Source organism: Dromiciops gliroides, chromosome 2 (genome assembly GCF_019393635.1).
Source record: "Dromiciops gliroides isolate mDroGli1 chromosome 2, mDroGli1.pri, whole genome shotgun sequence".
Lineage (NCBI taxonomy): Eukaryota > Metazoa > Chordata > Mammalia > Microbiotheria > Microbiotheriidae > Dromiciops > Dromiciops gliroides.
Genome location: NC_057862.1, coordinates 347,924,523 through 348,068,701, shown reverse-complemented (window position 1 = coordinate 348,068,701; position 144,179 = coordinate 347,924,523). Strand labels below are relative to the sequence as shown.

The 144,179-nt window shown below is 36.9% G+C and overlaps 1 protein-coding gene across 5 annotated transcripts; it reads right to left on the bottom strand.

Annotated features, from left to right (window-relative positions):
- Positions 1 to 34,830: 34,830 nt before the first annotated feature.
- CPEB4 (cytoplasmic polyadenylation element binding protein 4) lies at positions 34,831 to 135,636 on the bottom strand. Of its 5 annotated transcripts, none has more exons than XM_043989899.1 (12): positions 135,518 to 135,636; positions 117,490 to 117,708; positions 115,131 to 117,414; positions 92,062 to 92,143; positions 67,887 to 67,937; positions 53,073 to 53,096; positions 50,292 to 50,465; positions 45,813 to 45,902; positions 44,883 to 45,001; positions 42,169 to 42,283; positions 41,311 to 41,492; positions 34,831 to 39,270 (listed from the first exon to the last, which is right to left on the bottom strand). In XM_043989899.1, exons 3-12 carry the CDS (start codon positions 116,259 to 116,261, stop codon positions 39,043 to 39,045), a joined length of 2,196 nt encoding a protein of 731 aa, XP_043845834.1. In that variant the 5' UTR covers positions 116,262 to 117,414; positions 117,490 to 117,708; positions 135,518 to 135,636; the 3' UTR covers positions 34,831 to 39,042. The 5 variants fall into 5 exon arrangements, with proteins under 5 accessions (XP_043845834.1, XP_043845832.1, XP_043845835.1 ...); XM_043989897.1 differs by having other exon boundaries at positions 115,131 to 117,359; XM_043989900.1 differs by lacking the exon at positions 53,073 to 53,096 and having other exon boundaries at positions 115,131 to 117,708.
- Between the last annotated feature and the right edge of the window lie 8,543 nt (positions 135,637 to 144,179).

Below are 144,179 nucleotides of genomic sequence, written 5' to 3'. Positions count from 1 at the left end.
CCAGGGTCACACAGCTAGCATCTGAGGTCACATTTGAACTCAAGTCTTCCTGACTCCAGGCCTGGAGCTCTATCCACTATACCACCTACTGCCACTATATTACTATAGTAATGGAAATAAGGCATCGAATGATGGAAGAACTCATTATTTTTATTTTTTTTTAGTGAGGCAATTGGGGTTAAGTGACTTGCCCAGGGTCACACAGCTAGTAAGTATGTGTTAAGTGTCTGAGGTCAGATTTGAACTCAGGTACTCCTGACTCCAGGGCTGGTGCTCTATCCACTGTGCCACCTAGCTGCCCCTATTATTATTTTTTTGCAGGGCTCGTTGCCCAGGGTCACACAGCTAGCAAGTATCAAGTGTCTGAAACCGGATTTGAACTCAGGTCCTCCTGAATCCAGGGCCAGTGCTTTATCCACTACACCATCTAGCTGTTCCAGAACTCATTAATTTTAAAGAGAAATCTTGGTATTAGAAAACAGATGGTGAAGTACATTCTCTTCCTCTTGGTAGAGAGGTAAGGGACTATAGAAGTAGTGTTACATGCACTATCAGATAGTCATTTTTGTTAGATGCTTAGTTATTTTTCTGTATTACAATGAATAGTTTAATATAGTAGGAGAGGAAGAGGGTATATATAGAAATCTATTGTGAAAAGAAAAAAGTATCAATACAACTAACAAAATTTAAAAGAATTTAGCAGCAAGAATTTCAGCAGGGATAAATGGTTTCAGCAGCTACGTGCAGAGTTAAAGTCTTTCATTATTTCCACAAATTCTCTGATAACTATGAAGTCAAATTTGCTTGCATGTATTGATTGGGCTCTCTAGATCACTGTTTTAGATCACCCATTCTTTGTGCCTAGATTTACCAGATCCCTGGTTTCAGTTCTGGTTCTGTTACTGTCTCTTCTAAGCTGCTTGTTATTCTTTACCTGCTGCTCTTTGTGGTCCTTCACATGGCAGTCATATTGTACACTTCTCTTTTTCCACTTCATTTTCCCTTTAAATCCTACTTAAGATTTCAAGACTCCATGAAAATAACTATTTTTGCCAGAATTTGTTAGATATGCTGCATCCCTGGCAAGAACCAATCATTTCTATATTTTAAGCCAAAGTCTGGACATCCAAATCCCATTTTCAGATACAACCTTCTTAAACTAACTATTTTTTTCAATCAATCAACAAGCATTTATCAAGTATCTTCTATGTGCTAGGTATCACGTGATAGGGATGATAGTCTCTGCTCTCTCTCACAACCAAAATAAAACAAAGGATATATGAATACGAGATAATTATGGCACTAGAGGCTGGGCGGGGGGGATCAAGAAAGGCTTCAGGTAGAGAGTGACGTTGAGATGAGCTTTGAAAGAAAGATCCTAAGAGTCAGAGGGATGGGGGGAGTGTATTCCAATAGTGGGGGACAGGCTGTGCAAGAGCAAGAAGAGGGGGGCAGCTAGGTGGCGCAGTGGATAGAGCACCAGCCCTGGAGTCAGGATTACCTGAGTTCAAATCTGGCCTCAGACACTTAACACTTACTAGCTGTATGACCCTGGGCAAGTCACTTAACCCCAATTGCCTCACTAAAAAAAGAAAAAAAGAAAAAAAAAGCAAAAAGAGGGAAAATAGAGTGTCATTTATCAGGGAACAGCAAGTAAGTGAATTTGGCTGTACTACAGAGTGCATGAAGGCAAGTAATTAATGAAGTTGTCTGGGACCAGGTTGTACAAGTCTTTAAGAACAAAACAAAGGAGTTCCTATTTGATCCTAAAGGCAATAGAGTTTACTAAGAAAGGGAGTGGCATGGTCATACCTGTGTTTTAGGAAAATCACCTTGGTAATTGTAGAGAAGATAGACTAGATAGGAGAGAACCTCAAGGAAGGGAGACAAATTCGGAGGCTATTACAAAAATGCAGGAGACAAGTAAAGAGGACTGGAGCTAGGGTGTCACCTATAATATGAGTAGAAAGAATGAGGCAAACGTATGTTGTGATGTCGTGAGGTAGAAATGACCAGCTTTTCAAACTGATTGGACATATGGGATGAGAAAATATAAGTTCAGGATAACAGCAAGGTTACCAACCTGAGTGACTGGAAGCATGGTGAACCTCTCAAGAAAAATAGGGAAGTTTGGTAAAGGATGTATTTTAGAGAAAAAAATAGTGAGTTCTGTTTTGGACATGATGAGTTTGAAATGGCTGTGGATCTCCAGTCTGAAATATCCAACAGGCACGTGGTAGTATAAGACTGATCACAAGAGAGACCAGGGCTGGATAAATAAATCTGGGTGTTATTCACATGAAGATGTTAATTAAACCCACAGAATGAAATGAGGTCACCAAATTAAAAAGTACAGACAGAAGAGAACTCAGGAAAATTGGCAGCAGTGATAAAAACATCATCTGTGTCCTTAAGTTATTTATTTTCTTGCCTAAAGTTTCATCATCCCTAGTAATGTTATGTAAGTTGTCCCTGGCAGAATTTTTCACCCTTACGTGAATCTTCAAATGCACTGTATGCATGTGGCCATCATCAGATTTGACAGATCTTAGGAGGCTCTCTGTCATCTCCTCCACCAGATGCCCTGGAAAGACAGCAGTCTTTTTAATGTCAGATCAATAAGAAGCCACCTTGGTAGCACTCAGCATGGAGTCATCAAGCACCTCTTTTCATCTCTTCTACTGCTGACCCTTCCTGGATGAGCTCTGCTTAGTATAAGCTGCTGATCCAGATTTTAATTTCTTAAAACACAGAAGTCTACTTGCTTCTTCCTCAAAGGGTATAGGTCTTCTCTCTATGTGAAAAGCATCCCACCTCAGTTTCCAGTGGTCCTTCCTTTACTTCTATGTTACATCTTTCTATCCTTCAAACTACTGATGCAGGAACAATTAATACTACAGTGAATTATGTACACATCTTCCCCTCTAATAGACTGTAAGCTCTCTGGGAAGAGGGTGTCTGCTATTTGATCTTTGCATCCCAATCTTAGCCTAGTCCAGGCCCTTACTAACCAGGATTCAATAAAATGTCGGTTTCATGGTATAGTTCTGATAACTTAGCAATATCAAACAGCCTTATTAATGCTTTCCTGCTGTCGACCACCAGATGGCAGTCAAACCTCTCACATAAATTGGTATGTTTAAAATTTGAAAGAAAAAAAATGCTATTGATAACAAAACGGTGCATATACTTCCTTAGGTTTGAAAGTTTGTCAAATAACTTGTTGACAGAAGCACAATATGAGGCAACCAAATAGCAAAAAGTAGCTCAGTATAAAAGAAAAAGAACAAAAAAGAAAGAAAAAAGAAAAAAAGAAAGAGAAAATGAATACCCATTCTGGTATCAGGAGACTTGGTTTGATATCCCAAAGCTCTGAGATTAGATATTTGTGATCTCAAGATACTCACTTCCCCTCTCTGGGCCTATATTTCTTCTCCTGTAAAAATGAGGAGAGATAATCTCTAAAAGCCCTTTCATCTCTAATTATTCATGGGTCACTGAGCTCTAAAATAATTTAGAGAAGTTGCTACATAGTATGAGGAGAAATACAGGCAATATATGGGTATTCTGTAACCTACAATATTCAAATGAATTATAAATCATGGGAGATGCCACTGCAGGCTGCAAAGGGGAGCTTCTTTTTTTTTTTTCTGAACCCCTACAGCTGCAAGGAATGATAAGGCAAAAACTTAAGGCTGAATATTTCTGGTCATGAATTCCATTTGGCACCCAGCAGGCAGTGTGGAACATATGGCCCCCTGAATATGTATATATGGATGGCAGTCATAAAAGGCAGTCCAAACCCTTGCTACCGTAAGCATCTGTGCTCCTAATGCTGTTCTTTCACCCTCCACTGGTTCCATCACCCACCTTCTTTGCCATTGGCTCATCTCCTTCTGCCCACTTAACTACTGCCCATGTTATTTGTAAGGTTGGGAAAATGAAACTGATCTCAGTGAGGAACTAGTAAATTTCTGGCTCCTGTGGCACAAATGCTTGAAAGGAGCTGACCCAGCCCCAAGTTCCATTTTTTGTACTGCTTCCATGAGAAAGAGGAAATGGCAACTTCCTTCATAAGGGTAGCCAGAGTACTGCCAAGTGAAACTACTCATTACTACCCAGAATCCTCATATTTCAGGGTGTAATGTAGTGGAAACACCCTGGAACTGGGAACCAGGAATCTGGATTATAGTAGCTACTCAGTCATTGATTGACCTTCTGACCTTGAGCACATCACTTAAGTTTTCTGGGCTTCAGTTTCCCCAATCTATAAAATGAGGGGGTTGGACCAGATGATCTCATCTGTCTCTTACAGTTCTAAATATAGTGTCCTATGATCTCTAAGTTTCCTTCAGGATCCATATCCTAAATTTTAAATTCAGTTGACTCATGAAAAATGTGGAAGCTGGGCTGAGTTCCAGAGTCCCTTCTGATTCTAATGGTCTGTGACTCTACTTCTCATTTACCTCCTTCTGTAAGGTGGTAGAAAACCTGGATTGACAGTTCTCTGTGACCACTTCCCTTCTCCCTACTCCCCCACCCCCATATCTATTTTTGACCTTGATCCTCTGAGTTTTTGTCTATGTCATCACTCCAAGCCTCTTCTTAACCTTTCTTCATCGAAGTAATATTTTATCAGAATAAAAGCCTCGTTCAATGAGCCTAAGTATCATTTATTACTTGTTCATCCAGGATCTCCTGCCATTTCAAATTAAAAGGGAATTCAAACTGAAAGACTTCAAATGAAGACGAGGGATCCTGCCCATCACCCTATCCCGTCTCACTGATTGCCTTCTCTAGCCACTTTCCATTGGAATGTACGATATCAATACAGAATTAGAAATTCTAAAGAATTAGAAATGACTGAATTTTCACATGCCCTGGTTGTGTACTGTTTGTGATCATACAAGTTACTTCTAAAGAAACAGTAAAGGGGTATTATAGGAAAGACCACATGTTAAACTACATAGGAGGTTGGGCTCAATATCAGTAAAGTCTGAGTTCAAATCCTGACTCTAACACATATTAGCCATGTGATTTTCTGCATGTCTTTTAAGCTCTTGGTGACCCCAGGCAGTTCCTTAGAACTTATTACATTACATTTATTCCTTAAAACTATTACATTACAAAACAGTTGCCAGTCTGTAATTTAAATTACAGAACAGTTGCCAGTCTGCACTAGAAGAAAGAGTTCATCAAGTTTCATCAATGAAATCACAGGTCCTGATCCCTTCTTCCCTTCAAATAACGTATTGAATTATGGGTTTTGTTCATTTCCAATGTGGTGACACAGACTCACCTCTAGTCTTTATTGGAGCTATACCTTGCACAACTGCTATCTTTGATTATAGATGTTCCAAGTCTCTATCAAAATGAGGCAGCCTGGAGTCAGGAAGGCCTGAGTTCAAATCCAGTCTACTAGATGTTTAACCCTGGGCAATCACTTAACCTCTGTTTGCCTCAGTTTCCTCAACTGTAAAATGGGGATGATAGTAGCACCTACCTCCCAAAGTTGTTGTGAGGATCAAATGAAATAATATAATTAAAGGCCCCAGAACATAGGTTGTATATAAATGCTAGCTATTATTAACAAATCTTCGATTTATCTCTCCTTTCTTACAGAGAGACAGAACAAATTATTTGTGTTCCTAAAATAGACTCCAAGAGCAGGAGATCTGAGCCCTTCAATCCCACCGGACCTATCCTGCTTCCTTAGCTACTGAAGCCACATCCACCTTTGTTCCTCCTCCTCCTCCTCCTGCCCACATCTTTCTCCTGGGAACTAAAAATGAATTATTAACTTCTTGCTTGGACAGGACACAGAGTGGAGGATTTATAACTGGAAAAAGATCACAGAGCTCTTCTAAGGAAATCCCCTGATTTCTCAGATGGATACCCTGCACATAGCTTGGCCCTTCTATCCCCCTTCCACTAAGTTTGATCATTGAAATATGGTGCCAAGGTTGTGTAACTTGTGTTAGTCATCGCGATCTTTGGACATTCCAACATTCACATTTCACACACAAAAGTCTGCAAGTGGCTGGGCCTAAGAACCTGACACAGCCCATTTTGGGGCTGCACCCGTATAAGGCAGGGCATTTTTTTAGTAGAAACTTTTGAGAGAGCATGTAGGTCTCGGCAAGAGCCATTGTAATTGAGGTAATGCTTGTGTGAGTTGCCCTCCTTCCCCCTCGGCCTTCTGATAGTTGGTAGCGCTCCAGTGTCTTTTTCTCAGTCCTCATCCTTTTTAATCTCTCTGAAGCATTTGACACTGCTGTTGATTAGGGACTGTCTCTTCCTGCATATGCTCCCCTCTCTAGGTTTTTATCACATTGCTTTCTTCTGGCTCTTCTTCCTTTCTGGTTATTTCTTGTCCTATACTCATCATCTATGCCCTAACCCCAGACCATGGATGTACGCCCCAGCTCTGTCCTGGGCTCTCCCATTCCCCCTTTGTACTGTCTTTCTCCTGGTGATCTTTTCAGCTCCATAGATTCAATTATGATTTCTATTCAGAGGATTCCCTTATCTCTATATGCAGACCTACTCTACTGATCATTGGTTCCACATCACCAACGCCCTACTGAATATTTATCACTGAATATATCCCATGTGTCTCAAACTTAACATATTCAAAATACACTTAACTATCATTGAATCATGGATTTAAAGCTAGAAGGGACCTTAAAAGTAAAAGCCAAATGCCTTATTTTGCAAATGAGGAAACTAAAAGCCAGAGAAGTGAAAAACACATTAACCCACCTGCCCAAGCCAGTAGTAAGTGGTAGAACTGGGATTTGAACTCAAGTCCTTTGACTCAAAAAATCAATTTGATTCCCATACACACATACACTGACACATATACTGTTTTGTGCTGCATTTCTTTTCCCACAAAGATATCCACCTTCCTAACTTCCCTATTTCTTCTGAAAGCACTTTCATTCTTTGAATCATCCAATTTCATAATCTGGAACTCATCCTTGATTCTTCCCTCTCCTTCATTACTTTCTACAATTAAATGGCAAGTCTTATCAATTCTATCTTCACATCATGTCTCATATCTGTCCCTTTCTCTGTACTCACAATTCTATCCCTCTAGTTCAGGTCAGCATGGTATCTCTTGCCTGGATTATTAGAATACCCTTTTAATTTGTCTCCCAATCTCTTGTCTCCCTCCTTTACAATTTGTTCTCTATACCGCTGCCTGTGCAAAACATCTAGCAATGCCTTATTGCTTCTAGGTTAAAATATAAACTCCTTTTTTGGCATTTAAGATCCTCTCGTGTTTATACATTCCCTAAATATTTTGAACCATTTCTTTGCCCAAAGTAATCATTGCAAATGTGCTGTAGCAAACTTGTACCCACCATGCATCTCTCCACTGTCTTTTGTGCTAACTATGCCTTCAAGTCTTCAGAGATTGTGTTTTCAGATTCATAAACAGGTAGCATTACCAGGAAAACATGTATGTTTAAGTGTGGGTTTTTAAGATGGTACAAAGTATTTCATAGCTTTCCAGATGTGGTCAAACCTATTCTCTTCATATTCAGTCCTGGGCCCAAATTATTATATTTAGTTCCCACCCCAGATATATGTATTAATGTACTAACTCAGTAGACTTGCCATGAAACTACATATGATCTTCTGAACAATGGACATTTTTTTCATCCATTTAGTTTTTTCTGCATGAATTGTTAGGCAAGTCTATTTTGAACAAACCTATCATATGTGGAGGCCCTGTTTTATTCTAGAAATTAATGTAGTGGACCCAATACTATCCACAAATCAGAGCACCTATATGGAATTACTCTTCCATTTGTACTTCACACAAGAATGAATGCTCATGAAAGTGACAACAAATCTCTTCCCAATTTATGCTTCAGTTGCCATTAGTAATCAGAGATATGTTGAACAGAGTTGTTAATGTGATTGCTTTATATCAAGGAATCCTGTATGATCTTAGCAGAAACATAAGAGGCTCCTGCTGAAGCAAAGCCTTTAAAGCTGGGTTTTGCTCTATTGATTTCAAAAAATCATTTGACTCAATAAACACAGCAGGATCGTGTATTTACTGCATCTTTCGGTCTTTATAGTGTGGCTGTAAAAATGTGTTTTAATGTAGAAAATCATTTGCAAAAATCTGTCTAATCCTTTCTCATATTTGATGAAGTATACCTTTAATATATATGTAGATCATTCTCATAAAATTATATATAATCTGTCCATATATGTACATTACATGATACATATCATTATGCACATATGTAAATGATATGACATCTATTTGATAATATAATTACATAATGTAATGTATAATAGATTACATATATATACACAGATATACATATGTGACCAAAATGCCTACCCTTTTCATACATATACATATATGTGTGTATATGTATGTGTGTATATACATATATACACATACACACATAGATTGATAGTGTTAAGGGCTAATATTCTAGCTAGTCTGTCTAAAATATCTAATGAGTGGTCGCCAATAAATTATAAGCTTTAGCAAGAGTTGGGCTTTTAAGCATTTATTAAGGAGAATAAGAATTTGGTAGAGAGAGAAAGGCCTAGATTCATCTATCTATTAAAGGGAGAGCGCATTTCTAGCTCTGCTCTCTGCCAGAGTCCACACGAAAGAGCGAGAGTCAGAGCGCCAGGCTCCCCCTTCTTCCTCCCACAAGCAAATGTCACTTCCTGATGCCAAAGAGAAGACTCATGGTCTGGCCCTCAGAGACCTTCATCTCATGGCAGAGCTTTTCTACAGTAAGTCTCCAGCAGGTGGCGTCATTCCAATCATTACAATAGATTGACAGATAGATAGATAGATAGATAGATAGATAGATAGATAGATAGATAGATAGATAGAAAGATAGATGGGCATTAGGTATTTTTTCCCCATTATTTGGGGATAATAATATCTGTGATTTCTCCTGGGGGAAATATCTACCCTGAAACATTTTATAAAATAATTTCTCAGTATTTTCAAGATCGTCACCTCTAGAATTAACGTCCTTGGTTTTGTAACTGGTTTTATCTTCCTGTTCTTCCTGACTTCATCATCTTAAGTGTTATTTCTACTTCCTCATGTAGCACATCGGAGCGTGAGGTATTAGTGTCCAAATGTGATGTTTCCATTATAATTGATGGTGAAAATAGATCATTATAGAAATGTTGACAAATTTGTCCCATTTTCTGTCTATTTGCTGTCCTTCTGCCAATTCCATCTTGAATGCTCTTGGGATGTTGCCACTTAACTGGGTCTTATGCCAAGCTTTCTGTCAACTCGCATTTGCTTCTACTACTTTTTGTTCTAAGAGAGTATATGTGGCTAAAAGAGTCATAATCTTCCACTAAAGACAGAATGATGTAGTAAATTAGGAGCCACCCTCAGAGTCAAGATGACGTGAGTTCAAGTCCTGCCTCTGACACACGTTGGCCTTGTGACCCCAAGCAAGGAACTTCTCTCAGTGCACCCAAGCAATTCTCTAAGACTAAGATATTTTCTGGACTCTTTTTCATCCTTGTTGAAGGGGCTACTTTTCATTGATTAAGTTTTTTTTGCCCTTTTTCCCATTAAACATTTTTTGGATATTGTTGAGGTGAAGCCGTATCCAGATCCTTTTTCTCATCTGCATTCTATCTTCTAATTCGATGTTAATTTTGGTTGTTACTCTAACGAGTTGATGCTCTGATTTCAGAAACTACTCATTCTGACATGACTTCCATGTCAATAACTATCATTTCTTGGGTATCAACATTTAATTAATCTTGGAAGTTTTTGTGATGTTATCTGGAATTCTACTGCTATTCTCCTTGTGGCATGTGGGTAACCCTGACATGAACAATACCTCTACTCTAAGCTAGCACGGCTTTGAGTGCACAGCTTTGAGAGCAAGGTCAATGATGGACTACATACCTGCTATCCAAAGAGAGCCCAGCTATGCTTGGATAGGTTCATAAGTTGTTGTTTGACTAAAACAACTCTCTAATATGATACATTAAATAAGAGAGGAGTTTCAGTTTACAACAATGAAGGTACTACCCCATCAATGAAATTATTGAAGGACTTCAATATATATTCATAGTATCTAGAATCTTTTTAATCTTTTCTGAAAGCAGGGATTCATAATATATAAATATGAGGTTTCTAAATAGTCTGCATTCCTTGGGCCTCTTGTTTCTTTCTCCTTCTTCTTCTTCTTCTTTTTTTTTTTTTTTTGGTGAGGCAATTGGGATTGAGTGACTTGCCCAGGATCACATAGCTAGTAAGTGTCAAGTGTCTGAGGCCAGATTTAAACTCAGGTTCTCCTGAAACCATGGCCAATGCTCTATCCACTGCACCACCGAGCTATCTCATTTTTAAAGAGGGAGGCTAGACTCAATGGCTTCTTTTTTTTGCGGGGCAATGGGTGTTGAGTGACTTGCCCAGGGTCATACAGCTAGTAAGTGTCAAGTGTCTGAGGTAAGATTTGAACTCAGGTCTTCCTGAATCCAGGGCTGGTGCTTTATCCACTGCACCACCTAGCTGCCCCTTGGACCTCTTGTTTCTTAATATGCTTTTCACTCCTGTGCCCACTTTTGCATTGAATTCACAAAATATATATTGACTTGGTTTAAAGGATCTTATTAAGTTCTTTAGAGGATTTCTCTATTTAATTCTATACAACAGATGTTGCTGCAGACGCTACAATTATCTTTATGATCATCTTTTTGGATGTGTTTATCGTAAGTACTGAAAGTCAAGATGATCAAATGTCCCATGAAATTATGTTTCTTGGTGCCTTTGGACACAATACTTTTTTATGTGAGTTTTCCTTCCATTTGGCTTCAACTTTCTTTTCTTTTCCAGTTCAATTTATCAGGAGAAAAATCAATTTTGATGCCATTCACTTCTTCTAGTAGTGGGCCTATTGAACAAAGATTTCATATTTAGTGTAGTGAGAGTTAATTTATTGCTTATTGGTAGTCTATACCTTAGCCTCCTCTCTCCCAGTTCCAACACTTTTCCACTGTGGAAACATAAAGGGCCTCACATGACAAAGGGCTATTTATTAATTTCCTTTGTTTACTAGGTTGTCATTGCCAAATAATTATCTAATTACCTAAGGCTGACCAACTCATGATAGTCCTTCTCCATTCTTACCTAGATTGGTTTCCAGACAGCAGACTCAATGCATCATCAGAACCCCCTTGATACCTTTTAAACATGTGTTCCAATGGTATGATCTTCAAAGCTCTAGGATTACTTCTGTGCCATAAAGATGCTTTGAAGTAGAACTTTCTGGATTTTCTCTTTGTAAAGTCAAATACAAAGCACTTGGCAAAGTCAGTTTTATTGCAAGCTGAAAGTCGATCAGGAATCCCATTTTATGGGATACTTAGTCATCTCTGCTTTCAGGACTCATGATGAGCAAAAGTAAAGTAAGTGCAGCTTATGTTCAATTACTATAACCATCTGAAATTACTTCCAGTTTACCCTGTATATATCTTGTATGTATGTAGTGATTTGCATATTGTCTCTGCGGTAAAATAATGGAATTTGGCAGACTGATTGGAAAAGGCTACACCTGGCCTGTCCCAAGTGACATATGCTGCTGATGTCAGCAGGAGAAACCACTCTTTGATCGAGTTTGAAGGACCTCCCATTTTGGGGGGAGGGAGAGTAAATACTCGCTGAGGGGAGCTCAGTCTCTTTTTCAGAGCAGAGGAGAGAAAGTTTCTTTCCTGCTGACATCAGTAGCCCATTCCAATCAGTCTGCCAAATTCCATTATTTTGCCACATCTCACTCATTAAACTGAATTCCTTTTGCCCTTCTTTGTAACCTCAGGGCTAAGCACAATTCCTGTCACATAGAAAGCACTTAACAAATGTTTGTTGTTATTGTTGATTTTGTGTTATTATAAAGAAAAAAGTAACACATCAAAGTACTTATGTCCAATAAGATCAGGAAAATCAATGTGAATGGAAGTACTCCCTCTGTGACATCTAGCCTACTGTGGAAGAGCAAGCAGTCTATTGGAGTAGTCACTGGTTTAGCATAGAGACCTAATTTAGAGACTGGGGCTCCTGTTACTATCCGCCCTGGGTATATAAATATAAGCTACTGCTCTTATTATAATCATTGTGGTCACTATCATCCTGATGTATATCTGTTTGTTTAAAGGTTAAGAGTATAGGCCACAGGCCCTCCTCCCTGTGCATTTCACAGAAGATGGAACATATTTATCAGGAAGAAAGGATTTTTTTTTAAATGGTAGAAAGGAAAGAAGGTTTCACTGCAGCATTGCAGTCAGCACTTAGAAGTGTGCTCTCTTCTCTGCGTGGCCATGGCAACAGTTGTAGGAGGTAGGAAGAAGAGGGGACTAATGGAATGGAAGTACACAAAACCAAGGATAGAATTGTGGAATCTGAGAGCTAGAAGGGCCTTAGGGATCATTGAGTCCAACCCCCTCCTTTGACAGATTAGTCAACTGAGACTCAGAGAGGGGAAGTAACTTTGACCAAGGGCAGGGGCTTAAGCCTGGGTCTCCTGACTCCTTATCCAATGCTCTTTTCAGTACATGTTCCATCTCCATAGAGGGTAGTTTGTCTAAATCAGGAATTTTTAAGCAGGGTTACCTGAACTTGTTGTTGGTTTTTTTTAATTGTTATAACTGTATTGCAATGTCATTGAATTCCTTTGTTGCTGTTGTTGTTCAGTCATTTCAGTTGTGTCTAACTTTTTGTGATCCCATTTGGAATTTTCTTGGCAAAGATACAAGAGGGGTTTGCCATTTCCTCCTCCAATTCATTTTCTTTCTTTTCTTTTCTTTTTTTTTTTTTTAGTGAGGCAATTGGGGTTAAGTGACTTGCCCAGGGTCACACAGCTAGTAAGTGTGTGTTAAGTGTCTGAGGCCGGATTTGAACTCAGGTACTCCTGACTCCAGGGCCGGTGCTTTATCCACTGCGCCACCTAGCTGCCCCGACCTCCAATTCATTTTCAAATGAGGAAACTGAGGTAAACAGGGTTAAGTGACTTTTCCAGGGTCACACAGCTACTAAGTGTCTGAAGTCAGATTTGAACTCACAAAGATGAGTCTTCTGATTCCAGGCCTGGCACTCTATCCACAATGCCACTGAGCTGCCTGATTGCCTTTTGTAGTCCCTGATATTTTGTGCATTTAAAAATTTATCCTGAGAAGGGGTCCCTCCGCTTCCCCAGACTCTCTATGACACAGAAAAGGTTCAGAACGCTATGCTTTAGGTGGAGAAATATAGAAAGTTCAGTTCTGGTATCTGGAGACTGCTTTTGACCTAGTTCCTTACACTTAGGAATTTTCTAGAGAGAAAGCCTTTAAAAAAAAAGTGTAAATCACAGGAATGAGAATCACACAGTATGAAAAGGTATGATCAGTGGCAATCTGTCCTAGCAGAGGTAATAGCCACATCAATGAGATCAAGGATCTATGAAGTTACCTAAATCCCGGCATTATAAATTGAGAGTTGGAAGGAACGTTAAAAGGGCAGCTAGGTGGGCAGCTAGGTGGCACAGTGGATAGAGCACCGGCCCTAGATTCAGAAAAACCTGAATTCAAATCTGTCCTCAGACATTTGACACTTACTAGCTGTATGACCCTGGGCAAATCACTTAACCCTCATTGCCCCCCCCCCAAATAAAACAAAAACAAACAAAAGGGCATCTGGTACAACCCCCTCATTTTATAGTTGAAAAAACTGTGGCCTACAGAAGTTGTTAGGTGGCTTACCCAAGCTCACACAGTAATGAGTCACAGAATCAGTATTGAAGCCAGGTCTTCTGACCTCAAATTCAGCCAGCTTTTCCACTGCCAGCTTGCCTCTATCCAACTGTTCAGTATTGTCTCTCTTTTCCAGATATCTCATCTTAGAAAGGCCTTTTATGAGATTCCTGGTATCCTTTGAGAAAAGCCTTTTTGAACACTGAAGTTAAGGTAGGGATCAGCTCTAAAAAGGTTCAGGGCCCAGGACAAAGCACACTAACATTTTTTATCGGATTGGAATCTGGTTAAAATGAACCTCAAGGGCAGTGTGGGAGGGAGGTGGGGATGGGGAAAGCAGGACTACACCAGTGCTGTGTTGCCTTAGTGATGGGTGACAAGAGGGGGAGAAAAGGGTTCTACATACTGACACTAATTGTATTTGCTAATTGTATTCTACTGTATGCTGAGGCCTCTTCTCCTACTTCCCCTTTGCTGCTCTGAATCACTGGCGACTCTGATTAGTTCTCATGAGGAATTAGGGGAGAGAGGCTCCAATTTGCCTCACCCTAGGGATAGATGACATTTGGATGGTTTAAGTGTGGCCTGGTAAGGGGATGGATTCAGATATTGCTCAGTGTACATTAACCTTACCATTTCTATGAATTGTTTTTAATATTGGAATTCTTTTACCTTTCTTTTAAGAAAAAAATAAAAGAAAAACAAGTGAAAATGCTGATGACTGTTCTGGGCTCCTGAATTAACTAATCTTACTCAAAACGCCATCTCTCTGAAAACCTACATTCAAACATTCATCCTTGCTATTTATCAGAGAACTGAGTTATTTCTGCCAGCCTATACAGAATAACATCTGTTCAAGAACAGCTGGTCAGGCTGCGGCAAAGATCTGAGCTGTTTGCCAAAGCTTATGATCCTCTAAGGCTCTAAAAACGGCATGACTGTAGCTTTTTTTAAATGTCAGAATCTAAACTCGAACTCGCATTAGGGATACAAATTTGCTCTAGAAATCTATTTTAATTCCTCAAACGTACTGTTCCAGTCTAGAAGCAAAATGTTCAAGTGCTGTTTTAGGCCTCACCCAGAAAAAAACAGCAGTAAATAAGAAACTCTTTTCTTCTTCCAGCTCAAAGGTCTATTTTGGCAGAGAGAAAACCCAAATTGCACAACATAACAAATAATGAGGACTTACAAGAGAGAAGGTGAAATCAAGCAGAGAGATCTATAGATTCAAAAGGTACTAGAGCCCTCAAATATCTTTCAATTACTGCTTTACAGAAATCATGCTCCTCTGTGAGGTTTTTCACAAGACCAGTATTTCCAAGGCTTTTTTATATGCATGAGAATCTCATCTCACAGGGGAAATAAGGGGTTTTTGCAGGACACGCATCACTGAAGTAACTTGGGCATATCAATGAAAGGTCCCTAGTCTACAAACAGCAGGGGTGAATAGCACATGGCAGTTCAAGGTACCATTTAGAGAAAAGAAATATAAGGTGAAAATCTTGAAGGAAGATTCATGAAATGTTAAAACAGGAAGGGGCCTGCTTTAACTAGAGGTCATCTAGTCCAACCCTGTCTTTTGACATATGAGGAAGATAGTCCATAGAAGAGTGTAATGGAATACATAACCTTCAGTTGCAGGACATGCGATGCAAGAAAGAAGCTTTTAAGAGAAGATACATCCCTACATACACACACACACACACACACACACACACACACACAAACACACACAAATCTGCAGCAAATGTCCTCACCTTTTTCTACCCTGATGGCTTCAAACAGAGAGGTAAGAAAAATTTCATTTGCCATTTCCTTCTCTATATTGGCAAGCTTTCTTCTATTTGTATTTTACTTTTTGGTCAGAACATGAAATTCATCAGTGTAAGATTCTCCCAATGTAGAAACTTCCTCCATCAATGTAAATTAGCAATTGGCTGCTGAGGGTCGCCTAGGACTCTTAGAGGTTAAGGGACTTTTCCACAATCAGGTCACACTGGTCAGAACTTTAATTCAGGTACTCCTGACTCTGAGGTTAGCCCTTTTTCCTAAAAATGGAATAGAAAGTTGCCTTTCTTGTGAAAGGGATAGTTTACCATATCATGGAAAATAGGAATTGGAATTATTCCTAAATCTCAACTAAATAAAGCCATGTGCCTGCCTGCCTGGCCACAGCCTTTATCCTGGATTTTGTTTTAGGGATGGAAGTAAGGCTATCTAAATTAAAATTGTATATTCATATGCATGTATATATGTGGAGATATATATATATATACATACATATATATGTATATGTGTGTGTGTGTAAAATAAGATACACCATTAAAAAAGTACTTTATATGTTAAAAACCCAATAATGCTAGCCAAATACTAGCCGAATGGTAACTCTAGATGGCAGAAGTAAATGACAGTACTTTGAAGGCAAGGGCTGTTTTTGTCTTTGTGTCCCTAGGGCCTAAGATAGTGCCTTATACATAGCAGGTGCCTAATAAATGTTTATTAGAGGAAAAAAGGAGAGACAGATCCACAGAGAGAAACAGAGAGGAGAGAAAGATGAAGAGAGTAAGTGAAAGAGTGTGTGTGTGTGTGTGTGTGAGAGAGAGAGAGAGAGAGAGAGAGAGAGAGAGAGAGAGAGAGAGAGAGAGAGAGAGAGAGAGAGATGGAAAGAGGAACAGGCAAGGGAAGGAAGAAAGCATTATTAAAGTTTCCACAAAGGAATAACTCCCCCCTTCTTTCTGCTCCCCTCCTTCCCTCCTTCCTTCTGAATCCACACCACTCTACCATAGGTAAAAGGGAAGCCACGCAAACAAAGGGCAAGAGAGAAAAGAAAAAATCATGATCATGATGATGAACATTTTAAAAACATAATAATAGTAGTTACCGTTTGTTTCTACTTGGCAGTGATTGATTTATGACAAAAACAACCCATACACTCCAGGCACTGGAGATGGGGGATGGTTTTTAAAAAGGTAGATGAACCGGGCACAGCTGGCTCAGCAAGCTCTGTCTCTAGTGGCTACTTTCAGCCTAGAAAACGCATTCGGGGCCAGGGCCACTGGACAGTCACTGTTCAAAAAGTAGTGCCTGGCGTTGGCTCTCTCTTTGGGGAAAACGGGGACTATCAGCGTGGAACACTTCATCTAAATGCCAGACTTTTTAAATGCTTTGGTTAATATAGATGAACTAGTTTTCTGGTTTTGTTTTTTAAATTCTTTGTTATGAGGCACAGTGGAGTAGAAGGAAGAGAATTAATTAGAAAATATAGATAATGTAAAAATAAATGATAGCAAAAAAATATTTTTTAGGGGAAAAAGGGGCAGCACTCCCTGGCTTCTCATAGGATTCCAGTTGGGGAAAGAACTTAGAGAGCATCTAAATCAGGGGTTCTTATCCTAGGGTCCACGAACTTTGCAAAATAAATTTTTATAACTATTTCAATATAATTGGTTTCCTTTGTAATCCTATACATTTTCTTTTTATGCATTTAAAAATATAATTCTGGGGGCAGCTGAGTGGCGCAGTGGATAAAGCACTGGCCCTGCATTCAGGAGGACCTGAGTTCAAATCTGACACTTACTAGCTGTGTGACCCTGGGCAAGTCACTTAACCCTCATTGCCCTGCAAAAAAATATGCATATTTTAATATATATTTTTATATATACACATATGTATATATACACATATATATGTATATATACACACATGTATATAATTTATATAAAATTCTGAGGAGTCTCTAGGGTTTCCTAGATTGCCATAGGGGTCCCTAACACACAAAAGTTCAAGAACTGTTTACCTGAACCAACTAGGTGGTGCAGTGTACAGAGTACTGGTACTAGAATCAGGAAGATCTGAGTTCAGATCTAGCCTCAGACACTTACTAGCTGTGTGACTCTGGGCAAGTCACTTAAGTCTTTTTTCCCCAGTTCCTCATCTGTAAAATGGAAACATACTGGAGAAGCAAATGGAAAACCACTCCAGTATCTTTGCCAAGACAAAATCCACAGAGTCACATAGAGTTTGGACAAGACTGAATGACTAAACAATAATAATGATCTGAAGCGAGCCTTTGTTTAATGGATGAGGAAACTAAGAGGAAACTGATTTGTCTAAGACTATATATAGGCAATAACTTCCAAAACCATGATGGAAGGCCAAGTGTTTTGATTCTATTCAATAGTGTACTTTCCATTACAGAATGCTATCTTCTCCTAGCTAGAAGAACCAAATACTTATGGAAAGGGAAAGAAGATAATCACAGAAGGAAATGTTAAGGGCTAAATTCTAGCTAGTCTGTCTAAAATATCTAATGAGTGGTTGCCAATAAATTATAAGCTTCAGCAAGAGTTAGACTTTTAAGCATTTATTAAGGAGAATGAGAATTTGGTAAAGAGAGAGAGAAAGGCCTAGATTTCTATCTATTAAAGGGAGAGCACATTTTTAGCTCCCTTCTCCGCCAACGTCCTCAGGAAAGAGAGTGAGACCGAGCGCCAGTCTCTTCCTTCCTCCTCCCACTAGTCCGCGTCACTTCCTGATACCAAAGACTCCTGGTCTTGCCCTCAAAGACCTTCGCTTCATGGGCAGAACTCTTCTACAGTTAGTATCCAGCAGGTGGCGTTATTCCAATCGTTACAGTCCCCCCTGTTGTTCCTCAAGAAACAAAATGTTTCCTTGATGGAACAGTAAAAAGAATATAATAACTATTGCTAACTAATAATATGTGAACAACAATATAGAAAAGGAAGAGAGGAAAGTTTTGTCCAGAGGGGCGATTTTTTTTTTTTGTCCTCATGAACCGACGCTTTGACATTGGTCTTGCAAAGGGAGGGCCTCTGCAGAGAGTACATATTACAGATGGTGTATATTATAACCGAAAAAGAAAAGAGAAAAAAACAAAACAAAACTGTTCATTTAAAGTCTCTGAAAGTCTTTTCTCAGATGTCCTCTAGGTGTAGTCGTGGAATGGAAGTCTTTTCAGGGGTTGATGTGTGGATACTGGTAATCAGCCAGGAAATTTCCTACAAAATTGAGCTTAACAGAACTTTAAAATAGCTTTGTCAATAATCAAATCAAACAATGAAAGTTCTCAAAAACATGTCTAAGGGAATTCAGAATCTTAGTTGTTACACATGAAACATATAATAAAACAAAAATTGAAACATTCTTTAAAATTATAATATTACTATTATATATTATATAATATTACTATAGTCCCCCCCTTATGGAGGGTAATTGAGAAGACAATTGCTGTGATATTAATTTTTCAAAATAATTTTTATCTTTGTTTCATCACTTTTTGCATCATCTGCCTAATCATCCTCATGCCATTATGAGAAATTTAAAAAATCTAATATAATTGGTAACAGGTGTCAAGGCCAAATTCAACACTGTATTTATCATGACACCTGAGATAATTATGGGGGTTACCATAAAAGAACAGAGAAATGATGGGATATGAGCATTCCCACACTTGAGCAATATGTACTGCCCATACAGTATGCCAGGCTTAAAATAGGTGGATGGAATATATGTCCATGCCACCGAACATATTGGAGGAAACTGAGTCAGACTTAATCAGATGCATGGGATTGAGATGTCCATGGCATCAGGCATATAGGAGGGAGCATAGAAGCCAGGCGTAGAATAAGATGGGTGGGATGAATACTTCCAGCCATCTGTACAATATTGTGGGGAAAAATAAAATAAAATATTAAACCAAGAGAATCCAACCTCAACATTAGTCAAAAGCCGTTCCCTCGGCCATACCTTGACTTCATGCATGTCTCTCCTCATGTGACAATTCAGTGTCTGCTCTTGCATGTATTCCTCTTGTGATTGGATGGCATCTTGGCCAACTGGCATCTGATAACTCAGAATAAAGGCAATTAATGTCTTAAATGATAAGTTCCCATAATCCAAGTCTCATATGGATTTAAAAATTGAGGATAATAAATGATTGCAAAAAATGTGAATACATCTTGACTCAGAACACAATATATAATTATGCAACAATTTCAAATAATACCCCTTTTTTAAAAACTTAGTATACAATTACTTTTGTGAAAAATCTGAATATATTTAAATACAAGTTAAAGCATAACAGAATCTCAAAGAACTTTTTTTTTTGAAAATAGAAAACTTTTACAAATGTTCCCCTCTTTTTTTTTTTTTTTTGGGAATATGCTTATCAAAAATAATACTTCTAGAATCAATTTACACTTGCCATGGCAACCAATTTGCCAGGGAAATGCTTTAAAGAGTTTGATCAAATAATCAGTTGAGAAAAAATAACAAAAACAAACAACTCAGAATATGGGAGCACAATACTCCTAGAATTAACATTGTATAATAAAATCAAAACCATCTTGCAATGTTTCAAAATTAGATAGACAAATGAATAGAAGAAAATACACATGGAACAATAAAAGACAATGAAATTCAAACTAAGGAAGTCTAAATGAATGTGAACTTAATATTAATAAGAGTATTATAAAATATAAACTTGATCACATGACTATAAAAAGCTTTTACAAATATTCTCCTTGTTTTAAAAACTAAATATAAAACACAATCTCAAAAGCATGAAAATCTCTATGAAAATAAACCCATACCATTAATTTCAAAATGTATATGTAATAGCATAGAAATCCTATGTAACCTCTGAACTGATATTAATACTCTGAGTGAATTCAGAACACCTTTGATTCCAATATCTAAAATCCCCAATACTCATATCAATACCTTGCTGCTTACTTCTACATTTCTGTAAAATATATACCCTTCCATGGCAAAAGAAGCAGAGTCTTGAACTATGTTGATGATTGTCATTCTTATTCAGCTTAAGTTTTTCTTCTTTAACCCCTCTATATTGTCTGTCAGTCTTTTCACCATACGAATGCTTTATAAGATTACTAATTAAAGACAAAAGCAGGTTAGCAAAATTATGAACAAAACGAGCATATCTGGAATTTAAAGGGTTTTCTAAAGTTGTCTCAGAAGCACAGCCAGGCTGGGGAAGGGCTGAGCCTGAAGCTGCAAATGTAGTTAGAGAAAGTTGCACATGAGCATTAGATCTCTGGACTTCCCAGGCAGGGGAAGCAATGGGCTTAGCCATGGGAGGAGTAGAGGGTGGGGTCTGGAGAGGAGGGGAGGGACCAGCACAATTTGAATCAGATTTGATTTTGAACTCAGGCCTGGATTCCTCTTCCCCCACTTTGCCTCCAGGTGCTAGGGGATTAAAAGCTTCTAGAGGGTGGGTCATTGCCTCCAGGCATGCAAAATTAGAGCAACAATTAGTGTTAGAACTGGGAAAAGCTGCAGGAATCTCTTCCGGTTTCTCTGAAAAAGCATGGTTGGGAGAGGGAGAGATATTTCCTTGTGTGAGTAAGTTGCTGGCTCTTTTAACAAAAATAAAAAGAAAAATAGAAAATCCACAAAAACAAAGCATTAACATGATCTTATCTCCCATTTGTCTGGTTAAACAGACTAAAATCAAAAATAGGATAATTAGGGAGTCTAAAAGGTCCATTCGAAAAAATTTGAAGGAAAACACAGCCAGTACACCAGTACTTAGCAGTTAAAGGGAGAGGGAGGGGAAATTTCTTACCCAACCAGAAGATCAGAAGAAGACTGAGGGTTAGCTTTCCTCTTCGTGGTCAGCCATCTGTTAAGGGTTAAAATTCTAGCTAGTCTGTCTAAAATATCTAATGAGTGGTTGCCAATAAATTATAAGCTTCAGCAAGAGTTAGACTTTTAAGCATTTATTAAGGAGAATGAGAATTTGGTAAAGAGAGAGAGAAAGGCCTAGATTTCTATCTATTAAAGGGAGAGCACATTTTTAGCTCCCTTCTCCGCCAACGTCCTCAGGAAAGAGAGTGAGACCGAGCGCCAGTCTCTTCCTTCCTCCTCCCACTAGTCCGCGTCACTTCCTGATACCAAAGACTCCTGGTCTTGCCCTCAAAGACCTTCGCTTCATGGGCAGAACTCTTCTACAGTTAGTATCCAGCAGGTGGCGTTATTCCAATCGTTACAGAAAAAAAGAAAGGAAGTGGGAGGAAGGAATTGAATTCAATTTAACAAGTGTTTACAAGTATTTACTATGTACTAAGCACTAGGACTAAGTGATAGAAACACAAAGACAAAAATAAAATAATCCTTACTCTGAAGGAGCTTATATGGGGGAGAGGGGGTAGTAGGGGAAGACAATATGCAGATAGCAAATTAAATACAAAATATATTCATAATAGGGGGAGGCCACTAAGCATTGGTGATATGAGATTGGAAAACTGAAGCTAGTTAGAGCTGGAAATTGTCTACAGTGAGTTGATGACTGATAGTGGGGGATGATGAGACATCAGAGAGAGCATAGTGAGAAAAGATAAGACATTCAGGGACAGAGCCTTGGGGTACATCCATGAATAGGTGATAAGACAAGGATGATATAAGGATGACAAATCTACTTGTCTGAGGAGTGGCCAGATCAAGAGGAGAACCAGAAGAGAAGAGTGTCACAAAAACCTAGGGAAGGAAACATGTTGAGGAGAAGGTGGCCAATTGTGTCAAATGCTACAGGCAAGGGATTGAGAAATAAAGATTGACTAAAAAAAAAGTAAAGATTGAGCAAGAGGTAAAGATTGATAAAAGGCTATCAGATTTGGCAGTTATGAAGTCATTATAAACTTAGGGGAGAGTCATCTTAGTTAAGGATGTTGTTGGAAATCAGACTTCGAGGGGTGAAAAAGTGATCATGAGGTAAGAAAATGGAGGCTAGTAAGTATATAGACAGCTTGAAGACTTTCAATGAGGAGGCAAACATCAACTCTAAATGCCGCCCATTCCATTTCAGTATGTTGTTATTCAGTTGTGTCCACATGGTCTTCTTGCCAAACATACTGGAGTGGTTTGCCATTTCCTTTTCCAGTGTGTCTCCATTTTACAGATGAGGAACTGAGTCAAATAGGGGTTAAGGGGTTAAGGTCACATAGCTAGTAAGTTTATAGGTTCTATTTGAATTCAAATCTTCCTGACTTCAGGCCTGGTGCTCTATTCACTACACCCTCTACCTGCCACTTTGGTGTAGTTCTATTAGGAAGTATGACCTGCCTCCACTTTCCATCTTAATTTTTCAGAGTTTCTTACCACCACTACCTTCTCTTTCCTCTTTATGTCTGGTCATAGAAGAAGAGATATTCTTATTCCTCACTAAGACTAATACCTCTTCCTGAACTCTAGATCTCATTCTCTTTCTCCTACTCTGGACAACCTGAAGTTTCCATTTCTTCCACAGTTATTACTTTCTCTCTGCTTATAAATATGTATAAATCTCTCCAAATCTAAAAGAACCCTATTTTATTTTGTCCCATCCAGGTATCATCTTGTATCCTTCCCTTGACTGCTAAATTTCTTTTAAAAGTCACCTGATCTAAGTAGCACAGTGGATAAAGCACCAGTCCTGGATTCAGGAGAACCTGAATTCAAATCTGGCCTTAGACACTTAACACTTACTAGCTGTATGACCTTGGACAAGTCACTTAACCCTCATTGCCCTGCCCCCCCCCAAAAAAAAAGAAGTTGTGTGCGGATATCAAATCACACACAAACATATATGTATATACACACATATATTTCCCTTAGGGGCAGCTAGGTGGTACAATGGATAAAGCACCAGCCCTGGATTCAGCAGGACCTGAGTTCAAATCTGGCCTCAAATACTTGACACTTACTAGCTGTGTGACCCTGGACAAGTCACTTGGCCCTCATTGCCCCCCCCAAAAAAAAGTCACCTGATGCCTCCACTTCTCTTACCACCTATTCTCTTCTCCTCAAACCCTTACAATGGTGAGGTGTTTTTGCCCTCTACCACTGCACTGAAACAACTCTGTGAAGTCACTTCCTAATCTTAAAAGTCAATCGCTCTCCCCCCACCCACTGGATATTCACTCTTTACTTGGCTTCATGGACACCATATTTGTCTGGGTTCATCTTCTACCTCTTTAATCCCTTCTCTACTTCATTTGCTGACTCCTTATTTTCTTCCAGGTCCCTTACTTTGGGAGTTCTCAAAGTGTTTGGCCTTCTTTTCTTCCCTTTCTCTATACTTTCTTTTGAAATCTCATTCCTACCCTACCCCCCCCCAATGGCTTCAACCTTTAAAGAGATGACTCTTAAATTTGTATCTACAATCCTAACTCATCTTTTGAACTCCAGACCCATTTCTTCAACTGCCTACAAAACATCTACACCGGGGTATCCTACCATGCCCTTGAATTCAACAAATTCAAAAACAAATTTGCTCACCCTTCTGACAATTACTTTTATTCTATGGTACCACTTTTCACTCTCTCCTGTTCATAAACATAGGATCATCTTTGAGCCTTCCCTCTCATATCCAATTATTAATTAGATGAATTAAACTAATTCCATTTCTATGACACCTCTCACAATTATCATCTCTTCTCTATGTCTACTGCTATCACTCTAATTTAGAGCCCCATCACTCGCATGGATCTCTTTAAAGCTCTTTGTCCCACTAATCCATCCTCCATATCTCTACCAAAATAATATTTCTTACAGATCTGGTCCACATTAATTATCTTTTCAAAAATTTTCAGCATCTCCCAGTTGTCTACTGCATAAAGATCAAACTCTAAACATTCCAAGAACCTCTACAACTTGTCAATACCCTCTTCTTGCCAATCTCATCTCAGCATGTCCCAAGAGTTTTCAGGTTTAATAACTTCAGAAGGATAAATGTTACAAATATACAAAAAAATTTAAAGAGTTTTTATAATTTTACAGTATTGCTGTTTCTTATTGAAATGCAATATAAGTACTGTTTTGCTCTAGCTGCTTTTCAAACTTTGCTAAAAAAAAAAAACTTTCATTGGCTGCTGCTCACTGACTAAGAGGATAGATAGCATTTGTGATTCTAGCCTTAGGATCTTCCAAGGAATAAAGTTTCTGCACACATTATGACATTTTTATGCGATGCAACAAAAAAAAGCCTAATGGAAATGGATGAGATAGGCCGAAGAGGCCATGCAAGAGGACATCCTTCACCAATCCACCAGCAATTCATGACAAGGTGCTTATCTTGTTAAAATTAAAACTAAAGATTTATTATTCAGAATTCACAAAATTAAGAAAGTATAAAAGATTTTAAAAATTGAACTCTGAAATTATGGAAGATGAAAAATTTGTATGATTTATACTTCTGAAGTTATTAAAGCTTAAAACTTCACTAAGATTTTGGTGACACCGTGTATTATTCTCCACCATATACTCTATCCTCTAGTCAAATAAGGGAATTCTTTGATAATCCTAAGCATGTGATATATTTTGTTTCCATGGCTTTGTTTCATTAATCCCTATGCCTAAAACATTCTTCCTTCTTCCATTTTCATAAATGGAACACTTATTTATCCTTTAAGGTCAGTGCATATAACACCTCCTCCAAGAAGTATTCCCCAATCTCCGTGACCTTCCTTTTCAGATTTCATCCCTTCTTCCCAACCTCCTTAACACATGTTTTTTGATTCCTGTATTTCTCTTATTCCAGTGAGTTGGACTCATGTTTCCCCAGACCACAGTGCTTATAAGATAAAAAGGAAGCTAAGACCATGACTTCCTACTATCTGCTATGACGGAAGTGGGATGTTTAAAGCTCTCATCTAACAATTAGTCTACCTAGATGGTGCAGTGGAGAGAGTGGCCTGGTGTCAGGAAGACTTGAGTTCAAACCCAGCTTCAAACACTTACTAGCTGTGTAACTCTGGGCAAGTCACTTAACTCTGCTTCAGTTTCCTCAATTAAGAAATGAGGATAATAATAGCAATTATCCCAAAGGGCTGTTATGAGTATCAAATGAGATAATATTCCATTTGATCTCCTGTCTTCTTATCTTCACACTGGCTATACCCTGTATCTGGAACGTCCTCCCTCCTTACTTCTCCCTCTTAGAGTCTCTAGTTTTATTCAAGGCTCAACTGTAATGTTACCTCTTACACAAAGGACTTTGCTGATTCCTAGCTCCTAGTGTCTCTTTCCCAACCCACTCAGAATTACCTTGTATTCATTTTGTATTTACTCATATGTGTACAAACAACAACAATGACTCATGTGTGTATCTTCTCCTCCTTCCTGGCCCCCAAAATGAAATGTAGGTTCCTTAAAAGTAGGGAATATTTAATTTTTTATTTTGTATCCTCTGTATCCACAATGTCTGACGCCCAGTAGGAGCTTGATCAATGCTTGATTAATTTCACAATGGTGCCTTACGACTCATGTGCTTTTCATTCATTTTTAGTTTTTTAGTTATATAAGACTCTGATTCTGAGGCAAAGCCAGCAGAAAGTCTCCAGATAAATTCCTACCTTGCAAATGTTCTCAGATGCCAGGAATGCTCCTCAACTGTCCAGTCAGAACACCTTATATACAATAGGCTTTCCAGAAACTTCTGGCCAGGGTGGTTTTTGAACAAGCAGGTTCTACAGTACATGAAGTCTTATACATTCTGGCCTGTTGCCAATGAAAGCCACACAATAAATGAGTCTATAAAAGTATAGCTCTCACTTCTGGAGGAAGAGAACATAAGACTCTATTACCTACAAATTCTTGGCATTCAAGACCCTCCACAATCTGCCTCCAACCTACCTTCCCAGCCTTATCTCCCACCATTCCTCAAAAGGTAGTGCTCACTCCACATTCCAGCTATGCCCTACTTTCAGCCTACTGTCTCAATGTTTGCACAGGTTGCTCCCTCCCCACCATCTCCCCACACACACCCAATTTCAGTTGCCTCAGTTCCTAGTGTCTAGATCCTACTTCCTCATCTCTGTGAACTGAAATCATTCTGTTCCTTAGAAGTTAGCTCAGGTGGCATCCTTGAATGATCCCCGTTCCTCCAGCGATTTCACAGCACTCTGTCAGGTCTTCTCTTTGCCCTTTTCCCATTCTACCTGGAATCAGTTTCTTGCATGTACATGCTTATCTTATCTCCTTTCTCCAACTGTTAGCTACTTGAGGGCAGGGCCTAAGAGGACTCATCCATATCCCCAGTACAGCCCATACTGCCTGGCCCATAGAAAGTAATAAACATTTGCGAAATTCATTTGTCTATTTCCTCTTTTCTCATATCCATATTTTAGACTTCAAAATATGAAGTATTTCTTTCATGACAAAGCAGGGCAAGGAGGGAAACTAAATTTCTGTTTTTAAAAATAGAACAAAAAGCTTTTCACTCAGATAGATCATCATTTTCTATCATAGGATTTCTTACTTTGTTCAACAAACCTCTATTTACAAAGCCTAAGTTCCCATTCCAGAATACAAAAAAGAGAAAAATGATACTGTCTCTGACCTCAGGAAACTTACAATATACTGGGCCTTAAAAGAAAATCTAACTGGACTCTCATGTACAGATTAAGGAAACAGAGGTCCAGGAAAGCAAGATGACTCTGCTGAGATGACATGGGGAGTGAGCAGCAAAGCCTCACTTCTCTCAACTAGGTCTGCCTGAAATCCTTTCAGTTAGTATACACTTATCTCAAGTTTCAGGCTTTATTAAAATAAGCAAATACTTTTCCTCTCCAAAAAACCCCAAACAAAACTTTTCATTTTATAAACTTCGTTCAAGTTGTCATACCCAGCATCTTCACATTAATTGACCACATGGATGAAGAGAAGGGCACTCTTTTACCCTTTAAGAAGGGGCCCCTGATTCACTCTTCTGTCCTGGCCAACCTCTTTTCTTACTGTAGAAAACAAGCATCTGGGGCAGCTAGGTAGCGCAGTGGATAGAGCACCGGCCCTGGAGTCAGGAGGACCTGAGTTCAAATCCGGCCTCAGACACTTGACACTTACCAGCTGTGTGACCCTGGGCAAGTCACTTGACCCCAATTGCCTCACTAAAAACTTAAAAAAAAAAAAAAAGATAAGCATCTGCCTACTCTTCATCATACTAACTACAAGTTTATGTTTACCCTATTAAATACCTGCAGTTGAACTTGTAGGGTTAGGTTGACTAAAAACATATTGATCATACAAGTGGCCGCCTTCGCCTTTCCCTAATATGTGAATGCCCAGTTGTGCTCACATTTGGTTAGTACAGGAGGCAGATGCAGTACTCCACAGTATCCTCTCCTAGCCTAGCATGGATGCGCCCTCATGGATTTATGTCAGTCAGCAATATTAGCTGGTTAACTTCTTGGAGAACTATCTCAAGTACAAGGCTGACTTTGGTGGACTCTAAAGAAATAGCTGCTACTGAGATTGCTTGTTATTTGAGGGGCATGTGATAGAAATAATCTTTAAAAAAAAAACAATGACATCTGCTTGACCACACTGACATATGTATCACATGTCCAAGTGTGTCTTGTTGACCTTTCCAATACTGGGCTAAAGCTGAAGTCGCCATTGCACATCTCTGTGATCTTTTCCCTCTCTATACCCTCCCCCACCCCAACCCCAAGTTTTCTATAAACTTGCCCATAAGCTGATTTAGAGATACAAGAAGAAATCACACTGTTGCTATAGCAGTCTGGAGACTGTTATTCATTTTTTAACTTAATGTAGACAAGCAATGTATTTCTCTGATCATAATTATAACACTGAAATGGTGAAAACCTTCTGGATAGCTGGTGATAATTAGTTTTACAGGAGGATTGTGATTTAAAATACCATTCAGTTCCAGAGTCAGAACACCCCTTTGGAACTCTCTCCCTCTTTATCTTCTCCTCCTGGCTTCCTTAAAGTTTCAGCTAACATTCCATCTTCTGCAAAAGGCCTTTCCTTGACTTTAATGTCTTCCCTCTAAAATTATCTCCAATTTGCGCTGAATATAGCTTGTTTTTACATAGCTATTTGTATGTGTCTCTCCCCATTACACAGTGAACTCCAGGAGGGCAGGGACTGTCTTTTACTTTTCTGTGTATCCCCAGAACTTACTTAACACAGTGCTTAGTAAGTCCTTAAAATGCTTGTTGACTTCAGTCCTCAGGGCCTCAGTTTGATGTCTGTAAAAATTAAGGGGTTCAAGGTGATCTTTAAGGTCCCAGTTAAAAATCCTAAGATCTCATAAAATTCAGATTTTTCTAAGAAGCCTAAGGCAAAATTATAATTTCACTTCAATTAAAGTGTATATGTGCATAGTATGTATAGTAGGTAGCATAATATATATGCATAGAGTAAAAAAATATGTGCTTAGTATAAACTAGGCACTATGGGTAGGCAGAAGAATAAAAAATAAGGTCTTTCCTCAAGTAGTTCCAGTTTACTGGAGAAGAAATCAAAGTCAATGAAGGAGATAAAAACACTTTCTCCAAGAAACTTTGCAATTTATACTGGCGAAATCTAAACTACATATTTACATGCTGAGGAATTCCAGTGATAAAATTTGGGTTAGATTATATAGAGATATCTTCAGTAGAGTTTTGCAGGCAGGGAGAAAATGTGAAATAAAGCAGCTTTGAAGAGAAAAGCATTGAAAATCATTATAGAGGTAGGAGGTAGGGACAAGTTCATTTGCTTATTGTTTCCAAAATCATATATTAAGCAGCTGTCTGCAATGTCCTGTTTAGAGGAGATCAGAGAGACATCATTCCATTGCATTCTGTCTCATGCCAGTTTCCTTACCTGCCCTCTTCCCTCTAGATGAGAGATGCCAACTTACTGAGTGCTAGTCCCTTGAGCTGACCTCTTCTTGATTGCAGGGATCCCTTCCTGCCTTCAGAGGATCAGAATAACATATATGCACACCTACAAACACACAGGCACATGGACACAGCCACTTCACTGTACACCAGTCCTCTGGGATGACCTCCTCCTCATTGGACAGGATTCTCTACCTGCCTTCAAGGGATGAAAAAGATGTCATGCCACTGTGTGCCATTCTCTTGACCTGGCCTCTTCCCACCAGTGAGGGATCAATGAGGACTGGCAGTCCATCCTGTGCTTGTCTCCTGGGCTAACCTCTTCTGCCTTGCAGGGGACCTTTTCTGCCTGTAGGGGAGAGAGATTCCATTCCTTGCCGCTCTCTTCATCTATCTCTTGGCCTGCGAGGATAGGAGAAAAATGGTATTCCATCATTTCCCTAACCAGTCCCTTTGCCTGAACTTCCTAACACCCCTAAGAAGACACTGGCCAGAGGGTAAACCCCTAGTAATAATAAGAAACCTCTTGAATTCATTTGGCAATGATTAACAAACTCCCATCAAGTCATACCCTCCCATCTCAGTGCTTATGAATTCCTCAGCTGTCTTTATACAAACCCCTTTCTCTATCCCCCATTGCTTATTTCATTATTCCCACCACCACCCCCTCAACTCAACATGCTCTGGAGATAACAAACTTAATTTCATCTTAAATCTTTTCCTTTCTCACTCTTTCCTTCCTGTCTCTCACTGAAACCTGACTCCCTCCTGATGATACAGCCTCTCTGGCCACCCTTTCAGTACTGGTTCACTTTCACTTACTGCACCCCCCCCCCCACTGGATTGTAGATGTTGAGAAATTGGAATGCTCCTTGCTCTTTATTTCCAGGCCCTTTCTGTACTTCTATTACTCAGTATCCTCTCTTCCTTTGAGGGTCACTCAATCCATAAATACTACCCCATCAAAATTCTGGTACCTATTTTCTATAGAATTCCCCCTTTCCTCAATGAATTTACAGTCTTTCTAGCCTTCCCAACTCTTTTCCTCATTATAGGAGACTTTGGGGCAGCTAGATGGTGCAGTGGATAGAGCACTGGCCCTGGATTCAGGAGTACATGAGTTCAAATCCGGCCTCAGACACTTAACACTTACTAGCTGTGTGACCCTGGGCAAGTCACTTAACCCCAATTGCCTTACTAAAAAACAAAACAAAACAAAAACATTATAGGGGACTTGATCATACATACTGGTACTCCCTCAAACAACCTTATCTCCTCACCCAATACAACTTGCTTATTGATACTCTTGATCTTGGCGTCACTCACAAATGCTCTACTTTCTATGTTTATGAATGCTAGAATTCCTTTATCTAATCACAATTTGTTGTCATTTTACCTCTCCCTCTACCCTGTAACCTCAGATCCTGTTCTTCATACTGTGACATCCAGGCCCTTGATTCCTTAGTTCTTTCCCAGGACATTACCACTACACTGGCTACGCACTCCTCCCTTCCCTAACTTGAGCCCTTAGTCAATCAATTCAATTCTTCGGTGGTCTTTTATCTTGAACCTCTTTCCCCCTTATCCTATTGCTGATTTTGCTCTGCCAAACTTCAGCCCTGGATCATACTCATCATTCTATGCCTATACTTTTTTCGCACACACTACTGAACAAAGTTGGAGAAAACCCCCAAACTCGCTCCACTATAAATTTAAGTTCTATAACCTCAGCTGGGTCCTCACTGCTGCAAGGCAATCCTTCTACACCTCCCTAATTGACTTACTATCCTACTCACCACAACAACATTTCTAAACCTTTGCATTCCTTCTCAAAATTCCCATAGCTCCTCTTCCCTCCACCCTCCCAGCTGAGAACTTTCATTAACCATCTACAATAAATCCCCCTGCTTACTCTCTTCTCACTTCTTAACTACATACAGTTTAGCTTCTGCTCATATCATTCAGCCCAAACCACCCTCTTTAAAGTTACTAAAGATCTCTAAAGGTGACAAATCTAATGGCTTTTCCTTTATCTGCATCTTTCTGATCCTCTCTGCATCTGGGGATGCTGTTGATCACCCTTTTCTCCTTGATATTTTCTCTCTAGGTTTTCTTGACACTATTCTCTTCCTGGTTCTCCTTCTCCCTACTTGACCACTCCTCACTCTTTGCAGGATCTTCATCTAGGTCATGCCCACTAACCATGGGTGTCCCCTAACGACTCTTCTCTCCTTCTAGTGCTTCACTTAGTGATCTCATCAGTTGCCATCGATTCAATTATCCTACGCTGGAGATTCTCAAATCTACTTATCCAGCCCTCTCTGCTGACATCTAAACTCCCATCTCCAGCTGCCTACTGGATATCCCAAACCAGATATCCAGTAGACATTTCAAACTCAATGTGAATCCGAAATGGAATTTAATATCTTTCCTCCCAAGCCTTCCCCTTTCCCTAACTTCCTTATCACTGTTATGGATACCACCATCCTGTCAGGCATCCAGGCTCCGAACTTAGATGTCATCCTTGATGCCTCACTCTCCCCCCTCCCCATATTTGATTTGTTGCAGTCAATTTTACCACAGTAATCTCTCTCATACAGGTCACCTTTTCTCCTCTGACACTACCACCAGCTTGCTGCAGACTCTCATTACCCTACAATGAAATGGCCTGCTGGTTGGCCTCCCTGCTACAACTGTTTCTCACTCCAGATAATCCCGCAATCAGCTGTCAACTTAATCTTCCAAAAGTGCAGATCTGACCATGTTACCTCCCTCCCCTACTCCATAGTCTAGTAGTTCTCTAACTTCTCTAGAATTTGAATATAAAATCTTCTGGCGTTCAAAGCCCTGCATAACCTGCTACTCCTCACCATCACCACCTTTCTCATCTTCTTACACCTTACATCTCACCATGTACTTTGTGATCCAGGGACACTGGCTTCCTTGACATTCCTCAAACAAGACATTCTATTTTCCAACTCCAGATATTTTTACTTGCTATCTTCCAATGCCAAGAATTCTATTGTTCCTCATCTCTTCTTCCTGGCTTCTCATTCTCTTAAAATCTTTTCCAGAGTTCTCTTAATTCTAGCACCTTCCCTCTCTTATCTCCAATTTATTTTTCATATAGCTTGTTTGTACGTAGTAGTTTGTATGTTTTCTCCCCCATTAAACAGCTCTTCATATTTACATCACTCTCCCCAATACCATAGCTATTTTTGCACCAGTCCTTTCACTGGAGAGGTAAACTCTCTGTGAGTAGGCCCTGTGTCATAATAGCATCTAGCTTAATTATCTTCCACAGAATATTAGACTAATGAATTGAATTAAACGAAGATTAAAAATGAGTAGTTATCTTTCTGCTATAATTTGGGGGCAGACCTACCCATAAATAACAAAATAGCATAATTCTTTACTGTACTAATGCCCTAGATTTTAGGCACCAGTGATATTACACTAATGGATATTAGCATTATATTTGACACATCATATTCCTGAAATTACAAAAAGTGGCAATTTTCAAACCCATTGAGTTCTATACCTATAGTACTTTCGAAACCAGCATACAGTCCTTATATGTTGGGCATGTCAAAGCAGGAAGAGATGGTTTCCTATTGCTTTCCTCAGATGGCTTAAAATCAAGTCAAAACCATTTCAGAAAGCTAACCACAACTTAGGATCATAGATTTAGAACTGGAAATGACCTCAGAATCCATCTAGTCCAAACCTCTTATTTTACAGGGGAAGAACTGAGGCCCAGAGAGATTCAGTGACTTGCCCACGGTCACCCAGGAAGTACAAAAGACAAGACTTGAACCCAGATCACCAAGCTCCAAACTCAGCATTATTTTCATTGTATCACACGGCCTATGAAATGGTAAATGACATGAAGCTTCATTGGTTTCACACTGGTTTCTATCCAATCACAGTAGAAGTTTGGCCCTGCTATCTGTTTCTATCAGATAGCCACACTCATTGCATTACTGAAAGGGGAGATAATGTCAGGCCTAGTAGAACTGTTGGGGCTGATCGAATTGTTCAGGTAGACCTAAACACCCTCATGCTTACTCCTATATTGGGGGCAACCTTCCTTTCCTGTTGTTTGTCCTTTGTTCTTAAAGAGGACCATGACATCAGGGTGATGTCATGACTTGCAGTGGATTTGATTTAAGTGAGGCAGGGCTGTGCAAAGTCACCAGCCTCACTCCCTCCTCCAGAGCCATCTGGGTCCAGTGGATCAGGATGACTGGAGATGTCTAAGGCAATTGGGGTTAAATGACTTGCCAGTGTCACATAGCTAATAACTGTCTGAAGTGAGATTTAAACTCAGGTTCTCCGGACTCCAGGACCAGTGCTCTATCCACTGTAGCACCTAGCTGCCCCCATCCCTTTGATGAAGTGTAATTGCTAGCAATATGTGGTTCAGATCTAAGTAGAATGAAAGAAAACTCTGTCCCCTTACCCTAAAGGCATTATTATTGTCTTAACAGTGCTATGATCTACATACTAGGAGAAGAAGAATTTTTTTCAATTTTAATCTTTGAGAACAAATTGTTATTAGAAATTCTATTAAATAATGTATTCTGGGACAGTATGCTTAATTATAAGGTCTTGAATTAAATGCCAAACTCTTGGTCTTTTAACAGAAACTATTGTTATACAAAGGATTTAGAACTGAAAATGACTTTTATGTAGTAAGTTCAACACTCTTGGTTTACAGATGAGGAAACTGAGGTCATATTATTTGTATAAGATCAAGATTATTATGCTAGAGTATAGATTAGTCCTGGAATAGTAAGATAACAACTTTAACTTGTGTGTTGAAGAGACAGAGTCTTGGTTTAGATCTGAGTGATGGCAGCATTGGTTTTAGGCAGGGACTTGGGAATATGGAGGCAGAATTTCTAAGAATCAGAGCAAACAGTAGAGCCTCTTCAGTGACAACATCACAAAGCTGAATTTTATAGATACTCCACTCATTCCAATGACTTTCACTTTTAAAATAACCCACTGTACCTTATATTTTCTGTTAGCTAACATAAGGTGGGTTGCTCTATTTAGGGCTGACTTAAACACCAACGACCTTCTCAAGTATAAAATGACTGATAGAGTGCCAAATGTAAATGGGGGAGGGGGAGGAGGGAGGGGAAGTTTAATCCCAAATCACAGTGTTTCAGGCATCAATAAAAGAGCTCAATTTTCTTGAATGCCAAATTGATACAACATCCCCTGGCTATAACATTCATGTACTGTGTCTGACAGCCATTTGTAATAAGGTAAAAGATTCCTTTGTGTCAGAGGGGTGCTGACAAGTCCACATGGAACCTTTCTAATATCCTTCTCCAAAGCCATGCTCAATTCTGTGGGAGCACAATGTATTCATGTGAGCAAAATAAACAAGTGTCTAAAAAAGACATTTGAGTTAAAAGTTTTATTCATTCAACATCTCACATTACAAATATTTAAAAATTATATGCATACTGGTATAAATAGTCATTTGCAAACTATTTAATAACATTAATTTCCACTAGCACTTCAACAAATGAACTCTTTAAAAAAAGGAACTGTGTTATATAACTTAGAGTAGAACATACAAAAATATGAACTTAACGTGAAAATGACTTTAATAAAAAATGAATTACCCTTATTTAAAATGCTATAATAAATACTACAACCTCCCCATACACAGTAAAAACTATATGGAAATTCAGCCAAGTAGTACAATTAACTGACATACTTAAATAACTTTTCCTTCTGATAATATGAGCAATACATTGGAAAAAAACATCAGGGATTAGTAAAAACTAGACACCCACTTGCTAAAAGTTTCACTTCCAAAAAATATAACAAAAATCTGATGAAAATTATAAAAACTAATTATACTTTAAAATTTAAAAATATAAAAAATAAAACAGTTGAATACAATATTGTCCCAATTCTTACAATGCTATCAATCACAGTAGCTTGAAAATAAGATAATAAAATAAAGCAAATGACCAAAACCTCTTTTATTCCATTTTTAAAAATAATCTCAAATTTACATTAGTAGAAAGATTGATTTCTGATTCTTTTCTTTAGAAACACCAGCAAGAAAGAGGATTACTATAACAGTAGAAAATGACATTTTTAAATGTCTGCAATTAAAAACAAAGAAGTACACTGCAAAGATCTTTCAAAAGTCTGAAATAAGTATTGCACATAACAACTTGAAGTTAACTTGCCACAATTCATCACATTCAAGTTTTAAATCACCTTTTAACAGAAGGTTCAACTCTTCAAAACAAAAGGGGTGAATTATCAAGTCTTTCCAACAGCACTCTTAGAAAATGCTAAATTCATTCACTGCAAGTTTTATTTTGCATTCTGCAGAGGTCTGTGTATGGAGAAGTATATATACTATACCAAAGCATGGGGTCAGAGGGACAGGGAGAGGGTTCCTTTACATAGAAAATAATCAGAAACACTTTATTTTACATTGCAAAAATAACCATGTAATTACTCTGTAACTACATTGTAAATACATGGCTGGTGCCATGCTAGTGCGCTAGAACTACATGCTTGGGAAATTGAAGTGATACCCTAAGATCTGTAAACTAATTACATGTTAATTATGTTTTGAGTTACATGGTAACTCCCAACTACAATCCCATGTAATCTGAAGGACATGTCACCGCTAAAGTCCAGAGTAATAGATAGAATTGTTTATGCCCTGTAAATTGAAGTGTAACCAAATAATCTGCAAACACGCTTGTCACACAATCACCACAAGTGGATATTAGTAGAATAACAATTTCTTACATTAGTCATGCATACTAACATTACATACCTACCACATGGTAGGCTCAGTTTTTCTTAAATATAATTTAAAAGAGCAGACATCTCTGAATCAAACACCGAACATCAATTTGTTAATATTAAAAATGGCTAAACATTCACCAAAAACGTCTGCATTGTGTATAATTTAAAAAACTTAGTAAGAAGCTGTAGACAATTTTGATGTTACTTTAAATTTCTACCCTACACTTATGCATTTAATTTTCGAGGAACTACAGTGTTATCTGTCACTTTCATGCTTTTTTTTCCTTTAATTCGTAACTTTACATATACTATTTCTTAAATTATATGTACACCAGATAGCTGGTGCTGGGCTAGGATGTTTAAGCAACATGCTTTCTCTTCTCTGCAGATTCTAAAATAGCATTGCCAGTGCACAACATCCATAATTCCAAATGTATGCAGAGCACTGAAATGTATAAAAAGCAGAATATAAGAAAATAAAATTTATTAAAATTATTTATATTAAAAAATGAAGTATATGAAGATCTCTCAGTAATAAAAGTACAAAAAGCTACTCTTTGCAATATGAAAAATTGAGGTATTGCATAAAGAGATATCCCGTCAGTGAAAAGTGTGCCTAAAAATGCTCACTGTTGGAAAAACAAGATATACAAAAGTAGTGCATAACAAATATACATTATGTGCATGACAAAATAAGTTAGCTACAAAAACACTGTACCGAAATTCAGCAGGTCATGTACAAAGGGAAAATTATTATTCAAAGCTAGTTCTCAAACAGTGTTATCTCTTGTAATGTTAACTCATCACACCTGTTTACTGAGTAGGAACAGCACAGTAGCACACCCCAAGCCACCTACAAGCATTAAGGAAAAGAAAGAAAAAAAAAAGGTAAATGACCAACCTATAATTATGTAGTTCAGGAGAAAAAGGAAAAGTCCCTGACAATCTACAATAAGAGCACCCTCCATTTGCATTACAGCTGTCCATATTTTCAGGGATTTCACTAAAAGCAGCTCCCTTTCTATACTTGACTACTTAAGACAGCAAATGTCTCCATTTTGACCTTTGGAAATTAACAGGTATAGTTCATTAAAGCCTGTACTGGAAAAAAAAAAAAAAGAAAAAAGAAACGACTGCTTCTCAGAAAGATAATTGGGTGGGGTTGGGGGGAGAGGGAAGGGGGTCACAGACCAGGTGTTTCCACAGCAGTGCTGAAGCAAGTCTTTGGTTTTTAAATGTCTAAGATGGTACTTTTAGGTAGCACAGCTAGCAAGATTGCCGTCCAATTTTTTCTATGTATCACACACTGCTGAACGATCCTTTTAATGATGAACAGGGCATTAGTAAGAAAATGTCAATTCAAATAAAAGTTAATCTCACTACCAGAGCTTCAAGAGACTATTTTAAGCATACCCCTTGAAGCATACTGTTCAACATGTTATAATGCCTTTCCAAGCTAGAATTTATTTATAATAAAGCATGCATTACTCAATGAAGTTGGCACTTCAAACATTGTGACTATGTCTCATGCTAAGTTCTGAAATTTTACTGTTATTTATTCTATAGGAAGAGTAAAGATAGACATGTACTTTTGCACAGATTTACACAGCTATTGTTGAGCTCAAACAGTGCAAAACATTTTGCAACTACTTAGCTTTTTTCATATTCATCTTCTATGTCACAACTACATTACAGGATATTCAAAGTGACTTTACATCTAAGAGTAAGCCAATCAGCAGCCAATTTCTATGGTGGTATTAATTTTTTTTCTGAGTTTCTGCTATTCAGTGCAATCAACTGTAGCGCAAACTCAGACCGATATCCTTGAGGTATCTCTAGGTTTTATTTTTTGTCTTTTTTTTTCTTCATGTCAAAATGGAGATCAAAGGCTGGCACCTGATGAATGTTAGTAAATTAGGATATAGAGTTATATATAACATCAAAAATAAAATCTATACATTTGTTCGTCGGGAGAGGAAATGCTAGTCTTTCCACTAGTTGTCCGTGATTCTAGCTTTGGTAGGATTCCTGGGGCTGTAACCAGATAATTTAGCTTAAAAATAAATAAGTGCACTCCCCCCTCAGTAGTAACTTGACCCAATTTTTTTTTTTTTACATTCGAAGCTTTTTAAAGTGTTTCGATGGAAATATATCTAGCTCTGCCTACTTTACTATTTTTTTTTGATGTGGTTGTAACTCAGAGGCACAACAAAATTATATTCAGCCTCCAAACCCTTATAACATTAATTATAATGCTGCTTCAACCTTGCTCATGCATTTGTATCACTTTACCATGCTCTTTCCTGTTAAAAGGTAATTGTTACCTTCTTCCATTGCTGTTAAGATTTAAAAAAAAAAAAAAAAAGAGGGGAAAAAAGCATAAAAGGAAAAGGCAAAAAGCACTTCCCTGGGGAAAAAGTGTCAGAATAGACTGATAGTGTTATTGTTGCATGGTTATTTTAATAAAAGTATTCTTATATGTTATATTATTAACAATAATTTAATTAAAAAACCAAAATACTCTATTGTTTCATTTCTCTTTTTAATATTTCTCTCTCTCCTCTAAGAAAATGTTGCACGAGGTTTAGATCCTCTTGGTTTGGCAAAAACAAGAGAATAAAACTTCCGTGCAACATGATATCGATACGAAAAGGAGTTCAATACAGTTTTCAATGACACAAGAATCTACAAAATACCTATATTATAGGTCATTCTTTTCATTATACTATTGTTAAGTTACAGCCTACTACAAAAGGACATGCTATTTTGATGGGGAAGGGGAAGGGGTCTGGATCAACAGAAGAGTGCACTTATTTTGAGGCCTGCAAATAAGTACTGCAGGAATCACTTAGTTCCAGCGGAATGAAATATGTCTAGGACGATCTCCGCCTTCCTTCACCAGGGGCTTGTGGAATTCCCTGCCAGCTCGAGAATGGATAGCAGCCCAGCAATATTCACAGTAATACTGTAGACAGGTAACATTAGCACAGAAAAATGGAGCAAATTTCCCCCCACAACGAGCCCCCTGACATTCATCACACAGCTGATCATCCAAGACATATGGCTTAACTTCCACCTGCAATCAAGAAAAAAAAAAGTGTATTTTTCAGTGACAGCATAATGCAATAGTTTACCATGCATATCAGTTTATATCACTTGTCAAAATGAATTTGTCTCAAGGTGACTACAAACAAAAGGTCAAGAGTTCTATTTCCCAAAGTAGAGAATGCTGCTGTTTAGCTGTTTCAGTCTCTGTGTGACCCCATTTGGGGTTTTCTTGGCAAAGATACTGGAGTGACTTACATTTCCTTCTCCAGTTCATTTTACAGATGAAGAACTAAGGCAAACAGGGTTAAGTGGCTTGCCCAGGATCACCCGGCTAGTAAGTGTCTGAGGCCAGATTTGAACCCATGAAGAGTCTTCCTGATTCCACCCCCACCCCACCCCTTCACCCTGCCAAGGGCAGCTAGGTGGCACAGTGGATAGATAGAGCATTGGACTCAGAATCATGAAGACTTGTCTCAGATACTTACTAGGTTGGGTGACTGGGCACGTCACTTAACCCTGTTTACCTCAGTTCCTCTTCTGTAAATGAACTAGAGAAGGAAAGGCAAACTACTCCACCACCTTTGCCAAGAAAACCCCAAAAGTGGTCACAAAGAGTTGGACATGACTGAAACAACCCAACAACAAAGTAGCAAATGATCAACCTCACATTTCTGTTGTCAATTAGTAAATATTTGCAAAAGATGACATGACTTCATCAGGGATCACAGAGCAAAGCTAGCTATTAAATCAGAAAAATGCCAATTAAACCTATTTGAGCTAGGTTTATAAAAATAAAGACATTTGATTTGAAGCAATGAACGGGGATTTTTATTGTTACTTGTGAAGCTCCCAAACAAATAAATCTATCAGTGGTCTGTGTTTTGTATAAACTTCATCAGGAAGCACAAGCATATACATTTTAGCAAAAGTTCTGCTGCTAATTTGTTATAAGGTGCAACTCACCTTAATTACATTTAAACCACCAAAAAAAAAAGATACAGAAAAATGTTCATGTGAGCATGGATCAACTTTCCCTGTGGACTAACATCTGAGCACAATGACTTTTAGTTCTAACATGGAATGCTGTCTGGATTTGAGCCTAAAAGTGAGATGTGGATGCCTGAAAGTAGACCCAATACATTGTGCATAGGCCAAACCCCTCATCAGAGCCTCTTAAGGGACAAATATATTCTAGCTATTACTTTACCAACTAGACCTGCCAGAGAGGTAAGCTATCTTATCTCTAAGGATAAGGAAGGGGAAAGAGGAAGAGGGGAAGGAGACAAGAGACAGGAAAGGAAGGAGGACACTGTAGGGAAGGGAAGTTACAGTAAGGTATTGCTTAACTTCTCAAATGATAATTAGGAGACTCAAAAAACATGAACTGATATAAGGTCACAGGGAAGGGGAAAAAAAGACATATGCCACAACTGTGACATTAAATTATTATTTCTCCTTTATTTAGAAAATAGATTATTCATCAAAAATATAAAAATAAAAACTGCAATAATGCATGGGTTTCCAAAGACTTCAGTATTGTGAAAATAGAGGTATTATGTATGTTATAAGGAAGCTACTACCTTGCCTCAAGTGGATCAGAAAGTAGGATTTATTCATTGGAAGAAACCTAACTGCCCTCTCTAATGAAGGTGATGGTACTATGTTTATCTAATAAACAACAATAATAATTACATGGACCCAACCAGACTGTTCTTCATTGCCATAAACCCTGAAAGTGACAAACCAAACACAGTTGAATGTTGTAGATAAAAGTGGTAAGTATACTAGTAGAAAAGAAAATGCCTTTTAAAATATCTTAGAAAAGCATAGCTTGACTTTTCAATTAATTTTAATTAGGCCTGGTTAGGCTAACTGGGGAAGGTAGAAGAGAAAACATTTTGAGAAATATTTAGCAAGTTCCATGAAATATTAAATATTATGGAATAGGTGTGTATATGCATACCACAAGTGTCGCCTGCCAATTTATCAGGATCAAATCTCTACAGTGATACATTGAGAGAGAAACCATTTGTAATACACACAATTCAAAGTATGCTTTAGCTCTTACCCGTTTATCAATCTCCCCATGCTGCAGCTGGACAAAGCGCGCACTGATAGCAGCTATGTAACTCTGTTGATTCGAAAATGCAACCCGCCCAGCTCCTTTTGGATACTTCAGTTCAGGATCAGTGTCAATACCAGCATAGCATACACCTCCATAAAGTCGATCCATTATCATTGCAAGCTCCACTAAATCAGAAAGCAGAATAAAGGCATTTAAGAAAACATGTTTATGCCTCACAAAGCCTAGTTTGGCACAAAGAATATCTTAGAAAATGTTTTATGTTTATTTGTGTGCTATCGTCTCTTCATTAGTATCAGTGCTACCTACCAACGTTAAATTAATTATTTTCTTTAATTACTTATTTGAATGATACTAAGGTATGAAGTACCTTAAGGAACACAGGAGTCTTAAAACACCCACAAGTGATGGAAAGCACAAAGGCTTTCATTGGTTAGAATCTTGTCAGGTATTCCTAAAAAGTGGAAAATTTTATGGCCATATTTATCTACCTCCAATCCAGCACTATTTGCTAAATTTGCAGTGCACATCAAAAACAATGTACCTTTTCTTCAATTATATTTTATAATTTTGTAATTAAAATCCTGTTTTTTATATACTTCTCTATTAAATTCCAAGTTTCCTGAAGACAGGTTTTGTTCATACTATAATTAATACTCCATAAGTCTGGAATGCTGCTCTGAACCCTGTCATTCAGAATTCAATAAATAGCTATTGTTTTGACTAGTGAAAATAACACAAATGCTAAACATTAAATATAATCTGCTCATCTTGAAGGTTTTTTTAAGCAGTTACTTTATGTTACACATACTCTTCTAAAACATGTTATTCTTTTAAGCATACCAGCTCGTAATGGTCGAGGAACACCACCGACAAAAATGGTTTTTCGTGGGTCAAGAGGCTGAGAACCATCCATCACAAAATCACTATCACTGAGATTCCAAGGCCGTATCTGTACCTGGAAGTTGACAAAACAAGAATTTATCATTTCTAACACAGATTTGTTGACAAGAATTGTATTTTTTAAATTATAAACATTTCATATCTAAAATATCTATTCCCTAATTTGCAAATCCAAAGCTTTTCTTCATGGTTATTTATTTGATATGCACAGGAACCAATATTCAGATTCCTCTAGAGAACTTGTGTTCAAGAATTCCACAGATGCTGCTTCTGAGGCAGTCTGAGTTAGTGGATGGAATGCAAGACTTCGAGTCAAGAAAACCCAAGTTTAACTCCTGCCTCAGACATACAAACATAGTTGTATGACCTAAACCAAGTGCTTAAGCTCTCTGAGCCTCAATTACTTTGTAAAATGGAGATAATAATTGCACTTCCCTCTCACTGGGTTGTTATGAGGATCAAAAGAGATAAACATGAAGTGCTTTGTAAACACTAACACTCATAAAAATTCTAGCTCATATTATATTCCTACCTGTGTGACCTCCCAGCAAGTTACTTAACCTCCCTCATCAGTAGAATGAAGGAATTGGACTAGATGGTCTCTGAGGTCCTTTCCAGCTCTAGGTCTATGATTCATTCATTCATTCATCATTCATGAAATAACTGTCCAGAGACGTAAGCTGGGGGTTAGATGATGATCCCCCTAACTCAGTAGAGGCAATCACAGAATTTAATCACGGATGATGAGGTTTTAATGTGGTAACAAGGTGTTAAACTAACTGTAAAATTGTAGCCACACTTGGTAAGTTCTTTATGAACTGTGAAGTTCTTTCTCTGATGGAATCAAAAGGAATCACCTCATTGGAAGAGCAAAAACTGGACATGCCCTTACAAGGCTTTAAATACCTAAGTTCTGGGGAGTTCAAAACTGCAAATAGAGAGCTGCCTGTGGAGAAGATCCCTTGCTAGGAGTGGAAGAGAGGGGAATTCTCTCCTCCCTTTCCCTTCTCCATTCCCCTTCCCCGAAATGGTCCTGTAGCTAATGTGTTTGCTCAGCCAATCAAACTGTTCCCATCTCTGACTTACTCAGAGAAGTGTTCCCACCTCATAAAAGTAACAGCAGGTGTTTAGGTGTTAATATCTTGTTTAATCCTCATTACCTCATCACTTGTGATATTCTGTCACTAAGGGAATGAAAATCATAACCCCCTTTCCCATACAAATGTAATACTTTTTTGTTTTTGTTTTTTTTAATGGGGCAATTGGGGTTAAGTGACTTGCCCAGGGTCACAGAGCCAGTAAGTGTCAAGGGTCTGAGGCCGGATTTGAACTCAGGTCCTCCTGAATCCAGGGCCGGTTCCCTATCCACTGAGCCACCCAGCTGCCCCCATATGTAATACTTTTTAAACAAATATGGGTTGGCATCCCCTGATTAACCACTGATCAACCAGTATATGCAAATTAATTTTATTATTTATCTAAGCAAAAGCAGTACCAGTGTAAAACTGGTACTGTTCAAAGTCAAATATAAATTATCATTTTCATTATCTATTTTTTAGTGTTTAGTCATTTTCTTCTAGAATAGAAAGGATAAGCAAGAGGTAGTAACATAGGGTATTTAAGACTACATGCAAATATCTACTAAGGTTTTCCCTTGAATATTCCACAAGTCAGTAATATTTCAGAGTAGACAAAGTGACGTACTAGGCTCCAAAACAACCTTGAATACCAATAAAATCAATCTGGGAGGTCTTCTAGCCTAAGCAATTGCCAGTCAACAAGGCAACCTTCAAAGTTTCCAAATCTATATATCCAGGAGATATATAGAGCAATGGATTTAGAACAAGCCCTGGGCTCTAATCCCTGCTACACCATTCACCAGTGGTATGACCCTAGAGACAAAACCAGATCAAGCCTGAAAAAGAGAAGATGAAGAAATAAAGAAAAACCAAGGGAAATTGCACATGGGAAGGGAGAAAAGGTTCCTACAGTCATTCATAAGAAAGGGACATCTTGAAGTCAAGGAAGCTGCCTGTAAAAAGAACTTCTTAAAGAATGTACTAGGAAGCAGAGCCAGGAAAGTAATCCATACTATGACTAAAACAATGTAAATGGAAAGGACAACAGCCACCAAAAAAATCAGACAATGAATGCTGTGAAATTATTTAAAACAAAAACAAAAACGTTTTGCCCCAAAGAAGAAATAAGATGACACTTCCCCCTACAAAGGAGAAGAATACCATATAATATTATATTTTTTCTACTGGTTTTGCCATGTTTTACTGAATTTTTTTTCCTCTTTCTCTCTTTCTTTCTTCTTTTTTTTCCCTAAGAGATAACTACCTGGGAGGGATATAAATAGACATCTAGACGATGTAAAAATAAAATAGATCAATAAAATATATTTTAAAATGTACTAGGACCTATTTTGATTTTGGGGTTGGATTCTAGCTGAAAACACATCAATCATACAGGTCACATTAGAATGGTTAAATTTTTTCAAAGTCTGCATATATATCTCTATATATACATATATAGAGAGAGATATATGTACACACACACATACACACACATATATGTCTATATGTATATATCAAAGAAAGCCTGTATCTATTTGGAGCCAGATTCTATAGTTTCAGTGAAATGTGACTTACTGGCTTATCCTTGATAGTGGGGCTGGACACACAAAGATAGAGTTTCCCATCTTCTTCAATACAGGCATCAATCAAAGCCTGAACAGAGCTTTCATCTTGGAATAGCAAAAATGCATATCCTGAGAAAGGAAAAAAAAAGTTGACTGGCAGCATTTCTCAGGATTCAAATTTATAATACATCTTATCAATAAATCATACCTATGTTATCAGTGTAAATGAGGATGGAATTTAATCTCTATGACTTTGTTTCCTCTTATGTAAAATGGGGGTACTACTAGTACTACATTCCTTATAGAGCTGTTGTGCAAGTTCCTTGAAAAAATTGAAGTACTATAGAAATAATGTCATCCATTCACACTGATTAAGGGATTACACTTGAACATGGGAAGGGAGGGGAAATTTTAAAAAGAAACTTAAAACAATATCTAAGACAAATCTTTTGATTGGAAACCTGATATATACTGACCTTCCTAATGAATCCACAGTATCCCCTACCCCTTGCAAATAATGAAGCACCTCTAAAAATGAAAGTTATGTTCAAAATCTATGAAGAAACTTTTTGGGAGACAATTGTAAAAACCAAAGTCTGATCAGGAAACATTTACAATTAGGAGGAAGCAAGTATGATATGATAGATGGAACAATAAATTTAAATCTAGACTGAGTTCTAGACTGTTCTACCAACTTAGTTACTGGTGTAACCCTGAGCAAATCACAATTTCTCTGAATCTCAGATTCCTCATCTATAAAATGTAGCTAATGATATTTGAACTGCATACGTCACAGTTATTGTGAAGAAAACCCTTTGTAATTCTCATAGCAGTATAGAAATGTGAGTTATTAAAAGTTAAGCACCTATTATAATGCTAGCAGTTAAACAATTCTTTTAAAAACTAAAAAAAATACAGCATTTCAAAACTTGAAAAATACCTTTAGGAGGAAAGTAGGATTTGCTTTCTGCTTTATGAGGCCAGTCCACAATCAAAGGGCCAAAACGACGAAAACTGGCTGTGATTTCATCTGATCAAAAGCAAAACACAGCAGTGTGAGAATAGTGAAATCTCTGAACAGGCTTTCAAATAATGTTGACAAATATTTTGAGTGGTCCACATTTATGCCATGTTACCCATTTGAAGAGCCAGCTAGTTCATGGAAGAACTTCCATGATAAGTCTGGAAAGATATGGAAAAGTAAGAGAACAAAGAGTATTTGTAGGTGGTGAGAGGGGAGGAGGATGCCCAGAAAATGAAGAGAGAATGTCTTCAAAATGTAAAGCTGGGGCAGCTAGGTGGCACAGTGGATAGAGCACCGGCCCTGGAGTCAGGATTACCTGAGTTCGGATCCAGCCTCAGACACTTAACACTTACTAGCTGTGTGACCCTGGGCAAGTCGCTTAACCCCAATTGCCTCATTTAAAAAAAAAAGTAAAGCTTATGGTTTTATCTCTTTCAAAAGGTAATAAAATAGATTTTTGCTCACTGGATTTTAGAAGATTACCTACAGTATGTCTCTATTCTATTTTAAATGATTCTGCCATTTGTCACATATTGATACTGAGTTGTCAACACGCTGAGAAAGAAGGTAAAAGGCAAAATAATATCACAGTACTCGTTTATGCTTAATTGAAACTGCAGCTCTTGTTCACATTATCCAAGCTTGACCCTTAGACAGATGTGAAAGCAACATTAGAAGTACCTTCTGAAGTTTTCTACATGAGTACAGAACATACACAAGCTTAAAGGAAACATTCTCCAACTAAAATTTTACTAAAATTTTGAAGTGAACTTTGAAGATTCCTCATTTTTAAGATATATAATTGCTTCATTTCCATTGAAAGTTGCAAACCAAACCCAAATGATACAATACACAGGTCTGACCATGGTACTCTCATCTTCAAAAAGTAGCTCCATACTGCTTGTAGAATAAAATACAAGGCTTTCTACAGTTTGGCTCCCATCTTCCTTTTTGATCATATTTCAATCTGCTGCCCTCAATGCTCTAGATTCCAACCACTTTAGATTATCAGCTCTTCCCTGATTTGGTACTAGAGAGCCTTACCTCTCTACATTTACATAGGTTACCATTCCTGTGATGCACTCTTTCCATAGAGAAGACTTCTAAGATCCCTTCCGGCTCTAGATTTATGATCCTATCATCTGTTTACTGAAGCCTTCTTTCAAGGTTTGTGCCATTCTTCCTTGTGAAGTCTTCCTAGATTCTCTCCATTGAAAGTGATTGATCCTTTCTCCCATTTCATAGAGTAGGCACTTAACATTTGTTGACTGATTTAGACCCATAATCATATTCTAGTCTTATATTAAATTTGTTTTGCATGTTTTATGCCTCTATTAAACTGTAAAACACTTAAAGGCAACAACTGTCGTGTTTCATGTTGTCTCCCCAATGTCTAGCAATGTGCCTTGCACAAAGGAGGCATGTAAGAGAGCTTCATAAGTCCCTCAGCTATGAATGGTGACCTTTTGTCTTATCTTGCCTGAACCAGGTCTTCTTGCCACCTTTGGATCATTTCATCACTGTGCCAGTGTATATTGTACCCTTTGCCCTTTCAGTTTTTATGTTCTTATATTCACTTCCTTCATTTGAATGTAAACTCTTTTAGAGCAAAAACTACTTGGCTTGCTTATAACATATTCCCAATTCTCAGCATTGTCCTTGGCACACTGTTAAGTGCTTAACAAATGCTTTTAGATTCTATAAGTCTAACCTAAATCTGGAAGATTTTTCATTTTAAAATTTATTAATTATTCTATTTCCATTTGAAAATTTGAAAACCAAACCAAAATAATAAATTCATCTGACTATGACATTTCCATGCTCAAAAATCTTCAGCAGCTCTGCCCTTTCCTCTTTGGATTTAGTTTTTCAACCAATTGGTACAATCTACTATGTACCTCTTCTCTATGTAAGACACTGTACTAGAGACTAGCAATAGAAAAAGAAACAAGACAATCAAATTCAAGGAACAAATTAATTAGGGGAAAAGGAGATATACATAAAAAGATAACTGTAGTAGATGGGAAATTTTAAATGCCAAACAAGTGGTCCAAGTTCAGGGGGGGAAAGGGGCTCCTTTAGCTTGGATTGTCCAAAAAATTCAGAAACAGGTGAGACTTATGCTAGTCTGTCATGGAAGGGTAGAATTTCAGTATGCAGAGAAGGGGAGAGCATTATATCAGAAGGGAATAACATAAGAAAAATCACGAGGTAAGTATGCATACGGTAGGTAGGCCAATTTGACTGCAGCAGAGGATTCACTTAGAACAAAGTAAGTAAAATAAGGCTGGAGAGGTATGTTTTGCTTTTACTTCATCCACCTATATTCCAATCCCCTAAGAGCTTAGGGACATCTTTTCTCTCAGTGACAATGGCAAAGTTCCCTATATTGCTTCTTTAATTTTGTTGGATTTGAGATAGTTAGCCCATTGTAACACTGAGTAATGGCAATAGGAGGAAAAAGAGAAGGCAAAAAATCCCATGACTAGAAATGAAATACCAAAAAAAAAGACATTGCTGGAGTTAGTTTGAATCACTAAAACCTTGGAAAATGTTATCTACAGGGCTTTACTCTTTTCATTAGAACAATGCCCCATTTTAGCTGGCACCCAACATCCTGCTCCCAAGCCATATCTGAATTAACCACATAGCATTGTGTGCGCTGATCAAAATGGTAATGGAAAGACACAGGCCTGATGTTAAAGCTGAACACTCAACACATTCCTATGATCCAAGAAACACAAAAACTGAGAAGCTACATGTAGGCAAAAGACTAAGGCCCATACAGAACAGCGAAGTATAGTGCAGTCAGAGCCTTCTCTAGCTACCCAGTGACTACTCCCTCATACACATCCCTGTCAGCCCCATCATTCCTCTATCCCTTTCCCATTCTACCCTTCCCTTTCACTCTGCTTTCTGGTAGCCCTATTCTACTGTAAAAAAAAAAAATGGTCTTTCATCTTGTAATTTTTCCTCTCCTGATCCTTCCATTATCTCCTTGCAACCATTCCTGGCAACACTGTCCAGTACCAGCTACACCTTCTCATTCTAACATACTATACCAGGAGAAGGCATGTTTTTTTATTTCTTACTCATATTTGCTTACTCTTTTCTTGCTACCATCATTGAGCTTCTTTGCAGTTCAATTGATTCACATACACTGGTGGCTCCTATCTACTAGTCTCTGAGTAATTGTCTCTTCTCTGCAGAGAAAGAAGACAGTACAGATGTCACCTCACAGAAGCTGGTTCTTTCTTTCAACCCCAAACCCTGCCCTTGTACTTAGGGTCTTAAATTTACACATTGATGTTCAAATCGCTTTGCTTCAGAGTTCCATCAATCTCTTTAGCTCCCAAGACATGTAACTTCACTCCACCTCAGCCACACAAAGAGATGTTTATACCCTAAATCTTATGGTTACAAGTGCTCTAACTTCACAGTTTTTTAACTCTGAAATTCCTTTGTCCAGTTTTCCATCATCCCATTTCCCCCTGTGTTTCGATCATACTAGACTAATTTATCATCCTTCTTCAATGTCCAGTCACTCCATTCCATCCTCTACCTGATTTTCCAAGGCCTTCACTTCTATTGTGGCCTCACTTTCCTCCAAACATCTTGACCCTCTAATTAACCAGTTATAAACTGTACTCCTCCTGGCTTCCCTGACTTCTTTCAAGTCCCAAATAAAATCTCACCTCCTATAAGAAGCCTTTCCCAGTCTCTCTTAAAGCTAGTGAATTTTAGAGGCAGCTAGGTGGCACAGTGGATAGAGTGCTGGGCTTGTAGTAAGGAAGACCTGAGTTCAAATATGACCTCAGACACTCACTACCTGTGTGATTCAGGGCAAGTCACCTAACCTTGTTTGTCTGTTTCCTCAATTGTAAAATAGGGATAAGAGCACCTACCTTGCAGGATTGTTTTAAGGATCAAATGAGATAATCCTTGTAAAAACCCTTAGTACAAGCCTGGCATGTAGTAGGTACCATATGAAATGCTTATTCCCTTCCCTTTCTTTATATCAATTACTTCATATTTATCCTGTATATAGGTTGTTTTTACATAATTATTTGCATGTTGCTTCCTGCATTAGATTGTGATCTGCTCTAGGGCAGGAACTGTCTCTTGCTTTTCTTTCTATCCCTAACCCTTAGCACAGTTCCTGGTATAGCATAGGCAATTAATAAATATTTATAGACTATTTTTTAAAAAGCACTATATGTGAATGCTATCTCTTATATTCCATTTTGGAGGGCACATACACATCTTCCTACAGTGAGGTAGGCTAAAAACAATTTGAACAGCTGCAACTTTTTTTCTGCACTAATTTAACATAAAAACAATTATAGGTACTAATTCGGGGAGACCTATACTACTGACCACCATTTCTAAACATACCTTCATCAATGTCAGGAGGCAATCCACCCACAAAAACCTTGCGGGAATATCGTTCCACTCTTTCCCCATTTTGATGAGTGAAGCAGTGAGGTGACCCTAAGCCACTATGTAGGGGCTGATCCCCACGTCCATCATCCAAAAACCCATCTTCCATTGGAAACAGTGAAGATTGGCCTGGAAGAGAGAACATGAAAGATGCTAACAGAAAAAGTATCCAGGGCCCCACATATAAATCATATGAAAAGTCCTAATTTGATAAAACTACTGTTCTTATACTCATTGAATAGAAAATAAAATTGCTTAGATGTGCTCTTAAATTTCTATTACCTTACATTCCTAATTCTTTGAGAAAGGAAATGCAGAGTTATATAGAAAGCTACTCAGATATTCCAGTGGAATCCAGAAACTCCAGCTGGGTTAAAGCAAAGTAAGAAGGGCACCTTTTTGTGAGTGGCTGGCACTAGATGGCTACTATTTTGCCAGAACTCCACAGATACTGCCAACACAGATGTGCCTCTGCAGTCCTTTACTGGACAATTGGAACCTTCATCAGATGAAGTTTTTCAGAGACCCAAGATCACATTTTAAAAAAACACTTTCAATATAAAATTGTGTTTAAAATGAACAGCAAGTCAATTATTTGGATAAGTGAACATTTCTCTTAATTTCCCTTAATGCAATATAAGCATAACACTTTGAGGAAGAACTGCTCTGTAACTTTAATGTGCCTGGTCTCACCAAATTAAGATTCTCTAGGCAGTACAAAAGGAAAGGTTTTTCAGCTGAACTGTTTAACTGTTTTCTTAGTAGGAAATTTAATTCTAAAATGTGAACATTAAATTTATTATATTAAAATTATATCATTCAAAAGATATACGTGAAATTGGCCAAAGTAATGTCTAACACCTTTAATATTCACTTGAAAGCCAGACAAAACATTGAAACCACAAATAAAAATATGAAAATAGAAAAAGCAAGATGTATTACAAATAACTACAGGCAAGCTTTGTTTTTGTCACTAGTAACCCTGACAGTTTACTATTTGGGATTATGTAATAAGTTTATTAATGGACTAAATTCCTAGGACTACTGTCACAAGCATGTTTTCTTTATTGAAACACCCCAATGTCCTTTTTCTACAAATGTAGTTTTCCTTTTAATTTTCTCTATGTAAATTTATATAGTAACAATCTATCCCATAACATCTACTCTCTAGAGATAGTTACATATGTCAAATAACTACAACTACCAGTGGGTTTTTTTTGTTTTTTATTTGTTAGCATAGCTAAATAATTTTTTAATGCTATGTTACAATCATCAAGTTAGAGATAACAAATAATATAGTCACTTAAATCCTTCTAGGGGAAAAAAATCCATCAAATTTGTTCACTTACTGATATTTCTGGATATTTTTCTAGTGTTTATATAGCTTCATTCAAGTCTGAGATTTATTCCCTACCCTAAGATGAAAATCATTTGTTTAGATCTTAGTCTGAAAATCAGGAGTTATAAAAGATTATTTTTAAAAAAATAACTAGTTAGGTTGGGCGTGGTGGAACACATCTATAATCCTACTTATCAGACAGGCTGATGATGGTAGATCACTGGAGCTCAGGAATTTTGAGTAGAAGTGGGCTAAAGCTAATTGGGACGATCCCACCAATCTTGGCACTAATAAGGTAAACCCCCCCAAAGAAGGGGGATATCAGGTTGCCCACGGAAAGGCCTTAGGTCAGAAAAAGGTCAAAGTTTCCACGCCAATCTTAGTGGGATCAGGCCCATGGGTGCTGGCTGAAGTTCCAACCTGGGCTGGATAGGGAGACTCAGTCTCAAAAAAACAAGCAAGCAAGCAAGCAAGCAAGCAAGCAAACAAAAACCAAAACACATACATCTCCCCTCTCCCCCCCGCCCCACCATTTATGAAATCGAATTTTGAATCAACTATGAAAGTACTATAGAACACCTTTTTATATATCTCAGATAATTTGTGACAAGAAATAACATTTTATAGAATGTTATAGATACTTCACACATCAACACGCACATGAAGGTGGAGGGAGACACAGAACTGAACCTAAGATATAATAATTCAGAGTTTGGCCAATGGTATATTAGAACTAACTCAAAAGCCTATTATTAAATGTTCAATGAGCATATTTACATTTTGAAAATGGAAAAACACTACAAATAAGGGCTTGATCTATTGTTTTATTGATTTTTAGACTTAAGAGAACAATGGGAAAAATTAATAATGCAGATTTAATTTAAATGTTATACACACACATATTTTGGAGAGCTGATAGTTCAACATTTACCAGCATATCTCTGACCACAAGATAAGATTTGGTGAAACATCCCAGTGTTCTTTTGGGGTTTCACTACATAGTTTTTCAAAAACTAATCACTATAAAAGTATCATTGAATATAATAATTTTCTTTGAGAAAGTAAGTTTAGCTTTGGGAAGTTAAAATTTTATTATTAACAGTAAATTTTGTTTTCTCTTTAATTTCTTTTGAAAAAAAAGCAGAAATAAATTATTAAATATAAAGATAAAATATATATAAAGATAATGAATCGATTATTTTTAAAATCAACACCATGATATTGTTTTATATAGTTAATTTAATTTACAAAAATGTTTTGTCTCACATATTACTATAGTACACAAAGTTTGGATCAAAGTGATGTTTCTTCTTTTTTATAAGGTTACTAGGAACTAAGCAAATTTAGTGATTTGTCATGATACAATTTATACATTAGAAAGTTAAAAATAGTGTTACCTCGCCTTCGCCCATATGTCCTTGCTGCATGTCAAATGAGAAAAAAAACAACCTTTCAAACATTGTTATAAGTATCAAGTGTGCTTTCATCTCATGACTTATGAAATTGCCATGACATGTTTGACCATATTTCTCACTCCTTGGGGAAGTATCTCAAAATAATTTTGAACATTATAATGTAAATCTAGGCATTAGGTTTTAAAATATTTTTTGAAGAACAAGGTTCCATCCCTCCAACCACTTACCCCCACATACTCTAATATATGGTGTTTTTTTTTTTAAAGAAAAATCATCATGTCCTCATCAGCATCTGCGCTGTAATAATCAGTTGTCCAAATTAGAATTAAATGTGTTCTTAATACTGCTCTTTCTAATTTTTCTCACAGTTCCCTGCCTATCAGCAATTTGGTGATATTGCAGTACTTTACACATATTTTCTGTCATGGAAGATAACCAGAAATTTTCATAAATAATCATAACTAGTTTTCAATTGACTAAAGAAAAGAAAATACTGATAACACCAATGCTCAAACCATCCCCAGACTGCACTGCTTCATCAAGCCTACAATCATTACTAGATAGCAGCAAAGTTCATGGTTTGGGGGTTTTATCTAAAAAGGGCCTGTAGCGAAGAAAGCAGCAAAGCAAGTTAACCAAAAGCGGATAAGCAGCTCCTAAATATTCAAAATGAGTACACACAAGTCCCTCTACAACATAACCAACAAGGGGCCATTCATCCTTTTCTTAAAGACCTTGAAAAGACAGAGGCAGAGAGAATAACTTCTAGAAGCGACCCATTCCACTACTGGAATGCTCAATTTTGGGGGAAATTTTTTTATTTCTGTGATATCTTATCCTGAACAATGAACAGCACTGGAAAATATCACTACAATTTAATCTGCTCCCAACAACCACCATGAAATTGCCTACCAGTTTACCCATAGAACATGAGACAGTACCTTCAACACATTTAGGAAACATGGGAAGTCTGGGAGCGTAGCAGTGTTACTGAGGAATGTTTAGCAACCATATTCTCATACTTTGACTACAACCATATAAACAATGGACAGGTGTTCATATATAATGTGATATGTAATATCACATTATACATCATATATCATATAATTATATGCTATGATATAATGTGTTCATAAATAATATAAAATAATAAAATATATTAAATTGTACTAGGAGGCACCAAGGCAGCTAAAGATTAAAAAAAAAATCACCTGTGATAAAATATATTTTTTTCCATGGAGAGATGATGCTGGTTTTTGTTAATCAGGAAGAACATGGTCAATAAACAAATAGAGATAGATGAATGAAGTGAACAAGTTAAAACAAAATGAGAACTACTGGCTAAGTATGAAAATAGCTAGCATATATAATAAGATCTTATATTTAAGAGGAAAGTAATTTTCTTTATTTTTAAAAAATTTTTTGTGCTAGGTGGACTAGTGTTGGAAAGATTCAAAACTCAGAAAGTATAAGCTAACCCAATAATGTTCTTGTTTCAAACACCAAAAAGTTTAAGGCCAAATCAATACTACGAAGTTCTTGGATTAATGAATATCGTTATTTGATCAAAATTTTCATGGCTATGGAAGCAAAGAGAAAGCCTGAATATAAATAAGCTTTTCTAATCTAAGTTTTATTATAAAAATCCTTCCAGTTTTCAACTACTTCAAAGATAAATAAAATACTAAAAAGAGCATTTCTGTAGAGAGCAAAGATTAAATTAAAGAAATCTCAAACTTCTGAACTCCATACAACAAAAACAATAGACACACTACAAAAAAAATGTAGTAGTTAAAAATTTTAATTCAATTCTGCCACTTTGTTATGGATGGTAGTCCTTAGAATTGTCCCTATTTTGCCTATTTCAATTTATACTTCAACTCAAAAACATAAGATAGTATGCTTGTGAAATAGCTGGCAAAAATTTTTCCAAAACAATCATTCATTCCAAACTCACGACTGTCAAGTTTTTCTTACTCTCTAACAGAAAATACTACATATCTAGCAAACCGCCCCCCCAAAAAAACCAAAAACCAAAAACACAAAATAGGCTGTTGACATACTTATATCCTAATGAGTACCTATTATTTGCTTTGAGGAAAAACATTTTTGGGAGGAATTGGGGGAACATTCTAGTTAAAGAACAGGTGAAAAACTCAAGAAAAGCAACTACCTTTTAAAAGAAGGGAAAAACCATCATCTTCTTAGTCAAGCATAAAATTCCTACAAACCCCATTAGTTAGAACTGAAATGATGCCTTTTGAGTAATAGTTAGGACTTTTCCATCTTATCCATAGATTTATATTTGGCTTTTAAACTCCTTAAAAATTAAATTTTGATTGTACTAGATATGTTAACCTTAGCAATAAGAGAAGAAAAAGAAGTTGAAGGAATTTGAACAGGCAAGGAAAAAACAAAACTATCACTCTTTGCAGATGATATGATGGTATACTTAGAAAATCCTAAAGAATCAACAAAAAAACTACTTGAAACAATTAACAATTTTAGCAAAGTTGCAAGATATAAAATAAACCCACATAAATCATCAGCATTTCTATATATGACCAATGAAGTCCAGCAGCAAGAGATAGAAAGAGAAATTCCATTTTAAATAACTGTAGACAACATAAGATACTTGGGAGTCTATATGCCAAGGCAAACCCAGAACTATATGAACACAAAAACATTTTTTCACACAAATAAAATCAGATCTAAACAAATGGAAAAATATAAATTGCTCATGAGTGAGCTATGCTAATATAATTAAAATGGCAATTCTACCTAAATTAATTTACTTATTCGGTGCCATACCAAATTACCAAAAATTATTTCATAGGGCTAGAAAAAATAACAAAATTCATATGGAAGAACAAAAGGTCAAAAATATCAAGAATTCGTGAAAAAAATGCAAAGGAAGGTGGCCTAGCTGTACTAGATCTAAAACTATATTATAAAGCAGTAATCATCAAAACTATTTGGTACTGGCTAAGAAATAGAGAGGTGGATCATTGGAATAGGTTAGGCACACAAAACAGAGCAGTAAATGAATATAACAATCTCCTGTTGGATAAACCCAAAGACTCTAGCCTCCAGTATAGGAACTCGCTATTTGACAAAAACTGCTGGGAAAACTGGAAAATATTATGGCAGAAACTAGGCATAGACCAACATCTTACACCATACACCAAAGTAAAGTCAAAATGGGTACATGATTTAGACATAAAGGATGATACCATAAGCAAATTAGAAAAGGAAGAAATAGTTTACTTGTCAGATCTATGGAGAGGGGAAGAATTTGTGACCAAAGATGAGATAGAGACATTATGAAATGCAGCATGGGTCATTCTGACTACATTAAATTAAAAGGTTTTTGCACAAACAAAACCAATGCAAACAAGATTAGAAGGAAAGCAGAAATCTGGGAAACAGTTTTTACAGACAGTGTCTCTGATAAAGGCTTCATATCTAAAATATAGAGAGAACTGAATTACATATATAAGAATATAAGTCATTCCCCAATTGAGAAATGGTCAAAGGATATGAACAGACAGTTTTCAGATGATGAAATTAAAGCTATCTACAGCCATATGAAAAAATGTTCTAAATCACTACTGATTAGAGAACTACAAATTTAAATTACTCTGAGGTACCACTTCATACCTAACCAATTGGCTAATATGACAAAAAAGGAAATATGATAAATGTTGGAGAAGATGTTGGAAAATTGGAACACTAATGCACTGATGGTGGAGCTATGAACTGATCCAACCATTCTGGAGAGCAATTTGGTAGAATAACTAAAATAGAAAACAGGAGAACAACAAAATACCCCCCACACAAGTAAGGATGATTGCTTTGTACAAAGAAGTAGAAAAAATCCTATAGCTCTCTAAGGCAATACTCCATAAAATATACATTCAGTTTATCCGAGTTGTGGTATTACCTAGGACTTCAAAAAGTATTTCTGACTTTAGAAAGTGGTTAACAATAAGCATAATGTCATTCCTCTCTCGGGTCAAGATAAGGCCAGAGATTCCTTAGTGAGGTCCAAACTAAAACCACTCAAGTTAGCTTATCACATATTATAGAATTAGAATTGGAAGAAGCCTTAAATGAGCTTAGTTCAACCATATCTCCATAACATGAGAGCTAGAAACACTTTAGAAGAGTCTGGTTTCTTAGGTTCTTGAAATCCTTTTCCTTTAAGGCCTGAAGATGCCACCTACTCTATGACACATCCAGCTGAAAGAGATATGTCCCTTCTTCAAATTTAACTGGGGGTGGCTTCTCTTCTTTGGTACAATTATATTTTCCCTTCTACCCCACTTATTTGGTTAAATTTAATATGCTACCTATAGACTAAGAGGTCCTTGAGAACAGAAACTTTATCAGTTTTCATCTTTGTAGCCTCAGTACCCAGCACAGTCCTTTAAAAAAAAAAAAGATACTTAGTAAACATTTGGTGACTTTAAATGTATGCAGAATCACTTTCAAAATTCTTAGTTTCATACACTTGCTGATTGTACTTCCATAATTTTTCATGTTTTCTTCATCTACTTCTCTCCATCTGTACCCTAGAGATACTAATCACCTCTCAGAATTGCAAACAGACGTTTGAAAATATTTGATAAAGCTGTGCATACCCTTTGACCCAGCAATACCACTTTTGGGTCTTTTTCCCAAAGAAATCATGGAAAAGGGAAAGGGACCCACATGTACAAAAATATTTATAGCTGCTCTTTATGTGGTGGCAAGGAATTGGAAGTTTTGGGGATGCCCATCAATTGGGGAATGGCTGGACAAGTTGTGGTATATGAATACAATGGAATACTATTGTGCTGTAAGAAACAATGAGCAGGAGGAGTTCAGGGAAATCTGGAGGGTCTTGTGTGGGCTGATAATGACTGAGATGAGCAGAACCAGAAGAACATTGTACACAGTATCATCAACAATGAGTGTTGATCTACTGTGATGGATTATATTCTTCTCACCAATGCAATGGTACAGAAGAGTTCCAGGGAACTCATGATAGAAGAGGATCTCCAAATCCAGGGAAAATAAAAGAACTGTGGAGTATAGATGCTGAATGAACCATACTATTTCTTTTGTTTTTGGTGCTGATGTTTTTCTATTTTGAGGTTTTTCGTCGTTGCTCTGATTTTTCTCTTATAACATTTATAATGTTATAATTCTCTTATAATATTTCTCTAATGCAGAAATATGTTTAATGTTATTATGTGTGTGTGTGTATATATACACATATACACACACACACACACACACATATATATATATATATATATATATAAATATATATAAATAAATAAATAAAACCTATATCAGATTACCTGCTGTCTAGGGGAGGGGAGAGGGAGGGGAGGGAGGGAAAAAAAATCTGAAATTGGAAAGCTTGTATAAACAAAAGTTGAGAACTATCTTTACATGTAATGGGAAAAAAATAATTTATTAATTTAAAATAAAAAGAAAATATTTGAAAAGTTTCGAGTTCTTATATCGCTGAAAGCAAAGGAAAAAAATCAACACAGTGAATCATGGCTTCTTTTTCCAAGATTCCTAATTTTTCAAAACACCACCAAAATAAATGAAATGATACTTATACTGTATAGCAGTATGCCCAACATTCCCTTTAGAAGTTTCCAGAGGTACATGATTTGCTTGGAAACTAATGATTTAGTACATGAGAAAGGGGAAAAAAACACTTTGATTACTTTGATAACAGCTTTTATCTGTTCATATTTTTTTGGGTGGGGCAATGGAGGCTAAGTGACTTGCCCAGGATCACACAGCTAGAAACTGTCAAGTGTCTGAGGCCACATTTGAATTCAGGTCCTCCTGAATCCAGGGCCAATGCTTTATCCACTGTGCCACCTAGCTGCCCCTATCTGTTCATATTTAAACCCAGAATACAAAACAAGTGGTTGAAGGCCAAATTACAATGTAAGAAATACAAACTAAATTATATAATCACAGAATCTCAGAGGCTATCTAGTCTGATCCATATATGTACAAGAACACAATCTATAATATCACTAACAAATGAACAGCCTTTCTTTGAAGACTTTTAATGAAGGAGAATCCAAAGGTAACCCATGGCACTACTGAATAATTAATTATTAAGAAGTTTTTTTTTCTTTATTACATCAAAACCTAAATCTGCTTCTTCACAAATTAATACCCCATGGCTCCTAGTTTCTGCCCTGTGGGACCACACAGAACAAATCAAATAAGTCTTCCATATTACAATCTTTCAATTACTTTTAGTCAGCCCTTCTTCGCTTATTCTCTGTTAAGAAAACATTTTTTCCCTTTGTACTGCTAGCCTTTTGGGCACTTAGCTTTTTATGTCACCAGTCTTATGTTGGAAACACTTGGACCATTTCAAATGAAATATTATTTGAACAATGATTAGCACAGTCTAGCACATAGGTCCTTAATAAATTCTTGTTCCCTTATACCTTTTATCACTGTAATTCTAACAGAGCTATCCTGAAATGTTTATGTTTTATGTTACATGGGTAGTTACCCTTTCTAATCTTGACATTAATTTCAGACCAATCAAACAAACAGACATACCTAGAATCAGTTATGGTGAAGGGCCTGTTTACCTGGGTCTTGGGTTTATAGGAGTTTGTGGGATTTAGAATCGGAAGGGCCCATAGAGATCATCTAGCCCCACCACCTCATTTTCAGTTTTATCTTAAAATTAATACTGACTTAGTACAAAAAGCCAGATCCTACATCACCAGTATATCTTACACAAGTCAAGAAAATCATTTGTTCAGTTATGCCCTTGTAAAAAAAATTTCATTTTTATAGTAATGAGTACATTTTCATATTTCTTGTTTTTTAAAAAATATATAGCTAAGAACCTCAAAAGCTAGAAGTGACCAGTGCTTCTTGGAACTTCTGTGAGCTTTTGAGCATTCTCCAGTAAAGTAGTCCTGACCAGTGTTATTTCACATTGACTTAATACTTCTATAACATTTATCAAATTATACAACTGACTTCTCTCCCTCAATTTCCTAAATTCAATGAACCATCAGGTTCTGTATGACTGGTAGCTTTTAAGGGTAGTGTTGAGAATGTTGCTTTATACTACATTAATAAAATGTAGTCAGATGAATGACCTGAAGGAACATGGTTAGATAAATCTTAATATAAAATTGAAAAATCCCACTTTAGGATTTTGTTATGACTGATTGACCACCCATCTGTGTCATTGTTCCTACAGAATTTCTTATGCCAGGTTATATTTTTCCACCTAACATGCTTTTGTGGAACCATTTAATGTTTCTTGAGGTTTGCTTCAACAATATTGAACATAGTTTAACATATTACAGTATGATACTTTCATTGTAATGGTAAATTCTGCTTAAAGTGGAGGGATTTCTCTTCATTTAGTTTGCAAAGATCATACAGGAGTTATAAAGGACTTGGATATGTAGAGATTGTATATACTCTGAGGAAATCTAGAATCACCATTATTTGAATCATAGAATCTTAAATGAACAAAAGGTGCCAAGCTTCTGTTAAGTTTAATTTTGAATTAGGGAAGGAGATGGGAGGGTAAATACTATAGTTTGTGTTGCTCAGAGGCAATAAAAAACAAAAGTTACATGAAATCAACAGAGAGTTTTTAGGGAAACAGTAGAATCTATTCTGTTTTTAAGGTCCATTAGAGAAACTGATTTCTAGGCTACTCTCTAATTTATAGTCATTGTTCTCCCAATTTTTCCTTACATTCCAAGTATCTCTGTCCTAGCTGGGTTTTGGTTTTTTTCATGGTAGTATCTGAGTGGATCATCTTGTTCCCTGTGTACTGTGGAAATTTATTTTGATTTGGGGACCCTATGTTTGGGCTGAGATTAGAAAGCCTTAGGCCCTCAGGGTCTCTTCTGTGTGGGAGGGGCTGGTGCCCCTCCCCCTCTGCTTCAGCTGAGCCAAAAAGTCCCATGGGCTGTACAAGATGCCAGGTCAGACAGCTGGGGGAGAGATCCCCAGCTCCCTCCACCCTGAGAGGATCTATCTGAGAGATCCCGGGCTTGTCCAGGCTGGGCTCTGGCGTAGCCCATGCCGAGGTCCCAGGGGTGCAGCAGGGGCATGGGCCCCTGGAGCCCTGGGTGTGGTACGCATGGGAGGCTCAATCGCATTCCCCCCGCCACCAGCTGCAGCCCTGGCTGTCGGATTAGCATGGTGTGTATGGGGGTGCAAAAAGCCCCAAGATTTGAGTGGAGAGAAGGAAGATATATATAGACCTGGGAGTTAGACAGCAAGGGAGACTAACAAGATTAGAAGAACAGGGAGGGGGCTGACAAGATTAAAAGAAAGGACAAGATTAGAGGGACAGCAAAGGCAGCAGAGGGCAGACTGACTGAGCAGACCGATACACAGACAGAACAGGAGGCAGCAGAGAGCACAGAAGCGGTCAGCAGAGGGTGCAGGTTGGAGAAAGCAAAGATTAAGAGAACAGAAGGAGAAGTCGGTGAGAGAGAAACACGGGGGTTCAGCAGAGGAAAGTTAGATGCAGGGGGACTGACAAAGTGAAAGGGTCTTGGAGTTAGAAGAAAGTAGTGGAGCAGTGAAAGTGGAACATACCCTAAGGCAAGAGGCTGCTAAGGACCTTATTGTATTAAAAAAGTTCCAGGGGCAGCAGGTGGAAAGAGACATCGCAACACAGTCAGGTTGTACATTTTATTTCCCTCTATTTTTATGTTTAAATAGTATCTCATAAATAAACTCTGCTTTGATTATTTAGTTAAGAGGCTTCTTACTCTTTTGCTTATTAATTTTGGGAGTGGAGCAGTGTGGTGGAACTTTATAAATGGCCCATATTAAGTTAATAGCAGTCAGATAGCCAGTTAGTCAAGAGTCCCAGATTAAGTACCCCAGTCAGATTAGGCCCCCCAAATTAGGCCTAGTCAGTCAAAAATATTTTCACAGTACTTAGCATCAAAGACTATGAGGGGAGCAGCTAGGTGGCACAGTGAATAAAGAACAGGCTCTGGATTCAAGAGCACCTGAGTTCAAATCCAGCCTTAGACACTTGACACTTACTGTGTGACCCTGGGCAAATCACTTAAGCCTCATTGCCCTGCCCCCCCCCCAAATAATAGTAACATTTACATAATGCTTTCAACTTTGTAAAATTATTTACATACATTATTTTATTTGCACCTCACAACAACCCTGTGAAGTATGTACTACATCTATCCATATTTTGTATGAAAACAGATGAGGAAATTGGGGCTCTGTAATCCTAAGTAACTTGACTTCAAAAAGTTACTAGTTATAAATGTGTAATAGGATACAGATCCATGTGTTCTAGGCTTTTAAGTCTGGTAATATAGTAATCTATCCACTATACCATGTTACTTCACTAGTAGTAGTTAGAAATAGCTATTATGTAGTGATTCAACAATAATATTTTCTATGCACATTTCTCATTTTAGCTACAGTGAACTGTAACAAAACACACACACACACACACACACACACACACACACACACACAATTAGGGCTTCAAGGTGCCTTAAAAATCAACTAGTGTTAATCACAGATGAGAAAACCAGTGTTGAAACTCAAATTCAACATTTACTTCCACCTCTTATATCCAAAAAGCAGACTACCCCAAGGTCACACTGCAAATTAGTGGCAGAGCCAAATCTAGAATTCTTTAAACACACACAAGTCCATTATAACACATTACCTTCTGTTTTTATTTCTAATCAAGAGGAAAATAGATTTACAGTAGAACTAAAAAACTCCTATTCCATAAAGAAGAAATGACAAAACACAGATACTGATATTTTAGCTATCATCATTTCCTTAACACCAATGTTAGGAACTTTATAAAACAAAACAAACTGTTCTATTCTTCCAAAAGCTGTTTTAAACAAATGTAATACACACACAAGATGTAAACTGAATGTTAGATACTGAAATTATCTTTTTTCCTTACCAGGAACTCCCTTTAGCAATGAAATCCCAAATTTGGTCTCTTCTTCCACTTCTTCCCTAAAAAGTCTTTTACATTGTGCATAAGCATTGGAAGAGAGAATGAGTGAAAAGAACATTGCTTTTTATGTGGGCCTGATGAGGAAAGCATTTAAATGCCAAATGAGGAGAGAATTTGGGGACCAAAGGTAACTCTTCTAATAAAGGAAACAGTCTGAGAAAAGACTCAAAGAAAGATGTGGGATTACTGCCAAACTGGATACTGTGCCTCCATGCCTTTGCTTCCATTTTTTCCTATGTCTGGAATGTCCTTCCAACACTTAATATTTAACATTTAGCATTTAAATAGAGCTTTAAGGTTTGCAACATACTTTATATATTTCATTTCCCTGGTTAGTTCCTACCCATCCTTTAAGTCCCAAATCAAATACAACTTATTCCATTTAGTCTTCATAACTTTCAAAGGCACCTATCATAAAATATTGTATATTTATCTGTGTTTATGTCTTATCCCTATGAGTTTTCTATGACGGCAGGGACTATGTCTTATTTTTAAAATTGTATCTCCCTCAGCACTTAGCATAGTCCTCTGCAACAAGCAAACAATATTTGTTAAAGCAATGAAAGACAGCATAATGGAAACGCTGAGTATATTCACCTAAGAGTAGCAGCTAAAAAAGAACTTAAGTTTTGACAAGATGTATGTACAATGGAAGGATATTAGAGGATCTTAAGGAAAGAGGCATTCATTAACTATAAAGGTTCACTTTTTATTATTAAATAAAATTTTAAATTTGCATTACATCTTTCCTGAAAAGAACTAAATGTCACATGTAGTGCTTTAAAATACCATAAAAATATATCTCAAAAATAGAACCAGTTTTATTTTTGGTTCAAGCATGACTTTATTGGTGTAGAGAATGCAAAATAAGGAAATAACAAAGCTCTTACCTGCAATGCTCTAAAACCACAAGAAGAATGGCAGAAGCTAGGTATAGAGCAATATCTCACATGGTATACTAAAATAAGGTCAAAATGAGTACATGATTTACACATAAAGGGTGATACAAAAAGGAAATTAAGAGGCCACAGAATAGTTTATCTGTCAGATTTATGGACAGAGGAAGAATTTAGGATAAAAGAAGATGTAGAAAGCAATACAAAATATAAAATAGATAATTTTGATTATATAAAATTAAAAAGTTTTTATACAAACAAAACGAATGTAACCAAGATTATAAAGGAAGCAGAAATCTGGGAAAGAAATTTTGAAACAAGTATCTCTGATAAAGTCCTCCTTTCTCAAATATATAGAAAACTGGGTCAAATTTATAAAAATGCAAATCATTTCCCAATTGATAAATGTGAAAGGATATGAACTGGCAGTTTTCAGACAAAGAAATCAAAGCTATCCAAAGTCATTTGAAAAAATGCTCTAGATCACTACTGATTAGAGAAATACAAATTAAAACAACTCTGAGGTATCACCTCACACCTATCAGAGTGGCAAATATAACAAAAAAGTAAACTATTGGATGTTGAAAAGGATGTGGGAAACCAACTGTTGGTAGAGTTGTGAAAAGATCCAACCATTCTGAAGAGCAATTTGGAACTATGCCCAATTATCAAACCATGCATACTCTTTCATTCAGCAATACCACTGCTAGGTTAATATCCCCCCAAAAAAGAGAAAAAGACCTATTTGTACAAAAATATTTATCTTTTGTGGTGGCTAAGAACTGGAAATCAAAAGAATGCTCACTGACTGGGGAATGGTTAAACAAGTTGTGGTATATGATTGTGATAGAATATTATTGTGCTATAAGAAATGACAAGTAGGATGATTTCAGAAAGGCCTGGAAAGACTTGTGTGAACTGATATATAGTGAACTGAGCAGACCCAGGAGAATGTTGTACACAGTGACAACAATATGGTTCCATGAAGAACTGTGAATGACTTAACTATTCTCAGCAATATAATAATCCAAGACAATCCCAAAGGACTAATGATGAAGCATGCTATCCACCTCCAAAGAAAGAACTGATATTGATTGAACACAAGACAGAAACAGCATGCTATTTTCACTTTCTTTCATTTTTTTCTTTTATCCAAGTTTTCTTATACAAAATGACTAATATGGTAATGTTTTATATAATTGCACGTGTATAACCTGAATCTGATTGCTTTTGGCCTCAGAGAATGGGGCAGGGAGGGAGAGGAGGGATAAAATTTGGAACTCAAAATTTTATTTTATTTTATTTTTTATTTATTTATTTTTTTTTTTGCGGGGCAATGGGGGTTAAGTGACTTGCCCAGGGTCACACAGCTACTAAGTGTCAAGTGTCTGAGGCCGGATTTGAACTCAGGTACTCCTGAATCCAGGGCCGGTGCTTTATCCACTGCGCCACCTAGCCGCCCCCTGGAACTCAAAATTTTAAAAAATGTTTATTATTTTAAAAAAATAGAACTATAAGAGTCTTCTCCCTATCCTCAACCTATTCCTTATAATCTAAATGCATTTTTAGCCATGGCCACCACCACTACCACCACATACACCCCTCCCCCCTACCAAAAAAAGAGAGAGGAGAGAGACAGACAGACAGACAGACAGACAGACAGACACACACACACACACACACACACACACACACACACACACACACACACACACTGTCGTCCAGGAGGTGAAATGTGGATTCTACTGGTTATCGTTTGAGCCCTCAGAATTCTATATGTTTTTTGCTATACTATTTTTATCACTAGTATAAGCTTTGAGATTTGTAAAGTTCCATTAGGCATTTGTGGCACTACCTATATGCAAAGTATAAATTAAAAAGGCAGGATGAGGGAATTTCTCCAGACTTTAGGGTTATTTTAAGGCTCTGTTGCACCTAAATAGCTTCAACGAAATAACTATAGAGATAAGTGTCTATTTTTGTAGAGAGTGGATGTTGAGGATCACATAAGGCCTTTCCCTCCTCTATCAAAGATCTTGTACTGCATATGCACTGAGGAGATGACTCATCAAGAAACCACCTCTGCTTCACATTAAATAACAAGACCTCTATGGGACACAAAAAGACAAGTGATGCTCTTTACTCTTCTTGGGTTTTGTTTCTCATTTATAAATGTTAGAGTTCTAAAAGTTGTCCTAGGATTTTTACTAATTCAAAAATGAAGGTCAGTGAGTGAATTTATATGAATATTTATGATGTTTCCCTTTTGAGTTTGTCATAAGTTTTAGAATATACTTCCTCATTATCAAATATTCAAAGCATCATTACATAAATGAAAGATAACATTTACCCAACACTCAATACATTAGGTAAATAGTTTTTAGACCTTAACCAGAATCCTTATAGAAAAAGAACCATTGTCTGATTAATGATGTTTAAATACATGATAATTAAACACAGCTGTAACAAAGAAGGCTACTACCATACTCATTGGAACTTTGTCCTTCTCTTGCTCACATTAGGCAAAAACCAAATAACTTTCATACTATAAGATCCTCTCTAGTATTTTAGTGATCTTGACAATAAGTGTGCCTTTTCTGGTTTCAAATACCTGATTATATATTTAGCCATTATTCAAATAAATTCAATTAACAATTATCAAGTGCTTACTATGACCATCTAGAATAAAAGATAAGAGCGCTGAACTTAGTTAGGAAGACCTGTGCTCCCATCTCTGATAACTTGATAGTTAGCAAATCACTTATACATTCTGAGCCTCAGTTCCCACATATGAAAAATACGAATAGCAACACCTGTATTGCTACTACCTACCACCACACAGGGTTATTATGAAACTCGAATAATGTATGGAAAGTGTTTTGTAAACTTTAAAGCACCATATAAGTGCCTGCTACTGTTATTATGTACAATGCACATTGATTGGGATAAAGACATGAAACAAGATAGTTCTTGTCTCCAAGGATCAACCATCATCATGCCACACTTCTTCATGAAAATGCCAAGCTAGTAAACATTTTTAAGATTATAATTACAGAATGCAGGTGGGGAGTGGAGTAGATAAAGCTATTACCTAGAAAAGTAACATGGTATGGTAAAAATGAATTTAAAAGCAGTAGACCTTGGTTCTTCTGATCACAACTCTTGCCATTAATTTTTTTTGTAGCCATGAGCAAATTACTTCCCATCAGAGTAAGTATCTCTTGAAAGAATAACATATATGAATAGTGCTTTGAAAACTTGAAAGTTCTTTCTAACTATCAGTTATTATTCTTAAGTTGGAACAGCCGGTGATTCAGTGGATAGAGCACCCAACCTGAAGTCAGGAAGAATCATCTTCCTGAGTTCAAATCCTGCCCCAGTCACTTACTAGCTGTGTGGTCCTGGGCAAGTCACTTAACCCTGTTTGTCTCAGGTTCCTTTTCTGTAAAACAACCTGGAGAAGAGAATGGCAAACTACTACAGTATCTCTGACAAGAAAACCTCATATGGGGTTATGAAGAGTTGTACATGACTCAACAACAATTCTTACACTCCTAATAAAACTAGACGGTTAGAGTAGACCTTGATAATTTTTTTGAAGTCTAATATGCTATGATTCTATGTACCATTAAGGGATTTTCATTTCTATAATTGTCAACATATTCTAGCAATTCAGTCTATTTTCAAATCTTTATGTCAATTTTTCTGTGACAATTTAAAGTGAATTACAATTAGTATCCTCAAATTATATTGTCATAAACTTACTTTCTGATTCAATTGCATGTATAACTACTATACATCTTCATGAGTTACTAATTTTTCTAGGTCATTGAACTTCACTAACTTAAGACAATTAGCACTTACCATTAATAAGCAGAGAACTATCAGATCCTGGATATGAATAGTTTAGACGACCTGAAGGTAAAAGAAGGCCATTACTAAATTCATTTTTTTGTAAAACTGGTGCTCAAATAGCTTAGATATATTAAATTGAAAATTGATTGCTCTTTGCATAGTAAGATATAAGCAAGTCATATTTGTGAAGGAACTTATTTTGTAAGTAATGATAATTTTAAGACCTGTAAAGAGATGGCTAACAAGTCTTCTCATATTGGATAGCAATCATAACAAGTCTGTCAGTGGGCATATCTATTAGCCTTTTTATATATGATTTTAAAATAGGATTGTCATATAAATTCTAAAGTGTTTTCATGAAAATATAAGATCACTTTTAACTTTCAAATCTCTACATAATACACTTTTCCATATTTCTAGCATTAGTATATACAAGCTCATATCTGAAATTAAAATATACAATTTTTTTCTCACGGGTATACTTTTTTCCCCATTTGTGTATACATATATCACTTAGGAATATGACTGTGGCACATGATTTGATACAAAAGTATGCCTAGGCATTTAGGCATCTTTTAAGTTTTAAATATGTACAAATAGATAAAATATTCATTTTTATTCATGAACTGGACCAACTAAGTTTAACTCAAGTCTTTGAAAAAAATTCAAAATTAGTAATCTTCTAAAACAACATAAAAATGTTCCTTTCTCTGATCATTCTAAATCTACAGGCTAAGATAATGGAACAGATTATATATGGTGTTCTTCACTCTTCTAAAATGAATGTTTGTTCAATTTACATTTATGCTTTGGCAAAATGGTTAATAGCTGAGTCTTTTAAGAGTAAATTAAATAAAATACAAGGATTATTTGTTGTGTATGTGCAGGGAGCTACATTAAACTTTGTAATGTCACCATGACCACATTTCCAAGTTACCACTACTTCAAGTGGTAGAAACAATCAACAAGTATCCCTGACACTCAAATCTGTATTGACAAGGGAGTCAGTACAAGAAAATTTGGCCACAGTATCTTGTAACTTCCAAAGTGCTGCAAAAATTTTGAAAATATCTTAGGTAGTTCTGAGCCACACTAGGGAACCCTAATTATAGAACTTACATCTAGAGCCTTGCCAGACTCCCCAAGGGTATGGGGGTGGAAAAAAATGACAGTACTGCAGAGAAGATACTCTATAGTCGACAACATCTTTACATGCTAACATAATCTGCAAAGTAACCAACTTCAGAAAACAACATAGATCTCATGATTTGTCAAATATATAAATACATTAAGGGGGAGAGAGATCTTTAGGAACAAAATTGGTAACTGTTTCAATATGGATAAAAACAGATTCTGAAATTATATTATACAAGATTCAGTCAATTCTCTGGATCCAAATACAGAGAATATACATTAGGCAACCTATATAATTTTTAAATCCTCTTGCTAATGAAACAGTAGATAAAATATTTGGTATTGACAACATATTGCTCTAAAGATTTTTTGGTCCATAAATAGGTTAACACTAAAAATATTATAGTCACTGAGAAGATATTCCAACTTTAAAGAAATCTCTTTACAATAGATTCAATCCATTGCTCATCCCTGCTAAAGTCATTTTATAAATGACTTTATAAATATAGCTAAATAGGAATATTTTCTTATTTCAAGCTATTTTAAATAGTCATAGAGTAAGTGAATTAACAACAAGAATCACAAAGAAAATCTACCAAAGCTGGTTAACCCTACCAAATACATGGGCCCTTTATCAAAAGCAAACCAACTGGAAACTTTAAGGAGGTAGTGAGAGTAATAGTTAAAACCAACAGGAACAAAAATGCCCACTTCTTAAAAGTTTTTGTTATTCCTTGAAGATGTATTTAAGCATTAATTTTTAGGAATAAAACTAACTGTAGATACCTTTTTGTTCCTCAATCTTGGGAAGAATTCTTTGTTTAAACTCAGAAATGACACTAGGAGAATCAATTACACCTTTCTTAGGGCAACTCTTTAAAATCAAATCTTTCTAAACCATTCCAATCAGTTTGGAATACAAACAAGTCTCTGAGTATTAGGAGGGGGGGGGGGCATTAGGGGTTGGATGAAGGGAGTCTGTGCTATTTTGGAAAAGTACCATTACATTATTACTCCTTCATCATTTCAACTCCAATATTTTGCCAAAAATATAACCAGAGGAATCAGAACACTGTCCCTGACTTACTAATGCCTTCTTCACAAGTCTCTCTCTCCTCTATTCCCTCTAGTCCTCAAACTAAGAAAAGACAAAAAAATCACCCATTCATCCCCACTAGCTTGACTATATCCCACACTTCTGAAAACTATTATCTCCATGCTACCACAAACATCATACCTAATATCCTAACTTTAGACTTTAAAATTTTATACAAGTCCAACATTCTCCCTTGTTCCCTTCATCTCTCTATTGTTATTATTACTCTATTTTGTGCAAGTCAATTTTACTCTATCTCTTTAATTCTCTTCTTGCCAGCTAAAAGAAATAAATTACTACTGCCACCCTTCATCTGAGATAGTTTCCCTTATCCAATTAGCCAAACACAGGTATCATTCCAAGTCCTTCTATGGATCCATATTCTCAAATAAAATTTCTCCCAGAAGAGAGACATACATACTAATATACTGTTGCAGAATTGTGAATTGATCCAACATTTCTGGAAAACAACTTGGAATCATGTAAGAAAAGTGATTCAACAGTTCATGTTCTTTGACGCTGAGATACTATTGCTACCATATACTCCAACGATATCAAAGGCAAAACGGTTCCAAACATACCGATGGTCATGGCAACATTTCTGTGGTAGCAAAAAAATGAAAGCAAAGTGGTTGACTAGTGATTAGGGAATTGCTAAACAAACTAACATATATTCTAATGTAATAGGATATTATAGTGCTGGAAAACTTATGAATTAAGGCAAAGTAAAAAAGCACCAAGAAAAGTGTGTGTGTGTGTGTGTGTGTGTGTGTGTGTGTGTGTGTGTGTGTGTGTGTGTGTGTGTGTGTGTGTAGGACAATACAGGGAGAAAACAGCAAAAACCCTTAACACTGTGTAATTATAGTAACCAATCTGGACCTATGGAAAAAGATAAGGTACCATCCTCCTTTCATTGGATAGGCAGGGTAATGTGGGGATGGAATGTTCCTATACTATAGCACTATGATGATAAGGGAAGGGAGAAAGAAGGAAGAGAAGACAGATGGAATGCCTAAGTAAGCTTCTCTATCTAGAGAGCTTGGGAACATTCTCCTACCAAATTCCATATATAGCTTTAATATTTCAGTGTTTAGCTTTTACACTTAAACATTTCAATTATTTCCTGAAGCTAGATGGTGCAATGGATAGAACACCAGTTCTGGAGTCAGGAGGACCCGAGTTCCAATGTAATCTCAGGAACTTACTAGCTGTGTGACCCTGGATAAGTCATTTAACCTTGACTGCCTCCAAAAAAAACCCCCAAAAAATAAACACTTTGAAAATTCATGTCATTTTATGTTAGGGACTCATGTATTAATATTTTGAAGTTATGAATTCAATGATAATTTATTTGAATTTTAACAATGTTTAAGAAATGTGTATATTAAATTCAAAAAAATTCAAGATCAAACCAAGACATTAGTGTTTTTTAATTAAACTTGCTTATCTATCCCAAGGTGTCATTATAATACAAATGAAATACCAATCAAGCTGCTTAAGTAATGTCTTCCTATAAACTGGTAGGTTAAAAATTCTATCAAGTCAAACTGTATTTTCTGCTCACTTATATTCTAAAACCAAACAAGATATTCCTGCAGAAAAATCCTTAGGAAAATACTGAAAAATTCTAGCAAGGGAAGAATTAATTAATATGAAGTCCAATTTCATGGCTATATTATATTTCACTTTTGGGCATATCAAAACAATACTCTTATTTCAAAAAAAAATTAGCCTACAGTCAAGAGTATAGTGTGGGAAGATGATGGAGGAAAGACATTAAACACACAGAGCTCCTGACACAATTACCCCCAAAACAACAACAAAACAACCCCTGGAGCAGAAAAACCCACAAAAAGACTGGCTGAGATTATTTTTCCATCCAAAGACAGATTAAAGGGGGCCATGCTGGGCTTCAATAAGAGTCCAACCCCTCAATCGTTTCAACACAGACCCCAAGCATGCTGCACCAGAGGAACTTTACCCCCGAGTCTCCGAATCAGCTGCAGCACCAGCATCTTATGGCACTAAGCTTACAGTTGGGTGAGAGGGTTGAACGGCTGGGGTCAAGGGCGGGGATACAGGGGTGTCTGCAGGACCTAAGGAAGAATTCAGCTCATCCAAAGCTAAGAACCACCACAGCACTCTGCTGGCTGGTTAATTAGCAAGTTGGCTTGAGGTTATCTTTGAACCAGAAAACAGGCCAGGTGAGAGAAAAACCTTCCCCGCCTCAAACCAAAACACCTGGGACCCTCTGAAGCTTGGGGCAGTGTAGCTTTGAAGTAGGGCCCCACTGTAAGAAGGAGTTAAAAGTTGAGTAAAAGACAGCAAGATGAGAAAGCAAAGAAAGTTGAGAACTATTGAAAATTTCTTTAGCAACAAGGAAGATCGAGGTGCACCCTCAGAAGAGGATAACAACCTCAGGGCTCCTACATCCAAAGCTTCCAAGAAAAATATGAACTGGTTTCAGGCCATGGAAGTGCTCAAAAAGGACTTTGAAGAGAAAGTAGGAGAAATAGAAGGAAGATTTAGAGAGGTAGAGGAAAGAATGGAAAGAGAAATGAGAGCGATGTAGGAGAGTAATGAGAAAAAAAAGAATATAGTGCAGGATGTCTATCTGCCTCTCTCTTTTCCATCTGCCATTTTTTGCCAGCTGTACCTTGAACTACACCATGGGCTAGACCTACTACTGACAGCAAAATAATGCCAGAGGGACCTGAAAAAGTATTGTCAGATTCAAAAGGCATGTATCAAATTTACTTTCTACTTTATAAATTTTGTAATAGTGTATTTGTAAAAATCAAGTTTATAACATGAAATGCTTGAACAACCCTAGTATTAGAGTTAAAATAATTTGTTCAAAATTTCTGTTATGGCTTGTTGCCTTTCTTCCATAGGCAATAGTTGGGTTTTTTTTTAATCTTTTACCTAACCAGCCTGATATATGCTCCGTGAGGAAAATGATTATTGGGGAAGCTAGGTGGCACAGTGGATAAAACGCCCGCCCTGGATTCAGGAGGACTTGAGTTCAAATACAGCCTCAGACACTTGACACTCTCTAGCTGTGTGACCCTGGACAGGTCACTTAACCCCCACTGCCCTGCAAAAAGAAAAAAACAAACAAACAAACAAGATAATTATTAATAATGGATTTCTAGGGGAGACCCAGAGATCAGTTTAGTTGCTCTCTCTCTCTCACTCCAGAAAGTCCAGCTCCTGCCAAGGTGAGCCCAAGGAAACAAAGGAAACGGAGATTGATTCTTTTGTTTAGAAACACATCTAGAAGCTGGAATTTGCCCTATTATATACTCTTTAGACCACCCTTAAGTCATGTCAATCAATGGAACTGAATTATGCTATAACCAATTAGCTTTGATCAATGTATAATGACCTGCCTCTATCTGACAGATAAAACCCTTGGCCACATCAGTGTCAGGCTCTCTTTGCTTTTTTTTTGCCCTCTCTTGCCCCTCTCCCTGGCCTGACCCTCTTGGTGTGTGCTCTTAGGATTATGTAGGTATGAAGGCCTAAGACTATGAAAAGTTAGGGAGACATACTGTCAATTCTTTACTGGTATATATGATATTAATTAATAATAAATGTTTACTACCAAAATGGGTGCAATAGCCATTTATATATAAATAGCAATCAATAATTTTAGAAAACACAGTTTAGCACAATAATTTAACAAAAACAGCTCTTACTCAATTAACAACAGTGCCTACACTTTAAAACTAAAGAAAAAACTGGCAAATATCTATCAACATACATATTTTTCATGTGTTAAGCATCTTTCACTAAAACTGTCCCATATTCTAAGTCAACACTATTCCAACAACCTCATTCCATCTTCTGGCACAAATAAACAGCTGAGACATCTCACCTCCCATCAAAATTTTTCACACACAGCCAAGAGTCAAATCTACTTGGAGGCAAAGATATTTTCCTTATCCACAAGGCAATGAAAAGGACTTATTAGGAAGGGATACTTAAATTTTTAAGTGTGTGTAGGAAAAGATTCTCTCTGGTTTTAACCCAGGGAAGGCACATGGTTCCAAAGCTTCCAAGATTTGAGGCAACAGGACAAAGGAGAAAAATCAGCAGGAGGATGGCCCAATTAAGCATTTCTAAAGGTTAAGCCTGCCAGTAAACCCCAAAATAAACCAATGGGCATGGAATCCTATTTTTAATCCCTTCACAGAAGTCAGCAGGACTATGGATGTTACATCTCTAAGACTATTAAAGCAGCAATGAAACTTCAGACTTCACAACAGCAATTAATGAGAACCTAAAGATAATCAACAAGTATGCATAGTAGTTAGTGGTCAAATCTGATCTGTCAAAACTGAGAAACCACTACTTGACAGAAAGGTGATATGCTAAATATATAGAATGGGATATAATTTTTGGATATGGCCAATTTGGGAATTTATTTTGCTCAATTCTGCATATTTGTTACAAAATCCCCCCCCCCTTCTCATGTGTGTGAAGGGGACAGAAGGAAAAGAAAGGAAGAAAAGAAATGGTTGTTGATTTTTTAAAATAAAATGTAATACAAAAAATTAAGGAGAAACTAGATAATAAGTGTCACAAATAACTGAAAAATAATTATCTGAATTGAATGGTTTATGAAAAAGGGCTAGCCAAAAGCTTATCAAATTCCTATAGACAAGCTGTCATTTTTAAAAGATTAAGAACTTCAGAGATAAAACATAATGGCATATTCTTCAAATGAATCCATAACAAAATAGCAGATTTTCCCCAGTTTACCATAAAAACCATAGAGAATAAAGAGTTATTTCCTTTGTATCCTGTTAAGGGCTAAAATTCTAGCTAGTCTGTCTAAAATATCTAATGAGTGGTCGCCAATAAATTATAAGCTTTAGCAAGAGTTAGACTTTTAAGCATTTATTAAGGAGAATAAGAATTTGGTAAAGAGAGAGAAAGGCCTAGATTCCTATCTATTAAAGGGAGAGCACATTTCTAGCTCCGCTCTCCACCAGAGTCCCCAGGAAAGAGCGTCAGAGCAAGCGCCAGTCTCTTCCTTCCTCCTCCCACTAGTCCGCGTCACTTCCTGACGTCAAAGAAAAGACTCCTGATCTTGCCCTCAAAAGACCTTCGCTTCATGGGCGGAACTCTTCTACAGAAAGTCTCCAGCAGGTGGCGTCATTCCAATCATTCCAATCCATTATTTTCCAAAACCAGAGCACTACCCCCATACAGAGAGAAGTCATGCCAATTCCATGCCAAACCCCTTTTACTTACAAAAAATACAAGGATATGATCCTGACACTAACATTCAAAGTTGCGTGAAGAACAATTTAAAAATGCATTATTTATGTTTGCTTACGTGGCAAATAACACTAATCATTTGTTTTCTCTAAATGCCCAGCTTTTATTATCCTGTTTATTGATTAAATTTGAATTTCATCTATCAGAATTTCATTTGACCCTTGGAACAATCTTGTGAGGCAGGTGTTATTATTATCCTCATTTTACAGCTGAGGAAACTGAGGCAAACAGAGGTTCAGTGACTTGCCCAGGGTCATACAGCTAGTAAGTGCCTAGGTTACAGTTGAAATCAGGTCTTCCTGACTCCAGGCCCTGTGCTCTAAGTACTATTGCTAGCTGCCTATTAAGCTCAAAGAATACCTACATAGTCTCCCTTCATCTCAACCTTAACTATGTGATGTTATGCCAGAAATAAACTAGAGCTTGTTGAGCTCTCAGCAGTTACTGGACAATATGAGTACCTATATGATACAGTAGGTTTCCTTACTGACAGAAATGTGGAGATGTAATTGTTTTCCACACAAAGTATTTCTGGGTATTCCTCAGGGGGAAAAAAAAAAAACTTTTTGTCTACAAACAATTAAAGCTCAACTATGAAAAACCTAACTTTAAAGCTTTAATGCGGATTACCTTTTTACATCTGTCCTAGCACAAGTTATGACACACTAATGCTGCTGCACCCAGGCTCATGTGACACATTTGCCATTCTTCAAACTGATGCCAAAACAATCTCATCATGCATAAATTTGGTAATGCTGCTCTTCTGCTCCAAGTTCTGCAGAGGCTCCAGACTGGGAAAAGTTCAAGCTTCTTTGCTGGCATTAAAGCTTTCCACAGCTTGGCACTGCCCTGACTTCCCAAGCTTTCTCACATTCACTGCCCTTTATAAACACCAGACTCAACTAGTGCCCCAAACATGGCCTGTACTTCTATGACTCCCTGTGTGGCTCACACTGTTCCCTAAGCCTAGAGTATCCTCACTGTACCTGCTGAATTCTCACTTCACTTTTAAAGCACAACTTAATGGCATTTCCTCCACAAAACATTTCCTGCTCCCCACCTTCAGTAATGATCTCTCCACCAAAACCCCAGAGAGAACTGGGTTTTGAACTTCTCTAACAAGCTTCAGCATTATTATGAATAGCTGTGTCTTTTTGTCTTAGGCCTCTACCTCACTATCACATCCACATAAGCAGGAAATGGCGCTTTTCTAACAATAATTCATTTCACACAGTGCTTTAGGGTTTATAGTGGGCTTCACCCATAACAACCCTGTGAGGATCGCTATTAAAGCATTATCCTCATTTTAGAGATTAGCCCCTGAGGTACATGGAAGGTATGTGACTTAACTAAAACAGGATTCAATCCCATACTCACTTCAAGCCCAGTGATCATTCTATTATAGTAGCTCTTAATTTGTTTTTATCTCAACTTCATACCTCTCCATTAATACCTATATCAAAATGCTTCTTTTACTATACACAGTTAATAATGTTTGTTGACAGAATGGGCAAACCCAAATAAGGTGATAGAAGTATAATTAGCAACTTGGCACCTGGAACAAATTCAGTGGGGGAGGGGGGGAGTGTGGGAGTAGGGGAGGGAAATGGTTGTTCTAAAGTATAATCAATCGTATGTATGGATGAGGTATATAAGAATGAAAAGTCACTGGAATGAGAACAGGGGTTGGGCTAGAGAAGAACCCACCCAAGAGAACTGGCAAAGGTGATCTGATTGTAGTTCAAGGTTACAGAATTAGAGGCACTGTTAGAAAACATATGGAGGTGTAGTTGGTAGAAAGGAGATTGTAGAGGAAATTATGAAGGAGGTGGTCTGCGAGGGTGAAATGAAACCTGGCTTAGACTTTTCCTGAAGAGATTCCTGAAGAAGTTCCCGGAGAGGCTGTCACTCACTCATCATGAGAATGGGTCCCAGGATAACAGTACCTAGATGGTCTTTGGTGTAAATGGTGAGGAGGCTATGGGGAGGATGATGTTTTCCCTTACTGTGAGAAGACATCCTGAAAAAGAAGAGTGTTTGTGGCTGTCACAGCCACAGAACATGAAAAGGATGACTGTCTGGGGCACATGAAAGGGATAGGGAAATATCAGGCCTGTTGGAAGGAGGCATTTGGAAGGTAGGGGTGAAAAGCATGGTCTTCTGGGGTAAGGAATGATGCCCTTCCAGGACACTGGTCTCTGGGGCAGAATCTCAGCCTCCCACTTGATAGCTACATGCTATTCTCAAACTGTCAGAAACAAAAAGTCTTAAAAATTCTATTAATTAGAATGATAAATGTGGTAGGGTTTACACCCAACCCCAGGTGAGAGGTTCAAGGCTGAGATGCAGCCAAGTAAGTCATTCAGTGTCAGGGCAAGATTTTTTTCTATAGACATCCAAGTCTTCTCTACCCACATAACATCTCCACCCCTCCTACCTCTCACCCCTTAGTTATATTCAGTCACATTCACCTGGAGAAAGGCACTCCCACATCTCACCAATGGCTCTGCAGCCTAGGTGGGCAGTACAACAGAATTAGAAATGATCCTAGAAAGCTATAGTGGTTGGGGCAGGGATCTAAAGACAGGAACCTGGAACAAAAGTGGGACCAGCAGCATGGGAACAGAAGAAAATCTACTGCTCATTCATAGTTAACTTAGCATGCATCAATGAATGAATTATATGGCCATTAAAAATAAATCATCTATGTCCTATGAATGGGGTCAGAGGTCATCAGAGGTTTCTCTAAGGTGAGGTGAAGGTTCAGAACAGTTTTTCCTCTTTTTCATAATTTTTTTTACCATACAGCAGGTCATATTCAGTCACTGAGGCCTTTGAGCTCAATAAATAAAAGTAAGGTGGTAGAAAGAAGGTAGTCTAAGAACTTGCAAGCAAGTAACTGCTAGTGAAGAGTGAAGATACTGTAGCCATTGAGAAAGCATAGGCATACACATTGATTAACCTTTGAATAGACATGGGGCTGGTGGCCACAGGGTGAATGGTGGCAAAAATACTACATACCTTGCAGATTTAACTATGTGGTGGCTGGCTTCTCTGCAGAAAGTAGGGGACTAAAAGGGAGGAATGAAGGGGGGAGGAATTGAATATTTATAAAGTGCCAACTTTATCAATTGAGGACACTGTCCTAAATGCTTCACACATATTATCTCATTTGATACTCAGAAGAACCCTGCAAGTCATGTGCTGCTAGTTTCTCCATTTTACAGTTAAGGAAAGTAGGACAAAAAAGATAAGTGACTTGCCTAGGGTCACAGCTGGTATCTGAGGCTATACTGAACTCAAGTTTTCCTTACTCCAGGCCCAGTGCTCTATCCACTGTACCACTTAGCTGCAGATGGGTAAGACTTCCATGGAGGCATACCACCAAATCAACCCATAAACCATATCGATGGGTATTAAAACTTGGTAATGATCATATGGATCATTTGACGTTCTCTTTTTTATACACAAGGAAACCAAAGGCTAGGGCAATTAACTATCTATGAGTATGTTAATATATATCTATGAGTATAATATAAAGTTTTATGTTAGAAGAATAGAATTTGAGTTCTGGTTCTACCACTAATTTGCTACATGACTGGGACAAAACTCTTTTGGTCTTATAGATTCATCATCTAGAACAAAAGGGTTATTGAAATAGATAATCTTGTAAAATAGGTCTTGTCCAGTTCTAACTTTTGATGAATTATTATATGACTAGTTGATAACAAAGCAAGTACTTAGTACCACAACTCCCAAATCAAGGGTTCTTTTTATGGAACTATACCACTTCTTCCTCTTCAATTTCTTGACATGTGGGAAGGTTTGGTGTAAACTAACAATCTCTAATCATGGTTTTACCAAGTACTTGCATTGACAATTAATCTGTAACAGAAGCCACTCCTTGGTTCACATAACCATAGTTCTAGAGATATTTTGTAGTTCAATAAGAATACAAAGCTCAGTATCGAATATTTTTCTTTAATTAGGGTTTCCTTCCAGAATAAGTTATTTGCATTTGCTTTTGGCTTCTCAGGAAGTAAAAAAAAAAAAAAACCCTTCACTAATTAGTTGACTTCTTCCCTATGCAACAAATGGCATCATCATAGCTACCTTTTAAAGAGGCTAGGGAGCCAAGTTCCCTTCAGAGCCCCACTAATGTTCTTAATAGGCTGGTTACCAGGTGACACCTGGAACTAAGCAAGCATTGTTTTTAGCAAGGAGCCATAACATGTAACTAAATAAAATCAATCTCTAATTCCACATAAAGCCCAATATAGCATAGATAAAATGAAATCTCAACTCAAAGAGCACATTTTAATTTTATTACAGGCTCTTCCTTCACCAAACCATTTACTATTTTTTTTCCTTTTTTTGTGAGGCAATTGGGGTTAAGTGACTTGCCCAGGGTCACACAGCTAGTGTTAAGTGTCTGAGGCCAGATTTGAACTGAGGTACTCCTGACTCCAGGGCCGGTGCTCTATCCACTGCGCCACCTAGCTGCCCCACCATTTACTATTAATAAGCAACAATTTGAGTAATTTGAGTTTTATAAATCATAATGGGAGGATGAAAAGGATAGAGAATAAAAAAGAAATAATTCACAAACTGGGTATACAGTCTCTAAATAAGAAAAATAAACTGAAGACAGGTTTTAGATAGAATCTTTATCACAAAGTAATAGTTTGGTAACCATGGTTGTTCAACTGGTCCCTCCTTCTTAATGCCAAACAAAATACAAAAAAGGAGTCTTGAATAAAAGGACTATAAGCCAGGTGCCTGTGCATTACAAGCTTCCTTTCCAATGAAAGTTAGTAAATAACATTTGCCAAGATTACATGACAGAATCAATTAAAGACTTAAAGACTTCAGGCAATTCCCTGTTGGATTAATTCTACCACAAAAAAAAAAAAGCTTTTATTTGACCCCTATTAATATCTGATTCTGTCCTAGGAAAGGTAACAATTTAGACAGAATGACAGTAACCTCTAAAAATTTACAGGTTAGAAGACATAATGATGCTGATAAAATAAAAATTACAAATAATATGGGTAAACAAACATAATTGCACAGAAGAAATACTAAGGATGCCATTAGAGATGTTATAACCAGAAAGAAAAAAAAAGATAGGCTAGTCATATAGCAATTGTGAGAAACAATCAGTGGATATCCTGTGTGACCCAAAGGTATTCATGCAATGTCAGGGGATCTAAAGGAAGGCCCTCAGGCATACCATATGAATATCCTATAGAGCAGGGCTTCTTAAACTTTTTCCACTTGTGACCCTTTTCAACTGAGAAACTTTTACATGACCACAGGTACATAGGTATATAAAATTGGTACACATTAGCTTTCACTATTGCAAAGTTTTCACAACCCCCACATTCAGTTATGGGACTACATATGGGGTCATGGACTCAGTTTAAAAAACTAGGCTATAGAAGATTTACAGGAAAACATGGACAAGAGTCACAAAGGATGGGAAAGCACCCACTGTGATCTGCATCACTGAAGAGTATCCCCACATCAATACAGTCACACAGATCCACTGAAGTACTGAATATAGATATGAGGGAAACTCGATATGTCATTTTTATACATTAAAAATTCCCCTAAATTTTTATACATGACAAATTTTGGAAAATTAAACATGCAGCATTCTCATTTTACCTCTGAAGAAAATATTGCCATTTAGTTTGTATATATGGTATAATTTGCACCAGGATATTAAAGAATGAATGTACAGTACTAATTTCAAACAGAACACACAAAAAAGCTTACCAATTTATCATTAATATTTCTCTAAAAATCATCATGTCTATTTTTTCTGCTGTGATATATCATACCAAATCTTAGAATCCTGAAAGGTGTCCAAAAAAATCATTAGGTCACAATGGCCCTGAAATCCTACATTTAATTCTTACTGAAGGCCCACAAAATAGCTCAATACAAAATAAACTTTCAAAAAAAGATAAAGTATTCACGTAATGCTTATATTTGAATGTTCTAAACTTAATCATGTATATTTTACTCCCCTCACACAATCACTAAAGACAACACTGAAACAAGATTTTGAGAATGGAAACATTTATTCCTTAAACAAAAACAAGCTCCTCATTCAGTTTTAAAATGAAGTGATGATGAACCTGTATTGTGAAGTAATTATTAATTTTATGCTGTGCTTTTCACCAATTTAGCATTTTAATCAAGTAGGAAGTATTTGCTGATACACAGTATAGACCTATATATTCATATCTCCATATATATATAATACATTTTATATGGTATACTGTATGTATATTTCAACATTCAAGTTATTTATGTCATATATTTAAATAAAATACCTAATGTGCCCATATAACATACATTTTATAGTATATTATACCTATAATAAATGCATTATCCACATAACATACATATTTGCAATAATACACATTTGCAATATGTATATTATACATAATATATAACATATTATATATAATATATGCATTATAAATACACATATATTTATATAAAAGTATATGTATGTACATATATACATATGCATGGAGATAGAGAAAGAAATAGAGATAGAGAGCTATATCAGGGGAAAAGCATATTTACCTATAATTTTGTTCACAAAATTTGTGGAAAGGAAAAAAACAGTAAATTACCAGGCTTCTTCCAGACCTTAACAGTAGGTAATATGCAAATAGCATCTAGAAATATACGTAAGTACTGAACTAACATTAAATCTCAGTGTTTAGGTGCTGAAGCCATTACTAAGGAGCTCCTTAACCCAATCAAAAAGATATACCAAAGTTCACAAACAACTCTTAGGATCCTCCTTGGGATTTTAACCAAAAGAACACTGCAAATACAATTTGGAAAAGTATTATCAACTTTAGCGATCAACAATTCCATATTAGTTAGTCCCTGCCTGCACAGAACAGTCTCTAAAGAATCATACAAACCGTCTTTGAAAGCAAGATAGCAGATGAAGGCTAGTTTCAATTGATTATAAGTTAGCCCAAAATCTCACTGTAGTAATAAAAACAAAGTATGTGCCACACCTTATTTTACACCTCTTTTTTCTCACCCACAGGGTTACCTCAAAAAGGAATCCCAGATACCATCAGGCAGGCAGACACAGCAACACTAATCAAAGGCCCAAAGAAAAGGAAATTTTAGGATGTTCCATTACAGCAGCAACATGTGGGGGCATGCAGGAAGAAAGAAACAAAAATGGAATTCTTCCCTAAATATCTACTTAAAAAGTAATTACTACTTTGTTATGTTTTTTAATGCTATTATTTACGAGGATCCTAAGTACTGGGTGGATTTTCACTTTTGAGCAGTTTTTGAGAACTCCCCTACTATGGTTTGCATCACTTGGTATCATCCAAACCGTTCAAGAAAGAACCAGATGAGTTCAGGAAGTTTAGCCACATGAAGCCCATGTTACAGCTTTTAACTTCTCTTTTGGCTCCAAAATATACAGACACCCAGAATGATAAAAAGTTAGAACTGAAAGGGAGGGTACAAGTCATCCAGTCCAACCTCCTTACTTTATATTAATTAACCAACAAGCATTTAATAAGTGCCTATTATGTGCCACACATTATGCTAGGCATACAGGAAAGAAACTGACATCAGATAAATAAAGTTCCTTGCCCATAGTGACACATACAGTTAAGGGAAGAGGCAGGACCAGAATTCAGGTCTCCTTATTTTCAGTCTAGTCTTCTTTAACAGCTGTTCCCAAATTAAACTACATATTTCCTTCAGGCATTTTTTTTTTTAAATCTCAACAAGAGGGGCAGCTAGGTGGTGCAGTGGATTAAGTGCCAGCCTTGGATTCAGGAGGATCTGAGTTCAAATCTGCCCTCAGACACTTGACACTTAGTAGCTGTGTAGCCCTGGGCAAGTCACTTAACCCTCATTGTCCCACAAAAACAAAAAACAAACAACAAACAACAACAACAAAAAATGAGACAAAGGAAAGGGGAAAGTGCCTTGCCTAAGGTCAAACAGGTATTTAGTAACAGAACTAGGATTTGAACCTAAATCCTGACCAAAAGTCCAGTTCTCTTTAGGTAGAGATGGAATAAATATAACCATTTTGAAAGGTCTGGTATTCTGAATATGTTTATCTGGATCATTAATGAACAAATGAATTACCTTTTCAAAAATAGTGTGAAATACCAACCACTAAATGCCTACTATGCAAATACTGGGCACTGTACTAATGCTGGAGAGCTGGAGATACCAAGATAAAAATGAAACAATCCCTGCTCTTGAGAAGCTTGTTAGAGGGACACTCATGTATATGTGTATATGCATAGAGTGTATTATATATGTGTGTGTGTATATATATATATATATATATATATATGCTGTGTGTATATAGGCACACTTATGTGTGTACATATATACAATATACTCTATGCATTTGTACATACATGTATGTACATACATACGTATACAAGTATGGGACACGCATGTATATACACATACATATCACAAATATTATCATTGTGGGGACAAAGGCATTAGTAGCTGAGGAAGGTCTCATGTAGAAGATGGTGCTGGACTCTAGTGTGTGGGAAGGGAAGTAAAGCATAACAAGGTTAGAAAGGAAGGTTGGGACCAGGGTATGAATGCCTTTAAAAGTCAAACATGGGTGGTTATATTTGATACTAAAGGGAAGAGGGAAGTCTTAGAGTTTGGGGAGGGGAATAACAGTCAAACTTTAGGAAAACCTCTTTAGTAGTTTTGTTAATGATGGATTACAGCAGAAGGAAACTTGAGACAAGAAGGACAATTACAAGGTCATTACAACTGTCTACACAAGTGATGATTAGGGTCTAGAGTAGAGGAGTGGTCATGTGAGTGGACAGAAAGGAATAGATGTCAAACAATGTGATGACAGAAATAGCATCTGACAATTTATATGATAAGAGTGAGGAACTGAAGATAACACCAAGGTTGCACACCTGGGGGACTAGAAAGACGGTGATTCCTTTGAGAGAAATGGGGATATTTGAAAGAAGGATAGATTTTCAGGGAAAGATAATGAATTCTGGAGATGTTTTGGTCACAGTATATCTAAGATATCTCTGGGATATTCATTTTGACATGTCTAACAGGCAGCTGGAGATACACACCTGGGTTCAGTAGGAACTGGATATATAGATCTAGAAGTCAATTGTATAGAAATAACTGAACCCAGGTAGAAATAAAACAGAAACAAAGGTCAAATGATTTAAGATAGTCCACTAATCTACATGTAAGAACATTTTACTTGTTAAATGGAGGAGAGGGAGGGGAAGGGAGAGAAGGGGTGGGGGGAGGAAAGAGATGAGATTCCATAGGTAATTCTGGAGATACCAGGAGATAGATAAGGCCAGAAACCAGATTACAAATTTGAATCCAAATCCAAATGCAAGCCAAAGTAGCAACAGCAAAGTGTTGGGACAGCTAGGTGGCACAGTAAATGAGGGCTGAATCTGGAGTCAAGAAAAACTGAGTTCAAATCTTGCCTCAAACAGTTTCTAGCTCTGTGTGTCTAGGCAAGTCACTTGACCTCTCTAGACCTCAGTTTCCTCATTTACAAAATGGGAAGAATCATAGCAGCTACTTCACAGGATTTTGTTATTCTGATAACATATATAAAGTGCAAACGTTACAGTGTTATTATAAATGCTAGCTATTATCAGTATTATCATAACCTTTTTTCTAGATGTTTGGCTATGAAAGGGACAATTGATTTGGGACAAGAATTTGAGAGAATGGTGGATCCTGAGTGAGGAATGTTTAAGTGTAGGGGGCCACTGGTCATGTTTAGAGACATCAAGGAAGAACCAACACACAGGGTAAGAATGGAGATTAAAACAGTGGGGGATGATTATATGGGCTAATATTTAGAACACAAAGTTGAGAGGGACAGCCAACATACTGGATGAGAGGATTCAAAAGGATCTTGGTTGAGATCAACAATATATGCCTTGCATGGGGCAGCTAGGTGGCCCAGTGGATAGAGCACCAGCCCTGGAGTCAGGAGTACCTGAGTTCAAATCCGGCCTCAGACACTTAACACTTACTAGCTGTGTGACCCTGGGCAAGTCGCTTAACCCCAATTGCCTCACTAAAACAAAACAAAACAAAACAAAACAATATATGCCATCCATATTCTGAAATTAAAAGTGCATTTTCTCAAATATTTTAAAACAAGAATGAACAAAGCCTCAAGAACAGGCAACTACCACAGACACCATGACAGAGCAAGAGGAAAATTTCTTTAAATCTTTCTGTTGAGTCAATTTCATGTAGGAAAGTGAATTATTGGGAGAAAAGTCTTAACAAATGGCTCATATAAAGTTTTGTTGTTGTTGTTGTTGTTTTGGGAGTTTTTTGCCTGAGGCAATTGGAGTTAAGTGACTTGCCCAGGGTCACACAACTAGTAAATGTTAAGTGTCTGAGGCTGGATTTGAACTCAGGTCCCCCTGAATCCAGGACCAGTGCTCTATCCACTCTACCACCTAGCTGCCCCATCACATACATTTTTATAAACCTTAAAAGTATTATACAAATATGTTGTTGTGGTTCAGTCATTTTAGTCATGTCCAATTCTTTGTGACCCCATTTGGGGTTTCCTTGGTAAAGATACTGGAATGATTTGCCATTTCCTTTTCCAGCTCATTTTACAAATGAGGAAACTGAGGCAAATAGGGCTAAATGACTGCCCAGAATCACTCAGCTAATAACTGAGGTCACATTTGAACTCAGATCTTTCTGACTCCAGGCCTGGCACTGACCACTCACCACCTACTTGCCCTCTTATACAAATTTAAGCTAGAATTCTCGTTGAGGTCACTATGTTGTTAATTAATTCTACATTTCTTACTTGCATTTTTTAAAAAAAGAAAACAAAGCTAATGATTTAGAGTTAACCAAAGGTAGTTAAGTTGGCTCTTGTCTTCAGGAAATAATTTTCTTTTGGATTTAAAAGTCAGCATGTTCTACCAGTTGGAGTTTTTTGAGATTACCAGAATTCCTACATTTAGCCAGAAGGAATTTGTTGTCAAGTATCTATAATTACTTTTTTTTTTTTTAGTGAGGCAGTTGGGGTTAAGTGACTTCCCCAGGGTCACACAGCTAGTAAGTGTTAAGTGTCTGAGGCCGGATTTGAACTCAGGTACTCCTGACTCCAAGGCCAGTGCTCTATCCACTGCGCCATCTAGCTGCCCCTATCTATAATTTCTTGAAGGAGAAATTTGATTATAAATCCAGGTATAAATTAGCTAGTTTCCATTATCTACTTCTTTGCAGTTCTTGTTACATGCCCCATTAAGTTTCCTCTAAATGAAAAGGTGCATTTGAGAAGTTTTTGTCAAGCAGGTCCCTTTTCAAATTGCCTATGGCAAAAAGAATTAAATAGAGACAAATCAGTTCTGTCACAATGAGAGAAATTATATTCTCTCCACCTATTTGTGCTAGTTTCAAATATGAAAACAGTCTTATTATATGCAAAGAAAAGTGAAAACCACCCATTTTATCATTGATTCTATTGAGACTTTCTAATTAAATTTATTCATAGAATGGTCCAAATATATTACAGGATGATAAAGTCAATTCAATTCAGTTATCTTATCAACTCTTATAGGTGGTCACAGATATCTATAACTGCAAAAGTATTACCATCCTTGACCATGGTTAAGTCAATTATTCTCTGTATTTTGATAAGGACTCTTTATGTGTTACAATGAGTTTTAAGTGAGTATAAAATTTTCCATTGGATTTAAGAGTTGTGATTACATCTAGAAATTCAGATGGTACCATAAAGTGTATCAGTAGACTACATGGAGCAGACTTCGGTCTTGATATACGTTGTATGTTGTTGTAGATATGTGTGTAGTACTCCTTGCAAAAGGAAAGACTGAGCAGAATTGAGGGATGCCAGTTTGTACTAATAAGATTTTGTACAAAAGGAAATTTAGGACAATGCCAGGTTATAGCATGGCTTAAGGTCTAAGCAGGCCAAATTCCTTCTAGGCATAAAGTTAGAATTTGAAGTAACCATAATTGTCATTCTCCTTTAGTGACATAAAATCCCATCACCCTAAAAAAAGCAGCTGGGGTGAGAAGATTAATCTTAAGAAAACAGGTTTTGGTTTATTAAACTTTGAACTAAAGTTCATTTTCTTTGAGGTGCTTTTTATAAATTTTTGTGCTTAGCAACAAAGAGGTACAGATGGATCATCAGTTGCCTACTCACATATGTATTTATTTCAAACCAATCCACAGCAATTAAAAATAGGACCTACAAAAATTATTCCATAAGGTAAGAAAAGGAAAAAAAATACATAAGGCAGTTAGTAATGCAAGGTCCAAACTCCTTCAGATACCAGGAGTAACACACAATGTCTTTGGAATACATCCACTTCTCTTGAAATAACACTAAAAGAGCAGAGGTGAACAAGAGATAGCAAAGGTGTGGAAGTGGCAATGTGCTTAACCATACATTAACACACACCCACAACAATATTAAACATATATCAAGATTGGAGTCAGCTCCCTGGATTCCACTGATAAATGCAAAACATTGAAGCTTTATTGTGTCACTTAAATTTCTGAATGCAAATGCAATCATTAATTCTAATGGAAAAATTCTGAAATCATTTAAAACTCAGCATAACAATAAGTCCCTAAAAGAACATGAAAGTTGTGGATTTTTTTTTAATATATTATACAAAGCAGAAAATATCCCATAATATTTGGGTGAAAAATATATATACTATAACCCTTTCCCACAATTAAGTCAATTAGTCTCTAAATAACAATTACGGTATTTTCATGTTACTTTTTTTAAGTAGGTTTCTAGTGGATCATTGAAGAACACATTATAGAGTATTAAGACACTAAGAAACCATATATTAGTTAATTCAGTTAGGTCTCTGATTACATTTCTGTACATTCTTCTGTTTCTTCTCTCAGATACTGTATCTCCTGTTTCCTTTCCATCCATACAATAAATTGTTTCACCTCAAATGACCCCTTTCTTTAATCTCAAGCCTAGCTTCTTATCCATGCACCACCCCCAAATACTACTTAATATATAAAGATATTCCCCACTATAAGCAATACAATAGGTTTTCATGAATCATTTGGTAGTTTATAATCTGTTTTAAAGCGCTAAAAACAGATGTATGAACATGTGGCTTTAATCTATTTCATGCTGCTGTACCTAAGCAGTAACCAACTTCTCCACCTAGAACAAACATGAGAGACACAAAAACCATTACATTCACTAACTAGTCATCTCAGCTCTTATACTGGTAAAATAAAATTTCTTTCCAGGTGAAGAAAATACTTGATAAGCCTAATAAGACTGCAGCAGGGCAGAAACTACCATCTGGAGCATCCAAATTCAGAATTAGTCTCTCTCTCAGGCTCTTAGCTCCTGAAGGCTGAGTATGCTGTAAAGAAGATGAAATTAGTCTCTAGGGAAGGGCTTCTGCAGATCATCACTGGCATTGGTTATGCAGAAGGCAACACACAATCTCCTGGATAAAAATAACATACAGAAGTGGCAGCTGCCCAGAGAAAGGATATGGAGATAAGATATGAGGAGGACAAAAAAAAAGAAAGAAAAAAGAAAGAAAGGAGATGGAGGAAAACAAAACCTCATATAGAAAGAAAAGGAAAATATCCACCATATTTTTAGATGTTTTAAAAATAAACTTTATTATGAAAAATTTTGAAGCATATATTCCAATTATTTGTACATCACAGCATGTTACAAAATAGTAAAGCTTATAAAGGAAGGAGATTTAAATGTTTTTGTGGCATCTCCTAGCAAGCAGCACAGTGCCATGCATCAAGAAGGCACTTCATGTTTTTCTCTGAATAACTGACGTCTCTTCATCTTTTATCAAAACACAATATAAAATAATTCTTGATCTGAATATTATTATGAGTCATCTTGGACTGGCAACATTTATTTAAAGAAATTCAATAATAAACTCACATTATGAAATGTGAAGGGGGATTATAGGAATGTCACCTTTTGTGTATGTGGTGGAGAGCTGTCACTACATTAACTATGATTTTTAATTAGAACAGGAGAAATAAGTTCATGCTTAAAAAAAAATCCACCCTGAAACCACAATCTAATTGTCATTTAACTTTGAATTTTCTTGTTAGGCACAGGCTTTATGGGTAATAAAGCCAAAAGGAATCGTATACATGTGAATTGCCAATGAAGAGTAAAGAGGAAAAATAAACAGAGTAACTTTAATTACTACTTGCAGAACATGTTCAAGTTATTTTTGGAAAGATCAGAATAGCAAAGCCAAAAAAGCTAAACACAAACTTGCCTTCACAGACATCATATTTTAAAACCTTTGAAATTAATTTTATTTTAATTAAATTTTCAGGCCTTAAAAGTACTGGTTCTAAAGAAGGTACGTATTTCATTGCTGACCTCATAGAACCAATACCTAAAATGTCCAGGGTGAAATAGGGCACATGAAAAGGAATTGGATTCTTGTAGTAAGAAGTGAGCTGCGGTTATTCAATTTTTAAAATATCTCCAAGCTGATTCTCAAAATAGAAACACTGTCACATTAGGTACGTTTTCATGACAACTACAGGGTCCTGTTCTTTAAGGAATTAACTTACCCATATCTACAGTAGCTCTGTACAACTAAGTCAGCAGGGAAGCCATAATAAGAACCCAGAGCAAAACCTAGTTTTTGTTGATACTAGACCAATAAAACATATCAAATACTATAAAGTAAATTATTTGAGATAATAATCTAATATCACCACAAATCAACATTTTAACTCTATATAATAATCCTGAGACATTTTTAACCCTAAAAACAACATAAAAAACATCATTTGACATGCGTAGGATATTTTAGGGCAGTTAACAAAATACAATGTATTGAAATCAGGTTTGTGTGATAAGCAGGAGAACAAAGGTAATTCAGTAACAATCTAAAGAGACATTTATGTTCATTCTATTTTAGGCATCCCTTTTTCAGAATTAACTCTAGACAATTTAATTTTGGTAATAGTAGGAAAGAGAAGAGAAAATATATAGTAAAAACCCAAGTATATAAACCAAGGAAGAATAAACATAGACTTAAAAAGTAGCATAAGCTAATTTGCTTAATCTAATTCTATTGCTAAAGCTATAACATTAACTACAGCTAGATGGGAGGTAGAGCAGCAGACCTGGAATCAGGACCTGAATTTAAATATGGCCTCAGATCTTATTATCTGTATGACACCCATGTAAGTCACTTAACTCTCATTTGCCTCAGTTTCCTTATCCGTAAAATGGGGATAATAATTGTAGACAGGGTTGTTGAAGAATAAAATATTTTGTAAAGCACTTTACAATTCTTAAAATGCTATAGAACTGCTAGCTATCATCGTCATTATTATTATTAGCTGTTAATTACTTTTCACTCAAAATTATTGTTAAGTATTAGTTAGTAGTTCCCTACTTGGTAGTTTTAGCTGATATACTGTATTTAGGATAATAAGATTTAGACCTAAGAGAAACCACATAGTCACTTAGTTCAAAACCATAATGTTAAAGTGTAGAGGAGAGTGGTGGGAAAGGAAGTGATCTGAAGCTCAAATAGAATCAGTGACTTGCCAAGGAATAAATAGTACATAGTTGCTTCTAAAACTACATTATTATTCTGCCTAGAACTTTATCTTTTAAAACTTTGATCATTAAATCATAATAAGTAATTGTTAGTTGTAATTAATGTACATTTATTGAGTAATGTTATATCTGTATCTTACATTGAATTAGTTTTCCAATGAGTTTCATTTTTAATTACTAAATTATTCTAAAGAAACTAGAAATCTCTGAAGTCTTCAGTAAAAGCCCTTTTCAAAGTCCATAATCACAAAATTTTTATATGGCATTCATATTTTAGCACCACATACGTATTTATTTTCTATATATATTTAAACGAAACTTTTAAGACAGTTAGCACTCTTTTGAAAAACTAGTTTCATATAATAAACTTAGTCCAAAGAGAAATGAAAATGACCAAATATATAGTTATTTAATTTATCAGAAAATCTGTTTGTTTGGATCAAAGATGGCTTTTATGAGAGGAAATGATTTCTGTTTCAGAGGGTTTAGAGTCATTGACTGTTAGACTTTCATAGATGTTCAGAGAATAGTTTGTCAAACCCCCTAATTTTAAGAGAGAAAAGGAAACTGAGGCCAAGGGGTTGTCTAAATGAGCTGTCCAAGGTCACAAAGCTTAGTTGTCAGGACTAAAACAACCTAGATCTCTCAAATCCCAAGTTTCAGTGCTCTTTCAAAAACTGTACTTGGAAAACAATTCTGAGGTTATAAAACTTTCATTTTAAATCATGACATGCTGCCCAGTTAAACAAAAATGGGAAGAAAAAAAACCCCTAACTATAGATATTTAAACTACACCTGGCTTATGTTCACTATCTTAGATAAACATATCACCATGTGCACTGAGCATGTTTTGCCTCAGATATGAAAAAAGCCATGTGTCAAATTGATAAAATTGAAAAGCTACAGTACATTATCTATTACATTTGCCATAACAGGGCATTAGTTTTATTCCACAGTACTATTATTTTAATTATTTATTAAAGAAAAATAGTTATATTTACCTTTAAGTGAATCATTTTCAGCTCTCATTATATCAATGAGTGAGCTCTCTAATGAGTGCATGTCAAATGTCCTTGGACGCTCCTGAAAATGAAAACATTGACAAACTACTTTTAAAAAGTATATTATTTGAATATTTAAGTATAGCATAGACTCGAATGGCAACTTCACTCTTATCCATGCAGAATCAAAAATACATTTCTTTGTAGGTAAGCCAAAAATAAAATTGTTTGTATTAATACTTACAAAAATTCAAAACTACAATGAGCCAGCAAGGAGTAGAATAAAATAAATCCCTATCAATGAATTTATCAAAGACCCTATTATATATTCTATACAAACAATAGAAATAACAAAAAAAAACCCTTTAAATTCTTCCTTAAGGGTAAAGTTGTAATTGTTAATGTAAAATTACCACAATAAGGTTTTTTCCTAATATCAACTGTTACTGTTTATTTAGTAGGGCTAAATAGATAAACTCCAGCATCCATGTCATCATAATTAAGAGTGAGGTTTGTGGAAGCCACAGAATCAGGAAAACCTATGTTCAAGTCCCATCTCTGACACCTAATGGTTGTGGGTCACTGGGGAAATCCACTTCACCTCATTGCCCCAGGCCTCTCTCAGACTCCATGTTGCATTACAGGTGTCTATCTGCACTGCTGAAGGAGTTTTCTCGCCAGAAGTTCCTCAGAGCAACAGAATCAACCAGTCCAATAATAGTCATGACAGCCTGATATATGGCACTTTAAAGTTACAAAATGCTGTACATTATCTGATATGATATGAGTCGAATAATAACTGTTTAAGGTAGATATTAAAGGCACCATTATCTCTATTTTGTAGATGAATAAATTAAGTTGAAGAGAAGATAAATAAATGGCCTGTCTGCAGTCATTCAGCTAGTGTCAGAGGAGAGATTTAAAGCTAGGACTTCCTGACTAAAGTCCAGAATTCTACCCACTGCATGCTACACTGACTCCCTGAAGGCATTTTTTACAATGAGAATTTTTCTGCAACTCAAAACTCTAAATTGTAAAGTCACTAAATGCTTGCTGGAATACTAGAAATAAAAATAACAAATGAAACCTTTATCTTTACATAGTCTAAGAAAAGTAAAGGTTATGAAATTGTTTTCTCCTTCCACATAATCAAGGCTGTACTTAAATATAATACATTATTTACCATTTTCTAAACAGAGGCAGCAGAAAGTAGTAGAACTGTTCTATCTCTTTGGCCTTAATCAACTTAAACATTTAAGTATGAAAAGCAACTTATTACCCACTGTAACCCCCTTGTACTTCTTATGATTTAAAGTGAACTACTGAAACTATTTTAAAGGAACATTCCTATAAGCATATTTTTCCTGTTATTGACCAGCTGCTACTGTTTAATCCAACTAGGTAAAAACCTTCACAGCATGTTAAAAAACTCATCCTTTTACTTGTATATATTTGGATATTTTAAAATATATAAGTTCATAGGAGTATATAAGCAGCATGCCTAGCTCTACTTTTCTCATTTTCGTACTGTTTCCTTTAATTCATTCCATATTTGTGTATATCCTTTTCATCTTTCATCCTTCATAGCAATATAGCCAATAATTACATTGCTATAATACAGTTTGTTTTGAAATTCCCCAACTAGGAATTTAGGTTGTTTTCAATATTTTTACCATTAAAAGTAATGATACAATAAACATCTTTGTCTAAGTAGTTATTTTTTCTTGTTTTCTTGAGATGCATTCCCAACCTGTCCTACAACTCATTTTGAATGACAAGGTGGCTTTCCAAAAAGATTTTAACAATTTATAATGCCATCAGTGTACCAATTTCTCCCACTAATATTGAGTTGTTTTTTTAATCATAAAAGTATTTATTTTCCAGTTACATGTAAATATAGTTTTCAACATTTGTTTTCCTAAGATTTTTAGTTCCAAATTTTTCTCCTTTCCTCCATTTCCTCCCCCCTCCCCAAGAAAGAAAGCAATCTGATATAGGTTATATATGACTAATATTGAGTTTTATAATTTTTACTTGTTTTTACCTAATTGATAGGCATGAAATGGTACCTCATAAATGTTTTAGCTTTTATTTCTTTAATTACTAGTGAAGCTGTTTCTTTCCCCAAGTGTTTGGGCTGCCCTGATGTGAACTGCCTGTTCTTATCTTTTGGCCATTTATTTATCTATTTGTGACTACATAATAATTTGTAATGTAAATTCTGATGTAACATTAGTCACTATCACATTCATCAAGAAAATCTCATTAATTACTATCCCTAATTTTGTTTTGGTTGAATTGAATTCACCTTGAAAATTGTTTATTCTTACATAACCAAATCCATCAACTTTGTCTCCAATAATTTTAACACTCCTTTACATTTGAAATTAAGTCACTTTTCTACATTCTTCAATCTTTAACTCACCAATTCACCTATTATTTGTTGTAGTATTTCCCCCCCACATTGGTGCCCAATTTTTATAATAGAATTTATTGAGTGATTTCTTTCCCTATCGTTTAGCACCAATAGCTTTATTATATATCAACCATTTATACCAATTTGCATTTTTATGGGATTCCTGTTCTCTTCCATTGCTCTAGTTTTCTAGTTTTTTTATCAAATACCAAATAGCCTTGATTGTCACTCCATAATATTGTTTATTTATTTTCAAGGTCAGTAACCTAAATGAGACAATGAAAACACATGCTACCCCCACTATAAAAAATAAATTTGGTATAATGAGTTCTGAGTGCACTGGGACATGATTTCAATATCTTAACCCAAGCAGGGGCGAGTCTCATTATTCTGATGAAACCTCCTCCAAGGAAAAGCAGGGATGATGTAGGACAGTATGCTTAAGATTTGTTAAGCAGCTGTTCTCTTTAAGCTTTAACAAATCAAGATCTTACTAAAGGGGTAGATCAATCTGATGAATATCTTTCAAATTAAATTAGCAAGTTGTCAGACCGTAAAAAGCCCCCCCCAAAAGTTCTGTGTACAAAGTGTTGACAAAATTAAGAATTCAGTAATGCAAATGATTATATCTCAATTCTTTTTTTTCCTCAACTAGCAAAGTAATTATTTATTACTTCCTTTTATTTAAAAATGGTTCTGGGGGGGGGGGAACACCTGCTGGACTATATTCTTGGCATAATGAAGATTCATTCGATAGTGGGCGAGGAATCCTAAAATACACAGTGCACAAATCACTTTGCATTTTTTTCTAGATGAAGGGGGATAGAAAAACTAAAGCTTGCTAGGTATGGAGGAGGAGATTAAAATATTTCAAAATTACATTTTAAAAGTAAGCAGCAGAACTCGCATCTACAAAACACATACACACACACACACACACACACACATACCTCCAATATAACCTTAAAGAAACAAGAGTTTATCCCTTACATTTTCCAGTCAATTTTCCCCCTTTCATTTAATTCTATTTTTCTTTATAGTTCTCTTATAACAAAAATAAAAATTTTCCACTAATTGGTTTAATCATCCACTTGATCTACTTGAGCTATGGGCATTCACTTACTGAAAAGATGTGTCTCCTTCCCCAAGATACTCACTTTATCATAACTCTTTTCACGTTCTAATTTTTACTCTATAAATAAAGAGTTCGGAAGACTCCTGAAGTTTGTTGCAGTATGAACATGAATGTATTTCCCCCATATTAATCTCCAGAATTTAATTGCTCACATAGTCACAAAAGCCATTTTCCTTAAGCCCAGGTCTGACCATTTCCCTCCCTTACTCAATAAACATCAGTGGCATACAATTGTTGAGGATCAAATACAATCTTTTTTGGATTTTAAACTATTTATAGCCTGGCCCTAACAGACTTTTTCCATCTTTATTATAAAGGATTCTCTTTCCCATACTCTAAGGTCTAGCCAAACTGGCCTACTGCTGTTCTTTGCAAACAGCACTCCATACATTGCTCATATGGGTGCCTTTGCACTATATATTATACTATGTCTGGGATGTACTCCACTTTACCATTACCTCACAGAACCTCTTCCCTCAAGATTCAATTGAAGACTGCCTTCTTCATGAAATCTTTCTTGATCCCCACCCCACTGCTGCCTTTGCCCCTCCCTTCCCTAAAACTACCTTGCATTTATTTTTTTTTTATTAATTCTCTGTGTACATGCTCTCACAATAGCACGTAAACTCCGAGGGATTACTTCTTTTTTTGTCTTTGTATCCACAGCATCTAGAACAGAGCCCGGCATATAGTAAGATCATAATAAATGCTTATTGATTGAATCTCTTCATCTCTACATGGTAGGATGATGTGCTCCACATTAGAAATGGGTATTCTCAGGGTGGAGAAGAAATGATGTTTTTAGTTTCCTTTCCTTCACCTTACATTTTCATCAATTTTTCTGAAGTAAAGATTTTAGTCACACAATTAGGAAGACATGAGGGTTAATAAAAGATGCTAAATCTGGAATAATCTTTCATTCACATACTACAGAAAACGGCTTTTAAGCTACCTTTAAATTTTTATAGTTGGTTAGAGAGAAACACAACTACTCTAACATGACCTTTTCTGTATACTACCTTATATCTTTTGAAATGTTTACATCCACTGTGGTACAAAGAAATCTAGAAAGCAAATTATATTTTAAATTCAAGTATTTTTTTAATTGCTGACTTTTCTTCTTTTATCTACCCCCTATACAATTTGTGTCTGTGCATTTTCCCCCCTTCTATATAATACTATTTCTTTGACGAAAACTACTAAAATAAATAAATGTGAAATGTAGAACGCAGACCACACCTTTCTTAGAATAACAAAAAGAATTTGGACAATAAGACTTTTGAGATAACTGGTAGAAAGTGACAGTTTATGAAGAGTTATACAGATGTTTCCATTTTGTTTCATGAGCTATTCTGCCAGTAAAATGAGAATCCAACTCCAGAATAACTCACTAGCAAATTTCTCAAGTGCAGTATTGGTATTTTCCAATAAAACACATGACAAGCTCTGAATTAATACAAAAAAAGAGTCAGATAGCCCTTGCTTTCATGAATCTACCAAGCCAGAAGAGATACAAGTACACTAATAATTAAAAATTTTAAACTTTTGTATCTTCCCATATGCCTATCATAGTGATCTGCACAGGGTAGTATTTACTAAATAATCATTGATATGAATTGAATAATGGAGTGTAAAAATGTGCCAACACCTTTTTCCCAAGGAGATCATGGAATGGGGAGAAGGATCCACATGTACAAAGATATTTATAGCTGCTCTTTATGTTGTGGCAAAGAATTTAAAGTTGAGGGGATGCCCATTAATTGGGGAATGGCTGAACAAGTTGTGGTATATAAATGTAATGGAATACTATTGTGCTGTAAGAAACGATGAACAGGAGGAGTTCAGAGAAACCTGGAGGGTCTTGCATGGACTGATTATGAGTGAGATGAGCAGAACCAGAAGAACATTGTACACAGTATCATCAACATTGTGTGCTGACCTACTGTGATGGACTATATTCTTCTCACCAATGCAATGGTACAGAAGAGTTCCAGGGAACTCATGATGGAGGAGGAGGATCTCCAAATCCAGGAAAAAGAAAAAAGAACTGTGGAATATAGATGCTGAATGAAGCATACTGTTTCTTTTGTTTTTGGTGCTGTTCTATTTCTATTTTGAGGTTTTTCCTCATTGCTCTTATAACATGACTAATGCAGAAATATGTTTAATGTTATTATATATATATATATATATATATAAAACCTTTATCAGATTACCTGCTGTCTAGGGGAGGGAGGGGAGGGAGGGAGAAAAATCTGAAATTGGAAAGCTTGTATAAACAAAAGTTAAGAACTATCTTTACATGTAACATGAAAAAAATAAAATACTTTATTAAATATAATTAATTAATTAATTAATTTTTAAAATGTACATACACATGAAAAAAAACTGGAAGTTCAGAGGTGAAAGAGAATGCTTTCCATTGAGGTACCTCAGGAAAGGTTTCATGGTCTGGGCTTTGAATGAATAACAGTAGTTGATATATAGTCCTTTAAAATTTGCATCAAACTTTATCTACATTATCCCACTTGAATGGCACAACTCAGAGTTACATACTAAACATATTGTAAAAAGTGAGAAAACTGACCCTTGGAAAGGGTGATTTGCCCAAGATCCTATAAGCAGTAAATGCCAATAATGCAGTAAAGGGTAGGCATTAGACAGGTGGAGCTCAAAGAAAGAGTCAGGGAAAATAGCCCAGGCATCAGATAAGGCATACAGGCTTGAAAACAAAAAGTGTATTTTGGGAATGTTTTTCATTTGTATGAAGAATAATGAGAGGTTATAAATCAACGTTTAGGGGCATATCATGGAGGGCCAGGGCAAAAAGTTTGGACTTCATTTGGTAGGTAATTAATCATTTAAAAATTTTAAGGGGCAGCTAGGTGGCACAGTGGATAGGGCACCGGCCCTGGAGTCAGGAGGACCTGAGTTCAAATCCGAGCTCAGACACTTAACACTTACTAGCTGTGTGACCCTGGGCAAGTCACTTGACCCCAATTGCCTCACCAAAACCAAACCAAAACAAAACAAAACAAAAATTTAAGCAGGGAAGTGATATATAATAAATACTACACTAATTTAGGAAGATTAATGTTAGAAGTGCTTAGAATGGATGGGGGGAGACTTGAAGTGAGGACAACAGATGGTAAAATACTGTAATGAACAGAGCAAGAAGGGGCTGAATTAGGACTAGAAGTAGAAAAGCTAGGTGGCACAGTGGATAGAGCACCGGCCCTGAAGTCAGGAGGACCTGAGACACTTAACACTTACTAGCTGTGTGACCCTGGGCAAGTCACTTAACCCCAATTGCCTCACTAAAATACAATTAAAATTTTAAAAAAATTCAGTGGTAGAAATAACTGGTGACTAGTTAGATACAGAGTCAAGGAAGAAGGAAAAGTTAAAGATGATTCATGAGCATGAGTGACTAGAAGGATAGTGGTGCCATTAATAAGCATACTAAAATCACAAGGAAGAATGAGTGTTTTTATTTTGTTTGCTGTAGTGCAGAGGAGCAGGTTGGGAGATAAGATGATGTTTAGGTACCTGTGGGACATCCCAGTGTAGTCAGTAGGGACACAACTGAAAACTCAGGTCTACCTATGAAGTAAGAAATATAAATTTGGAAGTCATATGCATAGAGGAAGCTCTAGGGCTGAGGTGAGATTGGCAGAAAACAAAAGTATGAAACAAGAGCAAAAATCCAAAGGAAAAAAAAAACAAAATGAGTAGAGAAGCTAAAGGAGAAAATTTCATGGTCAACGAATTCAAAGCCAAATGCTTACAGAAAGGTTAAAAAAAATGAGGCCTGAGAAAAGACCATGAGATTTAGTGACTTGATTTGTGATTTTTGTGAGAGCTATTTCTATGTCGAACTAAGATTCTGAGAAGTGAACAATACATTAGAGAGTAGAGATGATGAAATGTCTAACAGAAGAGTAACAAAATTGAAACCTTGAAAAATCTAAAACTAGGTTCAATTGCTTTCAAATTTTAATGCCTTTTCCACAGGATTAAAATGCATGTTATTTCTTTACACTGTAATTCACTTTTCCTTTGAATTTTTAGTGATTAAGAATTCTTCATCTCCCTCACAAAGCTCACTGAACGTAATAAATAGATTATATATGTAAAGCATTTTGAAAAATCAAAATGCTTTGAAAAATATAAACAGTAGAGCTAAAGTCTCCTGTTATCTTAATGCATAAAACAACTCACAGTTGGGATAAAAAGTTTATCTGGTTATTCAATAATGCATTTTGTCAATGTCATCTTTCACTGACTTTTTTTAACAATTTGGTAATTTAGAACATTACAACTGAAGTGATTTTTATTTTTCCATCTATGTATAGAGAGAGACCATATATGGTGGTTTGATTTTTCACAAGCTATTCCTTTGACCAACATCATTGTCTGTTTTTTTTGTTTGTTTGTTTTGTTTTTTTTGCGGGGCAGTGGGGGTTAAGTGACTTGCCCACGGTCACACAGCTAGTAAGTGTCAAGTGTCTGAGGCCGGATTTGAACTCAGGAACTCCTGAATCCAGGGCCGGTGCTTTATCCACTGCGCCACCTAGCCGCCCCCTGACCAACATCATTGTCAACAAGCATGTATAAGTACTTGCTTTGTGCCAGGCTGGGGATAAAAAGGAAAGGAAAAAAAAATTTCTGCCCTCAAGGTGTACATATTCTTATGGCAGAGACACATGAAAATAATCATATAACTATTAGACATGTACAATGTAAATGGGCAGAAATGATCTTAAGATAGCCTTGTTCATAAATAATAAAGCTATGACAATTTAATTAGTAATTAAGAGCTATTGTCTAAAAAATAAGCTAACTGCAAAATTTTATGCCTCTCACTTTTATAAAGGACCTCAAATGAAATTCTATTATTCCTTAAAGATTGTACAGTAGAGCAATAAAAGGGATTGAAGATGGTATTTGGAAGATGTAAATTCTAATCTCTGATCAAATCAGAACACTTTGATTCTGCAGCTATCTATATAATCTTGGATTCATTTGGATCATTCTCCCAAATTCAATTTTGTGATCTGCAAAATGGGGAGAGTGGAGAAGAAAATTTCTAAGATTCTTTGTAACACTTATCTCCTAATTAAGTGACCACATTATCAGTTCCTTAAGAATTCTAGTCCTTATACTTCTAAGATTTAATAGCTTTATCATTATGACTATGACATATAAACCACAAGAATGTGACTGAGGTGGACATATCTAGATTCAATATTAACTAAAATTAAATAGGAGGAAAAAATTGTGGTACAGATCAATAACCCTATCGCTGCATTGTCTAAAAATACTGCCATGCTGTTTTCATTCAACTACACTTAAAGTAAGTAGTTATTTGAAGGGTTATTTTTAAATGATGCTGATAAGAGAAGAAAGGAACAATGTTTTGTACAAAGTAAGTACTCGATTGTTTATTGAATTTTAAAAAATTAAATGAGAAAAAAATATTTCTGTTAGCCTTAACCCACTGTTGCCTATTTCTCTCAATAACCTAAATAGTTAAAGTATGTATGTGCCCCATAGCAGCCAAGGTTCACAACACAAGCTGCCTACAAGAGAAGGGGAAACCCAATTTGAAAAGTCATGTTATACAAGACAACATAGGAAAAAAAAAGTCTAAGATAGATGGGAGAAGACAGAAAGATATTAAAAGGGAAATGATCATTTAATTTACTTCTTTCCTTTAAATACTATATTACTCCCCTTTAATATGTCAGTAATGTGGGCTGCCTCAATTCTAGAAAGTAGCTTATATTTGTCTCAGACATAATTGGGAATCACCATTCTAATGCTTAGCTAGATGTATGCAATCTGCTGCTGATCATTACAAGATTTTAAAAGGCATCATTCATTTTCTAAATCTTACCTAAAGAAATTAGCTCCATTGCCTATATGCTATTTTCTAACATATGTTAAACTGAATATTTTGACAACTTATCTCTGTAACTTAACAGGTTTATTCTGTCATTACTAAACATCCCTTCATAGCAACTGATATAATAAGCACTATTCTATCTATAAAAAAGTCAAAGTAAACTGCAATGAAACAGTATATATGGATACAAAGAGCTATCATATTTTTAATCCCTCAGTCCTATTTTGGTCACAGGTTTGGTTATATATATGTATATATGTATGTGTATATATACATATATATGTGTATATGTGTGTGTGTGTATATATATACATATATATATATATATATATATATATCAGAATATTAGCACTGCTAAATCTAATACTTGCCTTAGGAAAACTAATGGCCAACTTTAGGCAAAAATTATTAAGGTTTTTTGGACCTTACTGAATAGCCTTTGCTTTTTTATTCTTCCATTTACTGCTTCACTACATAGTTCTTATACAGTGATAGCCAAGATAACCTTTGTACTTAAATGCATTTAATTTTTAAAATGATGGAATTATAAAACCAATATTAGAGATCAACTAGTTCATTTTACAAATGGGGTATTATAAACCAGAGAGATAAAATGAACTTGTCCACAGCCAATCATGTACCTGGGGACAAAGCTAAGACTAGAAATTAGGCTTCCCAATTGCTAAGTCTAGTGGTTTAGACACTAAGGCATACATATTATGTTGCATCATCTTTATTTCTAACTTCACTAAGTAATTGACATTCACTGTGATCACCAAAAATTCACAAGGGGATGAGCACTTTTCACCTAAAGCTTTATCTAAGTAGAGAAAATTACCATTCAAGTGTAGTTTTACAGTTCAATTCAAATTCAACAAACATTTATTAGGTAACTACCATATGCAAGAGACTAAGTATAAAAAGACAAAATTAAAATACCCCAATCTTCCAAGTGCATGCCCCTATAAGTAAAGTAAATACAAGACAATTTGAGAAGGAAGAGAATACTAATAGTTGAGTTTGGGGGAGTGGGAAGGTCAGAAAAGATTTTGGAGAAGAAGCTGTACCTATGGTGAGCTTTGAAGGAAGATAAAGATTCTGAGAACCAGTGAAGAATCAATTCCAGGCTGAGGGATGACTTCTGCAAATGCACAAAGGCAGGAGATGGAAATGTCCTTGAATGAATGCTAGTAATATGACTGGTTCCAGATTATGGATTCTAAATGCCAGACTGATAACTTTGTATTTTACCCTAAAGGCTATGAGGGATATTGAGGACTTTTTGCTTAGAGCAGTGACATAATCAGATACACGCTTTAGGAAAATTATTTTGGTAGCTGTATGGAAGACTGATTGGAGAGGGGGGAAAGTAGAAGCAAAGAAATCATTTTGAACTATTACATTTATTACAATAGTCCAGGCAAAAAGCCTAAATTAAGGTGGTGGGTCTCGGAGTGGAGAGATGAATGAAAGAGATTCTGTAGAAGTAGAATAGATAAGGATTGGCAGTGGATTGATTGGCTGTGGGGGGAGGGAGAGGGAAAGAGAAGGAAGAGTCAAGGATGACCCCAAGGTTACAAATCTGGATGACTAGAAAGATGAGGATGCACTCAACAGAGATATGGAAATTCGGATAGGGAATAGGTTTGGGCAGGAAAGGTAATCAGTTCTGCTTTGAATATGTTCACTTTGGACAATGGAATATCTGATTATATAGTTTGTGCATCATCAAGTCTCCAGCTTTCCTTCTAACTGTCTACTTAATAAACTGTTACATTGCTAGTTAACATCCCCTGGTCTCTCCCTTTCCTAGCTAGGTGGTGCAGTGGATAGAATTCTGGGCCTGGCATAAGGAAGTCCCAAATTCAAATCAGGCCTCAGATACTTACTAGCTATGTGACTTTGGCAAGTCATTAATCTCTGTCTCAGTTTCTTCAGCTGTAAAAATGGGGATTAAAAAAAACACCTACGTCACAGTTGTAAGGATGGAATGACATAATATTTGTAGGCACTTAATAAATGCTTGTTTCCTCCTCTCCCACCCCTATATCCTCGGGTACAGAAGTAATATTTGAAACTCAAATCTACTTTCCTACTTATTAACATACTCTGGGAAAAAAAGATTACAGAAAAAATTTTAAATGAATACAAAAACCTAGTTTAATCATTTAATGATTTCAATTATCTTTTAGCTTTTCCTATATATCTCATGTTATAGATAATAAAGTTTAATTATAATATCCAAAAACATAACTCCATCAAAAGGAATAAATATGCAATACTGATAACAGTTTTCCTTCCCGAAAATGAGCCCTCAGATTTAAGGCTTAGATGCTCTGACAGAAAACTTCTACCAGTTCCAAAATGTAAGCAGTGAGCAAAACAATTTTTTTTCCTGTCCTGGCAGAATCTTCATTTTATCCCAACAGCTCTCATTTTTTCCCTTTATTTCCAGGTTATAAGTACTGAAAAATAGTAAAGAAAGTAACAAACAAAAGAAATAGTAGTATTGCAGTCTTACCACTACAGACACTGGAATAATTTTATAACTGATTAGATACAATAAGCAGATGACGCAATAGAGAAATTTCCTGTCTTCAGTATCAGTTTTCCTGGACCTTCACAATTTGAAGTACAAGAAGAAAAAAAAATCAACAGATGGCAAATTAATTTTCTAGCATTGTTAGAGGCATCAGGACTTTGCTAATACCAATAAACATGTCCATCCACACAAGAAAACCAAGCTGTCTTTTATCAGAAATGAATATCCTCTAGAACTTGTTCATCATTCTAGGACACAGAACAGATATATAATGGATTGGGTCCAAAATTGAAAAGAAGGAAGATAATGGACTGGCTGACTTTCAGGAAAACGAAAAGCTCTTTTTACTTACTGCATGCTTTCTATGAAAGCAAAGGTCCATCTTTTATATATACTAATAGTCTACTAGTGTTGCCACAAGAAGGCATATAACTATTTGTGAAAAATTAAAAATGAGTGTCACACAAAGGATAATGGAGAGGTTCCTGTAGTATGTGTATAGGCTGAAACATATAACCAAGGAAGAACTCCAAAGAACAGGAATAAAAGATGATATCTAGAAACTATAGAATGGAAAGAGAAGATGGGTTGGTCATGTGCTAAGAGAGATGACAGATGTACAGTCAGGGGCACTGCAGCCTTGCAAGGTCAAAAGGAAGCCAGAAAGTCTCCAGCCTGAGAGGGATACTTCCTGTTGTTAAATTTATTCAAGAACATGGATGAGAGCTGCCCATGATGGGCAGGCATGGATGCATCATTGCTGGGAATTTCCAAAGCAATGAGATCATTGGTAATTCTACATTGCTCATGATAATTTTACTATATAACTATAAAACAGCACATAAATGCTCACAAAATGTAATTATATTGGCACATCCTTCATGTAGTAGTTTGCATGTCATAAGAATTTGCCTATGCCAATCAAGAGAGACATTTCACTAAACTTTTAGTGGTTTCATATATCTATTTGTTTCCTCACTTTCTAAGTGGCCAAATTCACCTCAAAGAAAAAAAGATATGCTACAATGAAGACAGTATGTAGATACTATTAAAAATTAACTTAGGAAAAAGCCAATAGATATTTTAAAATTTACTGAGGGATAGATAAATTCAATTTCAATAACTATAGTCTATTATAGTTTCAGAAAAATGATACTGAAAATCAACGAACTGTATAAAAATAAGTTAGGCATATATATAAAGACTATGTATGGGACCTTTCCATCTGACTTGCAACTGAAACCTTATCTCCTCTCGTTAGAATGTGAGTTCCTTGAGAACAAGGATTGTCTCACTTTTTTATTTCTATCTTCACTGCTTAGCACAGTGCTTTGCACAAAAGGTTCAGATTATTAAACTACATTTAATTTCTTCTTGTGAATGTCCCACCCCAAATATATGATATCCTGATCATACAAATCCATATATTTACCATGTAAAGAAGTTACAAGTTTTCATATTTGTACCTATAATTTTCTTGCATTAAAGTAGCACTATTTGAATATCCCATAGTGGTATTAAGGTGATTTGGGGCTTCTGGAAGTTATGTTAGCAATCTGAAAACATGAATAAGGCCCTACACAAAGCTAGAAAGGATTCAAGTAAAGACTAGGCAACAGTAGTATCTCTGCTTTATGTTGCAGAGAGTTTTCATAAAGTAGTAGCATAATGTTTAAACGCCTAAATCTTTAACAGTTTAATAACCGGTCATGAGTATAATAGATACTATTTATTAAAGACAACTTTGATTTTTCTCTCAACCAGTATGTATTTTAATTCTGCTAGCCAGAAAATCATTTACCTTCTCATCTACTGTAAACTTTTCAACATCAAATCTTAAAATATATTGTGTAAAGTAGTTGTTTTAAACATTTGTTTTTAAGAGTTTACAGAATGTTTCTATGCCCCAAGTATTTACACTTTAAATGCATTCAGATTTTATGGTGGACTATATTTGGAGTTGATGTTTAACCAACTCAATGACTAAAAAAAAATGAACCAACATCAAGCTTCTTTTGTGATTTCTGGCAAGGGAAGACAAGTGAAAGTTGGAGAGAAGGAAGGGATCAATTAGGACAAGTTCAGTAGCTATTAATTAAATATCACAGCTTGTCTCTGAGTCAAGAAAGACCTGAATTCAAGTTAATGCACTGTATATTACTGGCCTTATAACACTTGGCAAGTAAAAACCTTTCATTGCTTTGTGACCCTGGACAAGTCACTTAAACCCTTTTTGCCTTAGTTTCCTCATCTGTAAAATGAGCTGGAGAGGGAAATGGCAAACGATTTTTACAAGAAAATCTCAAATGGTGTCATGAAGAGTCAGACACAACTGAAAATGACTGAACAACAGAAAACTGGTCACCTGCCCAACTATAACAGTTTGCTTAATAGCAAGGATAAAACTCTGAAATATCAGTAATAAAATAATCAACCATCTGTTATTTTCAAAATTAATGCTTGTGGGAAGATTCTAAAATATTTTAATGAACTTCATTTCAGATTTCATTATTATAATATTGGGCACTTGTAAATAAAACTACCTTTTCCTAACAGTTGTTGTCAAAAGCTACTAGAAAAAGTACAATTTACCTCTATTTTTCTTACCACTATCTTGTACCATCTTTCTTACCATTTTTTAACATTAAAAAAACTTAAAACTAGGTTTTAGTTCCATAAGATATCAGATAATCGATTTATAAAGACAATTTGATATTCTTAGTTCACAAATGATAAAATCACTTAAAAATCATGTATTAGAAGCCCTCTACAAACATACTGTTTGAAGGTCAAAAATAGCTTCTAAAATTGAGAATTAAAATTCTTTCCAATGATTTTACCTGCAGGTAGACTGTGAAATTTTATTATATCGTTTTAGTGTACTTAGTCTTGTTTTATTATGGTGAAACAGGTAAAGAACTAAACAAAGTAATTTTTCGATATTTAAATTCAGTAACGTCATACATTAAAAACTTAGAACACTTTAAAAAATCTCATTATGAACACCAACAAGGAATTTTCTTGAAAGCTTAATTAATAAACAAAGTAACATCTTCCCAGGCTGTAACCAGTAACAACTATATTAACAAGTATTTAATAAATTAGTTTTTCTTGAAAGATGTTGCAGCAGATGTCTTGTTCATTCTCTGTGGCTTTGCTTAGGAGAACAAAAAAAAGTTTTTTTTAATGCTCCCCCTCCCGCAAGCAACACAATTCATGAGGGGGGAAAATGACACATTTTAATCTTCATTTAGATTTCATTAGTATAGCTACTACAAAGAAAAACATCTGCTGAGTAGTAGGACCTCTCTACCAGTTTTCTCCATATTTCCCCAAAACGATTGCTACAGCATCTAACATTAAATTAATTTTCCCCAATGAATAAGAAATTTTTTTCAAAAAGTTTCCCATTCATAAAGATCTCAATATACAAGTTTTAAAATGTGTAAAATACAGTAACATTTACCAAAGTATTAGAAAAATTTGTCCAGAATTACATTATAAAGTGAAGTAACAATGATAAATTTCTCAGAAATGTATAAATGTGTGATGCCATAGATATCAATCAACTACCTGGCATATAAATGTCACTAAAGGGACTATTTCAAAGACTTATAGTTATAAGGGATCTTTGATATCTAGTCTAGCCAACCACTTAAAAAAGCAAGAATACTGTGTACAGGGGCAGCTAGGTAGAGCAGTGGATAAAGCACCGGCCCTGGATTCAAGAGGACCTGAGTTCAAATCCAGCCTCAGACACTTGATACTGTATAACCCTGGACAAGTCACTTAACCCTCATTGCCCAGCTCCCCCCCCCCCAAAAAAAAACACTGTGTACATCAAAATTCCAGAAAATATTGCAAAAGTTTATTTTTAGTTTATGTTATTAATAAATAGGCCAAGAAAGACAAGAACTAAATGTATCCTATCATCATTCTACTTCCAACAATTAATCTACAGTCAATTTTTACCTATAGCAAATTTTAAATCCTAGACTGACTGAATTCTCCCTGACAACCAGCACATTACTGTTAGGCCTTCCACAATGTCAACTATGGTGTATTTAAAATAAGGATTTTACTTTAGGTGGTTATATCTGAGGGATGCAATTTGAATGGTCAAAAAGTAAATTCCTTGAATGTAGGGATATTTCAAGGAGATAAAAGACAAAAAAGAAAATAGCCCTACTTTTAAGGAATTTAAGGTGTTTAATAAATATTTGTTAAATTGGATCCATGTTAAAATGAGCTCTATTAGAATGGCCTTGATCAAAATAAAAAATGTTTTAGAAAATTAATCCATAATGTCAACAATTCCCCTAAATATTCATTCCCAATGTCAAATAGCTATGCTTTGGGGATTATTTATTCTTTTGGACTGCTATTGCTCCCTACCACATTAGTATGGGGTACCACATATACAAAAATAATACTCTTCCCAAACACATTAGAGTGGTTACACATGTATAAAGGAATTAGCCAAATTAATTAAATTTGCATTTTCACAAGCAATATAAAAAGGAATATTCAGCAATGCTGGAACAAAATAATGATGATGATGATGATGATAATAGATTTCTATAGTACTTTAAGCTTTGCAAAGCACTTTACAAATATTATCTAATTTAATTGTCTGGAAGGTACATGTGATTATCCCCCATTTTACAGATAAGGTAATTTGAGGTCCAGGGAATTAACTGATTTGCCCAGGGACATATAGCTAATAAATGTTCGAGGCTGAATCTGAACTCAGAACTTCCTGACTTCAAGTCCAGCACTCTATCCACTGTACTATATATCTGTCAAATTCCACCTGATTAATTCCAAGTCTAAAATAAGAACTGACTGGCATTAACTTGAGTGCCACAGGTTTCCCCTTAGCATTAAATACCATGATATTCTTCTCAATGCCACTATTATAATGCCTCTATTTCATAAAGCTATATTACTTTTGAATACTCTATTGTTATTTGAAATGCTTCCTGTAGTACATGAGAAATTTCCTAATATTAAAATGAAATACATGAGTAGCTGCCCATTTCTTCTATACTTTGAAACATGTTTCCTGTCAGAGTCAGCAGACTTAAGTGGTGATTAGAAGAATCTGAATTTGTGGTTGCAACATTTCAACTGAGCCTTGTGGAAGCAGGAACACTACCAAGGCTCCATTTGGCCTGGTATCCTCTTCTGCCTCCTGCCCAACACCAACCCAGCAAAAAGAAGCAGACCTTAACCAAGATTGCCCTACAGCAATAATTACCCTGTGATGACCATAAGTATTATAATTCATGTCACCAAATACTACTCCTATGACTAGCAAATTCCCAGCACCTGTTATTTTCCCTATCCCCATATTACTTAATCATAGGCTATCTAGAAATAAAATATTGACAACCACCCCTTTTCATTCTCTATATGTATGTCCCACTCCAATTCTGCCCAGTCTTTCCACTTTGCCCTCTGGAATTCCTGTTCCATAATGAAGATTAATAGTTGTTCAGTAGTTTCAGTTGTATTTGACTCTTTGTGATTCCATTTAGGGTTTTCCTGGCAAATATACTAGAGTGGTTTGCTATTTCCTTCTCCAGCTCATTTTATAGAAGAGGAAACTGAGACAAACAGGGTTAAGTGACTTGCCCAGGTTAACACAAATAGCAAGTGCCTAAGGCCAGATTTGAACTCAGGAAGATGAGTCTTTTTGAATACAGGCCTGGCACTCTATCCACTGAGGCACCTAGCTGACCCATAATCAAGGTAAGGGAATAAGAATTTATTATATGTGCTAAGTGTTTTACAAATATTATTCATTTGATGCTCACAATAACCCTGGAAAATGGGTGCTATTATTATCCCCAATTGAGGAAACTGAGGCAGATAAAGAGGTTAAATGATTTGCCTATTAGAGTCACACAGCTAATAAGTAGCTGAGGCCACATTTGAATTCAGGTCTTCCTGATTTGAGGCCCAGCACTCTATCTGCTGTACCACCTAACTGCTTAATATCTATCATAACCCTTTCTTCTACTTGCTTTCTAGGAAACCAAGCAACTCTGCATCCCTGGGTATTCTCTTCACTACTGACTATATCTTCACTCATACCGTTGTCCAACCCAAATACCAGTGCCCTGTACTGCCACTTCCAAATTCTCTCCTTTCCACCATCTCTCATGTAACCTCTTGTCATTTAAAGTTCACTCTATTAAAATTGTTTCACTTTATGTTATCTACAAAACACAAATATTGTTCTCTCTTTTCTCAAATTCAATACCATTTTCTAACACTACAGTCTTTCAACATTCATATTGATGCTCCTTCAAATACTCTAACCTCTGGGGCAGCTAGGTGGCGCAGTAGATAGAGCACCAGCCCCGGATTCAGGAGGACCTGAGTTCAAATCCTGCCTCAGACACTTGTCACTTACTAGCTGTGTGACCCTGGGCAAGTCACTTAACCCCAATTGCCTCACCAAAAAAAAATTAATAATAATAATAAACAAATACTCTAACCTCCCAGTTCCTCAATCTCCTCAAATCCTACAACGTAATATTCTACTCTACCTCAGCTATGCACAGGGATGGTCATACCATGCCTTTCTCTATTACCCACAAATGTTCTATTTCCTTAATCAAAAACTATGACATTGGGGCAGCTAGGTGGTGCAGTGGATGAAGCACTGGCCCTGGATTCAGGAGTTCCTGAGTTCAAATCCAGCCTCAGATACTTGACACTTACTAGCTGTGTAACTCTGGGCAAGTCATTTAACCCCCACTGCCCCACAAAAAAAAAAACCAAAAAAACAACAACAACAACAACAAAAAACCAAACAAAAACTGTGACATTACTCAATTTGACAATAACCTTTAATCATCCCATCTCTCCTTATGCTATATCCCTACTAAACCTATTGACTCCCTCCATCCTAGCAGACCTACTCTGACTTCACTTTCCTTCCTTCCCAATTCTGATCCTACAATTAACCAATTGGACTCTACGTTGTCCAGTACTCTCAAATCCTTCACCTCCTATGCTATTACCACTTATCCTTGCCAAACAACAGTTCTGGATTACTCTCACCATCTACCTACTCTATTCCTATACATGGTGGTTTGGTTTTTTTGTTGTTGTTGTTGTTGTTGTTGTTGTTGTTGTTCGTCCTTCATTCTTGAAGAAGACCATGATATCAGGACCATGACATCAGGGTGTTTGCAGTGAATTGTATTTAAGTGAGGGAGGGCTGTGCAAAGTCACCAACCTCACTCCTCCAGAGCCATCTAGGTCCAGTGGCAAGACATATATCAGGACAACTGGAGATGGCCCCCAGATATTTAAGGCAACTGGGGTTAAGTGACTTGCCCAGGATCACACAGCTTGCATCTGAAGTGACATTTGAACTCAGGTCCTCTTGACTCCAGGACTAGTACTCTATCCACTGCTTTACTTCGCTACCCCTTAACTGAGGGAAGTCACACAAGCAAGTTGACTAAACACATTACAAATGTATGGTATCTCATTTCAATTGGGGCCTTCCTGTAGCAAGGTAATCCTTTGATTCCTCCCTAAGTGATTTCCTATCTCACTCCTCACAGAAGCTATTCCAAACTTCTTTTCAAGTTTCCCATGCCAGTCCATGCCCTCTCAACTGAGGATCTTGCATCCTTTAAAAAGAAAATTGGGACCATTTGCTCTGAGCATATCGTCCCTTGTAGTCTTCTCAAAACTCCAAGAGATCATTCCAAGTCTTTACTCCTTTCCATTAGTTGCTAGTAAGGTAGCCCTTGTCTTTGCCAAATCCAACCCCTCTGCTTGTACCTTGATTTCATTACCTCCAGTCTTTTCAAGTAGTCCCTTTAATCTTCCCTTCTCTCTGACCTTTAACCTCTCCCTTCACAGATGTCCAAGCTTCCCCATTCCTAAAAAGCAAACAAACAAACAAAAAACCCAGAAACCTTCCCTAGACCCTATTTCTCCCTCAGGTTATCATTCTATATCTCTTCTCTCTTTCTAAAACAAACTCCTATTAAAAGCTATCTACATAGTTGCCTCTACTTCTATATCAACCCCGCCCCCCATCAGTGTTACCCAATACTGGGACCTTTTCTCTTTCTACCCTCTCTCTTTTGGATACTTCATCAACTTCCATAGGTTTTACCATCATCTCTATGATTTACACATTTAAATATTTAGTTTTTCTCCTATACTTCAGTCCTCAATTGTTGTTCATTCATTCAGTCAAATCTGACTCTTCCTGACCCTGTGAACCATAGCATACCAATACTGTCCATGAGGTTTTCTTGACAAAAATACTGGAGTGATTTGCCATTTCCTTCTCCAGTGGATTAAAGCAAATAGAAGTTAAGTGACTTGCCCAGGGTCACACAGCTAAGAAGTGTCTGAGGCCTTATTTGGACTTAGGCCTTTCTGACTCCAGGCCTAGCACTCTTCCCAACTATTGAACATTTCAGTCTGAGTATCCCAACTCATTTCAACAAATACACAAACAAAACCCACCCCTCTTCCAAAGTTTCTCTTTCTATAGAAAATATTACCATTCTTCTCACCTCCTGCCTTGGTGTTCTCCTTAACTACCCACTCTCCTGCAAAACATTTGTCAAATAACTTCCCAAATCTTGCCATTTCTAGCTCCACTACTTCTCTGACATGCAATTCCTCTCTATTCACACGACCACCAGTGTGATCAATATAAAAAAAGTCCAAACAAACAAAACCCCCCACTCTATCTGCAAGCAGGAAACTAGTGGACTACTTAAAGTATTAATAAAAAAACAACTTCATTCTCAAAGTTCTGAGAAGCATGTGATACATCCAATTCAAACATAAAAATTTAACACCTCCCCCAACAAAAATTGCATCCATTGAATTTTGAATTTATAGTCAGCTCAAATTACTTGTGATTTTTGCAACTATTAAGAACTTAAAGTCAAAGGGTTTTGTTGTTAGTTTAATTGTGTTCTTTTAAACCTCTCACCCTTGTAAAAGGGATTTGAAATTTGGCAGTACTCTTTCTGAACCTGCAATAGCTGAGGTATACACAACACCCTTCATTTTTCTCCTTCCAGAATAACATATAACTGATTCTAACAGAGGAATCAGTTTATATATCAGTTCTTTTTGGCAATATGATTCAACCATGGTCTTGAATTCTAGATGTCTATCTTATATTCATCTTTTTTTTAAAATGCACTTAGAAAGAGACTTAATTATTGAGACCAGAAATTTCAAACATTTCATTAAACACAAGCAAATAAGCAAAAATCTCTGGAATATATCATTTGGTTTTCTTTTTTCTCAAATTGTCTTTCTCCCCAAACATTTTTATCAAAGTCAAAACACCTGGGTATAGAAAACATACCACAAGGTCAAACAAGTTCACTATCAGAATTATAGCAGCAAATATGAAAACATTTATAAGGAATTGAACTAATTACCTAATTATATTAATGACCTAAACCTTAGTGAGGTTAAAATATAAAGTGTCACCTTATATTTTTGTTAAATTTCAATAAAATAATTAATAGTTCATAAAATTATCTTTGTATTATTTGTTGCCTTTAAAAGATTCAAAGCATTAAAAGCTTTCCCACTCCACTTCATATCTTTTGCTATGTCTTAAATATTTTTACTAGTCATTAAAATTCTATGATTATTGTACAGTGCAAGTATCAACAATCCTTCCTAAAATCTACTACCTCCTGACAAGAACAGCTAAGATAGTTAGGCCTATCATGAAACAAAATGAAATAGAATTTAAAGCAAGTATTTAAGACCACGTACTCCATTAAAATGGTTCTTATGAAAGATTTTTCATTGTAGGGTTCAATGACTAGATGATTACTGACACTAAAAAACACAGGGCTCCTTCTATCTAATGCTCTCTTACCCCTAAATTAGTTATTAAAATAGGTCATCCAACTTATGCTGACACTGGATCTAGAAACTGCAATTATTTTGCAATCTGTTTTTATCCTTACTGAAAGATCCTGAAAAACCACACACACACACACACACACACACACACACACACACACACACACAGAGAGTTGTTTATACATCTGCTATTGAATTGACTTTCTCATTCACTTGATCTAACCCAATACTTCTTTTATGAGAGAGCTTTAAACTTCCACAAACTACATCTATTTCTCATTAATTCAAAATGTCAAATAACCTGCACTCCTCACAGTGAAAGGCTATATTGGCACAGAGAAAGCCAACAAGTGATAAGTTAGACTAGGTCTATTTTTAGTTGTGGCTTCTTTTTCTACAGCCTAATATTGGTATCAAAACATAAGTAAATGAGTTAAGTCATCACAAAATAGTCATTCTGCTTTCAACTGTTTCAAAGTACACAGAACTTAAACATGGCTAAGGAAAACATTTAGAGTATTTTCTACTCTGAGTCCTTGCTAGCCCAAGGTAGAGAATGGATTTTGTAACATAGGTTTTCATTCAATGTCACTGAACTTGTCAATTTAGGCTTGTTAAAATAAATTGCTTCAGAGATTTTATATTTAAAACTTTAAATAGTTAAGAAAACTGATGCAAAAATCACTTTCAATTTATTCTTATTTAACACTATGGTAAAACATGCAATTGGATTGGATTACTCATTTACTGCATGTTCAGAGATTAGCTTTAAAATGAAATATATTTAATATAAATATATACACAGAGATTTAACATACAAATAGCTTACTTATTGCCTAATACATAAGAAAAAAATCTGTCATTCTTAATTCAATTTAGGAAGGTATTATAATTCACAACTATGATGTTGAAAGCTACCTAATATTCATGCCAATTTCAAAAGATTATCTTCAGGAATATAATCAGGAACGTAATCACTGATTACAATGATAAAATATCAATGAATTAGCTGAATTTTTGTTTTGAAATATGTCTCTGCCACCAAAAAAAATTCTATTATATAAATGGATTACAAAACTAAAAGATCTGATGAGAACATACATAATTAAAGACCTCTTGGTCAAAAGGCATATAATTTTATATTTTTTTCTAATTTTAATTTATTAATGGGGTAGAATCTCACCGGAAAAGGAAAAATGTTGTCAGCTCTGTTCAAACTATCTTCCATCCAAGATTTGGGAGCAAAAGCTGAGCTGGGCCGAGCATATTTCTGTAGCTGAATATGATTGCTTGCAAAATTTTTCTTCAGGGGCGAAATGGAGTTGAGAGGTGTTATTCCTCCATTGAGTCCTCTGCGGTGATCTCGGCCTTGGGAGCCTCCCCAGCCACCATATCCACCACCACCAGGGCTCCATGAAGAAGATGGTGTAGGTGAAGGACTTTGGTAGCTGCTCCATGGAGAGGGTGGCTTGTTTAGATTATTAGCCAAATGAGGCAGCTGATTAAAAGCAGCATTTCTGTGTGTAAATGGAGGTGGATGAGGACTAGCAGGCGACCTCCTCTGCTGCTGATGCTGATTGTGATGATGTTGAAAATGAGGATGATGAGGGTGGTGCTGAGAAAGGGGTCCTATCTGAGGGGAAAAGCTGCCACCAAAGCCAGGGCTGACGTGATGCGGAAAATTTTGAAACAGCAGAGCACCATTATTAGCTGAAGCAGCAGGGACACCTCCCTGGTGAAAAAAGCTTGCATCTTCATTGATTATTGTAGAGGAAGAAGGAGCAATAGCTGCTGACCAGTTACTGAAACCAGTAAGAGAGGATGCACTGGATGTTAAGGGCTGAGTTGAAGTACCTAACCCTGTAGCCTCTTGGTAGTCAAATCCTGTCAATACTGGTGATTCTATCCTTATTTTTTCCTTCCCATTGCCATTTTCTGAAGAGCTATCTCCTTGATTTTCTTCAGATTTAGCTTTCTCGGGTTCAGGCAGTATCCCTGCTTCCTGACCTTGACTGGGGGAAAGCTGCTGCTTTTCTAGAGAATCTTGCTGTTCCTGTTGCTGTTGCTGAGTTTTAGATTTTTCTGACCCCAGAATCTCATCCTGAATGTTATGGGCAGCTGGAGCAGGAAAGAGCCAAGCTGACCCAGCATTACTGCCATTGGCAGCTGTGTTATTATTTATAAAAGCAGCAGGGCTGGGGGTTGCATTTTGATGATGGTGTGGAGGCTGCAGATGTGGATGAAATCTGACTGGAAAAGCTGATTTATTCCCAGTATTGTTTTGCACCAGCACTCCAAACCCGTAATCCCCCATTTATTATTTTTATGATCTGAATTCTTACAACAAAAATGACAACCTAGTGCTTAAGTCTGCCTCCTTTCCTCCAACCCAAATTGAGTGTTTTAGAAATGTCTTATTATAGCTCAGTGATCCCTGCTTATCCCCACCCTAAATATTTCTGATTTGGAATTCTGGTATCTGAAAACCTAAAAAATCTCTCTTAAGATATGGACATGAGTCAAATTGTGTTTATTTCTAAGGGAGAGGGTAGGAAGGGAAAAAAAAATCAAGTCTTTGGTTAGTAAAATAGGTGGTTTCTTTTTCCAAAGGAAAATGCACATGAATGACAAAAACAGAGCTTCTTAAGCATTTATGGATGTAGAAGAATAAGCATTGCGCAGAGTAAAAAATATATCTATAATTTAACAATCATATGTTCTTCCTCAGCAGTTTTGACTCACCCACATATGAAATCTTTTAAGTGTTAGGGTAGAAGATGTCTTTTCTTGGCAGCTCAAAAAAAAATTTTTTTTAATCAGGAATAATTTAAGAACATTATATATTATATATTTATGTATAAAGATATTATGTTATGTGGAGAGAAAGAAAGAAATGGGGTGAATTCCTGGTTCCGGGAAATAAAATTTCAGTCGAGGAATTCAGCATTGAATAGGAATGGGAGGGTTGCAGGAAGGTTTCTGCTGTTCCTGGTACTGTTTTTGCTCTTTCTGCTGCTCCTGGTGCAGTTTTTGCTCCTGGGGCTGTTTTTGTTGCTGCTGCTCTTCCTGCTCCTGGTGCAGTTCTTGCTGTTGCTGCTCCTGTTTTTCCTGCTTCTGGTCTCCCCCCCACCTCCTCTCCCCCATGAAATGGGCTGAAAACACCCGTTTCTCTCTAGGGGGGACAGAGATTAAAAAAGGATTAAAGCGATTCACTGTGGAGGGGAGGGGGGGCAAAACAATACGGGGGGCCTCAGCAGCCGCCGGCCAGGGTGTGCGGGGGAAATTGGGGCGATCTGGAAGGAAGGTCCTGCCACTGCTGCTGCGGTTTCTGCCTCGTCCCCTCTCTGCGGCTCCGGGGTTTTTTTTCCCTCATGGGACCCGGGGGCGGTTTGTTCGGTTTCTCAGTTCGATTCTCCGCAGGAAGAAAAAAACAAAAAAAACAAACAAAAAAAACAAAAAAACCAACACTGCGATTATTCTAATGGAGCAATGTCCCCCTTTCTTTCTTTTCTGCCCCCCGAAAAATTTAAATAATTATTTACAGTTTTTCTCCTCACGGTTCCTGGGCCGCCGCAGCCGCCGTCTTCCCTAGCCCCGTAGTCAGTGTCGTCTTTGCCGCGGCCTTCTCCTTACTCTTCGACTTCTCTTCTTCCTCCTCCTCCTCCTCTGCTGTCTCCACCGCCACCGCCTCCCGGTGCCCGGTCTCCCCGCAGCCGCCGCCGACTCCTCCTCAGGACGGAGCCGAGTGAAATGACAACCAGCTGGAAAGACCAAGAGACACTTCCGGTTCGGGGAGGGAGGGGCGGGGCGCCTCGCGAACCTCCGCCTACCCACCGGAAGACCAATCTGTGAGCGGATTCGGTGGTGACCACACCCCGTCCCCATTTGGACCCCGCCCAGGAAGGTCGTAAAGGAACCTCCGATGATGCCCCAGCTAAGTGGGACCCGCCCATTAAGGTCATTGACTTGGATTCCCCTCCCCCACCTTCTCAGTAAACTGGACCCGTCGCCATCTTAGGTGAGGGCAAAGGAATCCGTTGCTGATTCTTCTCCCTGCTGGGAGGCAACTAAAGAAAAGCGAACTGGATGGGAGAGACCTAGACCCCTCCGCGACCTGAGGCAGAAAGGCGGGGTGTTAAGGAACTGAACCGACGACCTGCGAAAAGCCGGGGAGCGGCGTTGCCCATAGTCAAGGTGGTGCCGCTGGAGTCACGTGCGCCAGCCTCGGCTCAGCCCCGACTCCGCCCCGGAGGGCTGTGGAAGGCGAGGCGGTGCCTGCCCTGCTTGCCCTGCCTGCGCAGCTGGAAAGGTCAGAGCTGCTCCCCAGCTGTGCGGAGAGCTGCGTTTCTTCTGGCCTCGGCTGTTGGCCGGTGACAGGGCAGGGCCTGGCTGGGCGTGTGGCCTCCTAGGCTGCGGTTGACCCCGAGGCCCGGCACCTTGCGCTACAGGCCCCGCCTCCTTGGCCGAAAGAGCCGGGATGACTTGCACAGTAGCATTGGAGGATGGGCTGCCTCTTAGATCAGAGACCGAGTTATCTTTGCCTGGGCCGGGACCGCAGCTCTTCTCGGCTTAGAAAGCGACCTGGGATATCTGCGAGCCCAGCTCCTTTATTTTACAGAAAAGTTAAATGACTTGTCCTAGGACATAGGATCACAGGTTTAGAAGTGGAAGCGACCCTACATGTAAACTAGTCTCATCCCCTCCCTCCCCTTTTCCCATCCCCCTCAAGAAAACCTTAAAAGATTTTTCCCAAGGTCACACCAGCACTTAAAGATCAAGGCTGAAGTTCTAACTCGTTGTCTAACTCAAACCCTCTCTCGACAAATGCAGAAACAGGCCCAGCGAAGGCAAGTGACCCAGCTCAAGGTCACAGAGGTAGCAAGCCCTGCTCTTTCATGCTACTTCATAATGGCTTTCCGCACCTTTTTGCCAGGCTTTCAAAGCGCTGTTTTATGCTTCCTAGGATAAATACACTATTGGAGATAAAAGGGATGAGAAAGATAACGGAGGAGGCGGGGTTGGGGGGGGAGGGGAACAGCGGTGAGGATTTGATAAGGAAAAGGCCTCTGCATCATATACCCGTGTTCAAGAGGTAAAAAATAGCAGATTTGGAATTTAAATCCACGGCCTCCTGGCACTCTCTACCCTGCTTTTGTCCGATACCCAGATATTATTGAAGCGAATCCAAGCATAAAGCCAGTTTTAAGAGTATAAGGGCATCGTGGTGCTTTAGAAGGGATGGATCATTTCGTCCAAATTCTTGTTTTTGTGTTGAAGGAAGCTAAGAGCTAGAGAAGGAAGTGACTTGCCTAAGGTTTCACAACTAATTAGCAGCAAATCTTGTTCAAGAATCCAGGTCTGGCGTCTCCTACCTTGTTACAGTGCTCTTTCTACTATTCTGCTTTATAATCTAAGGCTAATTTGGACAAAATATAAACACGTATTTGGGGGTCGATTGGGTTAGAAGCAATAGAACCAAAGATAATAGAAATTGAAGGCACAACCCCTGGTCTGTAAGGCAGTATGTGAAACCGTTATAAAAACAAAAAACAAAAAAAGGTACTTATTAAACTACAAATTCAACCTAACTCAATGGAAGCTTAACTTCTGCTTGCCACCCCATCATTTCCCTACAGTGTCTGTTCCAGACCTTTTCTACTCTTTTAAATTTCTTAAGTCCCATCTGTGATCCTGAATCCTGCTTTACTGAGATCAGGTCTACCCCAAGACATTGAAAATGAGAACGAGAAAAGCATTAGAGTCTTTTAAAAGAATACCATATACTCATCTTCTGGAATACTTCCTGCCCAAAAACCTGGGGATCCCTTGCCATGTTGACTTTCTAAATCTCCTTAGCAGATATGTGGTATCCTTTTCCAAAGAACCAGAGGCTAGTTTTTCAGGGTCTGCCAGATCACCTTAAATGTCCCTTAGTTCATTCCCATCAGGCACTGGGATACATTATGCTAATTAAGAATATACCCAAAAAATAGCAGTCACTTAATTTATGTGAAACTAATTATATGTAAAAATATTCAAATAAGAATATTGCTTTGGAGATGGTAGGTCAGGCACTTTCTGTAACAGAATTATAGAACTTCATATTCTTGGTGTGAGTCTTAACTGGAATGCAATAGTCAGAAGACAGGTCTGGGCAGGTATTCTGTCCAGCCCCCCTAGTAGTGTAATGCTAGTCAGTGTCCTCTGGAAATGCTAAGAAGTGTTCTAATGCAGCTATAAAGCTTATTTTAAAGCAAGGGTTCTTAAACTTTTCTGTACTGTGGACTTCTTGAATAGTTTGGTAAAGCCTAAGGAACCCTTTGTAGACTCATGTTTTAAAATGCATAAAATAAAATACATAGAATTATAAAAGAAACCAAGAGTTAGTGAAAATAAAGATGTAAAATTTTTCCCATCCATGTTCTTACCCCTTTTGAAGTCTATCAACAAGTCTGAGATCGCAAGTAAAAATTGTTCTTCAGTCATTTCAGTTGTGTCCAACTCTTCATGACTCCATTTGGGGTATTCTTAGAAAACACACTGTAGTGGTTTGCCATTTCCTTTTTCAGCTCATTTTGCAGATGAGGAAACTGAGTCAAACAGGGTTAAGAGACTTGCCAAGGGTCATCCTTAGTTCAAAGCAACTAGAAAAATATTAAAAATTCTTCCAACCAGTATTTTCCTAAACACAACAGAGACATTAGTTTTTGAGGTGGGAAAAAAAGGTGCTAGAAGGGTTGAATGACTTCTCAGGCGTCATTCATTCCAAGGTTATTGGGAAGTTTTAAGCCATAGTACAACATAGTAGGTTATTAATGAATAGGATACAGGTATTTTGAAACCAAATACAGATTTTATTATCAAGATTTTGTTACCAAGTACAGATTTTACCAAGTAAAAGATTTTATTACCAACTACATTTTATTAAACTACTCTGGTATACATCCTGTTTTGGTATTTGAAAGTTTACTTAGGAAGCACCATTCTTTTCCAACACCCAATTACTAGATTACATTTTTTCCCTTTTGTTTGCTGTTTTGCAATATATGCAAGCCCTCTGAATTTTAAACATTATTTTCCTCTGACTTTCCCAGTGACTATATTATTATTAACATAGATTTACAGTTAACAAGCCCTTTTGTCAAGGGAGTGGTGAACCCAGGTACTCTGCTGAATTGTTTCTGAATAAATGGTCTGGAAGGGACTAAGACCTAGGCATGCTTCATTTAAATTCAGGCACACCTTGGCAAAGCATTAGCTTAAGTGAAGTCTTAGATCAGTTAAAACACTAGGAGTGTAAGTTCCAAGTAATGACATTAATCTCCCCAAATGACATATTCTTAACTGGTTCCAGCCACCTGATGAGGACTGTACTGTTGACACAGATTACTCTTTTCTGTTTAGATTGGATACACTTCACTTTCTGTCTTAAAAGTATGGCAAAGTGATATGACTGAATAGCTGCTTGTAGATGTATACCTCTAAGGCAGACAGACCAAATGATTTCCACCTTTAACATATATAAAATCTATGACAGCAATAAAAGATATAAAATTATCAGAATTAAGTTGTGTAAGTAATGTTGAACACCACTGGAAGGAATCATACAACCATGCTGACTGGGTCTACTAGAAACTGATGCTATTCTTTCTCTATTGTGCCCATTGCTTTACATAAATTGTCTTTTATCAATTCTATCATACTTTTCTCAGAAGTTGTTTCAAACCATCCCTTCCCTTATCAAGTCACAATAATTTGTACACATATACTGCACTCTCATCTGAGAGTGCTCAGTGGAGGACCTTGACTCAGACTTCATTGGAAAAAAAAATAACATTATTTGGTAGCTCCTTCTTTTCCCCAATTCCACACTTCAAATCATCTCAGCAATCATTTCTCATCCTCCCTTTGCGGTAGTCATTGAAGATGAAGTGGCCCTTCTGGATAATGTCAAGAACTTGGGCTATTGATCCCATCTCCTCCTCTATCCTGGAATCATCCTCTCCTTCTCCCTAACTTTCAGCCTCTGTTTAGCTGTTGTCTTCTTTGCTGCATTCAGATATGCTTGTCCATTCTTAAGACAACAACATCAAACAAACAAACAAACAAACACAACAACTTTTATTTGGCCCTACTATTCCCTTAAAGCTTAAACTATCATTCTGTATCTCCTCTCTTTCCAGCCAAACTTTTAAGAAAAGCAGCTTACCCTTATTGCCTCATTGTTCACCTCCACACGCAATTCTCAAACCTTTGCAAACTGGCTTCCATGCCCACCACTGGTCTAAAACTATTTTCTCCAAAGTCATCAATGATTCCTTATTGCTAAATTCAATGACCTTTCTTCAGTCATCTTTCTTGGCATATCATAGTAGCTTAATAAGTGCTCATGAATTGAATATTTGACCACAGGAAGAAGGGAACCATAACTTCTCTGAGCCTCAACTCTAAAATGAGAGATTTGGACTCAGAGCTTATACCAGCTCTAAAATCTTATTATTTTATTGAAATAATTGAAAGAAAAATAATAGTTTTCAAAGAAGCAAATAATCTAGTAGGTAGAACATTGGATTTAGAGTAATAGGATATGGGTTCTATAACTAATATGGCCATTGTTCAAATCTTCATCACAGGCAAATTATTGAATCTTTCTCTACTACATTTTCCCTTCCAACTAATGCCCTTAACCAAGCCAGAAACTTTTCATAATAATACCTTGTAAACCAGTTTTAATCAGCCAAATTTTACAAATCTGTAAAAATTCCTAAAATTATTTAAAGCAAGGCAGTGTTACTTAGTAGATAAAATGCAAAATTTGTCTTCAGGAAGACCTGAGTCTGAATTCTGCTTCAGATGCTATTTTTGTAATGCTGGTCAAATCACTTTGCCTCTGTAATTTTTAGGTTTTTTATTTGTAAAATGGAATAATAATAACACGTCTCACAAGGTTGTTGGAAGGACCAAAGGTGATTATATAGATATAGATACACACACAAACACATACACACACACACATATACACATACATTTACATATACGTGTGTATATATAGATATAGTGCTTTACAAACCTGAATGGGATATATGATTGCTAGTTATTATTGTAACACCTAGCATTTATTTAACAATAGTGGTGACAAGTTTAAGTTCTGTTCCCTAAAGTAAAAATTTCAGAAAGGGTTTGTTTCTAAGCTGCAAAGTAGACTAATCATTACACAAGTATTCTGCCTTTTATATTTCCCTTCACATCACTCCGCTGAAGAGAGTAGGCAAAAATACTCCAGTCTTTTTATGGTATCAGCATTGTAGAAAACATTAGACTTCAGCATATCCTGAAAGACAAAATGCCAGATAGCAACTGCTGCAGCCAGACCCCAGCATCCTTATGTCACCTTAAGGAAAGGGTCTGGTTTCCTTTGTTTATTGGTTCCTCCATACATACTCTTCCCTCATCATTTAACCCCCCCAGGATTAAATTCTGGGATGAATTCAGGAGGGAGACCTCTAATGTTGTGCCATAGTTTTTGATATTTAACCCTTTCTTAAAGGCAATGTGTTATAATAGAATGAACATTGGAACTAGAATTTAGAATTTAGCACTAGGAGATTGTGACACATATGAAAATAACTAGTGGACAAAAGAGAATCATAGAATCTAGGAATCATATAGATAGAACAGAAAGTAATCTCAGAAGTCTTCTGGTCAACATTTATTTTGTAACTGAGGAAACTGAGGCCTTAGAAAACTAAGTGGTGGGCAACTAGGTGGCGCAGTGGATAGAGCACCGGCCCTGGAGTCAGGAGTACCTGAGTTCAAATCCTGCCTCAGACACTTAACACTAGCTGTGTGACCCTGGGCAAGTCACTTAACCCCAATTGCCTCACTAAAAAAAAAAAAAAGAAAACTAAGTGGCTTGCCCAAAGTCACACAGGTAGTTAACAGAATAGAGATAAACATAGCAAAGTAGTTAGAGCCATCAGTCAATCAATACATATTTACTAAATGTGCTAAAACACTGTGGATACAAATAAAAAGCAAAAGTAGTTTATACCCCCAAGAAGCTTATATCCTAATGTTTGGACTGGTAATCTGGGGTCTGTGAACTTGTTTTTTAATAGATTTTTATAACTTTTCAATATGATTATTCCTTTATTTTTATTTTATGCTTTTAAATATATTCTTTTGAAAGAGGTCAATAGCTCTAGAAGAGGACCAAAAGGGTCCATGACACAAAAAAGTTTAAGAAATCCTAAATTAGAACTTTTCCAAAGTAGAATGGGGCTACCTCAAGAGATTCTGCTTCACTTGGGTTTTCAAGTGGTGCATAGATGACCATAGTCAGGATGATGTTGTAAAGGATATATCTTGGACCAGATGTCCTCCCACATCTCTTTTGATGCTAAGTGTTATATTTCTATGAAATACCTAGACCAATGCCTATGATTAATGGTGTCCCAAAGCCTTCGGCTTGGTAGTATCTTCTATAACTCTAAAGACATCATGATACCTATGTATATGTATGTGTGTATATATATATATATATATATATATGTTTGTGTATATATATATGTATCTGAATCTGTATCTATCTGTATACATGTATATAAAGTTGAGGAAATAATCTTTCCCTATCCCCTGAAGAAAATTGCTTTAAAGATTAACAAAATATTGGCTTAAAGTCCTATGGCCAGAGCTTATTAGAAATAAAGGGCTTCTTATATTCCATGAATTGCCAAGTGTTCATTTAATACAACCTTTTCATTTTATAGATGAAGAAACAGTCTCTGAGACTTAGATCACACAATGAGTTAATAGCAGACTTAAACCTAGAACTCATTTCCTGATTCTTGGTCCTTCACCATTTTGTAGCCTTTTTCAGCAATTCAACCTATCTAGAGATTTTTATCTAGAGATTTGTAATTCTTACAAGGTAATTTGCAAGTGATCCTCTCTGTCTTTAGAAGACTGTAAACTTAGCATCTAGTATAAGGCTATCTTTGAAAGTGCATTTGTAGCCTTTGGGTAGTGATCTCAATTTGACTCTTGTTTATAGCTTAGCTATCTTTTAGATTGTCATTAACTTTACATTCTCATACTTTAAAGCTTCAATGGTTCCATGATCTGATTAATGTTAGTACTCCCCCCAAAGTTAAAAGACAAAAGTTCATCCACATTTTTCTTACCCCATGAGACTCTTGTTCATGTCCTCCTCCCTAAATCCACCATTTGGGGTCCACCCAATAGCTGGCAGTTTGCTTTCTAAAAGGGGAAGACAAAATGTCAAAGGAGTGCTGGAAAGGTGGGGAAGTAGGATCTAGGGCCACTGGGAAAAAGCCTGGGGGTCTCATTGCTGTCAGAATAAAATGAAAGCTCAATTATCAGAGCTGGGGGGGGGGGCAAGGGAGTAGATTCCAATGTTCTAGAGGGGAGGATGAAAAATATGGTGAGAAAGCATAGTGAAGACATGGCAAGGAATTTAGAAAAAGTGTAGACTTGTTTGAACTGACACAGGATTAAGTAAGTGCAACCAGAACAGTTTGTACAATGACCACAATCATGTCAAAGAAAACAACATGGAAAGGCTTCAAGACAGGGCAGCTAGGTGGTGCAGTGGATAGAGCACCAGCCCTGGAGTCAGGAGGACCTGAGTTCAAATCCAGCCTCAGACACTTAACACTTACTAGTTGTGTGACCCTGGACAAGTCACTTAACCCCAATTGCCTCGCCGAAAGAAAGAAAGAAAGAAAGAAAGAAAGAAAGAAAGAAAGAAAGAAAGAAAGAAAGAAAGAAAGAAGGAAGGAAAGAAGGAAGGAAAGAAAGAAAGACTTCAAGACTTTCACTGGCGTGGTGTAACCAGTCTTTACATCCAGGCCTGAGAGTGAAGCACATCTCCCATTTTTTGGCAGATGGTGCATCATACTTTCAGAATGACTATAGGTATGGCCTATAGGCTTGCTGCACATTGTCAAATATGGCTATTATGAGATTTTCTTTGCTAAAATTTGTTACAAAGGAGAATTCTTTTTTTTAAAGGAGGGGGAGTCATTTGGAAATGACAGTAATATGAAATTAATAATATCAATGAAACATTTTTTAAGTCCAGAGCAATAAATTTCCCTTAGCAAAATGCTTTAAAGCTTACAGAGCACTTACATTATCATATTCCTGTGAAGTATAATTACTGTCATTTCATGGATTTAGTTTAACCAATACAATTAAGCTTATTAAGAACCCACTGTGTACAGAGCACTATGCCAGGTTTTGGGGATATCCAAATTCTATTTATTTATTTTTTTGCAATGAAATTCCTTTTTTCTTTTTGGTGGGTCAATGAGGGTTAAGTGACTTGCCCAGGGTCACACAGCTAATATGTGTCAAGTGTCTGTGGCAGGATTTGAATTCAGGTCTTCTTGAATCCAGGGCCAGTGCTTTATCCACTGCACCACCTAGCTGCTTCCCCCACCTCCTCCCCCCCATATCCAAATTCTAGATAGTAGAATGTAAGCTCCTTTAATGTGGGAACTGTTTACTTTTTGTCTTTGAATTCCATTGCCTGAAAGTCAGGGTAGTGAGAAGACCTCCAAGAAGTCTAGAAGTCCTAGGCTTGATCCCCATTTCTATAGCATAACAACAATGTAACCCAAGACAATTCACTTAACCTCTCAGTGAACTCTCTAAAATTATAAATGGTACAGGCATGTTTTGGTCAGCATTGCTAGAGGAAATTTTCTCACTGGAAGTGCCTTATACCAATGAAATCTCAGGTGGGTTTCAAAAAAAAAAAAAACCAAACCCCAAACGCCTAGTGCTAGATGTTTTGCACATAATAAGCAAGAACTTGCTTAGTAAATACCTATAAAATAGAATTGAATTGAACTGAATTGAATTGAGATATCACTGGTCTTATGAAGCTAACAATCTATAAAATGGAGGAAATAATACTTGCCCTTCCTATCTTACTGGACTTTGTTAAGGATAGCCTTAAGAAAATTTAAAGCATTTTATAAATATGAATTTTTATTGCCCTAGATTTTTAAAAAGAAGAAACAAATGCATATTCCATTTCTTGGAGTTTTTCTTTCTCTTACAAGACTAGTGACAGATAATAAATAGTAGCACAGGTTGAATCCTGGTATATATGTGATGTTAAAAAACCCAGAAAGCCCTCAGCTGTTTGGAGTATAGAATGACCCATTCACAAATAACAATAGTACAAAATAAGCATGGCATAGTATAGTGGTCCCCAAACTTTCATGTACCCCACCAGTAAGAAATTTTTGAGCATGCAACCTTTATATACATATATACAAACATACATACACACATACAAATATATATACATATATACAACATATATATGTACATACATAATTTTTCTTGTTGTTATTAGTTGTTTCAGTTGTATCTGACTGACTCTATTTGGAGTTTTCATGGCAAATATAGTTTACCATGTCCTCCAGCTTATTTTACAGATGAGGAAAATAAGGCAAACAGGGTTAAGTGACTTGCCCAGGGCCACATAGCTAGAAAGTGTCTGTGGCTAAATTTGAGCTCAGGTCTTCCTGACTCCAGACCCGGTACTCTCTCTACAGCACCACTTAGCTGCCCCATTATATAATACATGTATATGTGTATACACAAACATAAATTTCTTATTTATAAAGCATATGCATGTACAGTTGTACTAATAATTTTATACATTACAAAATTTTCACAAAAATAGACATTTTAAAAAGCTATGAAATAATATTTGATTCTAGAGTCAGTAGGGACTTAGTAGAATTTATTGAGTAGGAGCATGGATTGGAGAAGGGAAAGAAACTTGAGGCAGGATAACCAACCAATTAATAGGCTATTTCACTAGTCCAGGAAAGAGGTGATGAGGACATGAATTAGAATGGTATATATGTGGGTAATGAGAAGGGGATATGAGTGAGATATTGAAATTAAAAGAATTAAAAGATTTGCCAATTTACTAGATATGTGGGGAGAGGAAGAATGGAGAGTTGTGAATATGGATGAATGGAAAGATGTCAGTGTCTTTGATAGAAGTTTGGAAGAGGTGTGGGTTTGGGGGAAAAGATGATGAAATGAAATCTGCAATTAGTCACAATCTTTCCATTCTTACTTATGCTCTGTGACTTATGACTCACTGCCCCAGAGTGCATAGCCCACCCGCACAAGGGCACCTGTCATAGTCACTAAGTAATCTTGGTTTAAAGGGATGGATTTGCTGGCATTGGGGTGGGGCGGTTTCCCAATGGCATCTGTGCAGCTGCTGCTGTATGTATGTAAGTAGCAGGTGATTAGGTTATAACTTCCTTGAGGGGTTCACACCTGGTTCAGAGAGGGAGATATTGGGAGCTTGCATAGTGGAGAGTGGGGCTGCAGTAGGGGAGCTTGTGGGATAAGGTAAATGTTGTGTTGGACACAAGGCCCATGATTAGCTACCATGGAGAGTGTGGAATGCTGCAATCCATCTTCTTGGTTGATCCCACACTCCTTAAGATCACACCATGACCCCGCAAAGGGCTCTAACTCCAACTATACAGACCTTTGGCATAATGGGTAGAGAGCACTGGATTTGGAATGAGAAGACCTGGGTTCAGATGTGGCAGTGGACATTCCTTAGTTATGTAAATCACTTTACCTCTTAGAGTTGTTTTTTTTTTTAACTGAAAAATGTGCATGATAATACTTTTATTGCTTACTTCACTGGGCTGTGGCCAGAAAACCAGTTTATAAACCTTAAAGCACTATTGAAATGTTAATTGATACTATTATATTAGTAATTTAGGGAAGTACAAAGTGGTGTTAGGGTTAGAGGAAGGGAATATCCTTTGGAGGGATAAGAAAGGCTTTGTGGAAGTGTCACTTGAGAAGGACTTTAAAATATGGGTGAAAAGGAGGAGGGAAGACCTTGCACACATAGGAAAGAGTGTAAGCAAAAGCCCAGAGGCCAGAATGTGTAAGGCACTTTCAGGAAACAAAGATTAGTGCAGTTTGTCTGAAGCACAGAGTGTGTGTAGGAGAAGGGCCATAAATGCCAGGCAAAGAGGCTCAAACTTTGGTTGGTGGACATCAGGGAGTTAGCCAGTGCTGATTGTTGAACAAAGGAATGATATTATTAGGTCTCTGAGTAAAAAAGATCATGTTAGCAACTTTATGAAAGACTGGTTGAAGGGCAAGTGAGAGGAGGAAGAGCTGTTAGAAGGCCATTGCTCAGACTTCACGCTATTGGTAATCGTTAGGTTCTGAGTTATAGTACTGACAGAGACATCTTTCTTTCTGAAAAGGACTAGAAATATTTGTGAAAAAGGAGAGGCAGAATGGTTGGCCCATCATGGTCATGAGATGGCTTTACTCCTTATTTTTCACAAAACTAATCCCTCTACCTGCTCAAGTGATCCCAGCCTATCTCATCTCCTCCAACAGATTGCCCCTGCTGTCATCCCTTATTTTTAGTCTCTTTGTCTCCACTGATTCCTTCCCTATTGACTACAAATATACTCATGTCTTCCCATCCTCAAAAAAATCGTCACTTGATCCTTCTATCCCCATCAATGATTGTCCTACATCTTTTTTGCTCTTTGTGGCTAAACTCCTCAAAAAGACTGTCTACAACAGGACCTTCCACTTTCTCTCCTCTCATTCTCTTTTTAATCTCATACAATCTAGCTTCTAAACTCATTATTCCACTGAGACCGTTCTATCCAAAGTGATCTCTTTTTTGCTAAATATAAAGGCCTTTTCTTAATCTTCATTCTCCTTGGCTTTTTTTGACAGTGTTGACCACCCTCTTCTTGATACTTTCTTTCTACTATTCTCTCAGTTCTCCTCCTTATTCTCTTCCTACCTATCTGGCCATTTCTTGTTAGTCTCCTTTGCTGGATCCTATTCCAGATCATGCCCTCTAACTCTAGGTTTCCCTCAAAGTTCTGTCCAGGGCCCTCTTCCATTCTCCTTCTATACCACTTCCTTTGGTGATCTCATCGGCTCCCATGGATTTAATTGCCATCTCTGCTGATGATTCTAAAATTTGTCTATCTTGGCCTGACTTCTCTGCTGATTTCCAGTCTTACATCTTCAACTACTTTCCAGGTATTTTGAACTAGATGCCCACTTGATATCTTAAACAGAACATATCTAAAACAGAACACCTGATCTTTCACCTCAAAACATCTCTCTTCTACCTTTTCTGTTGAGGGCACTGCCATTCTTCTAGTCCCTCAGGGTAGCAACCTAGAAGTCATCCTGGATTCCTCACTATCTCTCACCTCCTGTATCCAAGCTGTTGCCATGGCCTAATGGTTTCAACCTTTGCAACATCTCTTGGATGCTTCCCTACTTCTCCTCTGACACTGTGACCATTCCATGTGCAGGACCTCACCACCTCACACCTTGATTGTTGCAATAGGCCTGCTGGTGAGTATGCCTGCCTCAAATCTCTCCCCACTCCAATCCTAAAGTACAGGTCCACTAATTAGCATTAGCAGAACAGGTAATGCCCACTAATAAATTTCATACTAATCCATAACAGTAAATAGCACATAGCTTTTTCACTCTAAGTCCAGCACTTTCAATTATATGATGCTGCCTTATATAAGTCCTGAGTAATAAATCTTAAGTTGAATTTATTAAAAAGTTTTCCTTGTAAAAGTTTTAAAAGATCACAAAAGTTTTGTTGGATGTCAGGAGGGATTCATGGAATCACCCAGTGGTTTATGTGAAATTAATACTTTCCTGAAAACTTCTGCCATGCTGCAAATCTTATCACAAATCAGTCTTTGTAATGCTGGAGCATGATTTTATAAACTTAGTAAACCATTTATATCTTGTGTAAAATACATTATGCATCGTAATAGCTTCATTTGGCAAAGTCATCATAGGTATGATTCCACTATTGCATTAAGGTACTATTTATTGATGTACCTTTAATGTTAAACAACCTCTTAATGAAGTGAATTGCCTTGAAGCTTTAGGACTGTACACAAAAAAGTTATCACTACCTAAAGAATATTTCAAACGCAGTAATTATGTAATATTAATGAGCAATATCACATACAACTGTGTTTGCCAGCCCATAATGCAGTTGAGCTGATTCTTTATACTGTGTTTCTGGAGATGACCTAGCCCTGCAGAAGTGCCTCCAGGTTCAACAGCCCATGTAAAATATAATAAATGCATAAATAATTTAACAATGGAAATAGGTAGCATTATGGCCATGTTTTTGTGCTGCTGTTATTTAAAAGCCTGGCAGCTTGGGAGTTAGAAACAGTGATGTGCAGAGGTGTTATAATTCAGTTGGAACTCTGAGTTGGAACTAAACAGAGGAGTTCTCTCCAGGTCTTTAGATTATTATTATTTTTTAAATTCAGGTTCAAGTTAATCATTTTAGTTAGTCATCAAGTTAGTAATTTTAAATTCTGGAAATGAAAATAAAAAATAACCCTAGAATTCAGTAATTTTATAAGTTGCTTTTATCTCTTATAAGATTGAATCTGAGGGGCAGCTAGATGGCACAGTGGATAGAGCACCGGCCCTGGATTCAGGAGTACCTGAGTTCAAATCCGACCTTAGACACTTAACACTTACTAGCTGTGTGACTCTGGGCAAGTCACTTAACCCCAATTGCCTCACCAAAAAAAAAAAAAAAAAGATTTAATCTGAGCTACAACTTTTAAATGATATTTTGCAAACTACTTAAAAGATTAATCTGTCAGTAATTAATGTTAAATTTCTGTTGTTGAGTCATTTAGTCATGTCTCACTTCTCATGACCTGTAGATGATAGCACACCAGTACATTTCATGGGGTTTTCTTGGCAATGATAATGGAGTAGTTTTACATTTCCTTCTCCAGTAGATTAAGGCACAGAGGTTAAGTGACTTGCCCAGGGCCACAAAGCTAATAAGTATCTGAGGTCAGATTTGAACCCAGGTCTTTCTGACATTAGGTCCAGCATTCTATCCACTGAGCCAGCTAACTATCCTCATGCATACCCTCATGACAACTTTTATAACACTTTAAAATTTGCAAAACACTTTACATACTTTATCTTAGAGCCCCACAACACCACTGTGAATTAAGGATGATATATACTGCAGACACATAAAAATGTAATAGAGAAAAATATTCCAGCTAATTGGAAGCATGGAAATCAATCACATACTGTGTTTCTTACATGATGGGTAATTATTTTTAGCCTGTGACCTTTACTTTATAATGATAGATATTTGTAATTTAAGTTCCATGTGGGCAAAGACTGAATCCTATATAATCTTTGTGGTTTTCCCCCAGACCATAGAGCACAGCAGGTACATAAAAAAGTTTCTTGAACTAATTTTTTTAAAAAGTGATAACTGAGCCTAGGTCTTTGCTCTAATGTTATATGTGTGAAATTCAAACATATTTGTAGAAATATAGAAACTTAATCAGTTAGCCACAGGTATTAACATTTTATTTAATTTCATTTCTTTTCAATTAACAAAAATCTATTTTTTCTCCGGCCTACTTCTCATACCTTGAGGGGAAAAATGTAATGAATGTGAATAGAGAAGCAAAATAAATTCCCCATTGTCCTTAAAATATATATCTCAATCTGTACCCTGATTCCCATCACCTCACTGTGGAGAGATGCATACAATGTTCCATTGCAGGAGCCAGCTCAAATCAGCTCCCCAGAACTTATCAGCATGAGCATTTAAACCTTGTAAACTGGCAAATGCTATAAATCAGGACTTGATTTATTGATGTGATTACCTACACTTAAGAAAGTGATAGGGAAAATGTTAATGATGCATATTAAAATTTAAAGTGTATTCAGAGTTTTGTTTTTTTTCCTTCAGAGAGCTGGTTGTTAAAGTATCATCATACCATGAGTTTTCTGGAATCATGGTTGGTCTTTGTGTAAATCAGAGTTCTGAAATTTTTCAAAGTTTCTTTTTCTGACATTATCGTTATTACATAGATTGTTCATCTGGTTGTCCCTCCACTTCAGCAGTTCATACAAGTCTTTTTTTTTTTTTTGGTGGAGCAGTGAGGGTTAAGTGACTTGCCCAGGGTCTCACAGCTAGGAAAGTGGGGCAGGTATTATCTCCAGAAGCAGCTAGATGATGCAGCTAGTATGTGGAATTGCCCTAATAGTAATAGCTGTTTTCACATTGTTGTCTTCTTCTGAGTTTATGTCTTGGTGTTTCATGACAGAATAGTAGCTTTTTATTGTCAATTTTTATTGTCTGGAACTGCTACGCAGAACTGTTCATGGGTAATAGAGGTGCCAATCAGTGCTAACTCTACCCAGTGTTAGTAAAGGGTCCTGCTCCCTTGTAACTGACTACAAGTGCTTGTCTCCCTGTTGGAATCATGACCCAGAAATGTTGATTGGCAATGGAGTTGCCAATCAGTGCCAGCTGTACCCAGTTCTAGTAAAGGATGCCCTGTAATCTCTTTCTGACCGGTTGTCCAACCCCCTTACTGTATCTGGGTTGAGAGCTCCACAAGCTGCTGCTACTGTTGCCACTATTGCAAGTGCCTACAAGGCTCCTGGCTGGTGAGGCGGCCAAGCTCGGAGCTGATTCCCATCCCAGCACCATAGAACTCTCCGGCTGATCATTTAAGTTGTCTCCCTATGACCTTTGTTGACTATGGTACTCCAAAATTTGACTTGCATTATTTTAAAGTTGTTTAGAGGAGAATGTTGAGGGAATTCAGCCTATACTCTACTATCTTAGTCATAGACATCTTAGACTAAATATGTCCACAACTGCACTCATTATTTTTCTTCCTTAACCCTTCCCCCTTTATCACCAACTTCCCTGTTACTATTTAGGTTACCACAATCCTCCCAGTTACGTAGGCTTGAAACTTGAGTGTCTTCTTTGACTTCTCATTCTCCTTCACTCACCCATCTACATTTTCTTGCCAAATTCTTTTGATTTTACCTTTGTAACATTTCTTTTATATACCCATTCTCCCCTCTCATGCTACCACTATCTTGGTGTAAGCATTTATTACCTCATGCCTGTATTATTGCAATAGCCTGCTAGTTGTTGTCCCTGCTACAAGTCTCTTCCCATTAAAGTTTATCCTCTACTCAATTGTCAAAGTGTTTTTCCTAAAACACAGGTCTGATCATATCACCTCCCACCTCCATTCATTAAACTCCAGTGGTTCCCTATCACCTCTAGTATCAAGTATAAAATCCTCTGTTTGGCATTCAAAACCATTTATAACCTAGCCCCCTCATACCTAGCATTCTCCTTACACCTAACTCACTCCCGTGTACTCTGTAGTCTAGTTGCTCTTGGTCACACAAAACACTCCTTACTGTGAGCATATTTATTGGCTATCCTCCATGCTTGGAACTCTCTTGCTCTTAAGCAAACCTCCTGGATTCCTTCGAATATCACCTAAAATCCTACCTTCTACAAGAAGGCACTTCCTATCTCCTTAATGTTAGTGCCTTCCTTCTTTTGAATATCTCCAATTTATCTTCTTTATACCTAGTTGATTCTCCTTTTAGGCTGTAAGTTCCCTGAGAGCAGTGACTATCTTTTATCTTTCTTTGTATCCCCAGCATTTAACACAGTGCCACTTAATAAAAGCTTATTGTCTAAGAACAGAATATCTTTTCAATTATTTATTCCTGTTATTTGTGTAAAGAGTATTGTGTAGTTGTACTTATATAAATTGTGTATTTGATAGGCTAACCTCTTGCCCAAGCCACAAACTCCTTGAAAATCAGAATAGATGAAATAGAAGCCAATAACTCCACAAGGCAACAAGGAATATTAAGACAAAGTCAAAAGGCCAAAAAATAAAAGAAAATGTAAAGTATCATATAGCAAAAACAATTGACTTAGAAAACAGAACAAGGAGAAAATAGGAATCATTGGACTTTCTAAACAATAAAACTGAAAATAGAAGCCTAGACATCCTATTTCAAGAACTCTTAAAAGAAAACCACATATGTACCTGACCAGTGGTAGAACTTTCTGAGCTCATATTGGTCTGATCAGCCACAGTCAGGCACATTGTGCCTTGACCCCAATATAGTGACGTCACTTTTGTCCTTTTCAAGAACAAAAGACAAAAACCACCAGATCTCTTAGAATTAGAAGGCAGAGTAGAAATAAAATTTACCATAATCTTACCATGAAAGAAAGCCCAAAATGAAAACTCCCTGGAACATCATAGCCAAAATCCAGAGTTCTCAGGTAAAAGAAGAAATGCAGCAAGCAGCTAGAAAGAATTTAAACACTGACATAGTCAGGCTCACACATAATTTAATAGTTACCATCATAAGGGAGCAGAGAACCTGGAGTATGATATTCCAGAAGGCAAAGGATATAGGCTTTAGAGCCAAGAATAACTTTACCCACAAAATTGAGTATAATGCTACAGGGGAAAAAGTGGATTTTTAATTACATGTAAGACTTGTAGACATTCTTTATGAAAAGACCAGAACTGAGGGGACATTTTTCATTTCAAACATAGGAATGAAGAGAAAAATAAAAAAGGAAATACAAATGAACAATGAAAAAGGACTAAACAAGGATAAACTTCTTACCTTCACATAAGGAGAGATGATTTAATTGTCCACTCTGAAGCTTATCATCATCAGAATTCCTAGAGGGAGTCCAATTAGATAAGGGCTAGAAGTGGTTCTGTTATATCTTGATGATCTTCTGACAAAACTGGAGAGGGGAAGAAGAAATACATAGGACTGTGATTCTTGTCTATATACTTCCAGAAATCTTCCACCGAGAATCCAAAGTGATAGCTACCTTTCTCCAGTTCTTTTTATGGAGACTAGAGTATCACTGAGGCTATCAATTATCATCAGCCTATGCAACATGATCAGCCCACCTTTTTCTTGTCAAATATGTCTTTTATGCTTCTTCTTATATAACTATATTTAAATATACTTTAGTTGAAGAAGACAAAATAATCACATAATTGGGATGGGGTCAAAGAAGATTCATTTAGGAATTCCATGCATCTCTGATACTTGATTGGATGTTTGTATGCTAACTCAGACAACTTAACCCAAAATGTAGCTAGGTCACTCAACCTCTCAGAGCTCCAGTTTCCTTTTTTTTTTTTTTTTTTTTTTTTTTTTAAGTGAGGCAGTTGGGATTAAGTGACTTGCCCAGGGTCACACAGCTCTAAGTGTTAAGTGTCTGAGGCCGGATTTGTACTCAGGTACTCCTGACTCCAGGACCGGTGCTCTACCCACTGCGCCACCTAGCTGCCCCTTTCCAGTTTCCTCTTAAGTGAAATATAGACAGAAATAACCCACATTTCTATAGTTTTTTAAGGTTTGAAAAGCACTTTCTTCACAACAACTCTAACAAGTAGGTGGGGGCAGGTATTATCTCCAGAAGCAGCTAGATGATGCAGCTAGTATGTGAAATAGCTAGTATCAGAGTCTGAATTTGAACTCAGGTCTCCTGACTCCAATTTCAACTTTCTTTATGCTACACCTCTTTTAGAGAATTGTCTTATTTCAACTACTTTATCTGTATCTTGTGAGAAAAGTATAGTGTAAATTTTAAAATGCTACAGAAATGTTTTATTTTGGTGGTGGTAGATTGATATTATGTGGGGGAGGGGAGCAGAAGATATCATTTCTTTGATTACTGTAGAAAGACTTCATAAGAGAAGCTAGGATTTCAGGAGCTATTTGGATTGTGGCAAATTTGGAACTAGAGAAAGAAGGTTGGCATTTAAGCATATGGTACTTACTGTAGAGTTGGGACTAGGATTACAAAATGAAAAAGACTTTTATTAGATGTGTTGGAGTCCAGTGGAGGGAATAAACTAGCACATATAAGATATGAAACATGCATCCATCCAGAGTATCATCAATTTGCATTCAATTCAACTAACCTTCATTAAGTACTTACTATGATCACAGATTTTGGGGTGGAAGATAGAGAGGTAAGGTAAAACACATCTTGCAAGTGCAAGTGCACAGTTAAGTTTTTTTTTTTTCATTTGATATACTGAATAATGGGAAGCTAATGTTGAGTTTTAAAGATCGTGTCCAAAATGGAAAGCAGAGAATACAACTTTAACAGTAGTGGTGAAGAAAATGGAATCTGCTCAGGGAGGATGTTGCAATAATCTAAGTGGAGGAAAAAACAAGTACCACAGCTTTCCAGATTGGATCCTCAAGGAAGGCACTATTCCAAGATTCAAGGATGTTTTGTAGGACCATACTCTGAAAGTTGCAGCAACACTGTTTATAGTGCATAAGACTTCGCCAGTCAGCTTACCTTTAATAGTAAGCCGGTAGACACAATTAGCTTAAAGCATGAGCTTTTAAAAAGATGATATAGTTAAGAATAATAGATAAACATAATTCCTTTTATAGATGGGGATGCTCTCCCACAAATATACATAAGCATCCATCGGAAGTGTGCTAATAAATTTAGAATGTACTGATATTATGGTACACATGAAATGAATGCATGTGACCAAGGAAAGTCACCTTTCTAATACTAAAAAGGCACTATGTCTTTTCATTGCTCTCCCCTGTGTGTAGCATCTCTACTGGATGAGCCCCTTTTGTTTGTTCCTTTTCACAGCTTGACTCAACTGCTTGAACTAGTCATCTCTTAAATCTAGACTTGCCTTTCTTCTCTGCTGTCAACAGTTATGGTCCTTGAAACTGCTTCCTGTCCTCTGTTCCAGAGTTGGCCAACTTAGCTGTTTAAAAGTCACCAGTAGGGGCAGCTAGATGGCGCAGTGGATAGAGCACCAGCCCTGGAGTCAGGAGTACCTGAGTTCAAATCCTGCCTCAGACACTTAACACTTACTAGCTGTGTGACCCTGGGCAAGTCACTTAACCCCAATTGCCTCACTTAAAAAAAAAAAGTCACCAGGAGTATGGCCAATATTCAAACAAGTGCCAAGCTCCCTTTCAGTTCAGTAGAGAAAACTCCCCCTACACACACCCACACACCCACACACTTTGTAGAGAGGAGACACATTTTTTCCACTCAAATGTATTAACACCCCATTACTTCTATTATTTGCCCATTATCTCGGTTGAGCTGGGGAGAAACTGACCCCAAACTATTTTCCTTCCTTCCCAACATGCTCATTATAAAAATAAGTGGTAAGATTTGCTAAGATATATAGAATAAAATACTGAGATAAGTTAAATTAGCTTTTAAAAATGGCATTGTTAAAATGCTCATCACATGACCCATCATTCAATAAAGTGTTTCTCCATAACCTCAGTAATAGAATAGTTTACACTTGGGCAATGCCAAAGGAGAGTAAACTTTGACAGGTCCTAGGAAGCTGGAAAGGCTTCAAGTACAGACCTAGTAATTGACTCTATTTTTGTTTCATGAGAACCTGCTTAAATAAGTGTGGAGAAGGTCATAGACAGAGGGCTGGTCAGTAGGCAATGGCTTCTTTTCTAGCTTTAGCAATTTATAAAGACTCAGGGAAAAAGAGGAGTTGTAATCTATGTTAGTTGAGGTGGGAGCCAAAGCAATGAAATCATAGGTCCTTGAAATAACTACATCTTTAGCACTGTGCCAGGTCCTATGGAATCAAAAAATAAAGATGGAAAGATGCTTATCTTGATCCCCAGGTCACTCCCTTTCCTTTCTCAATGAGTTTGGTACCTGGTTCCCAATTTTTCTCTCCTCCCCAACCCCTGCCCTCATACTAAAGGACTTCAATATACATATTGATTCTCCTTTTTAAATAACTTAACCACTCAGTTTCTCAACCTACCCGTGAGTTACTCCTCCATCCCACCTCAGCCACACACAAAGCTAGTCATTTCTTTGATCTTGCCATCACTGAAATCGCCTTATTTGACCATACTCTATTGGCTTACCAGCTCTCCCTCTGGCTTCCCTTGTATAACCTTATTCTTCATCCACACTGTGACCTCCAAGACCTTGACCCTTCAATTCTTTCCCAAATCCCCTTACTAGCCACTCTCTTTTTTCCCTATATTGATTCTTTGGTCAACAAATTGATGAATCAATTAAACTCTACAAATTTCTCTTGAATTCCTGATTATATCACTGATTACACCCAGCCAAGACAGCCTCAGATCACTTCAGTCATTCATTGCCTTCTCTCCTACACGTGTTGCTGAAGAAAAGTGGAGAAAATCACACAACTATTCTGACTGGGTCCACTAAAATTTTTTGTTACACACCCTCAAATGGGCCTTCACTTCTATTAGGCAATCCTTCTATGCTTCCCTTATCTATTTGCTATCCCACAGGGGCTCTTCCAAACTTTTCAAAACTCCCATGGCTTCCCCTTCCCCTACTCTTTCAGATGAGAACCTTTCCTTATGTTTTACAGAAAAAATTAAAGCCATTTGCTGTGCATTCCCTATTTCTCATTCTTCCTCATCTCCTATCATTCAGGTTCCTTCTGCCACTATTACCTCCTTCACCCCTGTCTCACATGATGAAATGTCCTTACTCCTTACCAATGCTAACCACTCTACTTGTTCAAGTGATCCTGTTCCACCCCATTTCCTTTAACAGATTGTCCTGCTTCTGTCATTCCTAATCTTTCACATATTTTTAATTTCTCTCTCTCTCTCTCTCTCTCTCTCTCTCTCTCTCTCTCTCTCTCTCTTCCAGTGCTTTTGGAGGTGAAAGTAGGGCTGATGACTTTGCACAGCTCTGCCTCACTTAAATCCAATTCACTTGCAAGTCAAGACATCACCCTCCTGATGTCATTGGTCCCCTTTCAGAATGAAGGATGAACAACAATCTATGAGTAGTAGTAGCTGCCCCCTGGGGAACCCACAGGCCAGTTCCAGTTGGGTAATTCTGCTATCTCCTCCTCCTCCTCTTCCTTCTCCTCCTCTTCTGTCCACATGGGAGTCACACCCTAACATATGTGTACTCTGTCCAAAGGAATAAAAAATTTTGATCATTTGACTTCACAGGGTATCTTGGAGTTTGGGGGCTAGATTTTTTTCTTCCATACTTATTTATTCTATCATTTAAAAAAAAACTGGGACAATTAACTCTTTTGTCCAATGTAGTTTTCATTCATGATGTCTTGAAATATAGCTCTGGAAAACTAGGCTTTGATAAAGTCCATTGGGAAGCAAATGGATCTACTTAATTATGCCTTCAAAGTCAAATCGTGCCCTTAAAGTCAAATCGTGCTGCCTCTCACTGATTGATCAATGATAGGCCCTGCTAAGCCTCACTTGCTTATTGTTTGGATTTTGATCGCTCAGAGTGAGTGTAAATAGCATTTGTTTCTGTTCTGGCCAGAGATTCTGAGGGTCTCCCATTCCCTGATTCATTCTTTTGTGAAGGAAAACTTACCTGGCCTTTAAATACTGAATGTGTGCTGCCTCAGACAAACTGATACCTGGGGAAGATCTTAGCTTCAAAAGGCCAAGGTTTCCCACTGCATCTAGGGCAATCGCCAGTTGTCCTGACCTGTCTTGCCACTGGACTCCAATGACTTTGGAAGAGAGAGTGAGGCTGATGACTTTGCACAGCTCTGTCTCACTTAAATCCAATTCATTTGCAAGTCAAGACATCCCCCTCCTGATGTCATTGGTCCTCCTAGAGAATGAAGGATGAACAACAAGAACAACAACAGGGAGGGCAACACTGTCTTCCCAGTCCCCTAGGCTCACAACCTAGGAGTCATTCTGTATTCCTCACTATCTCCCACTCCCCACCCCCTCCCCCTCATATCCAAGTTGTTTCCAACACCTGGCATTTTCACCTTAGCAACATCTTTTGAATATGTCCTCTTCTCTCCTTTGATACTGCCACCATAGTAGTGCAGGACTTCATCACTTCATGCTTATACTTTACAAAAGCCTCATGGTGGGCCTGTCCACCTCAAGTTTCTCCCTATTCCAATCCACTCTCCATTCAGCCACTAAAGTGGTTTTCTTAAAATCTGATAATATCCCCTTCCCCCACCTCAATAAACTGCAATGGCTTCCTATTGCCTCAAGAAACAAATTTTTAAAATGCTGTATTTGGATTTTAAAGCCCTTCACAACCAAGCCTCTTCCTATCTCTCCAGTCTTCTTATACTTTGCTCCCCAACATGTACTCTTCAATCCAGTTATTTTGGCCTCCATGTACAAGACATTCCCTCTCTTAGCTCTGGGCATTTTCTCTGGTTGTCGCCTATGCCTGAAACAATTTCCTTCCTCTGCTCCAACTACTGACCTCCCTGGCTTCCTTTAAGTCCCAATTAAAATCTCACTCTGTTTAGGAAACTTACCCCAACCCCTCTTAATTCCAGTGTCTTCCCTCTGTTGATTATTCCCTATTTATCCTGTATATAGCTCATATTGCATATATTCATTTTTATGGTGTCTGCCCATTATGGTTACACTTTCTTTTCATAGACTTTGAGAAGATAGGATCACCTCCATACCACAGTGAGGCATTGAATAGGATTTTTGTGTCATTCGACATCACTAGGAGAATACTGTGTTAAATATGAATTTTGTAATAGGAAACAATTTGGAATCATTGAAAGTATTATGTAATTTCCTGGAAGGAATCCAAACTCTCCAGATTATTAGGAAAAATTTCCTAGTAATTCCAACTGACCAAAAGTCAAATAGGTTTTATCTAGAGGTGGTGGCTCCCTACTCCTTTGAAGTTTTAAGCAGAGGATGGACAAAAACTTGTCAGATTATAGTATTAAGAATTCCTTCTTATATAGGTTGGCTAGGTAGTTCTCTTCTACTTCTCACATTCTTTGATTCAATGATTCTTTCTCTCATTTAAATCTAAGCCTAGCTCGTTATCCACATGAAATTCCTATTCAAGATATAAGAACTCAATAAACTACCCATCCAATGACATGTCATGTTTTAGGTTGTAGGCATTTTTCATCTATTTGGTTTTTCAAATATGGATGGTTATACCAATCTCTCAAGTGAATGTGTATCTCACTGAATGGGCCTTGCAATAATTTGGAGGTTGATAGAATCAGCACAACATTATCTTTAGAAAGGGATATCTGGAGGACTTGACCACCTATAGGAAATCCATCCTCTAACAAACAGCTATATATGTGATTCAAGGAATTTTATAGGACTTTATATGTGCATGGGGAATACCATTTAGAAGGAAAGATTTAAAGTTTTAACTTTTTTTTTTTTGGTAATCAGCAACCGTAAAGGCAGTGGGTTCTTGTATTCTCTATACCTTTTAGTCAATTGTGTCAAAAAGGCAAACATGAAAACATGTATTAAGTACCTGCTATTCACCAGGCATCATGCTAAGCACAGAGGATACAAAGAAAGGCCAAAACAAAACAAAACAAAACAACAAAAAAACACAGCTCCCATTTTCAAGGAACTAAGTCTAATGAGGGAGACAACAGCCAAACAACTATTCAATTCTCCTCCCCTCTCCAGTTATTAGGTGTCTTCCCCCAACTTTGAGATATATTTTAAATCAATTCTACAATCATTTCAATACTGTATCATTTCCAGCACATGAATTTCTTCATAATGTAATTGTTCTTGTCGAGCTGTTGCCAATTTTTAAATGACCATTTCCGTTTCTTTATCTAGCACAATTACTATTGAGGTATTAGGGCCCAAATTTGGTGGTTCTGCTTTTATCAGTAATGAGATTAGATTGTTAAAGGAATGCTGACTGATCTGTTTCATTTTCCATCTATATGTACTAATCCCAGTTTTACCTATAAAGGCTCTTAGTATGCTCTGGCTTAATGGAGTGTTCTGTCAAATTCTCTAAAGGCTCATTTTCTTGTTTCCTTCCTTTTGTTATATTACAAGGCACTATTTCTAGTAATCTATTATCCTTCTATGTAATATTTTACATAGGATATTGTGTTTTAAACTGGTGTTGCTTTTGGCTGCCATGTTTTTCTACTTGGCAAAGCAATCATGTGTTTTTTGGTTGAAGTGGTGCCTTGGATTATTTACATCACTTAAACTTTTCCAAGGAATGGTGAAATTAAAAGCACAACTGAGGATGTGGTAGAGTTGGGTGAGAGAAAATGTAATACAACAATTCAAAATTAAATAATAAGACATATAAGGTCTGTGTAAGGCACTGTGCATAATAAGAGATTAAAAAAACTTCTTGGCCTCTGGGAATTTCTAGACTAGTAAAAGGTAGAGTCAGATATGTATACAAGAAATCAGCATGACAGATAAATATAGTACTTGGAGTCAAAAGAGCTGTGTTCTGGGGCAGCTAGGTGGTACAGTGGATAAGGGACCAGCCTTGGATTCAGCAGGACCTGAGTTCAAATCCAGCCTCAGACTCTTGACACTTACTAGCTGTGTGACCCGGGGCAAGTAATTTAACCCCATCGCCCTGCCAAAAAAAAAAAAAAAAGAGCTGTGTTTGAATCTCTTCTCAGACACTTATTACCTATGGGATAATGGGAAAATTAATTACTTAAACTCTCAGGGCTTCGGTTTTCTTTCTGTAAAATGGGGTCATTACTTTTACCATCTGTGTTGCATAGTTGTAAGGAAATGATTTTGAAATCCTTAGCATGCTTTGTAAATGTGAGTAACTATAATATAAATTAAAATGTTTAAATAAATAAAAAATTATCAAACAGAATGGTCAGAGAGATTAAGGGGGTGTATAAGCTATATGTTTGAAAATTCACATTTATATAGAACTTCAAAGACAAAGGACTTGCCCAACAATCTTGTGAAGCAGGTAGTTCAAATGCCATTATCCCCATCCTACAGACAACAGAAAGTAGGCCTAAGAGAGATAAAGGGACGTGGCTGTAGTCATTGGTGTCAGAGCTAGGTTTTTTGACTCTAAGACCCAATGTGCTTTTACAACCACATCACACAGCTTACATAGGCATCTTCCCATTTGGTTAAATTTAGGAGCCTGCTCTCAATCAGTCTAAATCATACAAAATAAATACAATTCAAAATTAGAATTTCTCATTTGTTCTTATTATGCCCACATTTGGAGGATAAATCCCTTTATCATGACATCCCAGAATGGTGCGTTTATTTGCATAGCAAAAAAACAAACTGCATTTGGGATAGACCACGTGGGGGAAGTGACAAAATTTGTATCATTAGCCCCAATGGAGTCTCTTCCTTGTGGGTATAAGCCTTACCCTTAACATAATTTGAGGAGTTCTGTAGGGTATTTTTAAAACCAATGAAAATGTATATAAACTCACAATGCAGTCACAATCATACGTAGTAAAAAGGGGGTGTAACTGTT

Coding starts and splice junctions, on each gene's coding strand:
- CPEB4 (XM_043989899.1), bottom strand. CDS start 116,261: ATGGGGGATTACGGGTTTGGAGTGCTGGTGCAAAACAATACTGGGAAT. Junction 45,002..45,812: donor ATCCTACTTTCCTCCTAAAG/GTATTTTTCAAG, acceptor TTCCTTTCTCAG/GATATGCATTTTTGCTATTC. Junction 42,284..44,882: donor CCACTATCAAGGATAAGCCA/GTAAGTCACATT, acceptor GTCAACTTCCAG/GTACAGATACGGCCTTGGAA.